Source organism: Catharus ustulatus, chromosome 9 (assembly GCF_009819885.2).
Source record: "Catharus ustulatus isolate bCatUst1 chromosome 9, bCatUst1.pri.v2, whole genome shotgun sequence".
In the NCBI taxonomy this organism is placed as follows: domain Eukaryota; kingdom Metazoa; phylum Chordata; class Aves; order Passeriformes; family Turdidae; genus Catharus; species Catharus ustulatus.
In genome coordinates, this window is record NC_046229.1 from 30,276,278 (window position 1) to 30,386,129 (window position 109,852).

Genomic DNA, 109,852 nt, shown 5'->3' on the forward strand with positions numbered 1-109,852 from the left:
TCCCTTTCCACCCTCCTCAGCCCTCAGCACTTTTCCACAACCCTGTGTCTGGTTTTGCCCCAACTCCCATGGACCTTGAGCCTTCACTCTTGTTTTGCAAAATGCAGTGATGTAAAGAAGCCAAGATGCCTTGCAACTCCAGACCATCAAAATGCTTCTCAGACCATTGGAGTGACCTTGTGGAAAGCCTTGGTGTTGGTACTGGGTATTTCCTCCAGGATCCCAGAAATGACAGCCCTTGTGCTTGCAGGAACAGAGAGGCCACAGTGTGTTTGTGGATCTGATGTGAGGAGCTCACGGGTGGGGTAAAAGCACACGTGGAAAATACCAACAGTGAGCTGGCTCAAAGTTCAGAGCTGGCCTTGGACCTTCATTTTCCTGGCTGGATGCAGACTTCTACCTCTCCTTTGTTTGTCTTAGGGACAAATGGCCCTGCTGCCATCACAAGAGGGCCAGCCTGCACTTTATACAGCTGCATCCCTGTTAGCTACCTAGGGCTCTGGGGTGATGTAACCACCTCAGTGCAAATGGGAGCTGAAGAATGTGATGTGACAAATTTTCCCGGACCACCAAATAAATTAAAAAGCAGGCTCCCAGCCCAGAAAGGTTACCCTCCCAAATAAACATGTCCCAGCCTCCCTGCCTCACACACACTTACCTCCTTCCACCCCAGGAAGCAGAGCTCCTCACAGGCTCCATTACAGACCCAGAATGAACAGGTTCTTCCAGCCACTCGGCATCTCCCACACAGTAATTGCTTTGGTATGGGCATCTGAGAACAAGACACAACTGTATATACAAGAAATATTCCCTCTGCATAAACTTCTCAGTAGACTAACTTTTGTCTTGCTGCCAGGAAATGTATTTGGAGCCTCTTGCTAACCTCACATTTCTTTGATTACAGGGGCATGGCCAGTTTGTTCCAATAGTTACAGGGGGAAAAAGGAATGAGAAACTAAAAAGCCCTCTTGAAGCACATCAGCTTTGCAACAGCACACAAGAGCACCCCATTCCAGCACCCTTCTTGTGACAGCTGTACTTCTAAAGGAAAATTTAAATTTAAGGGAAAGGAGTGGGGGAAACCCATGTCACAAACTCGCTTCTCCTGAACAGGGAATGTCACTGTAGGTGATTTTACAACCTGAGATCATTTATGCAGTACAGTGCAATGAGCTCCAGGCTGAAAGAGGAGCCACTCCACAACCAACTGGAACAAGTGATGGGGGGAATCAGCAAATGGTCAAAATTGCTTGAGTGAGTGGGGCAGGAATGGCAGGAATATCAGAAAGTAAAAATGTAGCCAGCCAAATTGAAGAGTGGCCAGGAAACGTGAGTTAACACCTCCCATGTGCCAAACACAGAACACTGCTAGGTCTGTGTGACAGTGAATAGCCAGGGCCAGGGCCTCGGCCTCACAAGCTGCTTAAAAACCTGTGTGGTGGGAGATTCACATTCTGTGCCCAGTTCAGGTCAGAATTATTTGCAAGCATGAGACAGGCACTTGGCTTCCCTCGGTCCCAGCTCTGCGTGCACAGCTCCTGGGTGAGGGCTGGCCTCCCTCCTGGGGCTCAGCAGCAGTTTGCTCAGGGCCTGGCTCTCTTAGGAGGTAAGGTGACCAAGACAGTGCAAAGCACTCTATTTTTGTCCTGCAGAAGTCATCCTCCTCAGAGTCACACTCATTGAGACAGCAGCAGTCGTAACCCACGCTCCTTTGATGGAAGTGGGGAGATTGCCAGAGGGAGGATTAGCTGATGGATGTCTTGAGCTGCAAGGGTGTCTCAGATGGATTTGTGCAGGATTTTCACCTCAGCTGTCCTGGCTGGAGCTCCTGTCCTACCATACCAAGACCCTCTCCTTGCAGTGCAAGGCTGTGGCCAAGGGCTGGCCCTGTGCTCTCATTTCAGCTCCTTTGGGAAGGAAACCTGTGTACAGTGTCCACAGCCCTAGCCTGTGACAAATGTACCTGTGCTACACATAAGGAAGGAGCAGCTTTGTCTGGAGGCAGGATTGATTCAGGATTGATTCCCAACTTGGCTGCTCAGTGATCTGATGCTCTGGGCCATCATTTTCCCTTCCACAATAGGGTTTCCTTTTGCTTCTCTCTGCACTGCACCTTTGAGACTTATGTATGAAATCACTGTAAGCTACTTTGTGCTTTTAGGCCTAGCCTTAAGTAAAGACATTTAGAAGGCACAGTTCCAAAAGATATTCCTAGACTGTGTGATAGGCAGGAGGTTTCTCAATATTCTCCAGGTAGAAGGAGTTGCACAATCCTGTTTTCCACATCTATGACACTGCTTCTTCCTCCACCTTGTCTTGATCTTGTGTGCACTCAGAGTAATGGGACAGAAAGGAAGGACAGACTGCAAAGGCCAGCTGGATCCACTTCTGCATTCTCAAGTTACGTGAGAATTCTCATTTTGAAAGAACAGTTTTCTAACCTTCACCATGGAACTAAGCCTTAAAGGATGTTAACTACAAACACAAGATAATAATTTTCTAAAATGTCATTATGTGAAAGCCCTTATTACTATAGAGTGTATGAGGGTTAGGGTCCTTTTCCACCACCATATTGGCAGTTCACACGTGGCATGAGGCCACTTTTTCTGTCTAATGCCAGGGGGCAGATGCTGTTCTGTTCACTTTATTTCTCTGTCTGCCAAGCAAGGTACAAAGCAGGAGAGGAGAAAGATATTCTCTCTGTGCTGTGTGCTGCCAGCTGCCTCAGAGCTTCTTTATTCCACAGGATTGCAAACCCATCCATGGGTGGGTATCCATTCTTTTGTCACAGGACCCAGTCTGGAGCAGACTGCTTGTAATGTTATTACTAAGAGGTTCCCTTGGGTTGTTTTTAGCAGAAATGAGAGTTGCTTGTTTTCCAGCAGGGGATCAGTTACAAAAACAACACCAAACAAAAAGGGTTTTTTGAGAGCAAGGGCTGTGCTTACCATGTTCATTTCAGAGAAAGTTATTTGGGAGGAGGGAGGAAGTAGTTAAATCCTTGTTTACTGTATTGGAAACTCAAATCCCTTTGGTTTACACAAATAAGAGAGAAAATGGCTCAGTGGCACGAGTACATGGCTGTGACTAAGGAGGGGTAGGTTTGTTCCCTGCCCTAACTCAGATCTCTGAGGCCCCTCTTCCCTCAAGATGAGATTCAACCCATCTTGCATTTGATCCCAGCTGAGGACCAAACCATCCACCAGCAGTGGAAGACAGGATATTCCTGATGTCAGATTTGCCAACAGCACTGGATGTACTGAAAAGTCTTGCAGAGGAGCTGACCGTGCTTCCCTGATTGTTAGGCAGCTGTAATTCCCCATTGGACTAAGCAGCTGAATTAGCACAGCAAAAATGTACTCTGTTTTTCGGGCTCCCCATACATGCAATGAAGCCACTTAGTCCTTCCCCTACCTGACAGTGGGATGGAAAATATCCTAATTATTACAACCTGCTCTAATGCTGAAATGCTAAAAGCCACAGAAGCCTGACTGTAAGGGGATCTGTCTACCTGAGAAGGCAGTGGTGCAAAGCAGTCCACTTCCAAAGGTTCCTAAACCCTTTCAGTGGGGTACATGCACCATGCTGATTTGGATCTCCTTGGTGCCCCATGCCATCTTTTGTGAGGTTGTATTTCTCTCCTTGCTGTAGAGACTGCAGACTGTTGGGGGAGGCAGGATGAAGCTGCCTGTGCTGAAAGAGCCCAGAAAAAGAAATAATTAGCTCCTGATCCCAGCTGTGTTAGGGCCAAGGCCAGGTTTACTCTGCTTGTGGAAATCAGAATTGCTTCATGTTACAAACTGAGGGTGTTACCAGACATCAGCTTGAGAACAGAGCAACAGGGGCTGAACCCTACCTGGGCAGTGAAATGATTTGGTGCAGGGTGAGAAAGCTCTCGTTGCTCAGGGTCCCTCTGGCCTGGCATGCAGACATTTAGGGCTGAAATCAGGCAGGGAACACGTCAGAAAGCAGAGGGACTCTACAGACACCATCCAACAGGAGCCTCTTTGCCCTTGGTGAGTGGTCAGGGCTGCCTCAAATCAAGGCAAATATGGTTCCTCTGGGAGCCCTAATGTTTTACTGGATCACTTAGTTTCCCTTGATGAGTGCTGCTTCAGAGACTCCAGTTGCCTGGATCCCAGTGGGGATTTTGTTGATGGGGGTTTATTGACTTCTTGTTACCTTGAAGTTCCTGCAGTGGCAGGAGTGAGAGGTGACTCCTGGAGTCTGTTTATTTTACAGGATGGATTTTTAAGAGTTTGCCAATGGTACCCCAATTTTAGGAGAAGTCACTTGTTTATTTAGCAGTGCACTCACATACTGATCCATAAATAAAACTAGAGTGTTATTTAATAAGACCCAGCAGAAGGTCAGCCCTGGTTCATTGGTAAACTGATCAATCCAGAGTGCAAAAAGCACCTCTAAGGAAACTCATGGTGTCTGTCTGAGGGAGGTACCAGCCAAAAAGCAGTGTGATTTGCACTCCACTGAGTTTTCAGGAATTTCTGTGCCCATACCTTTTGACAGGAAAATGCCAAAAAGTCCAATATGGAGTAATTTCCACAGCCTTTACTTCAGACCTCTGGAGAGACTTTCAGAGTTGTAAGATTTTTTACAGCCAGATCCGAGTTTGCATCTGTGGGAGAAAGAACAGACTTGAGTGCACTGAAGTCTCACAGCAGGGCCCATGAATTTCCATACACTGGAGCTGAAATTCATCCTACCTCTCTCAGACACCAAAGAATTAATCATCTGGACCTAAGACAGTCCCCTAGGCTTCTATAGTTGTGTGTATGGGATAACCTTGGGATAACCATCATAGGAGGGAAGCAGCTTTCTGGGAGGAGCTGACCTCTCCCCAATGACAATTTTGGGAAGCCTAAACCCAGGAGATTCTCTTGGATGTCCAAATCAGGTGAGAAGCACCTGGTGTGCCCTGTGAGCATGTGCAGCCACGAGGTGTGTCCCACATTACAAAATGCTCACATGACTGAGAGGCTTAAGACACAAGCAGCATTAATTCCAAGAGGCTGGGACAGATCTGAGTGGGTTTTACCAGCGAGACACATCAGATGTCACCCAGGGGATTTGCCATGGAGTCCTGGGATGGGGCCAGGTTGAGCAGATGACATCCAGTGCTGATCCAGGAACAGTTCCCTTGGCAGACAGGGAATTACTTTGAGTGGGATCCAGATCACACAGCAGGCCCTGTTCCACTACAGCAGATGCCTCGTGAGAGGCTGGCAGGCCACACGTATTGCCAGGAGCACAGGTTACCTTGGCCACTACAAAGTGCATGTATTCTACACAGAGGTGTGTGCACAGGTGTGCACACAGAGGGGAACAACCCAGAGAGGGTCACAATCAGGCATAATGTACCTACAAATCAGTTCAAGTCATTGTGAAGAGGCACAGTTGAATGGAAATATCTGTAAAAACCTTAGTCTCAGGAGCCTGAGGACACCACAACAGTTTGAAATGCCTGCAAGTTCAATATTTCTTTGAAGAGAGATACAGGGGAGAGACACTTTTTACCAATTTTGTGTTTTTATTTTTGCTGCAGGCATACACTGGGTTGCTGTTTCAACTCTTTGAAAGGAACAGAAGCTGTTAATATTCCTCAGCATAAGGTACAGCCTGAGCCCTCTCTTTGGAGGACATTCCAGGTTGGGTTAAGCAGGCTAACCACGACTGTGCTGTTTCAATATGTTCCAAGCACAGCCAGAATCAGTCTATGTCTGCCTGCAAAACATTCTCTGGTTCCTCTGGTGGCCTGGTTTGTAGAGCTCACTCACAGCTACCACTTAGGTAAAGCTGTTGTGCTGCCCAGATCACCCTTCTGTACCTCAGTTTACACAACAAACCCCATTCTTCATGGCCAAGGCGTGTATGGTGTCACACAAATATTGTTATTTCTGGTGATGAGAACGTGAGCTTTGTTTGGTACAGTGGGCTGGGGGTGCCTACTTGCCATCATTTGGAAAAGACAGGAATGAACCTGCATGTTTGAAATGCAGCATGTTGCTGTTGCTTTCAGACAAACAGAATTACCTCCTCTTAAAATCAAAGATAATCTGTTTTACTTCAGGGACATGTGGTGATGTCCACAGAAAACAAATTGTTTTTGGCAAGTGGAAGCAGGACTTTCTTTGGCAAGTTGGAAGTAGCAAAGGAAGAGGAGGATAGGATGCAGCACAACTGCTTTTAATCACACACAGGAGTGAAGTTCCTCTGGACAGTTCTGCTGTCTGCTATGCCATTGTGAATGCTCTGAGGAGCCTGGAAAAAAAACAAGTGAATGGCACAAAGGTACTCAGGGCTCTTGGTGGACTAAGTGGCAAAGCTTTTGCCAGCTGGCATTAGGCAGTGCTAAACTGTCCCTTGAATGAAGCATGGTGGTTCTATGACTGATTTTCAGCAGGTGTTTGGTTCTCCAAGTCCCAGCCACAGCTTCTCAGGACACACTGCACTCCTGTTTGACATCACAGTGAAGGTGAGCTGGTTGTACCAAGGATGCACTGTCACTGCACTGCAATGGAGAAAGGGGAAGCTCTGATTTCAGTCCAGTCCTGCTCTGAGCAGAGTGCTCTGGAGGTGGCTGCTGCCTCTTCCTGCCTGTCCAGGAGCCTCCAGTGGCTGCTCCCCAGACTGGGCATGCTGAGCTCCCTGAGTGGATGGGATAGGTCTGGACAAAAAGAGCTTGGGGAAATGCTTCTTGACAGGGCTGTTCCTCTTGAAATCAGTTTCCTCTGGAAATTGCTGACTTGTTTCACGATATTTAGGGACATGGAATGTGTTGGTTTTATTAGTGTATTGTCAGAAATGTCTCACACTGTCATCTCACATAAGATTTCAGTTCAAACTAGCTTATATAAACATCCAAACAAGAAAATCAAGCTAAAAATACCTGATAGCGTTTCAGTACTCCTGAAACAAAACTATTCCAGCACATCCACTCAGCTGCATGTTTCAAAACAATGGTGCTCTCTTCCAGTTAGGAACAAAAGCACATTTGCAATGCCTGAATTGCATTTGGAACATGAACAGCTTGAGCTGTGATGGTTGCTGGAGAAAAATCTTCTGTTTGAAATTTGTGATTATTTACTGTTATGATATACTATTGGTAAAATGCAGAGAGCCTTGAATTTCTAAGCCAAGAACAGCCCTCACCCAAATTAAGGAACATTTAAGGGTGGCCTGTACTAGATGACTGGGAGTTCTTGAATTAAAACATGCCTCAGAAAAGGAGGAAACCAAAATATTATTCAGTCTGCAGCCTTCTCATGCATTTAAGCTCCTGAAGGACTTGAGTTTCTTTACTCTTGAGATTCATTATGTCACCAGAAAAGCTTTACTATTTTCCTGTGGAAGCAACATAGCCATGAAACATTAATTTTGAGGAATGTGGAAACCATGAAATATGGGTTTTTCTACTAAATTAAGATTTTACTTTTCTCTCTTCTCACATAGTTAAGGGAACCCATTTTCATTATATATTTATGTATATGCATTCTGGAAATTCAATGGGAAACACACACAAAACACAGGAAGAACATTTTTACACTGAAAAATGTATTTCACTGGTAACCACACCAGTAATTTATATTCCATTTTTCACTTTGCATTCTAAATCCACCTTGGAACCATGTCTCTCATTACTGAACTGCACCACTCTGGTGTGCACATGACCAGCTGATATATTGTGCCCTGTGTAAGATGTGGCAGCAGTTTGGATTTGTATCAAATTCTTTATTCCCCCCATTTCCACAATGCCATTCCCTCACCATTGCAGTGACACCACCACTCAGAGCTGCCTGGCACAGACACCACTGCACAAGGATCTCCAAGTCCCCAAGGATTCTGCACCATGGCAGATGTCTCTGGCTGGGAGAAAAAATGGAGAAAGACAAATTAATTTGTAATCCATGTAAAGGAAAACATGTAAATATTCCCTTCTTTTTGCTATAGGACTGATGCTTCTATCTTGATAAAAATTTTACTCAATTTCCATCCAGTACCAGCTGATCAAAATGGAAGAATTAGTCAAAACATTCCAGAAGCATCTGTGTCGTGGGAACCATCAGTTCCTAGGCTGTAAGAAATGCCAGAATATTCACCAAATCACCAGTGTGGTTTTCCTTAATGCTCCAATTAGCCATGGAACATTAACAGAAGAGTTACTTGGATAAGAGCTGATGGCAGAAAGCCTTCTGCCATAAACTGGTAATTCTCAACATGTGCAAACATATTGCCAGAGAAGATGAGTTATGCAATTAAAATCAAAATTGGAGATTTGTTATCAAAGGACAGCAATGCGTACTAAAATCCAGCTGAGAGGCTCCCTTATCTTGTTATCTTCAGGCTTCTTTTTTAGTTAATCTAACCCAGCTGACAATATTTGACACAGCCAATTGTGCCTGCTGTCATGTGAGGGATGTTTTATAGAACTCTTTTCCACTAGCACAGAGAGATTTGTCATAGTGCAACTCTTTAAAAAGTCTGAAAAGCTTTGCCAGGATTGCATTTCAGGGGAGTAAAAAGTGATAAAAATTCTGACAGTCGGAATGTTTATAATGTTATCGTTCATTTCTAAAATTTTGAACAAGCCTTAGTAAACTTTTTTAGAAGTGCAAATTATATTAAAAGTTCAATTCAAAAGAAACATTAGATTTTGTCTGGATAATGAATTTTTATCAAAACTGTGGTTATGTAGCTTTCCCTCATAACAAATTTTGAAATTCCCCCTTCATGTCTTTAGAACGAAGCAGAATTCCAAATTCTGAATTTGTTTGAAAAATGAACTGTCCTCCCCCAGCACTTTCTGTATCTTTACAAAGAGGACAAGAAGCCTCATGTGTAATTTCTGTGAGCCTTAAGGAGATGGGCTGCATGTCAGTATTTTCAAATGCAGGCTCATACAGCTGCTCTTTGGATATAAATCTCAGCTTTTGGGTTACACTAACACTCTCTGCAGTTTAGCACAGTTGTTAATTAATACAATACTGTATTAGTTCTTCTTACAGTCTTACTATTAACGCTCTGTGAAATCCCATTAGCTCTGCATATGGTGCCAGACTTGTTCTGAATGTGGGAAAGAAAGAAATGTACAGTGGTATGAATAATAAAGAGAGGCTTTTAAGTGGTTTCCACTGTGAACATTCTGAAGAAAAAAAAATATTTTCCAGAATGTAATATGTGGGGCAAGCTTTTCACAAAATTTCAATGCAAACATGCAGATATTTGTCAGCCAAGCTTTCCCCCAGAGTGTGAAATCCCTTATGCACCACTATTGTTCTACAGCAGAGACATCAGGAAGATGAAGTATCTCCTAAAAATGGAAAATTAACCAGGTTGTTTTATTGTCCAAATTGATGGAAATGAAAAAAAAAAAAATCAAAAACTGCCTAGCAAATACCAAGAAAAAGATAAAACTTTTCTTATATTCTTGATTTAAATATTTTAAAGTACAGGTAGAGAGGACAGTCAAAATTTGAGTGAAGTTTTCCAGAAGTTACTTGAATTTCCTGCTTCAGTGACCTGTCAGATCCTTCTTGAACACCAAGAGGACTTAAGTGCCATAGTAAAAACCAGGCTTTGTTAACACACCCCAAAATTAACTACTACAGAAAATGCAGACCTAATTATTTTCTATTAGTGTTGTACAGTATTGACTCCTTAACGGAAGAGATCTGACAAGGAGGTTAGGAAAGACTTAACAATGGAAAGAAGGATGGAGCAGGTAGGATTTAGAAGTTCTTGAGAGAAGCTTTGTCCTTCTCTCCCAATCCTTTAGGAGATGCTGCCCTGGAGCAGGGCATGGCTAGGAGGATTCCAGGAGTTGCTTTTCCCCTCCCAGCCCCGTGGTTCATGCGCAGCCCAGTCTGTGCAGGCTCGCTGGGCAGTCAGGAGTGGCCAGAGCCTTTCTGCAGGGCCAGCATCCACACAGGGACACACTGCTCAGGGAAGCCCTCCTGCCTCTCCTCCTGCAGGATGCTGAGTCCACTCATCTCGATGAGGCTGTGCAGGATGTTCAGGTCTCGGATGACACTGCTGTCCAGGCAATCCAGGGTGCAGCCCTCCCTGGCCACATTGTCCTTCAGGATGATCACACCGTTATCCTTCAAGCCGCCCTGGCAGCGGATGAGAAACTCCAGGAGATCTTTGTCTGTCAGGTATCCTACAGGTGAAAAGATGGAAAATAGATCACTGTTACCCATTCAGACACGTGAGAACGGTGCCTTGATCTGAGTCTCCACAGCCTGGTTATTGCAGAAAGTTTGGAAATCTTGGGCAAATCAACAACATCAACAAATGCAGACTCCAATCAATATTTAGGATCCATACTGGTAGCAGCAACAGATGTGGACAGAAGCCACTGAGGAGAGTGGAGAAAATAGTGAGTGCTGAAGGGTTCTTTAATCTGGTGGTTTAAGTCATAATAAGAATCAGTGGCAGGAAGCTGGAGCCAAACAAATTCATATAGGGAATAAGTGACAACTGTTTAACAGTGTAAGCAATTACCCATTGGAAACTACCAACAGAAGTGGGGTTTACCACCTCTTGAAGTCCTCAAACCAAGTGTGGTTGAATCTTTCAAGATATGTTTTAATTGAACACAAACTACTGGCTTAGCACAAGGGTAAAGGAATGAATAGAACAGCTTGGGATATAGAGTAGGTCAAACTAGATAATCCCAGTCCCCTCTGTCTTTTACTGCTAAAAAATCTCTCATTTTGTGTAGCACTATGTCACTCCATCAAAGGAGTTCTGGATCAAAGATCCAGCAAAGAATGCAAGACCTTCCAGAATGCCAATTAAACTCCTCATGTTACTCCATACCCCATGGGATTTTTTGCAACTACATAGATATTTTTAAATAGTGCTTCTTTCAATATGTTATTGAGATTCTGTTTCTTATCCTTCCTTCTCAAAGATCAGGAGCTCTGTTGAAAACAGTGGGGTAGAGCTCAGAGAAGAGCAAAATGAGAACATCTACCATGAATAAACACGGACAGGTGATTCAGAAACTGAATTAAAAACTTGGAAAAAATAATCACCTGTATTTTCCAGTTAAACTATTTTGGTTTTTTGATGGAAGATTTAAACTTTTATAAATGGAAGTTGTAATTTCAAAACTACATTTTGACATAGCATGTGAAGTTTCTTTAACCACTCCTAACAACAACAACAACAAAAATTAAAAAGAAAAAAGCCTCAAAACCCAAAGCTGAATTACTTTCAAGTTGAAGGAAGATGGTAATTTCTAGATGAAATGTAAGCTTTCACTTTTTACTTTTTTAAATAAAATTACTGCCAGGGTTCCCATGCTTATGCATGCAGAAGACAAATCAAGATTTCATTGGCAAGATCCATTGAAGCTTTTGAACACCTAATTTGGAACTTATTTTTCTCTTTACATGGCTTGTAGTGTAGTTTCCCAAGAAAATGAGACCTTCAAGGTTTTGCTCTCTAGCTGACAGTCCTGCCCTCACTCCATCAAATGAATTTGTTGGCATATTTGAGCCAAATTCATGATAGAGGTAGAAGTTTGATTAATGATTAAGATCATTCCATATTTCCTTGACATTGATGGAGAAAGAATATTCAAATCTGTGTCTATGCTGAGAATATGACATGCTCCCTTAGTTAGGAGCCACATATCTGACCTTACACAGGTCTAAGCTCATTCCTCCTCATTTTGACTTGGATTTGCTCAAAAGGCGAGACAGGAGCTACATTTACTGCAATGATTTATTATTAAAGAAAAACAAAAATACAAAGGAAAATTATGCTGGTCTAAAGCAATTTCCTCCTCTTGAATAATTCCTTCTGCCCTCTGAAAATGCACCATGGACACTTCACAGATTAAGAGAAAATCTTTCCACTGCACAGAATTTTATTTTTCTTTGGTAAGGTACACAGCCCTCATTGTCTGATTGCTCTAAATGCTGCAGGGCATTCACTGGGTTGGCTGCAGGAGAAGAAGAAGGTGTTTCTTATAGGAGGGGCTGCTGTGGGACATAGCTAAGGGAACCTATCTGATAAACATGAGTGCACATACTAAGAGCTGATCTGATTTACAGGTATCAGTGATTCCACCATGGCTATTTCCCTGATTATTTTCTGAAATGCCTCCAAGCCTGGATAATCAGCAGATTCAGAAACCACTGTTCACAAGTGTGGTCAGCCCCCTGTATCTCTTTGCACCCCAGGCAACTAAGAAAGAGTATTTCTGCTCCAGAAAATCCATATGTAAGGCACTTTTCATGGAGGCTGCTCTCAGGAGCTGGTATGTTTCTCCAATACGTGACCTTGTAAAAACCAACTTGATTTGTACCCACTGTGCATGTGGCTTGGGGGAACTCTCAGAAGCCTCTTGTGATGTTTTAGGAAGCAGTCCCAAAGGTTTGAGAGCCTCCTTTGAGCACAGGCTGCCTGTTCTGTGAGATGTCAGGCTAGAAGGATCATGCAGAACTAACCTGAAACCCACTGAATCCAGATGACGTCGTATCTTCGTGGGGCCGGAGTGAATTCCTGGAGGCTTTTGCAGTAATACATCTCTACTCTGTCCTCCTTGCCCTGCAGGTAGTTTGGCACCTCAGCCAGGAAATTCTCCATCATATCCACCAGCTCCACACTCTTGAAAACTGGCAGCAGGACGTGCTTACTGATCCGACCTATCCCAGAGCCACAGTCCAGGGCGCGGCTGGTGCCAGCTTTCCCCACCCCCTGTGGGACACAAGAAAATTATTTGGAATCTGAAAAATACCACCTGAAAAAAATGACAGCAACTGTGTTACCCCCTGTGTGTCCAGCCAGCCTGGTGTCTTCTTGCTTTCACATTCCTGGGCTGCTGCTGGGACTTCTCACTGCATTTGCTGTTGTACAGGAAGTTTTTGCTTGGTGTTAGAAGAGGCAAGAGTCTTTCACAAGCTCTTAGCTTTCTCAGAAGATCCACCACTCTTTGTAAAGTCCTTGCAACTTCAAGTGTTCACACCTCACAGTTTAGATAAGCCCCACTCTGTGCCCTGTAAAGCCTAATAAAAAAGGAAGTGTACACCAAATACTGCATGCAAGCAGTAACTTCTGCAGCACAGAACTCTCACAGGCATTTCTGCAGATACACAGAATCCCTGGGATCAAAGTGCAGTTCTCAAAACAAAAATGTGTTTGAATAAAGATCTTGGAGTGGTGGGTAACTTCTGACAACTCAAGAAGTTTGGGCAGGATAATATACAGAATTTCTCTTTTAGGCATAGAGACAAGAAAGATGATTGACTCGGTTTTGCTTAACTGTTCCTTTTTTCTTCATAAATGTCATCTTTGGACAGAGATCAGACCTGAAAAAATGTGGCACAAAGGCTGTGACTATGAGAAAATAATGAAGGGCTGTAAAAGAAGCTTTATAATGGAAGCTGTATTTCACCCCTAAAGCTTCCATTCTAGCTATAAACCAGCTCTTAAGAGCCTGCTGCTGTTCTGTAAAACAGAAATTCTGAGTCTACACATGCACTGACTGTGGGATAGGAGCTCCCCTGGCCAAAGTTATCTGTTAAACAAATATATTAAAAGCAAATGTAAACACCTTTTCCCTGTCCTCTGGAACTGAGTGTTGAAGTGAAAGCTGTGGGCCAAAGTCCCTGCTGCAACTTCACTGCACTCAAAGGCAATGAGCCCAGGAAGAGTCTTGCTCTTCCTGCTTATTGGGAGACCACCCCTTTGTAATGAACCAAGCATAAATCATGGAACTCACACTTTTTTGGCCTGGCTTCAGTGGGTAATTCAGTAGATTATTAAGGTCAAAGGACAGCACTGTCAATGACATGACTATGAATAGCCCAGGCGAGCATCTGATTACACGGAGTAATTGTAGAAAGAGCACACAGCCCTCAAGGGCCTTCACCAGTCCCCAGGGCTGCTGCTCCCAGTTTGTATGCCCAGAAGGATTAATCTCCTGATGTGGGCACCAGTCCATGGACCTTCAACCCTACTGGGCTCTGGAGACTACCTGTTTGTAGTTAGCCAGAAAATGGGAGCCATTCCTCATCCACAGGCTGCACGTAGGAGCACGTGGCATTTACTGAGGACCAGACTAAGAGGTAACAAGGAGATCAGGAAAGGAGAAGGAACTGTGTCTAAGAGATGACAAGGAGTTCAGGAAAGGAGAAGGAACTGTGTCTAAGAGATAACCAGGAGTTCAGGAAAGGAGAAGGAACTGTGTCTTGGATCTTCACAAGGTGGATTTCCACACTGTTGGCTGGCAGATACATACAGGTCCACACTGATGGGATTAACTGCAAATCTTTAAGAGAGCTGCTGAGAAAACTGGGATGATTTACCAAAACCACCAACAGAATTGGGCAAAAAGCCAGGTAATTCCTCCAACATTTGTGTTTCACAGAATTTGCAGTGACAGTACCTCACCGAAAGCAGGGAATTCATCTCCCATGACACGTCACAGCCAGGACCTCTGGGGACACATCTCTGTGTGCCATGGAGAAGGAGGAAAGGGAGCAGTCATGGGAGATGAAGTTTGATCCCACACTTTGGTGAAAAGGAGTGAGAGCTTCGAGCAGTCAGTTGAGAAGCCCTGTGAAACACCACGGCTCCGTCCGTAATGAAAATGTTGACATAATTCCATGTTCAGCTAATATATTTTCAGTTTGGAAGTGCTCAGGGCTTTGACAGAGTATTAACATTTTCTTTGGAAGGCAAACATTTTCCCAAAAGTCTAATTGAGCTGAAAATCAGACTCCTTATTTAAAAAAATAGTATAAGTGAAAACTGTTTGCCAGAACAGGCTTCAAAATTTGAGACTGACTGCTCCTCTGACTACTTGCTTCCCATTACTCAGAATCACTGTCCTTTAGGACACATATACACCCCAAAATTGTTCTCCAAAGCTAAATAGGGCACTCATAAATTTCATTTGGAATAAAAGAGCTGCGGGATATGTTCCCGGTGCTACTTCAGGCTTTGAAAGAGCAGAAAGGCAGTGAAGGCGTGTAGGACAAAAAAAGGAATCAGAGTTCGAGAAACAGATAAAAATCCCAGTGGTTTTCCTTCTAAATAAATAAAAAAGAGCACGTTTTCAACAACATCTCTTGTATCACCCTGATCAAACTGGAGAAAAATCACTTTCAAGAAGTTTTCACTCAGCAACTAACCAATCATGCAGGTGAGTCGGGGGCAAGAAACGGAGAAAGCGTTGAGGGCAGAGAGGGAGCTATAAAGTCAATGTAATCTCCATCTGTAATATTTTACACACCCACAGCTCACAACCAACGCTGAATTAATGCTTCCTTTGTTTTCTTTATTTTCTTTTTGCACTCACTGCCTCCGGATTAGGCACTTGGAAACGCAGTGGCTGTGTGGGCACCGAGGCATTAGCACGCTGCCGTAAATATGCAGGGCTGTAGCTGTGCTGATAACCCCAGAGCTGAGACAGCCTGGAGCTTGTCTGCAGAGCTCTGCTGGCTCAAGCTATGTTGCTCTTGGTTTGAGTTCTGCCCACACACACATAAAACCTCTTAACTCCAGCACAGTGGCACTTTCAACTCCGTCCGGCTCGCCCGCGAAGGAGACGGGCAAAAGCACAAGTGAAGCCCTCAGTCCCTTTCTGTAATTCCTTCCATGAGCCCAGGCAGGATCAATTCTCCAATGGTAAAGAAATCTGTAGCTCAGTTTACAGATCATGCATGTACCTGAAGGCATGCAGCATCAGTCATGGAAGGGAAATGTCACTGCGTGGCATTTCCACGCCAGCCAAACTAACTCAAGAGAGGTAATTTGAGTGGAACTGGAGAAGTGGTTTTTTAGGGACCACCGGTTTTGCCAGAATGTAAAGTTTTAAATGGATGCAACTCTCTGTGAAATGGGTATTTCAAATCTAGAGAGTAGTTTTCAGCCCAAGAACCATGGGAAAGAATGTTGAAAATACCAAAGTACTTATCCTTTTTTTTTTTTCTCATAACTTTCAAGGAAAAAAGAAACCAAACTTGTCAACTTTTCATTTCTAAAGAGCTCTTAAAAGCAAAGGGAAAAATTTTTCAGAGGGTGAAAGAATAAAAAATGGTTTGGTTGATCTGAAAGAAATTTTCCTATTTTTTAATTTTGTTAAACTTCTCCTTTAAAAAGAGGAAGTATATTAGGGGGAAGCAGATTGTTTTTTTCCTACCTTGATCACCTCATGGGTTAAAAGAAATATTTGTAGATCCATAAACTTGGTAAGACAGCTCATTAGCTTTATTATAAAGCCACTGCTACAGAAAGCCACTAAATATCTGTATCTGGTTGAGCAGGGCTCAAATTTCAGTAATAAGAAAGGAAAATAAGCCATAAGTAACATAATCAATTGACTACATCTCAACAGAGGACAGGCTTTAACAAACTAAATCAGAATAAGCAAAAGGTGCAGAGTCTTTTCTGTTGCTTTTTTATTTTTTTCCTGTTTGATTTTGGCCATTCAGAGTATTCTTTCTATCCCTGGCTAATTCTAGGAGTGAGAACTTTGCTCTGGAGTATTTTGTATCTGTCATCACAGCTGATGCATTGGGTATGATTCCTCTTTGGCATGTGGAACTCTGTCACAGACTGTACTTCTTTCCTTTTTGGGGTCTTGGAGAGGAGAAAGTGAAACAGCATGACACAGACCTGCTGCAGGAAACTGCATCTATGTGATGTCTAGGAAGCGTGAAGTCTTCCCCTGAGCACACACTTGGGCACCATTTGAATTCCACAAATGTCCTCAAAACAAGACAATTAAATAAAATTTAAGGAATGTGCCTCAACTGCATTTCATTTTTCTTCTGAAAATGCCGTTTCCAGAAACGTCATTCAGAAATTACCACCAGGTTCAGTTCCTTAGTGAGCCGCCTTTGTGTTTTCTATTTTGTGGTTGTTGGCAGTGTGATACAGGGTGGCTTTTTTTGCTTCAGCATAAATACAAATGATTGTTGATACAGAAAAATGCAGCTATTGACTTGTGTTTTGCTGGCTCATGGCCCCAAAAGTCTCCCTCTATCAGGTACAGCAAACTTTGCCATCCCTTGCCCTTCCCTGCTCTTCATGATTACTATCTGTTGTCAAGCCACACTCATTTCCCATCCCAATCTATTTAAATTGTGCCCTTTTTTCCCCATATACAACATCTAATTAATCTGTTGAGCTTTCTTCCCACAGCAGATCATTAAGGCTAAAAAAAGGTCATTTGGCTATCCCAAATTTGTACATTTGAGCAGAAAATTAAAGATCTATGGTAGCATTATACAGAACTAGTCATTTTGTCAGCAGGAGAACTTAACAAACTTGTTTGTGGATTCCTTAACATCTAATACTGTTGTTGAGCTGATTTAGTGGGCTCCTTCCCTGGGAAGTGGGAAGGGCAGTCAGAAAACCATCAGGCCACGCTTCTAAAGATTTTTAGATTTCCAAAGACAGTTTTAGGACTCAACAGGATTTTCAGAAACTTAAGGGCCTTAAGTGATACTGCGCTTAAAATCTCACTTGGCATCTCCTTGCAATTCAGGCCAAAGCAGACCTTTCAAGATGTTTACAGACCTTTAGCAATCTGCCTGAAAAGGTGTTCAGTTACACTGGAGTGTTTAAGGAAAAATATTTTGCCTAATGTGTAGCTTATTCTATATACTTCCAATGTGTGGGAGATGGTGGGTTTTGTTGCAGCATTCTCAGAAATATCCATAAACAGGCAAACCAGAAACTGGGCATTTAAGTCTCAGCTAGTTTCCCAACTGGACTGCAAGAATTTGCACAGACAAGTCTGCCACTGAGGCCAACAAGGGTTTTATCATGAAAGGTCCCAGAATTAATCCCTCACTCAAGCCCAGCTACAAGAACTCCTTGCACAATCCTGGTTGCAGCTTGGGAGCATTAGAAAAGGATGGAATCCAGGTTCATCATGATGTAAGAGCAGGTAAAATGTGCATTCATGCTGATGAATGAGCTGGCAGAACACAGGACTAGACCCAGTGACAGTGGTGACCTGTGACTACAAATCAAACGCGACTCATGGTGCCATTTAAATAGGGTGTGGCTGAGCACCCCGAGCATCGCTTTTGACACATCACCACTGCTTCTTGCACAAGATGAGATGAAATGACTCACCCCAACAAACTTCCTGAGGAATTCCCGAGAGGATTCCACGTCTGTGTTGGAGAGCTCGATGTAGTCGCCCATCATTCCCTCTTCCGTGGCCGGCACCTCCCGGTAGAAGTGCTTGGCCCTGGCGTAGAACTGCATCTCCCCATTGATGACTTGACTTGTCAGGGCATAAAGTTTCACTGCAAGCAGATAAATCACCATTTGCTGTTAGTGACAGATATTTCTGGATTAGTTAATTGCTCTGGAGGCACGATGATGAGGACCTTTGAACTTAAGTTGAGCCTTCAAAACACCAAATCTGTTTCTAAAGCGACGGTGGAAGGAAAGGTGTTGGATTGAATCCTACAAGACCTTGAAGGGATCCAGCCCTCCTCATGCAAATTTGGTGCTTTCCAGGTTCAGAAGTCATTTCAATCATCACACAGTATTTTCATGCCAGTGAAAAATCACTTCAGTATTTACTACTATGCAGGATCAACATTTCTGCTATCACTGACCTAACTGTTGTGCAGATTTCCAGATACGCTTTCCAGCTATTGACAGCTGCAGGGAGAGTGCACCAGGAAGAGAGTGGATGAATGAGGCACTTGCTCTGGTTTATTTTTAGTGATACTGTATGGTCTGTGGCAGTGCAAGTAAGCTGAACCAAGGAGCAGATGGTAGTCTCAGGCCTAAATGAGTACACAGGGGGGGACACAATTTAGAAGAGACAGTCCTAAATTTTCATCTGTCACAGGTCCAGGAGCAAGGTAATCAGTGGGTGATGTACTGAAAGGTTCCTGTGTGCCAGAGGCTTGGATATTTCTTTTCATTGCTTGGCTACATTGCTGGTAACATACAGCAATCAGTATTTTGAAGCTGTTTTAATAAAACCTGAGAGTTTTGCTGGATAAAGGGCTATTTTGCCCTGTTCTTTAAAAACTGAGGTCTATCCTCCTCCTCCTCCTCCTGGGTTTTTCTGTACTCCATGTGCATCAGCATATCAAAAGTATAGATTCAAAGCTCAAACATTTGGATTGATATAAATTTTGCTTGGAAATCATCACCTCTGACTGTCTCATGTGTGCACACAACTGCCCAGGCATTCTCCTGTGTGTGTGACAGACCCTCCACCAAAAACACAACTCCAAGCCTGACAGTGAAAGCCAAGCAACAAGGAGGGACTGAGCCACACTGGGAACAAGCCTTTGAAAGCACCACCTTGCAGTGTGAGACCAGCTCTGCTGCAGCTTCCCAGTGCTCTCAGGGGACTGGAAATGATCCAGCAGCAAACACCTTCTGAGTTCATGATCAGAGAGGGACAGCTCCCTACCAGCTGCACAGAAGGACCAGGGAGCAGTTCTTTGTCCCTGCATCTTCAAACATCCACGGGAGGAGTGCCAGCTGCTGCTGGGAAGGGGCTGAATAGGCTTGTGCAGACCAGGGAACAGGAATTATGCCCTCCACACAGCGGAGAGAAGGCCAGAGGCCCTGAATATAAGCCTGGAATGTATTTAATTGAGGGCAAGCAAGCTCAGCGGGGAATGATAAGTGTGTGCCTGCCCATCCTCAGCAGGAGAGTGACATTTTGGAGGCAAATGAGGGGAGGACAAAGGAAGTAGGATAGGGAATAATTACCACCAAGGACCACTCAGAACAGAATAGTGCTATTGGGTTACATATAAGCAGCATGCCCAGCATATCCCTCATCCAACAAAAGCAGCATTACCAGCCCCTCTTGTCATCACCTGCTTAAGTCAACTGCTGAACGGATACTATTAAAGCTTTAATCCATTACACATTTATGTTATGCCTGAGAAATTTATACCACAAGAAGCACTAAGCCCAGCAAGGGTCAAACCTGGGAGTTTTACACACTCCACTGATTATATTCACATACTCAGAAGAAACCTTTTAGCTGAAGAAATTAATATGAAGGGGGCAGCAGCCAATCCCCAGCACAGCTTGGCCACGGTGGCTCCCAGAGCCTGGGAAAAACACTCCATCAGTGGCTGGGATTTTTCCAGTAAGGGATCTCTGTCCTTATCCAGATGTGGCACCATCTTGTCTTCTCTGTGTCTCCTTTTGCTTTGAGTCAGAGGTCAGCCTGTCTGCTGAACAGAACTGAATTCCTGTACGTTGGCTTTGTGAGATCTTCCATATCAGGACACAGTGGTGATTCCAGGGTTTGTTTCATGGGCCTGTCAAGGGACAGTGATTTATCCCATTTTGCTAGATTGAAATAAAAGGCATTTATGGGCTGTCTGCACACCAGGACAGCATGAACAACAAATATTCAGAGTCCTTCTACTCAAAACATGAGCCTGACCTGCGGCAACACATGGGGACGATATGGTGTTCAGGATATCAGATCTGGAGTGTGTGCTCTCACATTTCTCCCTCAGAACCAATATCAGGCTTGCAGAATTCCTGCCAGGACTTGCATGCACACACCAGCTGACTGCAGCTCCTCCTGGGCCATCTGGGGCCCCAGAGCCCTGCCCTACGTGCTGGCATCCGAAATCAGCTCTGGGTGAGCATCCACAGGGGCTTCTCTAGGCATTAAACTGTGCAAAGATGTTTTTATGCATATCTCCCACCCCAGGGCATGCAAGGACACAGGCCAATGCAAAGAGGGGCACTGTACCCAAAGTTTTCTCCTGTGGACTCACAGCCTCACTTGTGTGAGATCTATAGAGGTGATTTCCATCTCTAGCTCCCTCAGTGTTGCTTCTCCCTCTCAGGAATTTGCAGCACTGGCAACTCTCCCAATGCACAACCCAGCTCTCCAGACAGAGCCGATCAACCTCACCTCTGATCTGCCTCGCAGCTGTGCCTGGCATGCAGGCTCCAGCAGCAGCACCACAGGGAGGAGGAGGTTTGCCAGCTTGCAGGAATCTACCCCAAGAGAGAAGCAGGCGCCACATGTGCTTGGTGGCTGTCAGCGTTGCAGCCGTGCTCCCCCTCATCACAGGACCTGCCTAGCCAGAGGCATCTCCCTTTCCATGACCCGTGTGGGACTGCCTGATGCATCAGGAAATTAAATACTTGTGAGGCCTGCTATGGGTACACAGCCTGCCTTCAATGAGTTTTGTAAAGTAGGGCATGAGCAGGATAGAACGACGCAGGCTGCAACTTCCTCAGACATCACAGGGCAGCTGTCTAACATATGAGGTTTTCAGTGGTGAGGCAGGTAACTTGTAAGATTTAAAGTCAGAAATGTGTTTCCAGTAAGAAGAAACCTTTTCATGGCACACTTGTCCCTCAGCTGAATGTGCTGGCAAGTCCCCAAGCGGAGGTGGTTGAAGCAAACCCACTGCTGAAACAGGCTGAGGGCACGAACTGCCTCCCTAAAGGTCACTCCAGTCATGAGACATCAATAATTTTCAGTCACTGCAAGCACAGTCTGGATGCAGAGTGGTGATCTACAGCTGAATGCCAACCAATGTGGACTAGACACACACTATCCACCTGAGTCTTTTGCCCTGCAAAGTTCAAAACATTATCTCTCATATTTTATCATGGATCAGTTAAAAATGTTGTTTTCCAGTGCATCTGGTCTACATCTCTAAAGAAATGGACTGCTTAATACATAAGATCCAGCACAGTCCCAACCTCCAGTTCTTGACTTCAGGGTTTCCTCAACTAAATCTCCCTGGCAGAAGTAAATGTTGCAAGTAATTTTTTTGAAGTTTTTATTTGTGAACATTATTTTGTGGCTCCAATTGCTTTCTGCAAGATACTGAACTAATTCCAGTTTGGCTGAGTGCTCCCTTTTAAATGCAACATCTGCTTTGTGCATCAGCTGAAAAATAGTTATCTGTGTGCATGCAGAATCTACCTCTCTACTGTGGGCTGAGTACCATGTAAATTCTGTTTTATAGAGGATGAACATCATCCCACCCCCAAAGCAGATTTTACTTACAGCCACGTGCCTCACACACAGGAATATTTGTCTCCAGGGATGGATCTTCTCAGTTTTCCACTGCAGATCTCGGCCCACTGGCACCGAGTCCCACAGCCCGTGTAAACACGTGCATAATTTCCAGCATATGAGTAGCTCCAATAAAGTCCACTGGGCTTAAGGGCTCTCACACACATTTAAGTACATTGTTGGATCAGGGCCTGAAGTTACTCATGTCTTTTATTTATAAATGTTAGCCTGGCCTGTAAAAGTGACATGTTTCTCTTAACAGGCTGTGATACCAGATATGCTCAGCTCCTAAGTAAACTTGCCTAGAAGAGCTCCACCACTGAACCCAGCAATGGAGTGGGGGGAGCATGGAGCTGGCAGAGTTTGAAGGAAGTTTTGGACCTTGCTGACCCTGGGCAGCACTGCAGCATCCAATGTGAGGCTTGGTTTCAGTGTTATTACTCCTAAGTAGGGTTAAGCACACGCTTAACTTCCCTGCAGGGTCACAGTGTTGCTCCAGTCCTTTGACACTGTTTATACGAAGGTATCTGGCTCTAGTCTTGAAGCCTGAGAAGTTTGGCTCCCTTCTGCTCAGGTCCACTCTGAACTGAGTCGGAAACTGTCATTATGCAGAGATGTTCAGACCTGCCACATCTGTCCTCTCCATCCCAGAGAGCACTGGATCACAGGAGAGTCGAAGTTGAAAGAGACCTGAGGAAGTCTCTGGTCCAAACTGCTGCTCGAAGCAGGGATAGGCATGATGTCAGATGAGGTTCATCAGGCTTTAAACACCTACGTTTAGAAAGCTTCCAGTGGTGGAGAACTGTACAACTTCCCTGAGCAACCTGTTCCAATGCCTGACCATTCTCAGATAAAAAGATTATTTTCCTTATAGCCAGTCTGGACTACTTTTGAGCCCTTGTCCTCATGCTACACACAACTGTGCAGATCTTAGCTCCTTATTAATGACCTTTCTGTAGGTACTAGCAGGATGATATTTGGTCTCTCTTCTGGTTGAACATGCCCCATTCCCTTTGTCTGTGTTCACAGGGCACGTGCTCCAGTTCCCTCACCACTCTGAGGATTTTCCAGCTCATTCCATGTCACTTCCTGCACCAGCACTTCAAGGCTCTACACATAGGGTCTGATGATTGCTGCAGGAAAGGGGATCATCACTTCCTTCAGTCATAGCCATGCTTTTGTTGATTCATCCTGGGATTCTGGTGCCTGCCTTTGCTTCCAGGACATTCAGCTGCTGCCTACCAAAAGCCCACCAGGAGGGCACTCCCTGACCAGTCCATGGTATTCTGCCCAGGGTTTTTCCTATCCAGGTACACAACTTGGTGTTTGGGTTGGAATTTCAGTGGATTTGAATGGCACTAGGTTGCTGCAATCTCTTTCCCCCAGCCTGTTTAGGTACCTCTGAATGGCAGTCCTGACTTAGTCCTGGCAGTTGGCTGCAATCTCTGGATGTGAGCATAAAACAATCCTTCACCTCCCCCAGGTTACTGATAAAGATGGCAGGGGGGTTGAAACCAGATGAGCTTTAAGGACCCTTCCAGCCCAAACCATTCCATGGTTCTAAACAGGACAGGTCCCTGGACAGACCCTTGTAGGATTCCACTGAGTCCAAGATTTGACCACAACGCTGAGCCAATCATCCGAACATTTTTTACCTGCCTGACTCTCCCCTTATCCAGACCCTGACATCATAGCAGGATGTGAAGTTCCCTGGATGTGCATTCACAGCACATGGGCCACCCCACCTGTCCTCATGCCCACTTTTACTTCCTGACAGCACCCATGGAGTAAAAAGCACTGCATATTCATGTGAGCGCTGGGCTCACGGTCCATCTTCCAAGGAGTTAAAGTAATTAGAATAAGCTGGCAATAGACTTGTAAGATCATTAGTTAAGTTTTAATGAGTCAGGTCATGAAAAGCCTGGCAAAAGGGACCTTTGGTCTGATAGAAACATTTTACAAATCCTGTTGGCCAGGAATGGAAATTCAAATAAAATTCAGACAAGAAATAAGTATAGTTTTACGAGCAAAGCAATTAGGCCTGGAAACAGCTGAATGTGACTGATGGGTTCCCAGCTATTTGAAACACTTAAACCAAGGTATTTCTGTGTTCATAAATACATACTGTGGCCCAGGCAAGTTACAAGCACTCAGTTCTAAGTTAGATGCCCATCATGGTACGTTCTAACTTTAAAATGATGTAGTGGTACTTACACTAACAGTTAACACTGTAGGAAATCCTGCTCAGTTTCTAGTAAGTTGTGTTTCTTTTCAAAACAAATGAAAGAATAACATTTTCATCAACTTCATGAGATTCCATCAACCTGTAATTGATTTCCCTTCCTTTCCATCTTTCCTTCCTTTCCATTGTTCACAGCTATCTACCACTAGGGGTAGTGGTATTTATCTCCCATATTTCATTTTAAACAGCTGCAGATATTGCTGCCTTTATAAAGCCACATTAAAAATACTAAGATAATATGAGAGTGATTTTTCTCTGTACAGGATTAATGAATTCCACCCTCTTGAGCAGAGTTATCACTGGCATCTGTACAGTTCACACTAACAGGTAAGATATTCCTTTTGCCTAAATAGATAATTCAGTTAGAAAGGAACCCCCAAGAACTCACTTGAAGAGACTGCACAGGCTCATCCTTCCCACCTGAAAACTCCCAGTTCTGACACTGAGTGTAGGCTGAATAATTCTGCTTAAAACAGGACATGCTATCGTAATACAGACTCAAGTCAAATCCACTTTTTAGCTTTATTCTCACAGGGAAATTTTGTTTCTTATTGAGGGTCAAATTTTCTTAAGAAATGAACATTCATTTTCTACATCTTAAAAAAAAACCCAAAAAACAACCTCACCAAATCCTCTTGGCATTCTTTACTAGAGGCTGTCATCGAAATTTGTCTATAAACAAATTTTTGGAAGTATTTTCCTCCCAGACAGCAGACAGTAGGTTAGACAATCTGCTGCAGAGATCTGCATAACAAAGAATTTTTTTCTTGAAAAGATAATTAAATTACTACCTTTCAAGCATTTATCCAAAACAACACAAACACCAGAGCTAAGCACACCCAAAATGACAACAAAACAGGCAGCAGGCAAAAAAAAGAACCACCTGTCAGCTCTGCTAGTTTTGCATTTGTTCTTCCAAGCTCCAAACGGGTCAAAGCATGTTTTACTCAAATGATGGCAAAAATAGGAATGGTCAGCCAGAAACCAAACTTTTCATTCCCTCTTGCAAGTCTTTCCCTTGCCCTCCTCTAAGCATCTGTGGAGTATTTAGGTGAAACAAAAGGCTGCTGGATTAGAGGGAGTTGGGAGACACAGTTTAGGGAGCACTGCAGCCTCTTGAGCTGGGTTTCCCCAAAACTACTACTCCTCACTGTCAGTAACGTGTTTGCCCTCCACCATCTGACACAATCCATCTTCCCAGAACACACACAGACACTCCTGCCCACAGCTACTCACCCAGGGGAAGCTTTTCCAGCAGATAAAGGTAACACTTGAAGAAGTCATTTTGGATTGCCTTGTGCAAGACAAAGGACATGCTGTGCCGACAGAGCTCTTCGTCCGTCTTGTGCCAGCGCGACTTGAAGGCCAAATGTGCTGCTTTGTAGGCCATGATGAAGATTTCTGGGGGGGAGTGGGCAGCTGCTGTGGCTGGAGAACCTGTCCTTCCGAGGAGGAAGAGGCAGTGTCATTTAAATTGTGGCAATGTGCTGTCATTCTATATCAGGGTGTGTGGCAGGGGGCGGAGGCGGGCGAGAGGGGAGTGAGAAATGCTGGCTCTTGGCACTGCCTCACAGTTATCCCTGGAGTGGCGCCCTCTGAAACAAGCAGGTGCAGGAAAGTGAAAAAAAAAAAAATCTACCAGGAAACTGCTTAGCCACGGTAAAAGTGTATCCGCTTCAAAAAGGAGTGGCTTTAATTCAATTGTACTTTTAATCTGTTCAGCTTTCACTCCAAAAGAACTCAGATATTACCCAGAACCTCCTTCCTACATCTTGCAGGGTGATTTTGTTTCTGTGTCTCTCCCTCACTATTAGTTCTTCAGTGCAGAGCACTCAAGAGGAAGGCCAGAAGAGAAAACAGGGATGAGCCTCTACACAAACTAATAACATGAGTCCTAATAAATTGTGATTTTAGCAAGCAAACATTTCCCCTTTTCAAGCTGTTTGTTCCAGGTGTCTGCAGTTTAAGTACGCTGCACTGCAGAAACACAGTGAGGAAATTGGATATTCCCAATACAAATGGGAACATTTGTACATCCCTACATCCCCAACAGCACTGCAACCTCCTGACTAAAATCTGACCAAGTTTTTAAGAACAGCACAAAGGTGATCCAGCCTTCACCAAGGAAAATAAATTTCATTTGGAAAAATATATTTAATTTTCTTTTAAGCAGGATCAGTTCCCTAGTCCAGCTCACAACTGACATGTGGGAATTTGTCACATGCCACAGTCTGGGGGCTGGAACAGCCACCTGGGATGGCAGAGGCTGTATCCATAATGCAGATCTCTCTGCTTTATCCTGGCAGAGAGGTGTGCTCCAGAAGGTGCCACAACAGCCAAAAGTAATCCTGGTGTCACTCATCAAAGTGAGATTTCCTCTTACCAGACTCCATAAGCCCCACAAGAATTGTTGAGCATGGTGACACCCACACTTGTCTTTCCATGGTACAGTTCTCACTCAATACAAATGTGTCAGAAATAAATTCTGAAAAAAACAAAGTTAATTTTTTTAGGGTGAGTGTTGGTTATAACTCTTTTAGATAAATTAGTGGTGGGTTTGACTCACAGTAGTCCTGCCCTACACAAAAAAAGTCAAGATCTCTGGAAGGCTGCACAAACACTGCTTCTATTATTTTTCCTGCATGTGATCAAATCCCTGTTGCAGCTTTGCAATCTTTAAATTGCTGTGGACACACCCTTGGTCCTCAGATCCTAGTGCAGCTAAGTGAGGGAATCTCAAGAGCACTGAGCCTTTTAAAGCACTTCCTACTGCTGTAAAAGCTTAGATCAAACAGATTTGTGCCCAGAACTAAGTGATAAAGAGTGCATAAATAGCAGGGTTGGGTTTGTTCTTTTGGGTTTGTTTTTTGTCATAAAGTGGATGCTTAATTTTGCATTTGTCAACAGCAGCATATTAATATTTTCTGCTAAGAACAACTCACAAGTGGTTCACACTGTCTCTAAACTCATATTCTGAACAGGAGCAGTATCAGTGTAGCCAGAAGCTGTGAACAATTCAAGCACCATTACACATCCCACATTTGCATTAACAAGAAGTGTGGAGTTTGAGTATGACACCCACACTACCTGTGGTGTGACTGCTGGAATGTGAGCAAACCCACATGCCAACCTTAGTTTCCTTTCCCAAATGGCCATTTGACTCTTTCTGAAGCCAGCTACTCAGTCTTTTTTTGGTGGTAGGGAAGGACACTGGAGAATCCAGAGCTCTGGATGAAGTGGTGTAAACGAAATTAAACTAGCACTCTACACATCCATAATTCCTGACAGTCGTTGGCTTGAATAGCTCTTGGTCTAAAATAAGAATGTGCTTGTATTTATGTGAGTAAGCAAACAGTTCCTCTGTGTGACTTCCTTCCCGTGAGATCAGGCAGTTCTGCGACGAGAGGCTTAGCAGAAATTAAAATGAGGGATCAGCTCCAGAGGCTTCTTGTTAAAACACCTGCAGCTCATCTCTGCCTAAGAAGCCCATTTAAAATAAGCTATCAGATGGCTGATGATGAGTTGCTGCAAGACCCAAGGCGGATCAGCTCGTTGTAGCATCAGGATATTCAAAGAGGAGTCAGACTTGCTTTTATATTAGTAGGTAACTCCCTGTCCCTGCAGATTTGTGCTGTACATGCTACTTCTGAAACACATCAGCTGCACAGGAGAGAAAAATAAAAACATGTGCACAAGCTCCACGTATCACATAGATCACAAAGGGTCAATGCTGTTTTTAAATGACTGTGTTCTGCTCACAAAACACCTGGTATGCAATCTAATTTCCACATAGACAAGCCATCAGGTCTGCTATAAGATTTCTCTTTATCTTAGAAAGGCCTCTATAGTCATTCTTCTCCCTCACACTCATGCTTGGCATACACTGGCAGGAATAGACGAGGTTAAAACAAGTAATTTTTGTTTTATCTTTGACAACAGGTTTTTAAGACTTCCTGAGAACCCCAGGATGATGTGGACAGAAGAGGCACGGGCAGAGAGCACACGTGCAGTTCTGAGGGCAGTGAAGAACAGCTGCAAGGCTGGATGGGAGCTGGTAACCTTTACAACTGCCTGGATTGCTCTGGCTGCAGCTTTGGTGGCTCGCTCAGGGCAGCAGGGAATGGCCCTGGCTGGCTGTCAGGCTGGAAAGCAGCAACATGGCAGTGGATGCACAAATTGTCTGACTTGCTGAGAACTCTTTATCACAATCCTGAATGCCACTCGTGGGTCCAATTAGCAATTTTCAAAATTATTACTGTGGAAATAATTTAGTTTTGAGTTGACTGTGAAATTTACAAAAAAAAAGTACTCTGGGTTGATGAGAGACTGAAATTCTGCCCTTTTCTCACACACAAAAAAATTTCTGTGTTGGGCCAAACAAAATGTTTTAGTTTGTTTGCAGGGCTATTTCCCTTCTAATTTTTTATTTGTTTATTTGTAATCAGGTTCAGGTAGATTTGGTTTCAGTCTATCATTTACCAGTGCTAACAAGAATAATATCTCTAGCAGACTGGTCAATCTTGCAAAATCACTCTGTGGCAAAGAAATGCAGAGCAAAGCAAGTCCTTGGGCAAAGACCCAACCTTGGGAGAATAGGACTTCTGATGTCTGGGGAGAAGCCCTTGCTTTGAACCACATTTCCAAAGCAGAGTTCACTGTTTGTAGGTCAGGATGACTCATAGCCTTCAGGGCATGTCCTGCACAATTCCCATGCGCCTTCATGGGTGCAGTCACAGCAGCAATCTGTTCTCGTTTATACAATTGGAATTTAGCAATCTGGAATTCCATCTAAAGCAACAAAACACGGCATCTGAGCCCTATGGGTAAATATATTAAAATTAATGTAACTGAAATTGGCCAGAGCTCTATCCCTATGGAGGGAACACACACTTCTTTCCCTCTAATCCTTCTAGTCCTGGTGCCAACACTAAATTACATTATGAAGGGGGTGAGTGAAGCCACTCTTGGGTAGGAGAGGCAGCTTGAAGATTGTGTCCCAAGCACAGTGAGAGTCCCAGCAGGAGCCTGATTTGGAGATCCACAAACAGTATGCTAACACAAACAGCAATATCTGGGGAACGCTTTGGCCGTGAGGATTTTATTTGGCTCTGGTTAGGGACGCTCAGCAGTGCTGAGGATGAAGGGAAGGAAGGGCAAGGTTCCTGATGAAACTGCAGCAGGGGCTGCTCTGTAGTTCTTGATAAGAAGCATGACAGCTGTGCCCACAACATCTGGTTCTCGTTGAACCCTAGCGAGAGTTCCTTGCTGAGTCTCTTCCACCCCAGATGTGGTGGTTTAATTGATGGAGCCTGAGAAGGTTTTTAGGTCCAGTGTGGAATGCTGCCTTTCACTGTGATATGTGACTCCAGATACAGTAAGCGCTGGGCTGCTCAGACCCATCTTTTAAAAGCATTTCTTTTCAATATTGAGTTTTGAGTCTATTGCCCTCTGTTGGCTCAAGCACAGGGTAAAGCTCCTTTTTGAGGTGGAAGCTAACAAAAATCTCCTGGCTGAGTGGGGAGGTTTGTAAGGCTTGGAAAATGCAGGATCAAATCTGCTGTAGCCTTGTGCATGAGTGTACACAGTTCCTATGCCCCCACAGCTCTGTTTAAGGATGCAGGCACAGCTCTCAGCAAGGAGGAAGGGGCTCTGGAAACTGAAAGAAAGTTTGAAGGAGTGATCAGAGGGGATCGTGTTTTGGTGAGCAAGGATAAAGAGGATGTTGCACATTCATGAAACAGCACAAAAAGCAATGCAGAAAACCCTCAGGGAGAGCTGGGCAAGTGGGAGATAAGTTAGCCTTAATGTCTTTCAGCTCTGGCATGCAACTGCTAGAAATGCTTTGGTGAAAAGTCCCTCGAGGATTTATTTTCAATTCCAAAGCAAAAGAAAGATGGCAACCCAAACCATCAAAGCTCCTTCTGCACACAACACTGCCAGAAAAAACATGCCTTTCCACTTCCTCTCAGCTGGATCCTTCCTACCTAAGGCATGAGACTGACCCATCTGCTCAGACCACAGAGCTACTGCCCAGTTATCCTGCGTCTCACAGCCACTGGCAGCAGCTGTAGGGAACAGCCTCAATCCATTAGGTAGGAAGTGTGCTTTGGCTACCTCTTAGCACTTCCATGCTGCTCCTGCACAGAGCCAGACCAGGTATTTTCCTGAACTCTTGGAAGGCACAGGCACGGAGCCCCCCCAGTGTGGGAGAACCAGGGCACACGCTGGTGATTTGACATGAAAGTGGTGATGGCAGGAGAGGACAACCTTTGTGTGGAGTGTGAACATCCTGACAAAAGAGAAACTCCACCCTGAGAAAGAAGAGAGTGCAATTGGTAAGGATAGAGCTGTAGAAAGAAGTGCTGTGTGCACACCACAGACGAGAGAGACCATTTAACCTTTTCAATCTGCATCTCTTCTTTGCAGAGGCAGAGATGTAAAGATCCAGACTTTCAGATCTGCAGCTCTGTGGATCCCTCCCTGCTGTTGGCTCGGATGGCAAACATCAGACTGGGTTTCCCTGATCTGACACAGCAGCACATTTCACAGCAGTGGTGGGGAACACCATTTCAGTCAGAATTGTTAGAACTGAACTGGAAAATGAATTGTTCTGTGAGCCACAGAGCAACATGAGAGCTTCCTTTAGATGTGTGCCTTTCTGCTTCCATCTGAAATTAGCCCCACAGCTCCTCTCACTTGCCATCTGTTGGGAAAGTTCCACCCTGGACAAGAAACTGGCTGTGCTGGAGCTGCTCTGGGACAGCTTGGCCAGCAGCTCCTCTGTGCTGTCTGTCTGTCTGGAGAGTGTGCACAGAGGGACTGACCCCTCACTGCTGCCAAAGAACTGAACTCTGCTTAACTCTCCCTCATCACAGTCCTCACCACAGGTCCCTCCCTCACCTACCTGGCAGCCAGAGCACACAAACCTCTAGAAACTTAATTAACTTGCAGACCCCGTGCACATCTTTCAGTGGTGATTGCACTTGGCCAACGTTTCACGAGGTTATTAGGAGGGGGGAGAAGAAACCTGATGAATGCACGGATAGGTAAGGCAAGATAAAACTAATTTCCTCAGGAAGTCAAAGCAAAATGAGTTGAAAGGAAAAAAAGAAAAGCTGTGTAGAGAACAAATATGACAAGTGACCTTGAAAGACCTCTGGCACCTTTAGCTCCTGAGGAGGAACAGTCTGGCAGAAGCCTGTGAGTGTGTGTGCACAGCAGAGAGATGAGGAGCTGCAAGCAGCACTTTTGTGGATGGGTAAAAGTATCAGGAGTATAACATCAGGTGCATTTCAGTGTCTGTGACACTGCTGGCTTTATCAGCCTTCATCCTTAACCTGTCTCTGAGTTGTGTGGAGTTTCTCAATACCAGGAACTCACCAGTTAAATTCTGTGCGTGCCTTGAAACATTAAATTTACCATTTCTAAGTGATAAATATCAAGGGACAGGAAAACTAGATTAAACTCAACTCCTAGACAGCATAAACACACAGAAAAATGCATTGCAGGGACTGGAAACACACCTCTTTGTGTGAAACACTGCTCTCACACAGAGGAGTGCCTCAAAACTGATGTAGAAACCTGCATGATCAAGACTGGAAGTTGTTTGCTTTGCATTGCTACATTCTGGATAAACTCTCAGATCAGAACAATTCAAAAGCCAAATGTATGTGTGTTGTCCTTCAAGATGGGAAAGGTTTGAGATGGTTAAATGTTCCCTCCAGAGGCTGGGGATTAACAGTCTGGGCAAGTAGCAGAGGAGGGAAATTAAAAACAAAAAGTAAAATAAAAGAAGAAACTCTTAAGTGACCTGACAAGGGAAACTTAAATCTTATTTTTAAGAGGTTAGGTTGTACTAAAGCTTGAAAAATTAAATCCACAGCTGTCTCCAGAGGACTATATCTCACTGAGAAAGCTTCAAGTAAGTTTATCATGTATCCAACACCTAGACATTGGACCTCAGGGACCACTAGGATAATATTTCCTCTGGATTAGCAAGAAAGCTAGCAAGTGACATTTGTATGAGACTAACTTTTAGTTTAAGGGGTTTTCTTATAAAATGATAAATGAAGAATGAGCATGGGAAGGAAAGTTCTTGCAGTTTGTAAATCTAATACATTCCCACTATTTGTTTAAAAATGTACTGTTATCTCTTAAATTAGTTTTATTTAGTGACATCAGTAATTTGATGTTTTTATGTCTGTCATCCTCCCAGTGAGGATCAATGTGTTCTTTACGAGCAATATTTTTAATCTCATAATCCCCTTTATGAGAAATGCTTTTAATTTCAGAGACCACAAAGCGCTGGCAATGAGACAATATGTATGAAAAGAATTCTAGAGCGAAACTGTAGGAAACACAGGATGGATCTGGCACAATTACAGTACTTTCCTTCTTCTGGGATTCTTCACTACTAGCCAATAAAGGCCAGGATATGTTGGAATGCTATTAATTAACTCACCTCACCATGCCTTGCCACGACAACTGATATGCCCCTGGGTTCCAGGAGAATCTCATGAAATGTAAGAGATGCTCAGCTGGGTGAGCTAAGGACAACTTTATTATGCTACCTCTGAAATCTGAAATCCAGTAGCAAATTGAGTTTTGTACAAAATAAAACTCGGACATCTACACGAATGCCAGTGGTGGAGTTAATGTTTTTTAAAAATGTATTTCACTCTTTCTGTGTCTATATAAAATACTCTGGTGTGAGGAACAGGCCACGGGTGCCCACAGCAAAATGCCAGCAGTCTGTGGATGGGTTACAGTAATGTGGCATTACCTTGTTCTGCCCACAAAGAACATCAGGGACAGCTGTGTTTTCCAGCTCCAAAGAAAATCCTCAGTTACACACCTATGTGCTTCTCTGTGCCTGCACACATGCACATGTAGGAGGTGGAATGAAGAAAAAGTATACAGGGCAAAATTAAATGGGGAAAGTGAAATAAGGGGAATGGCTTAAACAGCTTACAGATGGTAACTAAATTAGTTGAAAGCTGAAGGATTGTTTTTTCAACACACAGCTCAACAGCACTGTAAAACCTCCATGACTGTAACCCAGAAGCTCCTGAGAACCAGTAATTTCCAGAGCTCAACTCCTGGGCTCTTGTATTTTCTTACTCATGGGCCAGCCAGACCAGTCCCTGGTTTTTTTCTTCCCCCAGTGCTTTCCAGGCTCCTGGAAAGCACAGCTGGGAGGGTGAAGGAATGTTCTTCACCCCATGTTCTCTTCCACCTCTCAGATCTCCTATTGCCACCCCACACCATCATCATCCTCCTCTGACAGCCTCTTCCAGGTGCCCCAAATGCTCTCCTGCTTTTCCCTCACCAAGCAGGGCAAAGGGGCAAGTGCACTAAATCAAACCCCAGTTCAGCCTCTGCTTGGTTCCTTTCCATGATGGAAATAAAACAAATTAGCATCAGGACAGACCTTGGGAAAGGATTTACTCTACACTCACCCACATTCTCTTTCTTAAACTTATATAAAGACTGGTAATAATGGGGAAGCATCAACTCATAAATCCTAAGGTAAGTCATTCCATGTGTTAAGTGCTATCCCACTACAATTTTATGCTTTATTTTAGGTCTGAATTCATCTAGCTTGAATGCCTCTTCTTGTACTTCCACTCTGCTACACTCCTGATGTGCTTTGGCTAAAATTAGGTGGAAACAAATACAAAAATATTGCTATCTGTAAAAGTAGAAGAGTTTTCCCTGATACGCAGACCAATGCTGGTGTTGTGCACGATAGTTTAAAAATCTAATAAAAAAAATTTGGCTGTAAAGTGTTGAGCAAAATCTTCACTTTTTTAAGGAAACAGACAGTGTCTGAGGTATTTAGAATTAATATTGAAAATTTGATATTTCCCTCTTGAATCCATTTGAAATGAGTTAAGTCAAATGTCACCAGAGCAACAACACTTCAGCTGAGGTACTCATTCCTTGCTCTCCTTTTGCCTTTTTTGGACAAAAACTGGGAAAAAAAAGCAATTATTTTTGTGCAAAGTAGAAACAATTTGATGATCACATGCAGAATCCTTTTCTTTTGAAGGAGAGGAATGCCTGATTTATGATGAAATATAGACCTGTTCAAGTGTAAAAGAGACCCCTCCTTGAAAACACTTTAGCTAGTGCTTAGCTTTATTACTGTGGCAAAATTAAGCATGTGCTTGAGTGGTTGCAGAGTCAGAACCATAAAATGTCACAGCCTTTATAGCTATGAGTCTGCTTTCTGCCTGCTGCATCTAATAAACATTAAGAGGTGAAATTCTGTCCCCACTGGGGTCAGTGGTAAACTCTCATTGATTTCAGCAGAACCAGGATTTCGCACAAGAAATGCCCTCCTTTGTCATTAGGGGTCACAAGATGACATGAACAGAGAGAGACCATCTGTTCCCTCTTGTATGGACACTTCTATATTTAATCTTTTTGGGCTGTTTGCCAGAAAATGAGGAGAAATGGAAAATGCAAATCCTAGTGCAAATACTGGCAGGTAGGTGTGGCACTTTGGGATGTGCTTTAGCAGTGGGTTTGGCCGTTTTAGGTTTATTCTTCAAATAATTCTTTATATATAATTTTATATATAATTATAATTATTATATTATAATTATTCTTTCCAACCTATGTGATTCTAAGATTCTATGACAATACACAACGTGCTGTTCTGTGCTCTTCCCAGCAAAATTCCCTCTTAAAGGCCTGGTCTAGAGTCAGGAAGTCCATGTAGGTGGTTATTTTACCACAACCCCAGCTCCAGAAGGAGCTACAAGGCCATGAAAGATCAATCCCATGAAAGGCAGCAATTCTGATTTCAGTAGGCTAAAGAAGAAAACAGCACACTCTGCTCTGCAGTGAACTCTCTGTGGAGAGATCTGCTTCTTTTCACATCTTTAGATGTGAAACAATGAAAACCTACAGGTAATTTTCTTCCCTGGTTTGAATGAGTTGCAAATTGATGCATTTACTTAGCTCAGTGTTGGATTAAATATATTATAAAACACAAATCAAGCTCCTCATGGAGAATCTTGTTCTCATTTTTGTGAAGTCTCATGTTCAGGAATAACAAAAGCACCCAGGATTTGCCAGCACAATCATGTGTCACACTGAAAATGCCCTTCTCCTGCACAGATGTCACTGCTGATCAAGAAAGCATTCAAGAATCACCTTGATCTGTGCTCCAAGATTAATTCCATCCAGAAGAGTTAAGCCAGACTTTCCCTTTGCGTATCAGATTTTGCTTTGCCTCGTCTCACTTCCTCCTCCCAGTATAAACTTTTAAGCCCAGGGTTTATTACCTCCATTCCTCAATCCCTTACTGTGTGACAGCACATCAGAACAACATCATCTCCATCCCCCACTGAGCTGCACAGTCTAATCACCTAACATGTCTCCCTGGAAAGTCATCCTTTCAGAGTGCTCCACTTCATTTCAGCTAATCAAGAGTCTTAAGGAGGTTTATGCACAGCTCCTTTTACAAGGTCTAGGCAGATATCCCATATTCATGATTTTTCCCTACAAAACTGCTGAATTTTTTTTTTCCTGAGAGCAAGATGCAATCTTCAATGGATAGATTACAAATTTCAGGGGTGCTTTGGTTTTTATTACATTTTAACAGTTCCATTTGCTACAGAAAAACAGTGCTGGTTATTTTGGTTGAATTTTTTTTTCACAGATGTAAAAGAAACCAGTCCCAACGCATTTTCAACATGCAGCCTTGTCATGTACCAAAGGCTCATTGAAGACAATGCAAACACCTTTTCTGACTTAAAAATCACTGCTGGTATCAGTACTTTTTGATCCTAAGAGAACAAACAAGAAGAAATAAAATCAAGATTACCATGAGGCAGTGTGATGGGTGTTGCTCCAATGTCACTCAGTGTATTCTGTCCATCTGGTTAATAACATCTGTCTGCAGCTTGACCAAAAAATATAAATTTGGAGGGTTTTGCATAAAAATGTTGTTAATTACTCCATCTGTGCTTATTCTACCATAAACATATATACATATACTCATAGATACATATACCATATGAGAGCAATGCACAGTTCTGTCCTTCCTCTTGTTTTTAACCCACCTGCTTCACTCCTCTTGCCCAGCTTCTTCCTCCCCCATTCTCTTTCTATTCAGATTTTCTCTGGAACTCCCATGTTTTCACACCCTCCTTTACATTCCCTCACTACAAAAAAAAAAAAAATCTCCTGTTCAACCTGAGTCCAGAACTATATTTTTTACCACTGTTCTATGAAAAAAAAACCCAAACTACCCCAAAATCATCCAAACAAAAGAAAAAAAGAAGAAACACAAAAATCTGCTTCTGCTTGCAACTTGATCACCCTTCTGCCCCAAACACCACCCTCTCTTTCCTCCTCCTTGTGTATACTTCTAGCATGCAGGTGAGGGGATCTCCAGAATCCCATGCCATAAACCTCATCACACTGTAAGTAAAGAGATGGAAGGAACTGTGCAAAACAAAATCAGAAGCTCATAGAGCGAAACCTCAGGCAGCATGTTCTGTACAATTTAATTTTAGAATAATCTGCCATGCAATCTATGGGTTTTGGTGTTTATGCCATGTGGTTTTCTAAACCCAGCATCAACTGGTTGTCACTGACCAAGAGAATTGTCTGATCTTGGCAGTGCTGGTGGCTCAATACCTACAAAGCTGAGATATTTCACTTGGACTCTTTCAGGCTCTGCTGACCCTTCAGTCCTGACAAACAGCCAATTTTAGCCCAAACATCATGGCACACTTAACTGGAATAAATGTTCCTTTGCTTCTATTTTTTCAGTTTTCTCATTCTTTTGTATCATTCTCATCTTGTAATCTTTGGCCTATTTTCCATAGGTGTCTAAAATTAGACTCCATTCACAGGCGAATCAGATCAGATAAATAAGATAAATTGATAGTGAAACAAATGGAGACTGTCAAGTACTTAGTGCTCAGTAAATACCAGACTATTTATATGGCTTGAGAGTTTAATGTTTGGCTTATGCTTATCTGGAGAGCTGCTGATATCACTGGAGAATTATCATTCTGATTAGGTAGCTGTATTTTTTTCTCTTTATGACAATATTGCCGAGATAAAAATAGAATCAGCCTCGTAACAAAGGTGTTATGTTCTAGCAATGTTTTGTAAATTCACTGCACTAAGGTAGCACTTCATATTTCACAGGGCACTTTCTTTTTCCATTTTCTGTTAGAACAAAGGCAGGCACTGTGTGGATTCCACAAAATATTTTATTCTGCTCGGTTACAGATGATGCAAGTATAAAAATTATTAGTCTTCTATGGGATCAGTAGACATTAAGTATTTATGTTTAATATTTTGCCACAATAAAAAACAAAAGCTTTGTTGTTTATTATTTATTCCTGCATTACCCCTATGACTCTGGGTAGACAGAACTTTCAGTTGTACGTACAGGGCAGTAAAAAGTACTCCAGAAAATCACATTAAAATCCTTTCTGAGACTTCTTGGATGTGATGCTGCTTGCTTGTTCTTTAGAGGGGCTTGGGGACAAGATTAAGGGACTGAGGATTCATGTGCTGGCTGAATTTGTGACTTTTCCAGTATGATTCAGGATTTGCAGCCACTTTGCCTGAGTCAGTGTCACCCTGTGCTCTCTGTGTGTCAGTGACCCTAAAGGAAGATTATAAAGATTATATTTCAAAACACCAAGCCTGCCTTAAGGCTGAGCTTAGCCAAGAGCTGGCCCTGAGGACCACTGATGAGCCCAGGTGGCCATAATGGGGCAGGACACCACAGGAGCCCTTCTTCCACCCTGCTCTAAATACTGCACACAGGGTCTGGAGCATGTCTTGATGAGGAGTTTAGTCTGGAGAAGAAAGGGGATCTCATCAATCCATGCAGATGTCTCAAAGGCAGGTGCCAGCCCGTGTTCAGTGGTGCCCAGTGACAGGGTGAGGTGCAGCAGCCATGGACTGAAACATGGAAGTTCCACCTCAACATGAGGAAGTTCTCTGCACTGATGTGATGGAGGAGGCTGTCCAGGAAGGTTGTGGATTCTCCCTCTCTGGAGGCATCCCAAACCCATCTGGATGCATCCCTGTGTCACCTGTGTGACCCTGCCTTGGCAGATGTCCAGAGGTAACTTCCAATCCCACTGTGCTGTGATTCTGTGAACATCAGGTGCCCTCACTCCTGCTGATCTCTATATGTTTTGCTTTTTTTCTTCTAAGTTCTCTGTATTCTTCACACATATATTTGTAGCTCTGTAGTCTATTGTATTAGTGACTCATTTTCCCAGTACTTTTCCATAGCCTTTCCTTAAGCAGAAAGACAAAACAAATTCCAGAGCTCCAAGCACCAGGGGTGCAAGGTCCTAGTGCTGTCTTGGTTCTTCCTGGGAACCAAGGCTGAGAACAACTCTTCGAGATACATTTTCTTGTGTATCAAAGAGATACATTCATTTTCACGGACAAAGTACCATTGGTGCCAAGGGAGGAGCTCCAGAGAAGGGGCTTGACCTGCAGGGGAATTGCATCACCACTCGTCCTCCTAATTGGTGCCTTTTATCAATTATGCTAATTTCCTAAAACCTATAAAATGTACTCACCCCTGGGGGAAGTGGGTTTTTGTGGACGTGTACCCATAACTGCCTCTGAAAGCCCTCAAATAAAGATCCCTTTTTATATTACCTCCTTACCAAAATTATCTCAAGTTTCATTTCCAGGTTGGCAAAAAGGCAACACTGCTGCTCGCAGCGCCTCTCACCAAAAGCAACCTGCTGATTAATTGAAAAACCATTTCCTAATTTTTCAGGAGGTGGCAGTGACGCATATCAAAATTCCAATAGAATAAGCATTAAATAAATACAGAAGACTAAGCAAAGGGCACCAACCCACCTGTGAGGTCAGGTCACTTTTCACTCTCAGCCAAGTCTCTACCAGCTTGAAACGTGAAATTTTTGTGTACATATTTAGGGTGGGAAAAAATACCCCCAAAATAGCTTTTTCCCTCATTTCTCTCAATTTCCCGAGGCCTCGCCAGCGCGCGGCCCGTGAGGGGCCTCCCCCGCGCCTGCAGGGGGCGCTAACGGGGAGGGAAAGGCGGGGGCGGGAGCGCGGCGCGCACGCGCGGGGGGAGCGGCGGCGCGTGCTCAGAGCGCGCGCTCGGAGCGCGGGGCGGGGCGGCGCGGGGCGGGGCTCGCGCTCTCCCTGGTAACGAGCACCGCGCGCGCGGGGCTGCGCCCTGCCCGGGCTGCCCCCCCCACCCCCTCAGAGCCCCCGCGCCGCCGCCATGCAGAGCGAGGACGCCCGGTACCTCAAGAGGTAACCGGGCAGGGCGGGCTCGCGGCGCGGCGGTTCGCGCCGGGCGGACGGGGTGGGGTCGGGTGGGGTCGCGGCGGTTTGAGGCGGATGGAGTATCTCAGGTTATGGGGTGGGAGACACAGGTGTTGCGGGGTGCTTGGAGAAGGGTGGGTGAGTGGGTGGTTGGGGGAATATAGGGATGCTGAGGGTGCAGTGGGTTGGGGGATGATAATTGAGGAGGTGACAATGGAGGGTGTTGTGAGAGGAGTGGTGATGAGATGCTGTTTAGCCTGGAGGAGAGGCGACTCTGAGGTGACCTAATCATTCTCTACAACTTCTTGAAAGGTGGTTGTGGTTCAGCTGGGTGTCCATCTCTCTCCAGGCAGCACTGACAGAACCAGAGGATGCAGTCTTAAGCTGTGCCAAGGGAGAGATAGGCTGGATATTAGGAAAAGTTTTTTACAGACAGAGTGATAAAGCATTGGAATGGTTTGCACACTGTCCCTGGATGCGTTTAATGGCACTCGGTGCCATGGTTTATTGAGGTGTTGGGCTGGGTTGGACTCGATGGGCTTGGAGGTCTCTTCTACCTGGTGACTGTGTGTGTGTTTGAAGGGGGGTGGAGGCACTGCGAGTGAGGAGTGGCTGGTTTGCAGGGTGACTGGAGGTTTGGTGTGGGGGTAAGGTGGGTGTGGGGTTGGGAATGGCAGATAGATTTGTTTAGGTGTGAGCCTGCCCCAAGTCTGTTGGAAAGAAGATTTGGATGAGGACTGGGAGGGTTGGGAGTTCTTAGGGGTGCTCTGGCCTGGGGGTGGCCGTGGTGGCATTGTATGGTGTGTTTGGGAGGATGCACTGAAGTGACAGCAGGTTGAGAGGAGAATAGGTGCTGGTAGGAGATGAGTGGAGAGGATCATTGTGTACTAGGTGCTGGGATGGGGCAGGTGGCTGCTTTGGGGATCAGGGATGGGATAACAGACTGTAAGGTGAGTTCAGGGAGCAGCTGGGAGACTGATTCAGAGGAGATGTTAAGAGTGTGGCATGGCAGATGGGGCAGGACAGGTGAGGTGAGTGGAGGAGGTGACTGTGCTGTATAAAGTGTGTGATCTGGGTTAGATGTTGCAGATGGGATGGATGTGTGGTGCCTTTTAGCTGTCTGTTTGGCAGTGAGACCAGTTGGTTTAAAGAATAGGGCCTGAGTGGGCAACTCTTGGATCTCTGTCAGCTGTTTCAGAGAAAAAGTGAATCAATCCCAAAAGATGCCAGGTCATCTAGGCCTCTGCTCAGATGTGATATATGGACACTGTGACCCTACCCTATCATGCTGGTGATTTTATCCATCATGTTTTGAATCCTAAGGAGTTCCTGCTCCTGTGTTTTACTTCCTTTCCACTTGTTATTTTTTTCAGAACTTCCTGTTTAGACTGTCTGGGTTTTGCTTTTTTTCTCCCTTTATGTGCCACGTATTAAGACCCATAGCTGGAAACAGTGCAGGGAGGAAAACCCTCTTGGTAGTCTCTGAACATCAGTTCTGTCATAGCAATGCCATGATGGATAAAAACCAAATTAAATTGACAGCTGTGACTTTAGACTAGTGCCTGTTTATTTCGCCTCACCTGTTCAGTTTTGCCATCTTATGTGGTTTTGTAGCAGTCTTTGTTTTGTAGTCATCCCTGCAACAGGTGTAGGTGTCTCTCTTTTTGGGGAGCACAAATCCAAAGCTACCTGCTGTGCTGTTTGATGTGACCAGGCTGATGTGCAGATCTGGTACTCCCCTGCTCCCCTTTGTCATTCTCCATGGGCACTCCCCTCCCGCCAAGTCTGACTTGCTGGGGTTTGTTCTTGGATTGTCAGCCTTACCCACGTGTGCCCTTTGTGCCACTTTTCATTAGGATAGTTTGCTTTTGCTTTTTCCCCTTAAAGGAATTAGATAATAAAGGATATTAACACTCCAGCTTTGGTTATGTGAGCTCAGCTTGCCCAGCTTTTGTCTGCAGAAAAGGCCTTCCTCTTTCAAACCTTGAACTGAGCTGGGTTCTTGTTGACAAAGCAAGCAGTGGAGTGAAAGGATGGGCTGATGTGCATGAGAGCTCCCCAGTGCACTGCTGCTTCTACTCATTATAATATTTGCAGTTTTAAATGCTTTATTAACTGTTTTACAGAGTCAAGTGTAGAAAATGGGTGAAGATGATGTTTGTAGATTTGGGGGAGAGAAGGGGATTTTTTTCTGTAAATATTTACCTCGTGATGCTGACAATCTGAATGAAGTATTTTCCAAATGAAAAACAACCTCAGTGACTGGGGAGTACATTTTGGTGTAGGTCCTCAAGCATTTCACAAGGTAGGATTTTCAGAGAGAGGACTTGGTTGTTTATTGATTTGTGACTTCATTAGCTCAGAAATAGCTCGGGCAGAGAGGGCATTTGTCAGTGTGGGAGGGCAGACAATCTCTGCAGCTCTGAGTTCTTCAGTTTACCCATCTGTCCCTCTGAAGGAAAAAATTAAATATGGGAAGTCCTAAAACTCTCTAAGCAGTCTTAAGCCAAGGCTCTCCTGGTGGCTAAGCTCATCAGTGGTTTACTGTTGCCAAAAGAAGGAGGTTTCACTCTTTCTTTTCCCTGGTAATAAATAGGAATAAATGTTCCTTCTATATAGAGCACTTTAATTCTGTTACAGAGTGAAAAACTTCCTCTCTCCAAAACATGGAGAGTTTCCTGTTGGGTTGGTGGAATTAACTGTGACAGGGATTGATGAGCCCTCGTATTGAACTCCAAGGTGACTGCCAGGAGCAGGGAAAACATGGGAAGATAAATCCTTTTGGTGATGATGAGCTGTTTGTTCAGCTTTATTCATGTAAAACTTTACCAAATTCCTGTTCTCTATCCATCCTTTTTATCTGTAAATATTACTAAGCTGTCACTAACCAGAACTTTGACTCTCAGGAGCTGAGTGTTTGAACGGATAGATCTTAATGTGGGAGAAATATATTTGGAGGTGGGGAGTGAGAGTGGATTCTTTTGAAATAGATTTGCCATAAACTTTCAGTCCTGCAACCTGGACCTTGTGAGAACAGACTGTAATGAAACTTCTACTTCAAGGTGCTGCTAAAGGGAAACAAATCCAAGTCTCTTCAAAAAATCCCAAGCCATAAAGGGAGTTTTGCTATACTCTCATGGAAAATGTTGCTCTCTAGCAGGGAGGTATTTTGGTTTGCTCTATGTTGCTTTATGTCCTTGCAAGGTTGGTAGTTGAGCTGGACTCTGTTTCCTACAGCAGACCTTCCTGTGGTTTGTGGGGTTTTTTAGGCAGCTGTATCTCAAGGTATCAAAGGTATTCTTTGCAGCTGTATTCTGGAAGAGGGAAGGTGGACACTGGAGTATCTGGGTAGATGGAGACACCTTTCAAACATTTTCTCCTGAGAGTGGTTACACCACAGGCTGCATCTGGATTTGCTGACATTTCCAGCTTTGAGGCTGAAGTTGTTTTCCCTGATTTAATTGACCCAATGCCATGGCTACCTGCTATCTCCTAGATGCTCATGACTACTGGTGAAGTCCCTTTATGGACATGATCTGTCTAAAAAACCTGAACACCCAACACAAAAACCACTTCACATCCCAAAAGGCAAACCCACATTTTGGAGGTGGTTGTAATTTGCAGTGTTTTGACAGCCTGGTTTATGGCACACCTGTACATATTGGCAGTTCCAATATGGAAAAGGGACAAGTGTCATCTTCACCAATAAATAAAAGTGTGTCACTGTATTCTCTGGATGTGGTTCTACCACTGCTTGAAAACAGAAATGAGGTGTTATCTTCATCCATTTGAGCCTTTCTTCAGCACCCTTGGATCTGCATGGACACAGAATTGTTGGCACAAAGGAGGAGACAGCAGGACAAGCCCTTTTGGCTCTGACATACCCCAGATTGCTTCCCTGGAGAATTCTTCTCCCAAGGATCTGTAGCTGTAGAAAAGCAGATAGGCATGGTTTATATTTTTTGATGGTTTTTGTAATCCCTCAAGCGTGGCAGCAGGCACAATGAGGTGAAGAACAGTAGCAGGGAGGTTTGTGTTTCAAGAGAGAATAGTTATATTGAAATACAAATTATTTGTAATTCAGTCTCTTAGAATTGTAACTACTAAGAGTTAGCCAAGAGAATGACAAAAAAAATCCATTTGTAGAGGACTATACTAAGTGAAGGCCATTAGACAAAGATTTGTCAATACTGCCAAGGTAATGGAGAATCAACTGGGAAATTCACCTGCTTGTGAAATGCATCTTTTTACTCATTGTGGTGATGTGGAACAGGACAACTTTGATTTCTTTCCTGATTTCTGGAAGGTTTGACCAGTGGCTTGAATATTTGTGTACTACAGGTAATGGCCAAGAATATGCCACTAGCACCAGGCTTTGGTACAACTGGGATGGAGCATGGGATGGAAGGAGGGAACTGCTTGGGTTTAGGGTCTGCATAAAACAGGAGGCAGGTAACTGGTTTCTGCTCTGGTGTGTTTTCTGAGCTTTTCATTTATTCCATTTTTTCCCCTTTCTGACAGGAAGGTAAAAGGAGGTAACATAGATGTGCATCCATCTGAGAAAGCCCTGATTGTCCATTATGAAGTGGAAGCAACAATTCTGGGAGAGCTGGGAGACCCCATGCTGGGGGAACGCAAGGAATGTCAGAAAATGTAAGGGCACAGCAAACTGTGATACTTTATCTCAGTCTTTGTAGTCATGGATTCAATATCTGAGAGTACCACCTACCTCTGAGAAATTGGAGTTTATAATCTATGTAACTTAGTGCTGGACTAGCAGAGGGTTTCAAAGCCAGGAAATAACATGTGCCTAGGAAGGTCAACATCTGAAACACAAATTGTAAATTGCTTTTCAACCATGTCCTTGAAGGTGTTTTGTAAAGAAGTGATGGCTCCTGTTTTACATGATGGGTAGTTGAGGCAGAGGAAAGTGAAGTGGTTGTTTCCTGTGCAGATGCTAGTTCATGTGGGAACAAAGACAGCCTCGTGCTCCTGCTGTTGGTTCTCCTGTTTTGATCTGCCCCTGCCCAACCAGTGAATTCACTACTTTATCTGCATTTTACTTTTGCCTGGTTAATTTCTTTCAAAACCATTAAAATATTTCCCACTGGAAAAGCCCAGAGAGCTATCATAACTTCAGTTTTCAAGCTGCAAGGTTGGCCCTATTCTAGGGGAGTTTTATCTCTGTACTGATTTCTGTTTGAAAATTTGAGCTGAAGTGGCTGCCTGTGTAAGTGCATGTTAGAAGAATAATTGGGGGAAAAAGAAAAGAGAATCCTTAAATTGTCTCAAATTTTTGAAGCTATCAGAAGCATTCTTCTGTTGTCAGATGAATCAGTATAACTTGCATCTGCAAGGTGGATGAATTCCTTTTTGTCCCACCCTGTTGTTAATGCCCACAGAGATTTTTTACTGCTCATTGCTTGTGGACCTGGCTGAAAAACTGTCAGAGCTGTGGGAGACTGCTGACACTGCAAAAGAGCCTTTGGGTGCAGACAACACCCACAACTGTCTCTCATTTGTAATTTTTTTTTTGTGTGCAGTACTCCTCTGTGGTCCTGTGCACTTTTGATGGGGTATATTGCAAATCAGTTACCGTGTTTTGTGTCTAAGATGGCTGTAAGGGATCTGTTCGTACAGCTGCCTTTAATGTTGCTGCTTGTCAGCTCATGAACAGTTCTGCTCCACCAGATCTGTTTGACAGTTGCTTGCCATTTGGAGTTCAGAGACACCACTTTGACGTGAAAGGCACAGGCACTGGCTGTATCAGGATCGTTTCTGCTTCAAGAAATTCATGACTGTGTAAACATAATCAAAGGACTGAAGAGAAAAAAATTTAAAAACTGAGAAGAGACTTGTCTGTGTTGCAGAATTCGGCTGAAGAGTCTTAATGCAAACACAGACATTGGATCCCTGGCTCGGAAGGTTGTTGAAGAATGCAAGCTCATTCACCCCTCCAAGCTTGCAGAAGTAGAGCAGCTGCTGTACTACCTGCAAAACCGCAGAGATTCCTCAGCAGGAAAAGGTAAAAAGTACAGGAACAAAGCTTGGGACTGGGGTGCCTCAGCCTTGAGCAAATACTGAGGTGTTTCTAGCTGAGAGCCCAATGGGCCTGATGTACCAGTTCCCTGGGGATGGTGACAGTAGGGGACATGTATGTTCTATCACTCTTGGAAGCAATTAGGGTCCCGAAGTGAGATTGGAGGAAATGACCTTTTTAACAACCAAATTTACTTTATTATTTTGGTTGCACTTTGTATTGATGCTTCTTCCTGGCTGCCTTGTGCTTTAGCAGGACTTGGGAGGTACAGATTCTGCTACTGGGTGCAGCCTCCTCATATTGAATCTGCGCTTACAGTGACATCAAAAGTCTCTAGACTTTGTAGACACTATAGACAGTGTGCCTAGGCTGAATTTGGGCTTTGTGTAAAGCTGGAGAGTTTCAGAGCCTGACAAGCTTTGGTCCAGTGTAGCAGACAGCCTGGGGAATTTTTCCCATCTTATCCTAAGTTCCTGGCCTCTTGGTGCTTCTGTTTATGTCTTAAGTTCGCCTTAAACTTTCTCCTCAGGGGACAGTTGAATATTTAACATGAGGTTCTGCATTACTTTGCAGTTATCAAGGTTTCTTGCAACCATGAAATCGTGAGTTTTGTTCTCAAACTGGATTCCTAGTGAGACAAATTTAAACCAAAGATTTGTTATATATGGGGTTTGATTGTAAGAGCTTTGCATGTTTCTCTTTCACTCTGCAGTTCTGTGTCTTTATGTCACAGGACACAGGCAGAATCAAAGCTGCTGAGGTCTCACTGTGGGATTGAGTGTTGTCACTCTGGGCTTGCTCTAAGGTTTATCACCCTCTGTCTCCCCAGCTGATTGGGCTATCACTGAACATTTAGACTGAATTGTCGAAGGTAGCTGAGGATTTGCTTTACTCCCTAGGGACTGCTCAGCTTCAGAAACCTGTGTTAGTCTGGCAGGTCAGATGGACACAAAAGGACTTTGACCTTGATTTAACTAGTGTTCATTATGAGAACACTGCCATGTGTTTGGTCTGTGTTGTGTGTAACTTAACTGCACCCATGTCTTTCTCTTTATAGAAAAGAAAGAGAAAACCAGCAAGCCAAAAGATCCACCCCCATTTGAAGGGACAGAGGTAAATATTGGTGTTAAAAGAGAGATGCAAACCTTGTTTATTACTTCAGTAAGCAGTTACAAAAGGGAGGAGGGGAGAGAAAATGCTGAATTTTTGTGGTTTTTTCTTCTTGATTTTTAAACAAAGAACTTGGTTTTGGAAATACTGCACAATGGGAAAAAATTGTCTCCATAAAGGGTAAAATATCTGACTTGCATACTTGCCCCTCCAAGTATAGCACACAGCAGGACAGCCAGTGAGGTCTGGAACATTGGACAGGACACAGAGTTGTGTCTGAGCATCCTTTGATTTTTAGGAATTATATCTCCTCAGATTTCCTGGTGTTCATTGGCAGTGATTCTGCATGTGGTGGGGTTCTTGAACTTGCATTTTATTTTTGCCTAAGATCTGTACTGAGAAGCTGAGTGCCCTTTCTCTGTGAAACCCTTGCTTCTGGCTGCTTTCAGATTGATGAAGTTGCCAACATCAATGACATGGATGAGTACATTGAGTTACTGTACGAGGACATTCCTGACAAGGTGCGTGGCTCTGCCCTCATCCTGCAGCTGGCCAGGAATCCTGATAATTTGGAAGAGCTGCTTATAAATGGTAATTTTAAAACCCAATGGTAATTTCTCTTCATGTGCTGTTCATTTGTATCCAGGGAAAAGTAGTTCACCTTTAATTTGGGATTTTCTTTAGTTTGCTAGGCTGTATTTATCTGTATATAATAAGGTGGCCATCAAAACCCAGTTGGGTCTCTACAAATGGATGCTGCTCAGACTGGTCTTAGGTGAGCCTAATACTGAAATCTTCCTGGTCTCTACAGGCTTCAGCTCTTTTTTCTGATCCTCGTTGTTTTGATGCTAAATTAACTTCAGCTGGCATTACTGCTGGAGATGGGAATGTATTGTATTCTGGAGATCAGGAAACTTACCTTGAAAAGGGGATTTGCAACCTGACAGAAGTTAATTTTGTGATTTTCTTTCCTTGCCCCTTTTGTCTCTTGCTGAGCCCTTACACCCTCATGTTCCTTGAGTAAATGATGACTTCAATACATGCCCATCTTGCCATGTCACCATGGAAGATGGAATGGGAATGGTGAGCCATGAAATAATGGCTAGTCCCTATGAGTTGTTGAAAATATTTTAGTGCTTGGTGTTCCCAGTTACTGCTTTTCTGATGAAGTAACATGGTGTACATTAAAAGAGACTAGCTAGGGGAAGGTGAATGGAAAAGTGAGATTAAATAAGACAAGGAGAAACCAAATTATTAAATAATGTGAAGTAGATTCTGGGGGAAAAATAAATATAAAGATGGATGAGAAATACTATCTATCAAGGTAGAATTTAAAGGGCATTTGAAAGTGAAAACGGTGTTTTAAGCAGGGGGCACAATGTAGCATCGAACACAGAGGAGGCAGAGGCCACAAGATCTGAAGGTTAGTGGTAGTTTTGAGCTGACTTGGGTGTTAGGTTGCAATTTGTTTCTATGTTGCTGCCTCTTCGGATTTGTGACAGGGTGACCACCCAGAGCACTCTCTGGTAGTGTCTCCAAACAGAATGTGAGCAGTGTTGCCTGTTCAAGTGAGATACCTGAAAGTGTTCCACCAGAAAACTGATAGATGTAGCATAAGGTGTATTCCAGTTCTGGGGCTCACAGGCTAAAAAGGAGGGACACAAAATGCTGATGCTTCTCTGAATCTTGTTTCACTGCAGAAACTGCCCTGGGTGCATTGGCTAGAGTGCTGAGGGAAGACTGGAAGCAAAGCATTGAACTGGCTACCAATATAATTTACATTTTCTTCTGCTTTTCGAGGTGAGTGCAGAGTCCCTGGATTTAGAAGCATAAAAATTGTAGCTCTGCTTAGTGGCTTGTCATTTCTCTGCGCTACAAAACTTTACTGAAACAGGAAAAGCAAACACAAACATGCTCGTGCCTCAATTTTATCACTTAGGACAAAAAGAACTCATGGTGAGGCAGTTTGTAAGAGAGCTGGGAAGAAACTAGTAAAGATTCTGACCTATAACTTTGTCAGAAATGAAAGTGGCTCAGCTGCCACCTCTAATTTCTGTCTGCACTCCTACAGGGAAGAAACAATGTTCAATACTGAAGTGAGTGCTTGCTCTCATTTAGCTATGCCAGTATTTCAGCATACCCTGCCTAGAAATAATTCAAGCAGAAATGGCATTTACCTTGATTTTAGGTCTCTGTTATATTTATGGTGGGGGACAGTGCTCTGAAGTACTTGCAGTATGGAAGGCAGGGCTGAGGGGAAAACCTTTTCCTTTGTGCATGAAAATTGGAGTGTGTTTTTATTTTGATCTGGAACAACAAACTGTTCTTTGTCTTTCTACAAGTTGAGAAAATATTCATGTTTGCAGGGATTGTTCTTGTTTTGAAATAATTTTCCAATAGGGAAGTGCTATAATGGGCACACTGTAAATACCTTTTTAATATTTCATGTGGTGCAGTATTGCTGTCATAGATGTCAAAATAGATATGGAGCTGTTGGCATTTATTCCTCACAAGTATTATTTCTTCAATGTAGTTTCACTCAATTTCATGGGATAATCACACATTACAAAATTGGAGCTCTGTGTATGAATATCATAGACCATGAACTGAAGAGACATGAGCTTTGGCAGGAAGAACTTGCTAAAAAGAAGAAAGCTGATATCCTTTTGATGTTCTGGCATAGCCTGATGGCTTCTTACTTGTCTTGATGAGTGTTGTTGGGTTACACAAGATGAGTGTACAGCACCTTCTGTAAAAGTAGTAGAATTTACTAGAAAGTGCAAAGTATAATTGCAGATATGAGAAAGACCAACAGTGAAGATTTTGGGATGTGGAAGAGGTTAAGCTGAAGCTACTAAAGCAACACCAGGAATAAAAATGTTGTATTTTATCAGCAGTATGGCATAGAACATCTGTGCTGCTTACTAGAGAGTAAAATAACATGGCCTAGGAGAGAAGAATCATGGCTGGATTGCAGGTGCAGCAGGCTGGGGCAGAGGGAGCATCCTGACACTGGGTATTCCATAGATCCCTTGATTCCACTCCTGATTTAGGAAGACTTTTGAGGACAGTTGCCATCTAGCCTGTATCACTTTCCTCTGAACTCCTTAACTTCTGTAATTCACTTGATGAAGATCCTGAAAATCAAACCCTGAAGAAGGACTATGAGAAAACTTACAAGAAATACAAAGGGCTGGTTGTCAAGCAGGAACAGCTGCTTAGAGGTACCAAATCCAAATAGCAAATTATTTTGTTGCTGGTAAACATGGCTGAGGGATCCTGTTTGATTATTGTTATAACCAGGATGTCTTAAACATCCTGAATGTGTGGATGAAAATGAAAGAGTGTTGTCAAAGAATAAGGAGAAGACAAGTACTTAATCAAGTTGATTGACACTATTAATAATTATAAAAGCCATTTGTCAAAAGAAGAGCAAAAGTGATCCACTCTTCTTTGCTCATGATTTTGGTTTGGGAGGAGTTGGGTATTTGGTTTTTTAAAATTTGTCTAACTTAGCTTGTATCTGACTCTTTGAATAGATTTCATTCTATCTCAGTTTTTGTACTAAAATATATTTCCTGTTTGATTGAAATTATCTGAGTGGCAAACCTCTCCTTAGAGGGGCTTTTTAATGGTTCCTGTTGGAACTGAAACTTAAAAAAATACAAACCACACAACAGAAAAAGCTTCTAGTGATCATAATTCTATTTTTTTCTGAGCCACAATTAGAATTAATCTTCTTAATGCTTTTTAAAGAGACAAAAAAAGCCTTCACAGGCAATTTCCTTCACAATACATTGAAAAGGGAGCATAATGCTTCTGAAAGTCTTGCCTTCAGCACTTAAATAGAGCCTTGTTTAGTTGTGTTGGTTATGATCCCTTGGTGTGATTTGTATTGACCTCTGTTAGTTGCAATTTACCTGCTCCTGAACCTGGCTGAGGACACACGCATCGAGCTGAAGATGAGGAACAAGAACATCGTGCACATGCTGGTGAAAGCGCTGGACCGCGAGAACTTCGAGCTGCTTATCCTCGTCGTAACCTTCCTGAAGAAACTCAGCATTTTCATGGAGAACAAAAATGATATGGTGAGCCTTGTAGCACCCTGCTGCAATGCTGGAAAGGTTGAGTTCTGAATGCTCTGTGGTTGGAGGGAAGAGGGAGACATCTCTGTTTTCACAGAGTGTCTCTAGCACTGATTATCCTCTTGTGTTACAAGTAAAACCAGTGAAAGAAAAGCACAACATCCAATTGTAGCCTACTGCAAACAGCTTTGAGGAAGTGTCATCCCAAACAGAGAATATGATGCAAAATATGATCTGCAAAATTCCAAAACTTTGAATTCAGCACCTCAGAGTCTTGTGATACCCCCACTTCTGGTGATGCCCATGACTGGCTCCAGACTATACTCTTGTGATAACATACTGTTGTTTCTGCCATGTACTGACTTGGGAAGAAAGGTATTTATCCTTCTGGAGTCTGCTAGGCTAGTTTACTTATTTCCTGTGTCAGTTTGGTTTTGAAAGGCACTTCACATCTGTTCCTTCCTGCTGCCAGTAGTTCCTAAGAATTGGAGGCAGTTATTCTTCATAAACTTTTTTTTTTTGGTGATGTCTTGCACTTCTGAAATTGTAGCATATTTTTTTTTGTGACTTCAAGCTCTAGCCAAGTATCTCCTTTACTGACACTTTAATCGAAGCTTGACTTCACCTTTGCGCCTCTATTCCAATTTATTAGATGAAAATGATACATTTTCCTTATCCAAGAGGTAATGGGAGATCAATGGTACACAGAGATTGTGAGAAGAGAAAATCTGTGTAAAAGCAGTAGTGAATTAACTGGGCCTTTGCATGCATGTGCACTGATCACTGCAGGCAAGAAGTATCTCCCTTATTGCTTTGTGGGACTTGGTTAGGAAAATAAGAATTAGCTCTCCAGCCCACTGATTTGCTGGCACACTTTCCCCATTTCATCTGATTTAGTGGAAAGACAAATGAAACAAAGTTGTTGAGTTGATTTTATTTCAGAGTGTTCTGACAGTTTTGAAGATGTTGGTGTGCTTCAGTTCAGCTGTCTGAGCATTCCTTACTGATAATAAAGATGATGCTTTTGTCTCCATGGTATTATTAAAGAAAGCTACCAGTGAAGGAGAAGGTGTTCTGATATTTGTATTGGGCAGTAATACAAAACTGTCAAAGGCAAAATGAACCAAGATTAGTTGTGCAGCACCTGATTCTAAGTAAAACTGAATAATCCATACTTATTTATAGCACATTCTTTCCTTGGCTATTCCAGGGCCATATTAAATTCAGGCAGTGAGGTAGGAGTTGTTGCTATCTGATTGTTTCTGATCAAAGCTGTCCAGGCAGTTGTCTAATTATTGCACTGTGCTGTGTGGGGAGAGCTGTAGTTTCTTTTCTTAGTATTCATTCAGTGTCTATTTATAACCAGACTAGTAATGTACATGGAGAAGTCTGAAGAATGCCAAGTAATTTTATGTGCCTCCTTCTGGCCAGAGAAGGATCTGGGAAACAAAAAATGAATGCATTTAAAAGATTATGTCAAGTAAAAGCACAGAAATGTTGCTTAAAGTATGATAAAAACTTTCTGAAGTCTTGCCAGTTCAGATGTGTTTTCTGGCTGGTAAAGTGAACATGATCTCAGGAACTAATACCACTTCTCAGTTTCTGGATTCCACTCTTTAATTTGAAAGTGATACTTGTTTCAAGATGACTTTCATGCTTTTATTAAATTTACATGCAGGATGGCATGCCTCTTCTGGGAGCACATGTACACTTCTGGCTAGGGGTTAATTTGAAATTCATGATGAAAGGGCTCAAATTCTTTTTGAATGCAAATTTTCTGTCTTTCTCGGTTGGGTTGATCTTTGACTCTACTGGCAGTTGCTGCAGGATTGCATGTGTTAAAGTTTAAATGAGTTTGCTCACCCCAATCTAGTTTTGCAGGTGATGTCTTCTCCACATTCCTGCAGTATTCCAACTGTGAGGAATGTTTCCAAGACATCTGAACTGGTTGGTTCAAAACCTGTTTTAATTAATGTTTCCCAGTAACCCAATCTAGAAGACTTCAACCACAAAGGCATAAGCAAAACTACTTCAGATGAAAATGCTTTAACAGTCACTATTATGGCTACAAATTGAATATTGAAGCCAAAGTAAGTTTGGATGGATTATATTTGGGGTTTTTTTCCCTTGAAATACAGGTTGAAATGGATATTGTTGAAAAACTTGTGAAAATGGTACCGTGTGAACACGAAGACCTGCTGAATGTCACTCTTCGACTCTTACTGAATCTCTCCTTTGACACAGGCCTGAGAAGTAAAATGGTCCATGTTGGTTTGCTTCCCAAGCTCACTGCACTCCTGGGTATGTTATGTCTCCTTTTGGTCTAACACAGACATTTCAGCATTTCACTGAAGCTGTTTGCATCATGCTATGATGTGCCTGAAAGTTGCTGTGTCACTTTTGTCTTTGCCACTTCCTCACCACTCCCCCCTTCTCAGCATTCACATCATCACAGGTTTAAATTAAGCTTAGCAGGTTTCCAGTAGATTTATCTCTAAGGTCTCTTAAACTGTAGAATGAATCTTCCAGTCTTTAAAAATTACTAAAGTAGCTACCTGAAAACCATGTGAGCTGACACATGAATGATGTTTGTAATTCTGAAAAAATAGCCAGCAACTTCACAGAGCCTAGCTGATGGAGGTACAAACTATATATATATATATATATATATATTTACTTATTTTTAATGAAATTTGGTATAGCTGATGGCTCTTTTAACTTGTCTAGACAGATCAGAAATCTCCCAGTTTTGTTAGTTTTCAGTCTAGGCAGTACTGATTTCTAGACTTTCAGCTTGGCAGTCTTGTGTTTAAGATCATGTAAGTACATAATTTACAAGCGAAACTTTTTGTTGTCATTAGGGAAAAGCCATGGAAACAATAAGGAGTCTGGAAAAAGAAGGGGATAGTTCTGTTTGATTATTGTTGTATGCTGGAGTTCTCAGGAGGGACTTTTAGTGCTTTTTGTGTGTTCTTTGGCTGATACTACCTGGAGGCTGCTCTGGTAGATGCACTAAAGGTTTAGCAGCTTTTGGCTCTAAGGACTGCTGAGTGGGAATGGAGGATCTTTGGTGTGAATCACTGATGCAAGGTATTGCTAAAGTCTGGTTTTGGGATGTGCTAAAGCCAGTGCAGGAGGTGTCTCCAGATACTGGCTGGAGCAAGGGCAATGCAGTGGTGAATCTCAGCTTTCTCCTCTGCCTTAGGGCTGTTTGTCTCCTCAATTCTCCTTCAGCCTTATTGCTGTTCAGTGAACACCATGAAAACTTAGAGTGCTTTGGTTTGGAAGCTTTTATCCTGTTGCTGATTATTATACAACAGCTACCTGGTACAGCCTGAAATGCCTCACATCCTTTTATGCCTTCTGCCCCACAACCATGTTTGTGCTGGTCTGAGCTAGGATGTTAAAAATTGGCGTTTGAAATCCCTCTTCTTTATCTTTTTGTCCTCAAGACAATCTTACTTGGTAGTAAAGTGAACTGAGAAATGGAAGCTGATGAGGACATCTTTCCTCTTGTTTGAGAGAGGATTTGGGTAGTTTGGTTCAGCTTGGGTTGTAAGCTTTTTGGAGCAGGAGCTTGTCCCTTTTGTTCATGCAGCAGATAATGTGGTGGTCTGAGGGGGGCGTCTGGGGATTTGTCACCGCAGGCAATGGCATGACACAAAGAAGTCCCTGCTCCCAGAAATTCCCCATTTGATATTAGTCAGACTGGTCTCTCCAGTTAAGTATCTGCTTTCTAGTGTCTGTTTGTAATGTGGAGAGGAGAATTGCTTTTCAAATGCCTTTCTCTTCGAGTTGTAACTAGGCCTGTGTGAAGGCTGTTTAACTTAGAAGAACTGCTTGCTAAAATTGGAGTCTGTTCCTCAAGTGGCTGTTAAGGTAGTCTACTGCAAGTCCTGCTGGTACTTCCAGAATATTCAGTGTGTTTCTTTTCTCATCTTGGAAGCATTCAACCATTCTTTCTCCTTTCTAAATTTTAATTTTTCTTAGAGGCATGTGCTGTTTGTCCTTGCTTCTCCCTGTAGAATTGGTTGATACTTATTTTTGATGTGTTAACTAGCACATCTAGGTAGAAATGTTGTCTATTACTTGTTTCTTTAAGCCAGCACTGTGATTTGTGAGACTTTTCTTGGTGTGGTGATTCAAACAATTCTCAAATACATCACTTGGTGTATGCTGTCTGAAAGAAGTCTGCAGGAATAATAAAACAGCCATGTGCCAGATGCCCCATTTATACAGGTTATCTGGGTATTAAACACACATTATTCAAGTCAGTACCCTTCAGTTTACATTTGCAGGCCATCTCCAAGTGCTAACACAGCACAACAGCTGTTGACAGGTCCCTGTACTGCTCTTAATGCCAAAAGGTCAGGTGTGCTGACTCAAACTCCTGAAATTTAGCATTTGTGCATGCTGGGTCTCTGAGTCTTTAGCATTGGGTTTGAGATGGGTATAAATTAAGTGTAGTAGGTGTTTAAGGGGAGAGTTGAGATTGCAAAGAATTAAAAGGTTTGTTAGGCAGTGGTTTAGGGCTGAGCATGGAGGTGAATGCAGTCTGCAGTTCTGGAGGATGCACTGCTTTTCCAAGGGACACTTAATTGCTTGGGAGCAGGAAGGCTCTAAATGGAGGTGGAGGGTGAAGCAGTGGGGATAAACTGGCTCCAGCTGAGCTCTCAGGAATGGAAGAAATATGCCATGGATATAATGGAGAAGCACCATCTTTCTTTCCATCACACTCCAGAGTGTTGAGGCTGCTGTTGAAAGCATGGACATGAGAAATTCTGCTTGAGTCTTGGTTTCCATTTTAATTAGCTTTTTCTTTATAGTAGTGCCAGTGCCTGCTTCCCCATGTAGCTGTGCCAGTCAGCACCACTGGCTCATTTTTGTGACTTCACAAGTCTCAAGTATTGTATATGACAAGGCTCCTCTTGCTCCCTGCAGGCACCCAAATTAATCAACCACAGCTGATCTTTGTTATGCTGTGACTCTCAAAGAGCTGTGTGCAGCTGAGGGAAGTTTGGCTTCAGACTTGAGATTTGAAGCTGGAGCAAAGCTGTGGAGGCCTGTAAGATACAGTCTGCTGTGTTCAGCTTTCTCTATACTTTGGTGAAAACAGATTTTGTTGCTTTGTGTGACTTCCATCCTTTAAGAAGACCTTTTAAATGTTGAAACACTAGGGCCCTGCAGATAATGTTTTTTGTAGTGTGGCTTTTTTTAGTATTTAGAAATCATGTTTAGAGCAATCTTTCCTTTGTGCCAATATATTTGAAGTGTGACTTCAGTTGCCTAAGGTGAGAATTCGTGTGAATTCACTGAGTGGTTTAAACTAGATGTTTGCCTGAAATGTGAAAAACACAGGTTCAGTGTCTTCCAGTCATCCCCTGGGAAAGAGAGACCAAAGCAGCCTGCTACACACTACTTTGTGAAGCTTGGCTTCACTCTTAGAGTGCTCTCATTGTGCTTTGCATGGCAGAATTGAAGGGAAGTGGAGCAGAGGAGTGACTTGCTCCAATTATGGCAGAGTTTGGAAAGGGGGAAACATAGAGCTGAGCTTAAAAACAGGATACAAATGTGTTTTCTTGATCCCTGGAAATGCTCTTCCTCTGTTGGACATAAGGGAAATGTTACCCCTTTTTCATAATTCTTCCCCTGGATGTGTGATTGGCTTCTAAAGTAAATGCCCTGGCAGCAAACAGAAGAAAACATTGTCTACAAGGAAAAATAAAAAGCCCTCATTTTTTGTTTGGACCAAATCCACTTTGTTTTTCAGTTAAGTGGCCAAACTGAATACAAAATTTTTAGTACAGCTCTCTTAAATATAGGCACAGCTTGTGATTCATAGTCTTCTAATAAGGGTGCTATTTTATGCTGTGTCTGAGTTATTTCTTAGCCTTTGTGAAGTGAGACAAATAGTTCCCCGTTTGCCATGAGAACAGCAGGCAGTTTGTACAGCAGAGCTGCTGTGGGGGATAGGGCAGCCTGGAAAGCTCTTGGTGGAGCCCTGTTCAGAAGCAGCTCCTGGCAGCACCCCTGTGTGGTGGGCAGTGCTGGCATTTCTGCTTCCTCCCCTCAGTGAGGGATCTCTCTCCAAGGATGCAAATAGCAGGGAATGTTGCAAAGGCTGTTAACAGTGGGAACTGTGGTGCTGCTCAAAGAACAAAAGGAGTAGGTCTGACTGTGTTGGGAACAAACATTTTTTTGGTGATGTATGTGTTCATCTCCCAGAGCTGCTGGACAGTTCTTAGATGTACTCAATACATACTGTCTAGAAATGCCATTTTCTTTTCATTCACTCCCCAGTAGAAGCCATGCTGAAAGAATGAAACCCCATTATGCTTGGAAGTCAGACTTAAGTATCCCTTTGGTTGCTTGCAATTACTGTCTCCTTTTAAAACTTGAAGATTGAACACATACTGGTGAGCTGAAAAGTGAGTGGGTCACAAAACACAGATCAGGCTCCAATGGAAGATGGAGTGCAGAAGGGTTGTGCATACAGCTCTCAAAGTGCCACACAGTGCCAAGGTAGTCAATCTCAAAAAGATTGTAGGTGTTGAGGAACATCCTGGCTTATGTTTTCCAGCACAGATTACAGGGGCTGAAAGCAATTTGGCTTTGTGGATTTGTGTTCAGCCAAGCAGATGAGTGTTATACAGCACTTTGAAATACAGTGTGGGCAGCCTCAGGTAGCAACAGTATGGTTTTGCCAGTCACAGACAGTGCCCAGCCTCTGTGCCTTATTAATGTGAGCATCCTGGCATGATGTTCTGAATTTCTTGATGTTCTAAGACTTAATATACACACAATGAGAAGCAGTGGCCACCTAATTTTAGATAAAAATTCAAGGGCTATGCAAACTCCTTAGTAAGTCAGACTTGTCTGACTTGTTCATTTAAGCTGGAGGAGCCAGAGCAGGGAGCAGCACTGACAATCACATTTAGTCCCCAGTGAGGAGCCTGTCTTTACTGAGTTCATTGATAGAATCTTTTCTGGGAACCGCTGAAATTCCTCTGATATTTTTCCATTCTTTACAAGCTGGGTTTAACGAGCAATCAAAGAATTGCCAAACAGTTGTATGTTGGGCTTCTTAACAATCAAGGTTTGATATGGTGTGCAGCCAAGCTGGATTATATGGGGACTGCTGTTTAAAAAGCCAAGCAGTACTTTGCTCTCTAATTAACGGAGTGCCTTGGGTTTTTAATGCTCTATTCCTTTTATGAAAGTTTCTTTTAAGAAGGCTTAAAGTAGATGTGCTCTCTTTATGAGTTCACTTGGCCTTTTTGTAATGAACTTATTATGGAGCTTCACACATCTGTTGAAAAATGGAGCTTCTTATAGGCTACTGCAGTGTTTTTTCTGACTTTAATAGGCCTCGTTTATCCTATAAAGAAACATACATTTTCTTACCTGATCAAGTGAGCAAACAATAAGGGTCAGATGTGGCAAAGACCCTAACAAAAAGCACATGTCCAGCCATCAGGGTGAGGTAAAGTCATATCGGGATTGCTTGAAGTTATTAATGGCAGTAAAATTTATGCTTCCTCCTGTTTTCCCAATTAAATTGAGAAACCTTTTTTTCCTAAGGTGGCTCTGAAGCAGCTGGTTCCAATACTACTTGTGTGAATATTGCCTGGGGTGTCTCCATTCCTTTATAGTAAAGGCTGGCTGAAGCACATTAAGTAACAGTTCAACTACAGGGACCAGTCTGTTGGAAAACAGCAATTATTAAGGGATTTATTTTAATGGTAGTTTTTTTATCATTTGTGGTGAGTATGGCCAAGGCTTACAAAAAAAAAAAGAATACCTCAACAACAAACAAAAAGAACCCTGACACAAGAAACCCCAAAACCATCTCTTAACATTAATTTTCAAAATCCATATTAGAAGTGCAGATGTCTAAGCATGTCTGAGTGACTTGAGGAGAGGTGGGTGCACAGTGTGTCTTAGAACTCAGCACTTCAATTTAGATACCTTCAATGTGGATTAAACAGCAAACTTTAAAGAAGAAATTACTTCTCATTTTGAGGCATATAGAACTGATGTAGACACTCATCAGTATCAGGTGAGTGAAAGCTCCTTGCTGTGGTGTGCTGGTCACAAGTGCATGTGTGAATTTACCTGTGTTACTGGCTCTTTTAGTAAAGAGGATAACTTTAGTGGAACATAAGAAACTAATTTCATGTGTATTAACTGAAAATAGAAATGCTCCTGGCAGCAGCAAGGACAAGGACAGGAGTGGAGAGATGGCAGCAATGTAAAGATGAGTGAGCTGAGTTGTTGGAAATTCACTGAACTCACGAAATTGGAAAGGATTCCCAAGCCAGGATTTCTAGTGTGGAGCCTACAAGATGTGACTGATTAATTCAATACTTTTAATGGTTTCTTAGTTTATTGAAAGAGCAAATTAATACTTAGCAGTAAAAAGTAAATCTAATCTTCTGCTGAACTGTTGACATCTGAAGGCTTTACAGAGCTTAACTTGGATGCCTGAAACATGACAGAACACAAACAACTCGTTCTGGTTTCTTAGAAAAATCTCCATAAAGAAGGGTGGGGCACTTCTGCTAATCTTCCTGGTTTGTGGTAACATCATCATAAAGAGGGCCAGGGTGGAAGAGGGGAGCACCTTTTCCAGAGCTGTTGTGAAGGATGCAGGGAGGGGTGGCCTCAAAGGACCATGTGGAACAGTTTTGCTGCTGGAGTTGTCCTAGAGCTCCTGAGGATTTTAGAAGCTCAGGTGTAAGGGAGAAGGTTGCACTCTGCTTTCCTTCAAGACATGTGGAAGCATCTTAACTCACAAGTTTGTTCCTTACTTAAGAGTTTCTCAAATGATTGTTGCAGTCCAGGAGACCAACTGTAGATTGCCGATGTCTGCAGTTGCTGAGGTGAGAAATGCTCTGTTAGCTGATAATCTCTTCAAACCCTTTTGAATGGCTGCTTGAATAATACGGAGCTCAATTCTTGTTGTCTGGAAGACTCAAAAGCTTAACCAATATGATTTGAACCTCAGCTTTGTACTTGAGCATCTTCAAAACAGGTGTAAAACCAGTTTCCATTTCAGAGAGGTGAATCATCCCTTTCTCAAGGCAGGAGGCTGCATCCTGCATTGGCTTTGTTCTTCCTTCAAGCAGGAGCCTGTTGGAATCCAGCTGCACCATCCATTCAGAGCTGAGATGCTCTGCTGTGGGGCAGGAGCACAAAAAACCTCCAACTATTTCCTTCCTCACTGAATTCCAGACTAGATTAGAAGGGTGTGTTCAGATCCAGAAAGTCTCAGTATTTTCTAGTAATTGTAATTGGAGCAGCTGATGTACTTTAATAAAATAATAGAGCAAATATGACAAAATTATGCATGTCCTGTACATTTCCATTTGATCTACATAGCATGATGGAGACTTCTAGAAGACCTTTGCTTAGAATTTTTTCCACTTACTTTGGAAGTGTGTGTTTCCTTAATTTGAATCAGACTAAGAACCTGTTCTGATTTCTAGTTTCTGGCAATAGCAACAGTCGTTATTTATAGATTTTTTTTTTCTATCTCTTGCTCTCTTTTTTGGTCATAGCCTAACCCAAAACAATACTTTTGTGGAGAAAAAAGAAGCAGCTTTACCTTCTTCTTTCAGGGATAATCCTATTGCCTCTTGATTCCTCTCTAATCTGAATTTTTAGTTGATTTCTTTCTGCTTTGTGAGATATATGGGATATTGCAACTCATCAGCTTCCCATTTCTGTGTGAAGTCACATTGGTTATAGCCCATCCTAAGGACAAAAAATGGGCTGTGTTTTGCTTCAAAAAAGGACACACCTAATTATAGCAATGTGTTGATTACCCAGTGGCTGTGCTGTGTTGTCTTTCTGAGGGGCAGTGCTACACTGAGGTGTTACTGAATGTTTTTACATCTGTTGCTTGGTTCCAGATATGCAGCTTCATTTTTTTCTTGTGCTGCAACATTGAATAACTCAAATTAGTCAGTTTTCAGTCCTTTAGGATTCATCATTAAAGTTCTTTCTTTATTTCCTAGGGAAAAAAGTTGTAACCAGGTTTCACATGTGGCATGTACTTGGTTCTTTGGGTGAAGGGGAAAAAAAAAACCCAGAATTCTAAACTCCAGACCCAGCCATGGTGACATTGAGATTTTAAATTAGGCTTATGGTATGAAGCCAGTTCCAAATAACATAAAGGTGGCACAGGAGGGGTTATTAGTATGTAATTACTATCATAATGTTTTATTTACAATGTCTAGTCTCCTTGAGTCTGAGCAGATTTGAAAATTCTTTCAGTTTCTCTTGATAAAATAAACTGATATATCCAATATGATTTATATTTACATATGTAAATCAAACCAATATGTGTCTAAAGCACACATGGGCTAACTCAGTCCAACTGTTTCAGAGCTGGTTGTGAGCAATGATATGGGATGGAAGTAAGTGGAGATACCTTTCTATCAATTTTTTCCTAAAATCACCACTAATTATGATACTTTTGAATAAACTCTTGATTAATCTGTTTTCTGACAGCAGGGTAAGAACACATAGATCTCATACTCAGTTTGTGGCATTCCAGACAATCTAGAATTTCTTACTTGCCTAATTCTGCAGCAGATCACATTAGGGTGTTAGAGTTTGAAACTGAAATAAAGATTCACTCTGACATTTCAACAGGTGTTTATCTTCATTTGTGTTCTGGTTTTGATTTATTATTGTTAATGTTTTGCACATAGGTGGGATAGAACATATTTCATACCTAAAGTGGAGACATTGATGATTCTATTAGAAGTGATGGCTGCTTGATTTACTGACAGTGTTATATTTGAATAATTTAGTCCATAATTTATCTTCTCCTTTTTACTTTAGCATTTGAAAGCTGAATGCTGCTGCAACTGAGACTGGCAATTCAGTTTCACAGCTTTAGGGTTTCTCATTTTGTCATGGAGTAATGGAGGATTTTTTTTTGTATTTTAAGCTCACAAACTCAAACCAAAATGTAGGACTTGATCTTGTGATCAAGAAATCATATTTTTTTCTTTAGCTTCTCCTCCTATTACTATTTAGATCTTTAACCATAGTAAGAACTAAATATGGAATTTAGGCATTGGTGCCCAGAACTGGCACATGGCTTCTTATTAATGTTCAAAGGCTAAAAATCTGAAGCCATTTTGAACTCGGAACCCATCATGTATTTATTTCCCTCTCTAATTTGCAGAAAACTAGTTGTGAAAACAGCCCCAGGGACCTGATATTTTTCCATCCCATCTGCTCCAGCTGAACTACAGCTGCAAAAAAAAAAAAAAAAACTTAAGTATTGTTTCTATAAACTGTTGAGTGTATTTTATAACACAATAATTCCCACAAAATCAGTAACTGCAGTTAATGACTGGTTTGTTAAGGCATTAACTGCACTCAGCTGGGAATGACCAATTTCTCAGGAATGGCTGTATAAGAACTAAGGCTAATTCAGTTACACTTTCAAATAATTATTTGGTTAATTAATGGTAGATTCTTGTGGAAATCCTATCAAAGTGCTTGTGACCCCCACATTTAATATCCAATGAGTTCATTATGATTCATGTTTTATTGCCATAAATACCAGAAGAATCATAATGACTAGGCCATTATTTTCCAGGGCTGCCCTTACTGCTTTAGGCCATTTGGCTATTCCACCTTCAGTCATAAAAAGTTTGATGCTCAAAACTTACCAGCATTTGTAGGCCACAATTTTCTGGCACCCCACCAAAACTTTGGTGATTTTTATGAACACATTTGGCTTTTTTTCTTTTTTCTTTTTTTTTTTCTTCCCCCTTTTCTAGTTAGGGCAATAATTGATCCTTACTATACCAAATCATAAGGAAATCTTCCTTGCAATGTCTGCTTTTTCATGTGTGGCCTTCAACAGTGGTCAAAAATAGCAGAGAAGTTATCACTTGGGTGCTTTGGAAAGCTGTTTTCCAGCCAGGTCATGGACAGGGTTTGAAATTTTTACAGCCAAATCTTTATGCAAACCTTGACTCAGGGTTAATTAATTAGCATTCAGATGAGTAGTAAATAATTAGAAAAAGGAAGCTTGGTACTGACATATTCAAGTAATAATCAGCAGCTGCCAGTTTATATTTTTGGAAGTGAGGTACCAATGTGAAAAGATGAGAACTGGCTTGGTAGGTTTTTCAGTCTGTCACTTCTTCCCCTTTTGTGTAACCTTTGGCCTGCAGGTGATGCTTTGAGCTGAAAATGTCTCAGCTTTTGTGTCTGTCCTCTTCCTAATCTTCAACCAACTACTTCTACCTGGTTTCCAGGCAGCTTTCCACCTGTGTTCCCCAAGTGAGCACGAGATGAAGTTATGCTAAATCATGTGTTTAGGAACCACCTCCTCTTGATTTTCCTGCAATGTTTGACTCTCTGGATCAGGAATTGCTGCTGTTCTGTGTGAGAACTGACAAAATAACAAAGTTCTGCTTTTCCTTCACCAAATTGCATCCTTAGGGAAAGTAGAACTTGCAGACATCAGCCTGAAATCTCTTCCTTTCTGGGAATTTAAAATGAAATTAAACTTAAAATGCATACACCATTAAAACATGGGTTAGTTGCAGACTGTTTGCTTTCAGCTTTAGTTCTGTAGTTTACTTTTATCATCAAGTTAGTAGAATTCACTTGTTTTACTCACAATTGAAAAGTACCTCCTTTCTGAGGCTGTGCAATATTTGTCTGTCACTTAAATGCTTTAAACCCTTCTCTGTTCCCCCTGTTGACAATAGGATGGGATGGGATTATTCAGGGAAAATTGGTCAGATAACTGCACAGCAAGGAGAAATTTAAATTCTTAATAAATTTAAGTTCTTCTCTTTGAAACCATACCTGTCTTTGTCTTTTGTGTATCATGAAATCTACTTTTTGGAGTGCACTTTTGGAGATGATTTAAGTGCCAGTCATTATAAAGCAACTCTTTAGGAGTTTGTTCAGATAAAGCAAGTTTATTTGGATTCCCAATATTCTTCACACTTTGAGTATCTGGGTATTTTTGATTATTTTTGATAGTTTTGAAACTGAGGAAACAGGTATCAGAAAGGTTATTGTGACCAGCTGGACCTTTGAAAAAAAGGGATTAGAAGACTATGCAGAGTTTCTTCTAAGAAAGAAAACAGAAGGCCTTTACTTCTATATCAGCCTATTGTGGTTGAAAATAAGCCACTAGTATTGCCAAATATCAGGAAGCTACTGAGTTTACCAAGTGTAAGACTTTACCTTAGTTAATGCTTTGTTAGCACAAATGCAACTCTCAAAAATGGGGAGGAAGAAAAAGCCCATAAAGGACAGAGGTTAAACAATAAAATTCAGCATCATTCTTGTTAAAAGTCTGCTCTAACTTCATTCCAGTTTTTCTTGTTGGTGTTTTGGGGAGTTTTTCTCTCTTTTGTACTGGCTTACCTTTTACTTCACACAGTTTCCTGCATTATCCAACTAGATGTAATTGTAAGTTGAGCCTTGTGTTTAAGTCCTAACTGCAGGCATGAAGTGTGAAGAGCAGTGTAAACAGATTTTTTTTTCCTTAGACCCGTGAAATTTGGAGGAATAATTTCTTCTGTAAACTTCTAAATTTGTATAGAAGAAACCTTTACCTGTGTGTGTGGAAGTTTTTTTCATTAAATTGTTTTCCCAGTGTTTGTGCAGGTGAACAGGTAGGTTAAAGGTGACCAGTCATAGGAGAAGCACTAAAGATAACACACACTTCATTTTGTTTGCTGGTACCTTCTGTGCTTTTATTTTCATAATGGTCAGAGTAACTTTCACATTTGGGCATTATCCTTCCTCCAGCTGCTAAATGTATGGAAGATTGAGATACCAGTTATGTTTTTTCAAGCAGGTGAGACTCTAGCAAGATTTGAAAGGTCAGCTACGATTCTAGGTTTATCATGGCTAAAAATACTTCACTCACTCTTGTGGCAGCTGCCAGAGGGGTTTAATGGGTGTCTTTGGATAACTCAGTTTTGTAAAAGGCTCATTCTCAGGATAAATGCATCATATCCTTGCTGCTCAAAGGAAATTCCAGCTCCCAGTGATGTATGCAGAAGGAAAATTTCACTGCTTTGTTGCTGTTCGAGGTGTTTGTGCTTTGCCAAATTATGCCACAGATATTTTCTGACTTAGCTTAAATAGAAGTGGGAGGTAGGATATTGCTGATGAGTTGTGTAAGAACTGTGAATTAATTTGGAGCTGATGACCTTACTACATCCTGGTTTAACTAATGTGCGCATTCAGATGCAGGGTTTATCCCATATATAGCCAGTATCCTGCTTGTGCAGGGCTAGAGGAGAGTTTGGGAATGCTCAGTCTGGCCTTCAGCAGTGAGTCAGAAGCAAATACATTTGTGTTGTTCTTAAACATTTGTGTTTGTGTAAAATGATTTTATAGAACCTTTCAGCTAAGTACTTCACACCCCACTCACATTAACTGCTCCAATTTTCTTTGAGTGTCTTTCTCTTTGGTGAATATCACTGTGAAAATGCACTAATGTAGTTTTGACATGTATGCAGCTCCAAAGGTACTGATATATTATAATAATATTTACTTAGGAGAGTAAAACAACCAGTGTGTGATTGACTTGTAAGGCAGTGGATTCCTTCTGCAGCACCTCCTGATGGTAGTTCTTATTTTATTGTTACATTCTTATTATTTCACTTCAAGTCAAGCTTTTATTTCAATAGGAATATCCACAGCTAAATCTTTATTTTCTAACTGGAAACCAATTAAGCCTTTCTATGGATGGCAAGTCATTATTAAGCATTCCTTTTACAAAATATATTCCTTGCAAAGTGGGATTAAGGAAGTGTTTTGAGATGCTGGGAAGAGGAACCATTGCACTAATATGTTGTTCATTTGCCTAGGCCAGACCAAGAGTCGTTCATTAATGTGTCATTTCTGATTTAAATTTTCCCTCTATTAGCTGGGATTGTTCTGCTTTTCATTTTGCTCTTTCAAATATTTAACAGCTAAAAATTCTCCTAATAATATTTTTTTTTCTCCTTCTAGGAAACGAAAATAACAAAAAAGTAGCAATTTGCATTCTGTATCACATCAGCATGGACGATTGCTTTAAATCGATGTTTGCATACACAGACTGTATCCCTCAGGTATGTGATGAGCTGATAAAATCCATCTTCCCTGGTCCCCTCAGTCCCAGACTGACACCCGCAGGTGACAAGGGGAACAGCCACGGTGCTCTTGCCACTGAAACACTTCCTGCTCAGGCAGGGACTGTTCTGGGTTTTCACAGTCCCCAGCAAAAGCAGATCTGTGGCACTGCTGCTGAAATTCCAGGTGACCTGCTGGATTCCTAACAACATCGGGAGAGATTAAAGCTTGTGCACAGCAGCTCCTTAGGGAATGTGATGGAAAGTATTTCCTTTGCAGTTTTAGAAGGCTTTTTTGCCTGATCCCATTGGGTATCAAAATGTCAGTGTGTCCAGTATTGCAGGATATGAACTGGAAAGCAGCCAAGGAGGGTTAGGTTCTGACATGTCAGTTCCTTTTCCAGCTGCAAGGGAGACTTGATGGCTGTGGAAGGCTCTTCACTGGTCTTTCAGGCTGCATTTTGTTACTTAACTCATTGACTCAAGCAGACACAGTATCATGGGATTTGGGATTTTGTGGGTATGGTTGATGTTTTGTGTGCATGTTTTGTTGTTTCTTCTTGGTTTGGGTTTTTTTGTTTTTCTCAAGTACCAAGTCCTCTCTTACTGTCCTTTTTCTCAGTCCTGGTGAGGCTGGAGTTGAGAGAGCCTGTGTTGCCTAAGTGTAAAAGCTGTCTGGTAGCTTTTTCAGAATTGCACCAGGGTATCTTCTTTCCAGAATAGAAAGCTGTCATGGAAAGTTATCATAATGTTTCTGGTCATTATCTTACGGCAAAATCAGGGAAGTTTTTCCATGTGCAATATGATTTTGGGTAATAGGGGAGAAGTGGTGGGAATAACTAATATTTGTTACAAAATGGGCTTGTAAACATCCTGCTGTCTTTTCTACCACAAGAAGCAATTACTTTTTAAGGCATTTGTGGGATGTAAGGGACCTGCTTTGCTCTAGCAGTTACCAGCCAAGCTCAAATTCCTGCACAATGTCTCAGACTTGCTTGTGCTGTGCTTTCAGGGAATCTTGGTATGACTCCTGGACCCCCAGTGCTTACAGAGCTGTGTCCAAAGACTTGTGGAGCAGCAAACAATTCTGCTTCTTCACTGGGCTTTGGTGAAGTAAACAACAAAGTTGGGAAATATAACTATGGCTATTGATGCTTCACAGATCACATCTGTTCAAAAAGAAACTGAACAACCAGAGCTTAAATTTTCCTAATGAATATTCAAAATTAGGATAGTTGTCAAGGAAGACAGGTAGCAGAAAGCATTAGGAAGTGGATAAGGCATCAGGAAGAGAAAATTAGTGTTTTAAAAGCACTCACTGCTATCTAATTCTACCCAGGAAACCCCAAATTCTTTTCAGTAGTGATATACACCCTTGCCTGGGTTTGTCTCTTTGAGGAAAGGTGTTCATCTGGACTGGCAAATAATAATTAATGTTCAGCAGTTGTAGAAAGTGCTTGGAAACAGCAACCCCGTGGTGATTGTGGCCGTGTGAAGCGCGTGCTGTCCCGGGTAAACATCCTTGTGGATTGCAGGAGTTAGTGGGTGCTACTCTAGTAACAGTTAAAAGTGAGTATTAACAGTTCATTCTTGTTTAGACCTCAGCAATGCGTGTTTTGTTTAAATAGGTGCAAATGCCATCCAGATGCTTATAAAAGCCTTTATTGGTAATAACCTGGCCAATCAAAGGGCATGGTTAGGCAGTGATGTCATGGTGATATTTAATATTTTACCGCAGAGCGGTGTGCAAGGTTCTCCAGAGCTGCCCACATGTTTTCCACCACGCTTGTCCTGTTTGGCCCCTCTTTGATCTCTAAGCTTCTTTTCAGCTTAATGCTGGTAAACGTCCTCTCTTGACAGCCCCCTTTGCTCCTGTCCGCCATTATCTGCTGAAGTTCAGAAACCAGAGCATCACTTCAAACAGCGGAGTTGGGGAGTAGCCGCTCAGGAGAGATTCCTGAGGCATGCAGTTCTGGCATAATCATTCAAAGATGTTGGAGCTGGGCTCGGGGAGGGGGTTGGACAGAGGTGTATGTGAACACAGAGCTGTGGGGGTTGGCCTCTGGTCACTGGTAAATAAGTGAAGGCAGGTGCCAGAGAGTCTAGACACAGTGATTTCAGTGCTGGTCTGTGGTATCTGATACTCAATATGGGACTTGTCTGATTGAACACTACTGCCTCTTCATTGCACATGCTGCAGTCTTTTTACTGCCTTCCTGTTAAATCAGTAAAAGATGACAATGGACATAGTAAAAGCAGAACAAATTTAATTTTAATATTTCCTATTTGGCAGCAATTACTCTTCCTTTTGAAGTGGCACAAGAAGCAATCAAATTAAATGAAGACATAATGGGAAACATGGAACTCATATGAAACTATTATTTTAAAATTTGAACGGCTTTAATTGAAACTGGATATATTTTTCCTTTTTATAGAGAAGTAGTTCAGTAATTAACAGTGTAATCCCATCTTGTTAAACATTTAATTTCCACGGATTTTGTATTGTGTAAGTAATGAGAATGTTTCCCTTCAAATTATTTGAAAGGTTTTAAAAATCTGTTTTTAAAGGTTTTGTAACAGAAGAGTTGCAGGGGGTGATTTTTGAATGCTCGTGTTCTACTTGTTAAATGGCAATTTTCTTCTCTGTTAATTCCCTCTTATGTGACTGTCAGGCTTAAGGATTTAATAAACCAGGGATTTTATAAGTTCTTAAAACAACCTAGGGAAATCTGATTCTGCCTTTTTAAGAAAGGGAGGAAGAAATCAGTGATAGCTTTTAAACATGAGTACATGAAAGTCTCAGGAAAGACATAAATAGCTGTGTTGTAATGTAGTTTTTATTTTGAGGGGTTTTTGGGTCCCTTTGGAATGACAACCTGATATCTGGTAATAGGTAAATATACTGAATGGCTTAAATAAAATCCTTTGGAGGGAATTTCTGCAATCCTGTTGTTTCTTTTTATTTTCTCCTCTTGTAATAGATTCTTCACCTACTTTCTCTAGCTTTTAATGCATTACAAACTTGTCTTTCCACCAGGGGGCAAGCACACAAATATTTAATGATTAGTTAATCATTAAATTTAATGGTTATTTGTTGCTTTCTTGTCCTCCTGCCCCTTTCTGAGCTAGTTTTTGTACCTTATGTCCTGCTTATCTTTAGGCTTAGTTGTTTCCTCTTCCAGTAATCTCAGTCTTGTCATCACACTGCTTTGCATTATAATCTAAACCTGTCTTATGAACTGAGTGGGTTTTATAAGCAAACACGGTGATGTCCCCCAGCCCTGAAGTTGTGCAGGGCTTGTCTGCCAGGATTGGAACCAGAGGGAAAAGAAATGGGTTTATTTTAGTCATATTCATGTATTCCAAATGCCATTTCAAAACCTGTTCCTGCTGAACCAAATGAGCCAGGATAGCCAGCCTGTGATGTAATGGACAGTACAGGGCCAGGTGAGTAAAATGATTGAAATGATGGCAATCCATAGGTTAGGAGCCTTGGGAATCACCTGGGAATTCACTGACATTTGCTGTTTGAACAGGATTCTAGGTGATTGTCTACTTACATGAATGTTACCAGAAGAATGGGATTAGTGCTGAGGAGTCTGTGGGATGTGTTCAGCTCTAGCTGAAGCTGCAAAGATAAAGAACAGTGCTGTAGAGACAGCTAAACTATCAATGGAGTAACTCACAGCAAAATGATAGTAGAATTATTTTGTAATTAAGTATCTCTTTAGTCATAATTCTATTAAGCTAATAGGTATTAATCTGACTTTCTGTGGAATTAAGTTGTGGGTTTGGTTTTTTTTTCCTGTATTAAATTCACTTAAGCTTTCAGAACAAATTTATCCATTCACAAGTACTCAAAAGCAGTAAAACAATAATTTCAGTGGTAGCAATAAAATGTAACTAAGCCAAGTTAATTTAAGGTGATGAGTGATTGCCATTTTTGGCACTTTCTAAGGATTGCTATCCCTAAATAATGGAACTGTACATGTCATTCCTCTGACATTTGTGACTTGCAGTGTTCCTGTAGAAATGCTAAATACTAGTTTTTAAAAAAGGTCCTGATAGTTGATATCATAACACTGCTTTTCTGATGCTTTGGAAAGATGAATGACCCAAGTGTGCTTGTGTTTGTTGGCAGTTAATGAAGATGCTTTTTGAATGTCCTGATGAGCGAGTTGACCTGGAACTTATTTCTTTCTGTATTAACCTTGCTGCCAACAAAAGAAATGTGCAGCTTATCTGTGAAGGTAACTGGTCTGAAGTTTTGGGGGGAGTTTGGAGATGAAAACTCTTTGTAGATTTTCTTCTATTATACTTACATATGTAAATTCTGTATATTTGAGTTATTTGTAAATGCATGTATGTGCTTTAAAAAAAATAAAATTCATGTGTTTGGGTAATGATTGCAAGCACATGGTAACATCCTCCTCACATTTGCTCTTGGTGGCAGGAATGACACTTGAGGGAGATAACCACACCTCTGGTACATGCACACAGTTCTGAAAAACAGGCTGATGACATTGCTTTGGGAAATTATGGCTGTGTGGAGACACCAGGATTTTATTTTGCCATCGTTGGCTGATTGGTGTTTCACCTGCCAGTATCAATTGAATAGCAGTGATGTCTTTCAGTTGCATCTTTCCATTAATTTTTTTTATAATAATTGAGCTTCTTTTGAGTTCTAAAATTTTGATTCATGGTCTAAATAATTTGCATTTCTTGCAGTAGCTCTGGATTGCTTTTAAAGTTTCATGATTTTCATACTAGCAGTTTTAAATGAAACAGTATTACTCAGTAATTGAGTAATATAAACTCAGTAATGCTCCAGCTTTCACTTGTACTCAACATTTTCCCTAGAAACTGCTGCAGTCAATTACTGGCCTTCAAAGGGGACATTTGAAATCAAGAGATTCTGTGGCCTGAAATTGCACTTTAAAATTCTGTGCATAGCTCTGTAGAAGGGAGAGCAGCGCGATCCAATTTTATATTAAAGGTGAAACTCAAGCTTGCAACACCTTTTAGGTAGGCAGGGTGGTCTTTTGGAAGTAGTATGGTAACACTGGGATTTGCTCTATGCAGTCAAACACTGCAGATCTGTTCCCATGCATTGATCTTTGGTAAATAAACTTTTAAAACCATAATAATACATTTATTCCATGGAATGGGGAGAGAAGTCTCTGTGCCTGGACTAACTGCTGTGCACTTTTTCATTCTTAACTTTAAAAGCTTCAAGTATTTTTTTTTTGGGTGCATGTTGATTTTTGATCAACCAGTATTTTCCTCATTTTATTTTTATTTGGAGGATTTTCTAAGTGTTTGTTTCTTTCAGGAAATGGTTTGAAAATGCTGATGAAGCGGGCTTTGAAGTTTAAGGACCCTTTGTTAATGAAGATGATCAGAAATATTTCACAACATGATGGGCCAACTAAAAGCCAGTTTATTGTAAGTATTAGGTCCTACCTAATGTGATCTGTTTTTATCCTTGTGGAAAAGAATGGCTTGTTTTGCAGGGTGTCCAATTTAAGTTTCCTTGTCTGTCCTAGGTGATTTATGTGTTGTTTTATAGAACTATCTCAGCTGGTAGATCAGAGTTGGGATCCCCCTCTATGGGGAAAACAGATCTTAGGCCTTATCCAGTAAGTTTCAAAACAAACACACAAACCCAAGCAAACAAACAAAAAAGCCCCAAATGCTGGGGTGAACATCATAACAATTAAGTTATCCTAAATTTCTGCTTTTGGACCTAGAGAGAAAAATCTAGTGCTTTTTTTTGCCTCACTGTGCCATGTGTCTTGTATTTGTGGGTATTTTAAATGCTTAATATTTAAATATTGATCCTGTAAAGCTACCCTTTCAAAAGAAACATTCTAATCATGGAGATTTTAAACATACTCTTAAAATGTGGATCAAATATCAAATTGTATTAAAGCAATATGAAATTAGTAAGTAGAAGCCATTACTCCCCTGTTTGTCCTCAGAAAATCTTGTAGCTGTTTATTAAAATCTTTAGGTAAAGATCTCCATTATTGCCACTAATGCAGGATGATATTCCATCTTATTTTCCTTTTTTTTCTAAGAGCATTTTAAACTCTGTGTTATAGTAACTACTTTTGGAATGTTTGGAACAAATGATCCACATCCCTTGAAAGTGAAAGGATGGAGAGGAAGAGTGCTGAAATCTTTTCTTGGATCATTCATCAACTGGATTTGAAACTGCCTCATTAGTTCTTATTTCAGGAGCAAAGTCTCTTTTGAGACAAAGTTTTCAGAGCTAGCTTTAGTTTGGCTGAGATGTGAGTTCTTCAGAAACCCAGATTATTCATTTGTAATGGTTGTTGCTGTATTTTTCTTCAGGAATATGTTGGTGACTTAGCAGCTCAAGTATCAAATGATGAAGAAGAAGAATTTGTGATTGAATGCCTGGGAACACTTGCAAATTTGACCTTGCCAGAGCTGGACTGGGAGCTTGTGCTGAAGGAATACAAACTGGTTCCATATCTCAAGGACAAGCTAAAACCAGGTCTGTACAAAGTTGGGTTGGGCTTCCAAAGCAGAGTCTCTTAAGAATATTTGGAGTGCTCAGAGTAGAATCTATTTATTTTTATAATTTGTGGTTGTTTGGGAAAACATAACACTGAAGAATAGAATCATGTCTGCAGATAAATACACAACTGCCAGTAGATGAGAGAGGTAATTCTTCCTTCTTCCTGCCTTCTGCCTCAGCAGGTTCTGCTGAGGATGACCTGGTTTTGGAAGTGGTGATCATGATTGGGACTGTTTCCATGGATGACTCCTGTGCTGCTCTGCTGGCTAAATCTGGAATCATCCCTGCTCTCATCGAGCTTCTGAATGGTAAACTGGCCATGTTTGACTTGACTGTGCACAGCAGGAGCTGTCACTGACATTACTGGGGGCTGGTGTTTGTATGAGGAAGGAGCTGCAGGTACTCTGTTAGTGATAGATTCTGGGTGGTGGTCTGATAGTCACAACTCTTTAACCATCAAATGCTTTTATTTGTGAGATTTGAAATCGTGGATTTTTTTTTCTCCTTGCAGCTCAGCAGGAAGATGATGAGTTTGTCTGCCAGATCATCTATGTATTTTATCAGATGGTGTTCCACCAAGCCACCAGAGATGTCATCATCAAGGAAACACGTATCTTTTGGGAGATTAAACATCTAGAATTGCAGCACTTAATTTGCCATTGCTGATGTTTGACTACTATTTCTCTTGCAGAAACCTCAGGATCTCGGAGGTTTCTTTGTAAATGTTTATTTAGCTGAAGAAAAAACCCAAGCAGCCTAAGCATGTAAAGGGACTGTAAGATTAATAGTAAAGATTAAAAGTTAGTTTGCTTTGAAGCAGGGAGGGGAGTAGGAGGGGGATTGCTGGACCAGCTGACTCATTAGTGTTATCCAATCTGATTTACTGTCTGAATTTGTTTTGCAAATCATAATGAAATTCACAGTTTATAGAAGAACATATGTAGAGCATAGGGAAACTTTTTGCATTGCATGGTCTGAGACTTTGTGGTCCTTAACTGAATGTTACATTTTATTGAAGCATTAGAATGTGTTGAGCGAGCCCAGGGAGGGATAGCAAGTTAACATTGCTAACAATACAAAGAATACTTCATGTTCTTTTTGCCTTTAATCTCTGTGGAATATCTGGGAAGCTGTTTGGGTGGTTGTTCTTTGTGTCCTGTTTGGACTCCTAGGTTGCTAGCTTTAAAAAAATAAAAATAAGAAGTTACATCTCTTGCTAATTCTGGAATGATAAAGCACCAACATTTGAAAAATGCTTTCTTGCTACATGAGATGAAAAATTCCTGCCTCTGCTTCTTAGTGAAATTTGCATTTTGAAGAACCCATGATTGTGAAGGGGGACAAATGTTTTTCTCCTTAACAGCAGCTTTGCAGAAGCCCCAGCATACCTTATAGACCTGATGCATGACAAAAACGCTGAGATCCGCAAGGTTTGTGACAACACTCTGGATATCATAGCGGTAGGTCTGACTTCCTTCATCCTTCCAGAGCCTCTGTACTCAAGGGAATTCTGAAATAACTAAATGTATTGCCAATTGAAAGTATTTTTCTCGTGCAACTTTCTAATCATATGGATAAATGATGAATTCTCAGGGCATTATTTCAATCGTTAGGCTGTGCATCAAACTTCCAGAAAGTGTGTGTGTACTTTGAAAATTCACACAAGTCAACTTTACACTTTTTAAAAGTGCTTTTAGACTTTAATAAATTAACCACATTACATAAGTGTGCCAAGCTTTCATTATTTCTTAGTTCTCCAAACAAATGGCTCTTGTTACACAGCAGCTTTATTCAGCTTCTCTGCTTTGCCTGATGCCAATATTTGTTTCAAAAAGAAAATGTGGCAGCAATCCTGATGCTGGCTGCTCCCTGCTGGGGGAACAGTCACTCTAATATTCTCTTCACCTTTTGGATAGGTTTCCTTTAGCTTTAGTTTGTCCAACTATCCATGGATCACAGTAAACTTTTGGGACAGTTGTATTGCACTGCTAAACTGGAAAAAAGAAAGAATATTAAACTGTCAAGTGCTGTTGAGGATTGTAGTGACTGTGCATCCTTTTGGGTATAGAGCAGCTGTCATGTAATTTTATAACCAAAGACAATTTAACTGAGTCAAGAGCAGCAGTACCTTTGTCTACCCTACTGCTTTTTCAGTCATCTGCAATTGTTTCTTTTTCAGCTGAATTCAGTGTATTGCAACTTGTTCTCTGAAAAGTTTAAGGTAGCATAAGGCCTAACTTACACTGCAAAACTCTGTGTATAGTCTAGTTTGTCTTCTTCTGTTATACTCAATAATGTCTTCTAATTTAATAGTCCCCTTAAACATGTAAAATAAGGTAACATTTTCTGAACTGGAGTTCTTTTTATCTGGCTCTGTCTTTTCTTCAGGGAGGTATGGAATGAAAATTTGCTCCAGTGGCAGAGTTGCTGTTGATATTCGTTTAAACTCAGATAAATTTGCACTTAGTACTTATGATGGGCATTATAAATATGTTCATATTAATATGTTCAGCTTAACACAATCAGCTGTTTAGAGGGACATCTCCAATGAAAACAGTGGAAGATTTTTTTTTTTGTCTTGTGGGTGAGGCTGTACAATTTGAGTGTGTCCAATACTGTTTTACCTTGGGGCCAGTGCAGTTTCCAGGTGACTCACATCTTGATTTGTTCATATGGGGAAGCTTTAGAGTGAGGTGTGTTGTAATATCTAGTTAGTGAAAAATTGCTAGTAATATTATTAAGCAAAATTTATAGAATCTAGAATAATAAACATACAAAAATACAGCTTCATATTCAATATTACCACTTGAGTAAAATGTACTTGGCTTTTGTTCCCTTCCTAAGAACATGAAATCTTTATGCTCACCATGAATCAGTGAGGAGTGCTAGGATAACGGATGGGAAAGGCTTCTCAACTTGCAAAAAGCACTTTGAGGACAGGACTTTGAGGGCCTTGAGGAAGAATAAAGGGAAGAAATGATGTGGCACTGTGATTATTGGGGATGGAGGAGGAGATACCAAACACATACTGAGAGCAGCTTGCATAGTGGTAAATTATATTTTTCTTTGCTTGTGGAGCAGTGCCACACTGAGAATGGTGTTAGCTGGTGAGTTAGGAGAGCTGCTTTTCCAGGAGGGTCTTTCTGGCTTTATTATCTGTCTGTTGGGGTTACAAGTTGCATAAACACCATGGCCCTGAGGGGAGCAGGAAGCATAATGTGCTCTCTTTTCTAGAAGACAAAGAAAACCACTAATTAATTTATTGGTTTCTCAATCATGTTGGAATCTGGTTGCACTTCTGTCTCCCTGTACAAAAAATCACAAGCAAAAAAAGGCAACATATTTTAAATAGTGGTGGTTAGGAAATGCAAGAGAGTAAGTGATCAGAAGTTCAGATCTTGATAGGTGTTTAAGGAATGTTAAAGCAGGCTGTAAACACAGAGGTGTTTGGTTGTGGGGCAGTTTTACACCAGCAGTGCCTGCTGAGGTGTCTGAACAGTCTCCAAGAGTGGTGGAACTTCTTATCTGTGCTAAATCCACAGCAAGCAAACCTTCACTCTTCTTGTTGCTGACAGGAGTAGGTCCTCTGATGGAAATCAGAAAATAAATGTTGGGGAGTAGATTTGAAAATAATTTCTACTCAGGGAGACAAATGCTTCTTTCACTCATCAATGAGCTGTATATACTGTGATTGAAATAGCACTGGAGAAAATCACATGGCTTATAAGCCTTAGGGGAGAAATGCTTTCTGTAGTAAAGTAATTGTCACAGAAATTATGGAAATGTTACACTAGTGATGATTTGTTTAATATAGCTTGGCTGGACTCTGCCACTGATGAACTGAAACAGATGTGGTGCTTTAGCACAGTATATACTGGGCAGTCTCAGCTTTGCACTGGGAGAAGCAAGATATCCCTTTTGTCAAAAAAAGTCTGAGCTGATGATTTAGGAATGCTTCAGTCCCAGGCATGGGCTGAGCTTTGGCAGCCAGTTCTGTGTGCTGGTACCCCTAAAGTGGGGCAGCTCTCAGGGCTTAGCTGAAAGCCTGGAATCAGCAGCTGGTATAGGAATCTCAAGCAAATTAATTTCCCTTTTCCCCTCTTTCAGAAGTCTGGACAACTGCAACTCCAAGCTTGTGGAAAGAGATGTCAGCTTGCTTGAGCTGGTTTTATTCTGTTCACCTTAGGCAATGTTATCAAGAGTTGAGTGGGATACTGATCTCTCAGGTTTCTTATTCTTTATCAGCTCCTAGCTCAGTTTTATTGCAGTCAAACTATTTTCTTTTATTCAAAGGATATTTAATTAACCATCATCGGATCCTAGGACTCTGTGCTCTGATCCTCCCCCTTTCCCCAGTTTTCCTCTTAAGTGCCTTTGCAGCTTCAGATCCAGACCTGTTGTATCATCTTATTTCTCTTGAGATCAAGAGTGGATCACAATACTTCCTGCAGGAGTTAAACATCTTTTACATAGTTACAGCATTGTCCATGAGATTTAGGAAGGGCCTCATGCCTAAGGTGTTTTTCCAGCTCTTGCTCTTTGCCCTGGGTATTTGTAATGAATAGCAAATAATGTTTACCTTTTATGGATTCATTGTTAATGAACAGCTTTGCATGGTTCTGTGTTAGCTAAACCCCCTGATAGAAATCCTCCATGTTGGGAATGCTGGAATTTCACCTAAGAAGCAGGAATGTGCTGTGAACCCTCTGTGCTCTGGGATTTGGGGCCAGCTGTATGAGATGTTGGCCAGCTCTCTTAAAGTCAAGGAAGAGCAGACCGCAGGGATTTGGTGTGGGCTTTATTTGAATAGGCAGCATGCTCTGAAAATAGATAACCTTTGACTCCAGCTTGGTGTCCTCTTTCCATGAAGAGTGCTGTAGTGACTCCAGGAAAAAAGGTTCCCCCTTCACTTGACAGGACCCCCTTTCTGTGGTGTGTCATGTTGCCCTGTTACCCTGCAGCAAACATGAAAACAGAGGGGTGGCAGAAGGGCAGCGAGGGGCTGGGGCTGCAGTTGAGCTGCTGATCCTCTGTTCAGTGTTCAATTTGCTAGCAGTCTGCTTTGGTTCTGGTTGTTTCTTGTGGCTCTGCCTGCAGCAGAGTAACCACAGGCAGATTTAGATAGGGCAAGAGTGTCCTGATTGTTTTTGTCTTCACATAAAACCTGCCTTGGACAGATTCCCTTTCAGCACTGGTGCCTGCTCTCTGGATTTGTAGGACTAGGAAGGTGAGCCAAACCACTGATCTGTTACTTACATAACAGGCTGCCAGTGAGATATCTTACATTCCTCCAAAAGGGAAGGGAAAAATATTTCTCTAGTCTGCTATTGCCAATATAAGAACTTAGAGGGTGCCTTACATTTTATGAAGCCACCTAAATTCAGAGGGCATCAATGGTTACTCTTTTGTCCTTGCCTTGCCATTAGTTTCAGCTCTCAGATTTCTGTGAGCTTCCTGTCACAAGACATTTATAGTAATGAAGCTGATTGTGAAGCAGTGACTCCAGGTTGCACAGGTGTAAGTGGTGGAAGGATTTTTTTTTTCCTGACCTGTGAAGGAATTGCCCTGCAGTGGCACTTACCCAAAGGTAGGTGTGGTAGACACCTGCAGAAGGTGATCCCTAACATCTGTTTCTCTCGTTGGTTTATAGAGGCATAGAGTTAAAATCACATGCCTAACTTTGGGATAGCTAGACAAGATAAATCTTTCCTTTCTTAGTAAACAGTTAATTTAATCTTTCATGTAAACAGTAGGTTTTTAATGAAGAATGCAACAAATCACTAAGTAGAGCCCTGAACATAATGAGCATTCTTACTTATTGTATAGCAGTTTCAGTTCAGTATGAGGAATCACATCAAATGAACCCTATTACAGACCCAATTAAAGGGCAACCACATTAAAGTGAAAAGGAAAATCTGTTTTTCATCAGCTGTGAGAGAACACAAAGCAGATCTGTGTAGCTCTGTGTTATCCTATAGTGTGTTAATCAGATACAAGGTGTGACGGAAGCCAGTGACAAAGGGGACCCTGATAGGGAACAGACACGCTCTGATAATGGGCCAGTTAACGCTTCATAATATTTCAATGGTTCAGTAGTAAACAAAGCTGGAAGTAGAACTTCAAAAAGGATGGCACATTCCTCCCAGAGTCGAGCCATACATCTTCTATGACACTTCTGGATTTATGGAAACCGAATGTTCAAAACAGTGATGTCAGGGAGCTCCAAAGAGAATAAAATCAGCTTTCAGAATTCCTCCTTTTAAGTTTCTGACCATGACTGCAGTGTTTGAGGGGGGTGGTGTTGGAAAATAGGCACATTCTGTTCACCTTCTCATTCTCCCTTGCTTTTCCAGTAGCCTAACATTTAAAAGGACTGGAGGACTCAAAGCTATAGCTGTATCTCCATAATTTTTGGTCTTCTGGTTTCATGTTTGCAGAATTTGCCTTGTAAAGAAAGAGTGCTTCATGTGTTTAAAAACCAAAACCCAACCAAAACCCAAAAAATCTCACCACAAAATAATAATAAAAAAGGTTTTAATAGTTAAAAATATAATTACTGGAAGGCTTGCAGTGTTTTAGGGAATTGTTTTGCTCTAAGTGACTTTAATTTGTTTCTTTGTGCCTTTTGGCTGTAGTCCTGCATTTACAGCTTTTCTTCCATTCTGATGTTATTCCATTAATCATGTACCCAGTGGCGGTTCTGCACAGTTCCATGGAAAATCTACACACATATTCCTGATCTAGCACTACTTAAATGAACTTTTTTTTGTGCTGAGGTTATGTAAATCATTCTAGATTATTGCAAATCTTCTTCTTCTGTGACTGCTGCCAGAATGAAACTGCTGACAAAACTGATCATTGATCTAGTTCTGGTGCAGTCACTTCTTTGTAACATTTGTACCTTGCTTTTTTCACTGGGAATGAACAACAAGAACAAAGTTGCTTAAGTACTTGAATGGATAAATTGTGTTTTTAAGTCATGTGCTGTTCAATTGCTAATGTCATTTTCCAAAATTTAGATGAATGAGGAAAAATGCCTGGGAGTCTTAAACCTCTTAGAATAGGATGGGAAATGTAGAATATACAGGAATATTCTGCCCTGCTGTCATCATCTGAAGGAAAAATCTGAATCTGAGAAATGTTAACTGATTTTTGCAGGGGGATCTAAGAAGATGATGTCTGTTTCTGACAGACATTCAGCACATTCAGACAGTGGTGTCAGTGGAACTATGATACATTTAGGGTTGTAACTTTGGGAATATTCAAGTGTTTTCAAAGTGCATTGATGGTGAATGTGAATGAGTGATTCATCTGATGGCCTTTTGGCTTTTGAGAACTTTGAAAAGCAAACAGGATAATGTAAAAGGGATTCACCTTTCACAGAGGTTAATCTCATTTGCTGTTTGTTACATTTGTTTATTTTCTTCCCCTTCTCTGCAATCATGACTTCTGGGAATAGTGTTCTTGAGACTGCAGTATGATTTCTGGCAGTTACAAGATGTTTCTCTAAAGCTTGTAAGTAATTCACAACTGCTGGAGGCTGACAGAATAGCCAGCCCAGGGTTTAGCTCTGGCAGATGCAGCAAAGGAACTGTTTCCAAGGTGCTAGTCAGATGTCATCACTGAAAATCAAGAAATTGTCTTTTTTTTAATATTAATAAATCTCTGTGATGAGCTTGCTTGCTTTTTCCAAGTTTTTACTGTTACTTCTAGTGTTTCTTTTTAATCAAGGGGGGAACAAAATCAAGGAATAACCTGAGGTGTTCTTTTCCAAACAGTGTAAGTGTGTGTTTGTTGGGTTTTGGTCTTTTTTCTCTCTCCCTAGGACTGCAGTAATACTGGCAGACAGAAAGTGGAGTTTTGCTTCCCTAGGCCCTGAGAATATCTATAGATCCCCAGGTGATGCCTGTTCTGGGTGTGGAGGTTGTGCAGGACACCAGGTTTTGGACAGGAGAGTGCAAGGATGATGAGGAGTGGAATACCAAGGTCTAGTAATTAGTGTTGGTCAGAGGTGGAAGGGGAGAAATTTGGAATAATGAAATCTTGGATGTTCTAGATACTTGTTGGCAATGTCAGAGAAGCCTTTGCCAGAGTGGCAGGGCCAGGTGGATTTTGTGTTATCCAGCAGCCAAATTCTGGAAAAGGCACAGGGTGGAGAGTGTTACCTGTGGAATACACATGATAGCAATGAAGACAAGACTGATAGGATATTAAATCAGTTTAAAACCTCCAGTTCAGACTATAGGACTTTCAGAAGTTTACTCTGAGCTACTGAGCCAGCTGATTCTGCCTTCTCTGCCATTTTATGGCCTCTGGTTGTAGACAGATCTACTTTGGCATGTTGAGCAGGAGTAGAAATTTCTACTTCCACAACCACGGCATTGTCACTAATTGTGTGTTGTCTTCCTATTCAGGGCTAAGTAAAACAGATTTTCAAAGCCTTAAACCACTCCAGTTTACATCTCTGAGGAAAATCTGTCTAGGTCATGTTAACCACCACGAGAGTTAAGACATTATTGTTTTTTTCTCCTTTGTAGTTAGGCTAGAAAACAGTGGAGTGAGATGTGTTTCATAAGTATATTTCTTCCCACAAGAAGAAACATTCTGGTTAAGGATGTTATTCTTACTCACAATAGTTTGGTTTTAAAAAGCACAAATGGTGGTGCATTAATTGTGACTATTCCCAAATTGATACCATCTGCAGATTTCATGTGTTGATGAGCTTCCTAGAGATAGCTGGGCCTGAGGAGCTGAGTGTTATCCATGTTCCTTTACATGGATTTCACATCACTGGAGTGCAATTAGGCTGTAATCCAGATTGAAATGTCATGTCTGCATGTTTTTCCATAGTGACTGCAACCTAGATCCTGTTTTACTCAGCTTTCTGGAGAAGTTCCCCTCAGAGTTTACTTGCCTACCATTCTTGTGTTTGTTCAACATTATACATAAAATTTGACAGGAAGTTTGAAATTAAACTCTCAGTGGAGCTCATGAAAGAAAAGAAATTTATTTGTTTTAATAGACTTTGTTTTTAGTAACTGGTAACTAAGAAAGGCTCATCTAATGAAGATGTGCAGGGTATTTGGCCAGTGTTAATAATTACTAAAAATCCCCTGAAGATTGGCAGTAATTGGGCATTTTTAATTAAACCAAATGAGGGGACTGCTGATGGAACTGTTCTGTTCAAAGCAGGAGTTTTTTCTGAATGGTGTAAAGTTCCAAACCATGAAGGGAAGATTGTAGTGCTGCATCACAAACCAGAATAATGCTCAATACTTGCAAAATCCCTTCTTTGCTCAAAGAACACACAACTGAGCAGACTTAAATCACTGAACTTGCATCTTTTGCTGGTGTTGGATTCCCCTGCCATTTCCATCTTGGTCTATAGCTCACCCTAAACCACTGTGTGGTGATTTTTTTACCAGGAATACGACGAGGAATGGGCTAAAAAAATCCAGACGGAGAAGTTCCGATGGCACAACTCACAGTGGCTGGAGATGGTGGAGAGCCGGCAGATGGACGACAGCGAGCAGTACCTGTATGGGGATGATCCCATTGAGCCCTACATCCACGAGGGGGACATTCTGGAGAGACCTGACCTCTTCTATAATGCAGGTAAGGCAGCACCTGGCAGTATCTAGCACTGGGAGTGCCACTGGGATGTGCAGAGGGAGCTTGAGCTGGGCCTGACTCACTCCAGCAGGACAGTTCCTGTTTTGTGGCACTGGGAGCAGCACTGATGCCAGCCAGGGATGGGCTTGTCCTCGTTGGAGTGGCTGCTAGAACAGAGGCTAGACAAGATTGAGAGAGTAAAAGTGGGTGTTTATTAAAGGCCTTCAATAGGCACACCTTGGCCAGTCAAAAGCCTGCAAGAGGGGCTGTACCCAAGATGGATGACGGTCAAGAGTTTTTAATACAATTATAAATTTGTCCATTTACATGGACCAAATGGGTTATGGATTACAATGGGTTAATCCTCCCATTACAGCTTCAGCTTTGCTACCCCTCAATTCCCTTTTTCTGATACTTTTCAGGGCCTGAGGCTGTAGGGTGTCCTTGAGTTTCAGGCCTAGAGGGATTGTTTTGTCTGAATAAAATGTGAAGACAGTGGCTAACACTCTGTATGGAGTTTGGAGTTATGCACTGAAGCAGTACAGGATTTGAAAAATTTAAAAGCTACAACCCTAAGGGTGTTAGTGATGCATTAAGTACTGCATGTCCATGATTTTAGGAAATTACAGGTCTGCAGGAATATAGGTAGACCTGTCTCAAAGAGCTGATGGACCATAATAATGGAGTCAAGTAAAGGTGGCCCAGCCTTGTTCTTCCCAGCTATTTCTTTTGTCCATAGTTGGTTTGCTCTGTAAACAAAAAACTTCTCTCTTCCTTGTTAAATTCACAGCTGTGGGATTTATGCTGAATTTTGTTCTGCCTATTGTGTTAGTTGTGTAATGGGATTTTTATTGCAGATATTGATGAAAGACTTCAGTTGAGTCACAGCAAACTTGTAGATTCCTTAGCAAAGGCCATCATTCCATGACTTTAAACTAATCTATCTGTATGATTTTTGCTGTTGTATATCTAGGATTTAGGGAAGCATGTGAATCTCTTCTGTAAATGCTGATTTATCTAATCCAGTGTTGCCAGCTGCTCAGGAGGAAGGTTCAAAAAAACTTTGCAGGAGACAATAATGAAATAACTTGCTCAGTGGATAAATGTCTTTATAACTTATTGTAACTAGGAGTTGGCTTACCCTCTCAAACTTGTGGGTTTAGATCCTTTTCAAGCTCCTGGATAACTGAGTGCATGAATTTTTGCTTTTTTTTAGAATTGCTGGGTTTGAGTCTGTGTTTTTCATTTTCCACATAAGTGTCCAGTCCTCTGCCATGAAGCATGAGTCACAAAACTCTGTGACTCTGGATCAATTTGCAGGAAGAGTAATTTGAAAAACAAAACCACTAAACCTCATCATCTTCACTCCTAGTTGCTGCAAGCAAATAATAATTGTGCAAGATTTCAGCAGCATCTCAAATACTGTTCTCAAAGGATAGCAAAACATAAGGCTTCTTCTTTTTCTGCCACAGGAACTTGCCTCTTTAGTATCATATTTTTTCCCTTTTGGATTTTTTGTGTTGGAATTGATACTTGACTGGGAAGGGAGGGTAGAATTCTGGTGATATGTTCTGCAGGTGTTTGAAATGTGCTTTTGTTTTAAAGGTAGCCCTTTTTAAAGGGTGATTACATTCACTTCTCAGATTCATTGCAACAAGTGTCAGTAATTGTGTGCTTCTGCAATTTCCTGGACTTTAACTTTTGAAATGTGGCATCTCAAAAGGGACATAATATTCCTTTGAAAAGGCTACAGGTTAAGGTACCAACTGCAGCAGGGATTTGGGTTTCTGAAGGATAGAGCATTACTTAGTGAAAAAAAACCCCAAACCCCCCAAAAGTACAAATCTTTGTGCAGTCAGAAACGAAATACTTGTATTTTGTTTGATAATTTTAGAAGTGATCTGCACTGATGGCTGACACTCACTACAAGTCCCACCTTGACCATGATCATTCTTGATCTGGCTGATGGCAAGATGGGTTCCTTATTTCATGACAGACCAGTCTCTGTCTTGCACAGTAATTTAAATCTCCATGAAAAACGTGGTAGAATCTCTGAAGTTACCTTCCTGAGCCCAGTGTCTCTCTTGCTCTGGAAGTACATAACCTAATTTATGTTGAAATGTACATAACAACAGATGTCCTTTAACTGTGTAATCACATTTTCTGCAGCTGATGCTATCCATGTGCTTTCATTTTCCTATAAATTCATGTGAGCCATAACTCTGAGTGTTATGGTTTGACTGTTAACACTCTTGATTGAAGACACTTTAAGTAGTGGTAGCAGTAGCCTCAGAGTTAAAATGTACTTCTTGCTTTATTAATACAAAGACAGATGTTATTTTTGAGTTTCTCTGCTCTCAAAGAAGAGAAGTTTTAACCTAGCCTGGCTATTTAAAATGCACAGTCACTTAAGTGGATTGCTTTTGATCTGAAGTGGTGCAAATATAAAAGTGATAATGGTTCTCCTCATTTCAGTTCAGTGGAGCATACAGACTAAGAGGTGAGATAGAAAAATTTGGGATAAGTCTTATTAATAAAGGCCATTTCAACTTTCTTTTCACTTCTTTGGACATTTTCTATCAGTGTGGTGTCACAGGGCACCCGTGTCCTGCTGAACATGCTGAGAGACAGGAGTATTGATCCCTGCCAGATCACTTGCTTGTCAAGTCATACTCCTTCACATACTGTACACACATGTCTGCAATTAGAACATGGCCATGTACAGCAATCTGATGCTGCTAAAATGTGGTCTGATCATGGCTGGCATTTTTCATTTGCAATCTGCTGCCTTGCATTCAGTCACTTTCCCATGAGGTATTATCTTCTAAATGAATCTCTGTAGCACCTCATCAAATGGCTGTTAGAAATCTAGATGTGTCAATTCTATTCCTTTTATCACTTGTCACTATATTATCTTCAAAAAACATCAGGTAAATTCATAAAGCAGGGGGAGATTTGTTTGAATGCCAGAGTCATCATCTCTAAGCCCTTGTGTCTGTAAGTAACTTTCCACTGCTTCCTGCACATGCAGTTTTAGTAGTTTTGAAACCACAGAGGTTAAGCTAAGTGGCCTGTGACTCCCTGGATCTTATCTCTCTTTCTTTAAAGTGGAATGGCATTTGTAACTTCCTAGTCATTAAGAATCTCTTTCTTCCCTCTGTTAAACTCTTAATGTATCAGGCTGGATGTACCTGTTTCTGCCCTGCTTTTATGGGGATGCTTTCTGCACTTCAGGTCTGGAATTGTTTTCATACAGTAATGGAGACAAACTGATGTAGGGTCTGTTTGAATGAAAGAGTGTGTTTTATCTGATTAGAGCCTAATACTAATTACCAAGTAAGAACTGTGCCCTTAATATCAAAAAGAAATGTGTTTTGTGAATGGGAACAGCAAAGAGTTAAGCTGGGCTCTCATTCAGCTGGGGTCAGTTCAGTGACTTTACTTCAAAGACACTCTCTGGATTTACACTGATGTAACAGAAGGAAGATGTTAGCTCCTGATTTTCTTTTCCTCATAAAGCAAGCAGAGACTGTGAAGCCTTTAAGGAATACTTCTGGCTTTACAAATGTCTGCATCTTCACATGCCAGTGTTGTAATGTAAAGGAAGCACAAAAGATCTGTAACCTCTGTTCATGGGAGGATCTTATGTGGAAAGCCTGCCCTTGCTGGAAAGAGCTCTGAGTTATTAAAAGATGGCAAGATAAAAGAAATAGGTTTGAAGGCACTTTCTTTTTTTTCTCAACAGGTTTGAAGAGATACAGTGGTGCAGTGTAGAGTCTGAACAATTAAGACCTTTGCTGCTTTTTTATTTTTATGTTGCTGGCCCAGATTAATGATTTCCCTTTTTCATTACTTGTTCTCTGGGCTTACTTTGATGGGTAAGACAAGATTTGTCTTGAAATAACTTTTATAGGCTTAAGGAAGAAGGGCCAAGAGAGTATTTCTTAGGTACAGCATTTTTCAGGGCAGTGGGCTGAAGCTCCTTGGAATCCCAGGAAGGATTTTTTTGTACTTGAAGTTGCTGGCTTTCAGTATTATTGTAGATTTTTGTTCCTCACAGAAATATTTTAAGTTAAATTCCTAATGAATTACTAAAAGAAACCAGGACAGGTGTTTTTGCCCATTTGCCCTCAACCCTGCTCCTTTACAAGTCACTGTATTTTGTTTTTCTAGATGGGCTGATAGCCCCCGATGGAGCGGTGAGTCCGGATATCTTCGGGGATTACCAGCTTCAGAATGGAGACCTGGTTGGGCAGCACCCCTTCTCTGGCAAGTAAGTGCTCCTGGTAAAGAATTCTTATCATCCAGCAATGGCTCTTCAGTTTCTCTGTAGGAGTTCATTTGTAGTGCTTGGTAATTTTTGCCACTGTAGCACTAGGAATGATTTAGAGTCCACAAGCAGGGCTAGCCTGGTGTCTGAATCACATGTCTGTTTTAACATCCTAACAAGTTGTAAATACATCTGCAGCTTTCCAAAAGCTGTGAAATAGAACAACAACACAGAGCACACCACCTTTATGACAACTACTCAAATACTCTTCAGACATTGGGAAACATCTAAAGAGAGGCTGGAGATGCTGATTACCCAGGTGATGTTTGTTTCCAGTATTCTTAAATTTAAAAGAAGTCTTTCAGCTGCTGTGGGTTTTGGAATTTTTTGGTGTTTTTCCATTAACCTAAGTGTTCCCAAGATACTCTCAGCTAGATTCCTGAGGGTACTTTGAAAATGGGCTATAGGAGCAAAAGGCATCACCTTTTGCTGATGTTTTGGGAGATCTTTCTCTGAATTTCCCCTCTGGTGAAAACTCCTCATTCTCAATGTTGGCAAGCTGTTCCAGTTTGAATTTCTGAGTGAACTTCTCCCATGGGTTCAAAATAGAAAAGACTCATTTCAAAGAATGGAATCTTCAGAAATCCTGATGCCATAGAGTTTAGGAAGTGCCTTTTATAAAGCATGAATTCTGTGGAGTCATGAGCAGGAAATGGTTCAAACACTTGATAGTCAAAGTACAGCATTCACTTCAACAAGATCCAGCTATTTGGATGTGCCCAGCCCTGGGGCTGAAGCTTTTTCTTTCCAAAGGAAGAATGTTCTTTTCCCCACTAACAACTTACTTTGGCTTCTTTTAATTAATCAAAGGTGTTGGACAGTTACTTTTGTTGGTGTATTCTACCTGTGATGCACCAGAAAGCTGAACATTGAGTAGAGGTTGGAGTAGCAGTAGCATTTTTAAGGACAGATTAAAATGACATGCTCAGGGGGAAAAAAAGCAGGATTTGAGATGGATCTTCTAGAAAAAAGTAAATATTTATACTCAGTAAGCATCAAGTTCAGAGAGGTGTGAGTTTGTGTTTGGGAAGGGGATGCTGGTGCCTGTGCTGATCACTTCCAAATGTGCAATCTTTGTTGTGGAGCTTGCAGGTGGGAGAGAAACTGAGGTAAGTGTGAGCTCTGTGCTGCTCTTGGGGTCTCAGTGGGTGACTCACCATTTTAACTTCAGAATAGACACACAGGCCACGAGGTGATGGATTCCTCTGTTCACCAGAACATTGGAGGGAGCTCCCAACAGTCTTCGAGCCCACCTGGAGGTGTGGGGAAAGGTGTGTAGGGTAGAGCCTGCAGACTCCTTTGTTTCCAGTAAACTTAGAGAAAGCCCCAGTCAAGATACCCTTATTTACCAGAGAGCTTTCAGTTGGGAAACAAAACCATCTTCAGTGTCCTTGTTAAAAGTGAAGGCACATCAGTCAGCCTCAAATTGTAGTCCCTCATCAGGGAGCTCCAGCAGTAACCTCCTTTTTAATCTGATTGTATTCCAACTAAAATACATCTGGTGTATACCTAGTTAAATCAAGTATTTGTAGAATTTTCTTGCATGTTTCAAGGCATTCTGAGGGCTCACCTCAAGAATGAAAATAAAAAACTGCAGGTTGGCCCAATGCTGATGGACTCTGGAAATACTGGGATTTCTCACTAGAATTCTGTTCTCTAGAAGACAGAAATTTCAATATGATTGCTCCATGGACTTATCTGCAGTCCAGACACACAGTCTAATTGGAACCAGTGTGGAGTGCTGCAAATGTTCTGTCTTATTTGTAGCAGAGCAGGAGTGAATTGTTTGATAGAATAGATACTGGCAGCTGAGTGGCGAATCCGACTTTTCACATGTGGGTCATTACGGGCTGGAACTGCTTGGCGCCAGCAGCCAGGATTTCCTGATGCTCAGACCTCATGTAAAATGCATTAGTGCTCCAAGGCATGAGCCATGCAATTGCCAGTCCCATGAGTCTGGAGCTCCCTTCTCCCAATTTGAACTGGTGTTGGAAGGTAAAACCATACATGCTACAGAGCCTAATTAAAAATAATAGCAGCAAGTCAAGGCGCTTTTTATGTGTTATATAGTGTACATTTCAGCCATTCCAAAACATAATTCTAGGGTATTTTTATGCTTACAGTTTAAAGCTAACAAGAACCTTATGGCAAGGATTTATTTTTAACCAGTTCCAGCTTTTAATAAATCAAGATTTTTGTTATAAAAATGGTTCATTTTTCTATTATTAATATTTGAATATGTTTTCAGAAACGTTTTTAGCAAGAAAGCTGTGACTTGTGGTTTTCATAGACAATTAGCAAGTAAGTTAATAATAACATGTTTTGGAAGTTCAGAGGGAGATTGCTAATTATGAGTAGCTTCTAGGTTTTGGTCTTTTCATTCATTATACTATTTTTATTTATTATACATTTATTTGTTGTGCCTGTGTCTTCTGGTCTTTGCCTTTTATATTAGGCTTTTCAGTTCTGTAATAGAAGCAGTTTTTGCTAAGCAATGGGGTGGGTTCTGAAGTCTTTGTCATTTAAGAGAGAGTCTCTTTGCCATTTAAGACCACCCTGTGAATTTTGATGTAGGTAACAACCGTGAGCTGACTTCTTGCTCCTCAACCTTGAATAATTTAATCCTTTCTTCTCCTTTCTGCATTCCTGTGAGAAAGAATGAGGATATGTTACCTCTTTAATTTCTCTGAGGCTATTTCCTGTCCTTTCAATGTGCTCAGAGTGGATCAGGACTTCCCCTTGCCTCCAGGAGGGCTGAAAAGGCAGCCAAAAAGTCCCACATTTTAGTGGCTGCACATCACTGAGAAACTGAGTTCTTGTTCAACTGATGTTGGTGCCCTCAGTGCATTAGCAGGGCTTAAGTGTGTTCTGATCACCATCCTGACTTTTGGAGCCAAAGAAATGTGTCTGTGAGGAGAGGCTGTCAAGGAGCACAGTGAAACTCAAAGTGTCTTGAAGATTTTCCCTGTAAGTGATGTTCGGTAACTCAGCCCACAGCACCTGCCATGTGTTGTGTTGTTATTCCAGTTACATTGTGAACTTCTTGGCTGGGGGGTGCTGTTCCAGCAGAGATCCAGGGCACCCTGTGCCACTGTAATTCCACTCTGTTTCATTTGGGAGAATTCAGGGCAATTGGAGCAGCACCTGTATCCAAAGGTGCAGTTGCTGAAGTGGTTGACTCTCCTGTAATCCAGCAGGGGATACCACAAGCATCTCTTGTGGAGTCCCTGTCCCAGGAGACACTGGACCTGCACACCTAGAGCTGCTGCACAGTCTTGGGAGGGTAGGGGAGTGCTTTTTTGAAGTCAAGCAGAACAGGAGTTAAAAATAGTTGAATTATGGATAGGCATCTGCATTCACTGGGTTACCACATTGTGGCTGTTCTCCCCTGTCATTTTCAAGAGGGAAACATGAAGTGACAGCATTGGCACTGAAAACATCTGTTGCTCTGAGGAATTAGCTGGAGTGTCTTAGAGGCTTGTTTCAAAGCACTGCCTTCCCTTCATGGGGTGTCTTGGACTTTTCCTCTGAAACCTGGAGCAGTGTTACTGTTAGGAGTGGAGAATGCCACCTCACATGATCATGCATTGTGAAGTAAAGAAAAACTCTGAAAACTCTATAGAAGTTCAGTTTGTAGATTTGCTTGCACACTTGCTGTTCTGGACATGTCCATCTCCTGATAATTGTTATTTCTGTTACTTGTCATCATGAAGCAGAAGCAGCACAAAAAGTGAAAACCTGGGCAGCTGCCATTTTTCTGATAGTGCCACCCTGAGAAATGCTGTGTTTCTGGGGATCTAACTTGTGTGTTTTGCAGCTTCCATTTACAGCTCTTATCCCTGAACTATATTCTTAGTGGAGTTGTATTGTTACCTACGAGGCCTATAAATGGAATTATTTCAGAATGTAACATCCACAGGAGCGATGATTAAGTCCATAAACAGCATCTCTTGTTTTCCTCAAAGGTTTGGAGCAGAATGCAGACAGACTGCAAGGTATGTTTTCCATTCAACAGAAAAGATGTGGCTGAGGAGGTTGTTTTGACAGCTTCTATCCAGGTTTTTTTCATTGGCTAGGAAAAGACTTTTGTGATTAGATTACCAGCTTTGAATCATCTTACTGTCTCTCAGAAGCAGATGGGCATTAGGCATAGATTTGAAATTTTCATCTGTTATTAAAATCTGAATTCAAGGTTTCTGGTTCTGATAAGGCTTAATATTGAGTGAAAGTTTTATGATTGTGGCAAACAAAAATCCTTCACCTTTGGCTGATGTGATGACAGCTTAGTGTCTGAGCTGCAGGGGATAAAGACCAGCTGAAAGACATCTTCCAGAATCTATGGTCATTTATCAAATTTTAATCACCTTCTGGAGACTAATTACTTTCTTAAGACACAAACATAATAGTGATGGCTAAATACCTTTTAATAGAGATAGCTACAGTAATTTTCTTGCCTTCTGGGGAAGAGGCCACTTTTTAACCTTTCCCAGCTACAGCTAGGTAATAGTACAAACTCTGAGTGCAAAAATCAATTTTTGCTTAATATCTTCAACAGAGTTCTCAAATCTTCTCAGTCTGTAGGTTTGAAAAGATTAATAGTTAGAAATGCTAGAGCTGGCCAGAACTTTTTTTTTTCCCTGAGGAAGTTTTCTCCAGTGCAGGATCCTTTAACCTATAAAATGCAGCAGAGCTGCCATTGCACAATCCTCATTTTCTCTGAGACAAGACCTTTCTGTGTGTGCTGTTCCCAGCATGTGCACTCCCAGCTCTTCCCAACAGAGATCTGACTGAGGCTTCTTCCCAGGAAGCAGTGAGGTTTGGCATGTCAAGCACAACCAGTTTTATGGGGTGACTGCATGTGTCTGTCCTTGGTGGAACATCTTTCCTCTTGCCTGGATTTCCAGCCTAAAGCTGTAGCTGCATGTCTTGTTTTTGCCCTGGCAGGTCATTGGATGTTTTGTGAGCTCGGTGTCTGGAGCCTGTGCTGGCCCCAGGGAAGCTGTGGCTGCTGTTGGCAAATTGCAGAGTGCACAGCTGGGCTCTTGTGTCTGGGCTTGATGGAAACAGTACCTGGCCACAGGTCCTGGTGCTCCAACACTCTCAGTGTGACTTGGCTTTTCTGTAGCTGAGCTAACCACTGTGATGTCTGCATGTGCTAAAAGCCCAAACTGAATGGCAGGAATGCTCATATCTGTGGCCTTTTTGCTCTTGGAAACCCTGATGAAAATCAGGTGGGAGTTTTCACAGTGGAACAACCTGGAGCTGTAGTCTTTCATTGCTGTTGATTGCTGCACTGTGATGTGAATTCCCAGTCAGGAGTCCCAGCTGAACAGCTCCCATCTGGGTCAGGTACAGCAACTACAGCAGATGCTGGCAAATGTGCACCTTGTGAATGATTATCAAAATGCTTTTAAATGGTTGTACCTGTAACTTATGTCCTAATTTGACATTTAGAGCTATATCCCATATAGATCCTCATCTTCAATTAGATTTGCTAAAGGAAGGACTGAAGGAATTGGTGAATTGGTGATCTTGGTGACCCTGCCAGGGAGTGTCTCATCCATCTTCTACTTTCAGTAAAGTTCAGCACAGTTTATTTTGAAATTGGAACATTCCCTTCCCAGCCTTTCAGGAGGTAAGAACCATCTTGCAGGCTGTCTCTGAGGGTGAAATCCCACTCTTAGCAGACAGCAGCAGGGATCAGTGGCAGAACAGACTGTTTCCTGCTCCTTTAGACAAAAAATGTTCTCATGCAGGGTGTGTGCTGAGAGTACCCACATCTCTTTCCTCCTCATTTGAACAGAGGCAGTAATACTTCCCTGTCTTAGAGGTGAACATATAGTGAGTATAAAATCTTTTAATTAATGAAAAGAAAACCTAGAAGAATATAAATTACTATTGCAAGATGATTCTACTTTGACCCATTTTACTGTAGTGATATTTCTTACAGCACTGTGCAGTGCTTCTTTTTCATAATTAAACCTTATTTTAAAAACAAAGCCCAGCTTAGTTGCCTTTGCAATATGTTCAGCAGAGTTGTACTCAGCTTCTGCCATTTGGACACTATTTAATTTGCATTTCCCAGGAGAATTGAATTAGGTTTTATTAGTAAATTGGGCCTATAACCTTGCAGGCAGGTTTTATTAGTTTATCACACATCAGTATTAGCAAATTGTAAATCCCACTGAAACGAATTTGAAAAGACCTTAAAGCCCAGAACCAATGAAGTTTCTGGACTCAAATAAGGGAGTTTATTTTGGTTGGTTTATGTATTTTTTTGTTAGTGGCAGCAGAGTCACCTTTTTTATCTCATTCTGTTGTCCTAACTGTGCCTACATGTTTAGTTTTATAAAAATTAAAGGCACTGACTGTTCCTGGGGAACTGGCAGAGAATTTTGTTCCTCATTGCCTATCCAGGTGCCACATACCCCTGGAACTGAGATTTTGCATGTAAGAGAAATGTGAGAGGGAAGTGGGAACTGCTACCTTCGGAGGATTTTGGAACAAGCTTATTGAAAGCCTTCACTTGACTGCTTCAGGTTCTGCCTGGATCATGGCCTAAAATGACCCAAAGTTCACTGAGTAGTTATTCTCCTTCAGTACTGAAATGTGGCAGTGGTGCTTCCAGAACTGGAAGGTTTCATTGCTAGGAGCTTTTGAATGTGATCTTGAATTTCTTTGTTTCTTACAGTAATTTGTTTCTGCATCAGTACTAAACTAGATGGCTCTCCATCCTTTCCTGGTTTTTTTTTCATATTCCTACTCCTATCACTTCATTATTTTTTTCATACTGTCTTCTCAAAGCTTTGTTTCTAGAAATGCTGCAACCTGATCATATAATCCAGTTTAGGTGTCACTAATAAGTGTCTGACCAATTTCTGCTGTTGTGCTGTAGCCAGTTACTGGAGCATTTTTGAAGACAGGGGTCTGATTATTCCAAAGGATGAAGATTTTGCCCTGTGGCCCATATTCATCAATGGGATTTTCCCAGAGTTTGGAGAACTTTTGCACCACTGAAGGATTAGGGCTGTAATTGAGCAATATCCATAAAAGGACAATATTATTCATATCCAATATTTGATAGACAATAACTTTTGAATGTGCTTGGGTTTTTATTTGTCCCTGTATTCTTAGGATCAGGAGTCCTTGTTCTGATCAAGGGCTGTCCACAGTCCTTGAGAGCTGATAGCCAAGGTGGGCAGGGAAGCACAGGTGGAGGAGGAGAAAGGAAATTACTCCTCCAGTCAGGTGCTGGAGCAGGAGAAGGGAAGTTACTCCCTCAGAGTCAGATACCAGAGCTGGAGCAGGAGAAGGGAAGTTACAGTAATTTCACGATTACAAGCCGCACCTGATTATAAGCTGCATGTTACAATACAGAGTGTGATAAAAGGTATCTGTTCTATCACCATCTGTTGAGGGTGGGGGCAGTGATCCTTATCTCCAAGAGAGATATTCTGCTGATGGGCCATCCATTGAAACCAGGCAGGGCATTGTTTTTTATCTTTTCACAACCCATCCTTCCTCCAGGGAGTCATTTTCTGCTAATGGCCCATTGAGTCCCACTGTGGGACTGATAAAATTACTGCATCCCATTGGGAGTTGCTCCAGCCAGGGGGAAGAGCCCAACATTTCTTACCAAGATAAAAACAGAGGGTTTGGGACACTAAGGGAGCCCTTTCTCCACTGGACTCCAGAGGAAAACCGGATTTCTCCACATCACCACTGGACCTCCGGAGGGAAATTGCACCTTGTACAGGAGCACTGCTCCAACTGAGCCACATCTGTCACTGCAGGAGGATGCAGCCACCATTTAATGGGACTGCTACCAACACCCTGCCTGACGGGGTGTCAGGTTGTACTCTGACTCTGTCAGGGTTTGGAGTTTGTTTCTTTGTAGTGCTGTATTTCTATTTTAATTTCCCTAGAAAAGAACTGTTATTCCTAATTCCCATATTTTTGCCTGAAAGCCCCTTGATTTCAAAATTATAATAATTTGGAGGGAGGGGCTTTACATTCTCCATTTCAAAGAGAAGCTCCTGCCTTTCTCAGCAGACACCTGTCCTCCAAACTAAAACAGCAACTTTTCATTCTTTGTCCATATATAAGCCGCGCCTGATTATAAGTCGCACTTTGGGTTCGGACCAAAATTTTAGTCAAAATGGTGCGGCTTATAATTGTGAAATTACTGTACTCCTCCAGTCAGGTGCCAGAGCAGGAGAAGGGAAGTCACTCCTCCAGTCAGGTGCCAGAGCTGGAGCAGGGCAGGGCTCTCCTCACTGCTCCCACAGTGACCAGACCACACCACCTCACCAAGGTGTGTGGTCTGGAGCCGGGAAGGATCAGGTTGCCCTCGTTTCATTTACTGTAAGAGAGAGGTTTAATTGCTCCCAACAACTGCAGCAGTATGGGAGAGATGAAATAGCTTGCTGGGGAATATTTTAACACAGTTAAAATAGCAGTTTTTTCAGCAAGTTGCAGATGCCATTTGGGAAGAGAATGAGTATTGAGATTTTAATGCACTTCAGCTCTTTTGGAATACAGGATACTTGGGCCTCTTTCAATTGCAGCCACTTCTTATACCTTTTTTTCAGTTGCTTTTTATTTTATTATATTCCACCTGCAGTTGGCCTCATTTAACCATCATGGTTTAGGTGGCTATTAAGAATTTTAAAAGAATACCCAAATGCTGGAGCAGTGAGCTCAAGTACTTTGGAATGTCTTACCAAAAAATCCCCCAAACCTGGGTCTGTCTCTTCTGAAATGTACCATTAATTAATTCCCACATTCTGTCTGCTGCTCAGTCCCTCCAGATGTGCTACTAGGAATAGACTGGCTCCCTGGTTACAAGCCATCTGGGCTCTGTAAACTGATTTGCACTTATATTAAACAATAAGTGAACAGAATGCGGAAGAGTTATTAAAGCAAATGTACATTGCTTATAAATCTCAAAGTAAAATATTAAAATGTAGTAAAGGGGAATGGAATGTGCAAATGAAGACCTGCTTGTTTTTAATGAGTTTAGCTGTGACCTTCTCGATTTCAACCAAAAGAAAAGAATTTTATTTTTCTCTTTAAAAATAAAAAAAAAGAAAAAGAAACTATAAAACTGCTTACAGAAGTATCTGAGACAAAAACAAGGAAATATAATGTTCTAAACTTGACTGGTCCAAACCACTCAAGCTGCTGTGACAGCTCATAAAACTGAGAGTAGTTTTTAACTGGACTCTGTTTTACATTGCCAGAGTGAATTTTCCTTGCAGGAAGTAGCCAGAAGGTTTATTTAGTTTCCAGACTGCTGCTTTGATCTTTCCATTCTGTCACTTCTCAGGTTACATAGCCCTTTTTCACTGCAGTAAATCTGCAACAGTTAATGAGAATAAAATTTCCTCCTTCTCACTGATCACATGCTGTTAAATGCCAAACCACAGCCAGCAGCATATTTGCAGAATTCGGCTGCACTGTACAAAAACAGCACAATCAGTTTAATCTTGTTGGTTTTGTAATTCATTTTATTGAGCTTTCCTTTTTCAAGTGACCTATTTTATCAAGACAAGTGGTTGCAAGGCCAGATCTGGAAGAAAGATTTAAAACTGTAATAAAGTGAGGGGTGTTTTGTGTGCTGGGTTTAAGCATGCTCACAGGATTCAAAATTAAACTTAAAATGAGGAGTTTTAAAAAGGCCCATATATCAGTGGGATATTTCTTGTGGTTATTATCTGAACTGAACATGTGCTCTGAACCAGTCTCTAGCATAAAAATTACTACATCAAATTAATTTCTTTGCCAAATACTTAAAATTGTTCTGATTCTAAAATTTTATTCTGATTCTGTGTTTATCAGCCTTAGCCATCCAACTCCAAAGACTGACCCACCCTTTTCCCTCTGGAAAGCTAAGATGATGGTTTTTTAACTCTGAGATTTTAAAAAATAATAAATTGGCTTATGGAGTTTATTTGCCTTCTGGGTTTTGAGCTTTTTAAATTTTATTTTGTCCAATACTCCCTGATCAACCTTTTTGGTCTGGAAGCATTTGATTTTTAATTTAAATTGAGTTTTTTATATATTAGTGCTACTCCAAGATACAGATCTCCAAGAACACATTCCTTATCTGTATTTGTATCTCCTTGTTTCCTGATGTATCCAGTGTTATTCCTAAGAAAAAAAGGTTGGTAAGAGACATTGAGATTTATTTTCATCTTAATTCTCAGTAAAGTCATTGCTGATTTGGGGTAGATCTTGACAAGATTTCACTAGGGCCCTGTGCTGATATATAAAAGTGTTTGAAATCAGTTTTGAAATAATCTGTGGTGGTAAAAAATATTTCAAGTTTCTTCATCAGTAATAACTGCAACTCCATTTGCTGTGTGTGCTGGAGCGAGTACTGCAAATCCCCCAGCAATGTTAACTTTCAGAAAAGGCTTTGAAAGCTTTTATTGGCTGCAGCTGCAAGTCAGAGCAGAACAGATTTCTTGATTCTCCCTCCCTCCTTCCCTCCAGCATCTGGATTCTCATCCACACTGGGCTACCCTGCAGACAGCACCATGTCACCAGTGCCCTGTGGCCTTGGCTTCTCCAGGCTCTGGTGCTCAGCAGGGAACTTCTGTCCCCATTTTCCTTGAAGGACAGAACTGAGTGGCTGTGCTTGGGCTTGAGGAGTTTGTATAAACATTTAAAGGGAAAATTCTCCACCAACAAGCTGCATTTTTGCTTCAGCTGCTCGTCTCTGAGTATATTTTCAGTGAGCTGCTCTAGCACAGGAAGCAAGGAACACTTCTGTGTGGAAATGGGAGGGCTTGTGGGAGTTGGAGCAGATCCTGCTCTGTCAGTGACACCAGTCATCTCTGTGAAGCTTCAGCATCTTACTTTGCTCAGGCAGTTGCCTGAAGCTTTCTGTACCCAGCCTGACTGAGCTTGCTGGAGACAATTAAAGAGAGGTGTGAAAGCTTCCCAAGGCAGGCCTATCCCTAGTTCACGTTAAGGCAATGCACTCCTCAGTTTAGGGAGCTGACACATACACTTTGGACTGCAAGGAGAGAGGGGGGGAAAAGACATCTTGCTTTTTATTGCCTGTTCCTCTGGGCTTTTTAAATTTGTATTAGTTCTTAATTAATTCTTAAGAAATGGATGTGTCTAATCAGTGGGTTTGGACAGTTGTTGAGCCAACAGCACAGGAGATGTTTCTGTCAGGCTTAGAATGGAAAGCCAGAGCTCTTGATTTCTGTTCCAGCTCTGTCTGCACTTGACCTTTTAAGAAATCCTGTAGAGAATGGCTGAGAAGCTCCCTGTCTGTGTGGCAGAGCTGTGAGCCTGGCTGCAGGGCTGCTGCAGGAGCTCTCCCAATGCCCTTCAAAGGAACAGTGTGGCTGCATGAAACAACTGCAGCCTTGGAGCTGCTGTTTTGCCCCCTGCCTCTGGGGATTGGTTGCTTTTCTAGCAGAGCAGAAATAAACTTTTCTTTTCCTAAAGGGTTTTACAGAATAAGCAAAAGTCTTTTCTGTCTATGTCAGTCTAATTTGAGTCTTCTCATTACTGTAGTTTGTCATTTGGCTGTCTTTAATGTCTGGGGTGTTTTCTCTTCCAATACTCCAATGGGAAACTGAGGTCATGGAGAAAAGGAGCAACTTGTCCAGGATCACACAGCAGGTAACTGACAGGGCAAGAAACTGAGGCCAAGTCCCAGGCTGTGTTTGCAGAGCAGGGATGGCAGGAGCTGCAGCTTTCAAACAAGACTTTGCACTGAATTTGGCTAAGCAAGGTCATTTGTTTTTGGTTCAGTGCTTTCTTACTGTTCAGTTGGGAATTTTTTTTTTTTTTTTTTTTTTATGCCTGCCCCCAGTGAATTTTGGCATGGTTATTGCTTGGTGCATAGCTGGAGCCTGACACAGAGACGCAGTGCTCATTTCTCCACCATTGTCAGCTTTCCATTTGTTTGTAATTAAATGGGAGAAACAGCAGTATTGTGCTGAGATACAACTGGGCAACAAGTCCAGAAGCAATTGGAAACTTTAAGTCATTAAGTACACTGAAGAAAGCTGGATCACATGGAAGGACAGACATGATCATATCCATAAAAGCTGTATTATGATGCACGAGGGAACTGAAGTATTATTGCACAGGTTCATTTGGATATTTTCTGTCTTGTGAGCAGATGCAATATTACTATTTAAGGGACATTAACATTTAATGCTTGTGTAGAGATAGACTTGGGTGATTGATGCAGTGGGCACAGTCACAGACACTGCCACAAAACTCCCCTCCCACTTTTGAGCCTGAGGAACAGAAAACATGAAAAAAAAAAAGCTTCACAGATAGGGGAGAAAAACTTGGGGTCATGAGAGGCAGAATTTAGGAGACTTGTGGTTAATAGTTTAACGTCATTACCAGTACTGGGAGAATCTACTGTTACAAGACATTGCATAAAGAAACATTGTTTTTTCCTAAGGCTTCTCCATAACCCATGGTTTGTGCTCTTGCTCTCTGAAGGACAGAAATTTATGGTCAGTGAAGGCAAACCAGAGGTAACTGGTTTGTAGGAGGAAATGGGATCATCATCTAAATCTCTGGACTTAAAGCAAGGGCAAAAGCAGCAGGCCTGTGCCCTTTACCCTGCCATGGCTGGTGTTGGGAGAATGGGATCCAGCTGCCAGGGGATATCAGCAGAAAGGCCACTGAGCCTTGGTTCCAGTGTGATGGCTCCTTGGTACCTGCAGAGGATAGCAAAATGTGTCATACCTGCAGACAGCTTTGGAAGCTGGAGGCCTGTATGTGTTCTGTGGAACTGAAAACCATTTCCCACCTGCTGTGCTTGGATGCACACTGTGCCCTAATCCCTGCTAGTGCAGTGGGTCAGGGCTGGATGTCCCCAGCTCCCCCTGCCTTTCCGTGCCTGTCTCTGTACAGAGGAAACCTGGGGAGGGAGGAAGGGAGGGAGCTGCAGCATTCACCAACCAGGCTGCTAATTGGGCTGGCAGGGCTGAGCACCCCCTGTGTGGTTATACTGCCCTGCACTGCAGTCCTTGTCTCAGAGCAGCACTCATCAACACTTTAGGAACAAACAAAAACACTGAGATGAGGGGAAAAATACAGCCTTTGCTGCTGGCAAACTTGTGTGTCTTGTTGGCAAGTGTTCTAATCAGTGAACTGCATCTCATTTGTACAGGTTATAATGCTGTGCTTGTCTTGAGATTAGAGCCTGGTGTGCCACTCCTGTGGCTCTGGCACCTCCTGAGGGGAAAGTACAGCCTTCAGTATTCATCTGAACATGATCTGTTTTATCTGTTACACACAGGAGCATGATCCAGCATTGTGGAATACAGGGGTTCATGGCATGAGAGTTTATAAGGGAATACAGGATGGGAACTGTACTGTCACACATGAGTAGATTCATGGAAGAGAAAATTTAGGATTTCCACGTGATGTGCAGCTGAAATTCTGAATGCCTGCCTGGGCTGAGGTGGGGATGGCTCAGGAGTGAAGACTGATTTTTAGAAACAATAATAGCCAGTGTTTAGAGGGAGAAGGTACAGAGGAAGCAGTGGGACTGCTGTGAACTGTACTGATAGCAGGCTTCTGAAAGATGCTCAGGACCCCTCTGGTTCTAAGCCCTTTCTCTGATCCTCAGGAGGAGTTTTGGAAAGCTGCAGGTGTGGTCAGAGGTGCCACATGTGTCAACAGAGGCTGCCTGTTTACACCTGCATGTAAACCCTCCTGCATGTGGAGAACTTGGGTGTGAGTCCTTCTTTAGGATTGGTAGGGTTGCTGATGAGTTGAGAGTTGCAGGTAGTGTTTGGTTGGTCTTAGCAAGGTCAGAGGATATACATAATTAAAAATCTATAGATTTTATTTTTAATAAGCTTATAAATCTTGTATCCCCACTATGTAGCTGAGAGCCTCTGAGATATGAGGGCTTGTTGATGCAGAGTAAGGAGAGAGGATTGACAGGGTTTTAGAAAAAGTTTAGAATGAAAAGAATTAGACATGAAATACTGGCTCTGGTGGAAGCACTGTGTGTGTTTAGGTTGCAGTTCATTTCCAGAGGACAGTGATTCCAGGGTGCTTTAATTTTGGGCAGAAACAAATGAAACTTTGGCCCTAAAGTGTGAGCTCCTAAACTGGTACTTCACCCTCCAAGGCTTTCCAGGGTCACTGTCACCTACACAGGCAGTGACAGTCTTACAGCACACTCTGGTCCAATGTGCCAAACTGCCTCATACCTGTTTCCAGGCAGTGCTTACTGCTGGGCTCTCTGCAAGATCCATAGATCCTACTGGGAAGCTTTCAGTTGGATTTCAAGTGTTTACTTTTGACCAAGAATCTCCCCAGTGATGCTGCTTTTACCTTTCTAGGCCCTGCTTATGCTGGAGAAATTAGCACTTGGGAATTAGGCTGTGGTTGGAGAGCCCCTGGCAGCAGGAGCACTGGTCCCAGTGTGAGCACTGGTGTGAACAGGGTGGGGTGTGCAGTGTCAGGGGAGCTCTGGGGTCACTCTGCACGCAGATGTTAATTACTCAGGTATTAATTACCCAGCCCTGCCCAGGCTCACCAGTCTCTCCTGATACCCTGGGGAGCAGCACAGACCCCTGCAGGGGAGCCCCAGCAGAGGATTCCCCATGGAATGCTCCTTGTGGGAACCTGCTGAGCCTTGCACACATCCCAGGAAGCCTGTCTAGTTCAGGATTCTGTGGATGCAGCAGGATGCTGGCTGCCATTTCATGTTGAGTGAGAGGACACAACTGGTCTTCACAGCCTGAATTTTGTCAGGGCACCTAAGATCCTACATGAGCATATGAATTTGGATGCTCTGAATCAGAGCAAGCATCAATAAGCAGGGCTGTTAAGAAATCTCTCCTCACTCATGCACATCAGGAACATTTTCCTCTTCGGCATGTGTTGCTCAGTTCCCTAGCAGTACAAGCAAATTGGAAAGTTCAGCTGTCATTTGGGGAAGGTCATAGATCACACTAGCAGCCTGAGTAATCCAAGAGGTTTTAAGTATCACAGCATTTAGTTTAAAGTGAAATTTGCTCTGACAGGGGCTGGCAGACCAATAGGAAAAAGAAATATTTGTGCTTGGAGAAGTGCATGTGTAGAGACCTCGAGTATAACTGATGGCTGGAAGTGATTTCAGTCTAAAAAAAACAAATCATTAAGAGAGTGCATAGGGGTAAAATACACAGTTCATATTTTAAAGGGTCTCAAAATGAACCAGCAACTGAGGTTAGCAGTACATGGTAATTAGCTGGGCTGTTCACTGTTTAACTCCATCAGCCCCAGGCGTGGGGCTGAGCTTTGCACAAGAGCACAGTTGTGCTGTGCCAGGGCGGCGAGCGCCGCTCTGAGCGCAGGCGTGGCTGTGACACAGAGCTGCTGCAGTGACTGAGCCGTGGCTCAGCACCTGAGGCTGCTCTGGGATCCACAGCCACTCCACAGCTGCAGGGCTGCATGCACTTCTGCCTGCCCAGTTACACAGCAGTGGGAGGAAAAATACTAACTCAGGTGTGAGTATTGTTGCCCCAAGAGATAATTAAGTGTCCCAAATTTAGGCTTGGTGCTTGCTGTGCTGAGCACTGAGTTTCCTGGTAGATGCTGTAGCGTAAAGCCAACAACACATTTTTCATAGGAGCAAGCCTTGAGGTTGATTGCTGGTATAAATCTGAGCACACATGGCACAGATCATGATCTCAGGCCAGTCGTTATCCACCAAGTGTTTACAGCCGCAGAACTGCCCTCTCTGCTGGCTCTCCCCTTCTGCTGCTCTTGGCAGAAGGGGCAAGGATTCATCAGGACTTGTTTTGAAATCCGTCCTCACCTCGCTGGGTTCTGCCCTTGGCCTGGCAGCCTCTCTAGGCACGTGTTGGCTCACTGCTTGTCCTACCCCTGTGTCACCTCCTGGGCTCAGGACCCTTCCCTTGAGCTCCCACAGGCCCCGTGCTGCAGGCTGCCAGTGCAAACAATCCAACAGCAAAGCTGGTGTGCTTCAAGAGCACCAACGTGCAAAAATGAAGCCAGTTTTTTTCAAGCATGGTCAAGACTTCATTTGCTTCAAGGAAATATTTAGATAGGAGAGAGCAGTGATTTGATCAAGGTGTTTTAATGTGATTTTCTGTTTTGTTTTGGGTTTTTTTTCCTTGACTGTCCAAAGCAGTTATCAGCTGATCCATCTCTTCCAGTTTTCTTCAGGACACTAACATATGTCTGAACCATTTGGAAATAACTGATACTCCTCAAAGTTTAAACTCCAGGGATTTTTACCTAATTACTTACACATTTATAAAAAAAATTAAAAACTGATTTGTTGAGAATGTGATTGAAACCATATTTTCTCTGCTCTTGTTATCAGTTTAAATACATTTAGAAGTTCTTTGAGTAAGGATTACTGAGCTGGAAGTGGCTGGAAGAGCTGAGCCTGCAGGGATAGAGGCCCATTGCCACCGTGTGGCTCAGGGCGTTATTACACCTCACTGCCAAGGGCTGGTTTAGCTTGGGGTGTGTACACGAAGGAGTTCAGGACAGGTTTCAGGTTCCTGGTGTTGTTGTGTCCCTCTCTGCCACAGGAAACCTGAGGATGGCACTGCTGTGAGCCCGGGCATGGTTGCTGCGAGCTTGACTTGCAGTCAGCAGCCCTGGGCACCCACTGCCTCCTCACTCACCTGAATATCATTCCAGAAGGAGTTTTGCAGAAATTCTACCACACCTGCGCTAAAAACAACTTACCCACAACTAACCTTGTTACAGTCACAGAAAACATCATGGGAAGATAAACCCAGAAAATTTTTCTGTTAAAATAGCTCTTCATTATAAATCAACTGTAGATGTTTTAAGGATATTTGGAGGAAAGTAATGAATTTAAAGGTAGCCTTAAAGGTCCTGCTTCTCTGCAGTGTGTCTGGTGTCACTGGGAATGTGTAGAAGCACAACAGAACCGGACCCTGTGCTTCCAATTCCCACTGTGCCTTCTTTTGGTACATTGTTAGCTTGTGGCACTGACAGTACTGAAGGAACCCTTAAGGAATTGGCATTGGTTGATAGAAGTTTGTTAACTGGTTTGTTTGCTGAACTGCCAAACTGGTCAGCTTCATGCTTGTCCTTGTGGGCTTGCTCTCAGGAGCTTTGGGCCTGATAGGGAGACACTGCAGCCAAAGGCAGCCTGGGTGAGGTCTGTCTGTCTGTCTGTCTGTCTGTCCCTTTGCACACTGCAAACCACTGACAGAGGAGAGGCAGGGACTGGCTAAGGTGAGTGCTCAGTGTGGGGTTTCTGGAGATGAGAGATAAACATAAAGTAACAGGATTTCTCTTAATCCCTTCTTTCAGGAGTCTTTCAAAGCTTCAGGCCTGATAATGAGAAAGCTGTTGTTTGCCAGGTACAAAGGAGGCATCTGGGGAAGGTGCCTCAGAGGTCACCAGCTCATTTCCTAATGGGCTTGGAAAAGGGTAAGAGGACTTTGGAGTGGATACAGGAAGGAATGGGTGGCCAGAGGAATGCATTCACAGAGCTTTGCACCACTGCAGAACACACCAGGACCACTCTGCTGTGCTGAAGGGCTGAGCAGCCTGCAAGGTGGGGCTACTGGCTCTGTGCAGGAGTTGGGAGATGGGTGTTGCCTGCTCAGATACACACAGGCACATGTGGAAATACAAAGCATTTTCAGGACACAGCATTTCTCAATATACATCCAAGGAAAACAGTGCTTATTTTACTCTGCAGTTTGTCCCTTCCATCTCAGAGGACAAATCTCAGCCTCACCTTCCCCTGACTATCAGGATAGCCCTGAGTGAACTCATTTTCTGAGAAACCAGGCACTAGGGATCCTTTTCTAGGACCTCACGGAGATACAATTCAAGGAAAGTGCCTTTGTGAGGACAGTGATGGACATGGTCCCCCCCCATGCAGCTGAGCCCTTTCAGCCCAACCAATTGAGCAGTGCCAGCTCCTTGCAGAGCCAGGGCCTGGGGCCCACCCATTGTACATCTTCTGCAGGGGTCGTTCTTTCCCAGCCTTGACTGTTGCATAACCCATGTTCCATATGGATAATTGGCAGTAATGAGCTTCAGCTTTTCCCCACTCCAAAAGCACTTTGGTTCTTTGTGTTTTGACAGTCTTCAGAGGGGAAGTTCGGCTCCTTTCAATGCTTCTTTAGTCAGACAATAAATCAGGATCCTTTTCCATTTGTCCCCCTACTGAAGTGGAAGCTAAGAAGTGACACAGCTATGAATAGGCAGTAATCCAGTGTCTTGGGCAATGCTCGTTTTTCCTCTACCTCCTGCAGGAGCTATTGTTGAGTATGAAATATGTGCCACTTTTCCCTATGCAGTTCTTGTGTTTCGGTATCTAACTCATTGCTGTGGGGCTTTTTAGGTGTAAAAGATGCTGTTTTACATAAAAAATAATTATTCTGACTCATTAGTCCACAGCTTTTCAGTACATGATTAATTCCTTCTGCCATTTGGCTGCTGGTCTTGTATCCCACCAGAAGCACCATCTTTTCCCAGATACTCACTTTTGGCTGGTGTTCTCCATACACCTCAAAAATGGACTGAAGGCAGGGAGTGACACTCTTCAGATGTGCTGTGTAGGGCAGGGTTACAACAGGTTTTGCCAGAAGCCTGAAGGACATGATAACTTCAGTGTACAGATGGAGACACTGAGTCATGGAAGTAAAGTGCTTGGATAGCAAATCTGTGAAAGGAGGGAAGAGAAGACTTTGGATCTCCTGGGATTCCTCTTGGCCCTGAAAGCCTTTCCCTGACTGGACCTGCACTGGTGTCTCTGCAGCATTTCTTTTCCCATCAGGGGTGTCCAGAAGGGGAGCACAGCTGCCAATGTTTCCTTACAAAACCATCTCTGTGGCAGTGATGCCTTAGGATTTTAGCCTGTATATTTTTCGTATATTTGCAATCCTGCAGTTCTTTAGTGTATAAATCTAAACTCCATACCCAGTGTCAGCTGCTGTTCTCCCATTTTGGTCAGACACAACAATTCCACTCTGGAATCAAGGACACCTCACTGTCTGAGGTCCTCAGAGATGGAAACAAAAGTGAGTTTTGGTAGAGAGCAAACTTGGGGTAAAATGACTTCATCACCTGAAGCTGTAATTGGAAGATGAATCCCCAATATGCAAATGGACCAAACTTACAAAAGTGTAAAAACTTGTGACCCATCATCCATTTTGGGTGTAGTCTCTGGGGTAGGATTTGTCTGCCCAAATGTACCTGAAGGCCCTTCAATAAATATAAATAAACTGGTTTTTACTCCCGTAATTTTGTCTGACCTCTGTTTTTAGGTGAGCCCAAAAAGGCATCAGCAGGAGAAGCTGAAGCCACCAGCACTGGTGTCCCTTCCATCCCATACAAGCCCCTGCAGTTTGTCTCTCCTTGTGTTTTGCAGCATTGGAGTGGATGGGTTTGGTCAGAGCACGGGGGTTCCCGGGCGCCCGGCGACCGCCTACGGCTACCGGCCCGACGAGCCCTTCTACTACAGCTACGGAGCACGGTGAGCCTGCAGCAGCACCCTGCAGCAGCACCCTGCCTGCAGCACCCTGCCCTGCTCCTGCATGACTGCACCACCATGGCTCCAGCTCTCTGTATCCTTTGGCATGTGTAGCTCCACAGAAATTCAGCCTTTCTGGGTCCGGTGTGTTAGTGACGGTGTTTACTCTTTGGTTGCTCTTTGTTGTTATTATTTTTTGTACAGTAACTGTGACTTGAAAGCAGGAATTGGGAACTACTGGACTGGAAAGTGTCACATTATGTATATTAAGCTACTAATTTAATTTCTATTAAATACAAAAACCTGTGTGGTCAGCAGTGGTGAATGTGTTTCTAACCAATGTTTAGTGTGTTTTACAAGGCACTTAAGAAGAGTGCTCCATGTGCAGTGTGTTTAACATGGACTGCTTCCCTCTCACATTTCAGTCACAGAACACCACTAAGCCCCAGCATCTCCTGGCACTGCCCTGACACATAGTTTGGACCAAAGTCCAGTCCTGGGTCTGAACACTTTAATAATGGAAAGATGGCACAGATTCACTCCCCTGCAGCTTCAGACATTTACAGTCTATTTTAAATGCTTGAAAACACTTAAAATTAGAAACTACACAACAGAATACCTTTAGCTTAGTGTTTAAACAGAGTTCTGTGGGCTGAGAGAAAGCAGCCACATCCATCCTGAGGGCCAGCAAGAGCAAGAAACACTGTACCTTGGTTCAGAATCCAGAGGCAGAGCCTTTAGCCCAGCTTTCCTGTCTGGAAACACAAATCCATGCTGTCCTGCTCCTTTCTGGGGTTTAAGCTGGATCTAAGCAGGGATGAGTGAGCAGCAGAGTCAGGGCAGGAGCCCTTCATGCTGGACTTGCAGTGTGGTGAGTGGTTTATGTCATGTTTTGGAACAACCTGCAAACAGAATTCAGGCTGAAGCTGTTCTTCAGCTGTGCGTGGCCACTGTCACAGACAGAAGAAAGGAATGATAATGCCCTCTCTGCCACAGCTACCAAGGCAGCAGTTCAAAATTTCACTTTTTAAAAGAAAAATTACCTCTACCTCATCCTTTTTCTTTTGTTAATGCCTATTGATTAGCAGATTTATTCTTCTTCTTCTTCCTCCCTCCTTTATGGCTTAAACAGAAAGTTGACTTGCATCAGGGGCTGATCCTACAAACCCAGGAATTCCATAAGACTGGGGTCTGTGCTGGGAAGGTGATCTTCAAAGGCATGGGATTGTTTGGGGAATCTGACAAACTCTTAGTCTTATACTTCAGAAATAGCTTTGAAATAAAAATTGTTTTGAAACCCTGTGTTATCTTTACAAAGTGTGCAAGTACTTTTATGAGCACCATTACTCCCTGTGTTTCAAGCTGCATGACTGGAAACGAGTCTAAAATTAGCCATGGTATTTCACAGCAGTTTTCAGCCCTCTCCCTGTGCTGGCTTCTTGTTCAGGGCTTCACTCACTGGAGGTAGGTGCAAGAACAGCGTTGCCAAGATTGAGTAGTGTTTTAAAAATTATTTTCTCTACCATTTTTAACTAATTCTTTCACAGTTTATTAGAACAGGTAAGATCTCACTAAGAAATATGGCAGAAAACTTGAACTACACTAACAGGTTTCCAGTGTTGTCCTTTGTTCTGAGCCCACACTGGATTTGCCCAGAGGTTGTGCCACCTTTATTCAAAAGCTTTCAGATATTGTAACAGTTATAGCTGTGAGAGAAATTCCCCAAACTGCACACTCAGGCTTTTCTTCTGAGACTGGCACTCGCTCGTCAGGCTTTTCCAGAAATTAGTGTGAAGTTATTTAAAGCAGTTGCCCTTCTCATGGAATGTGTTTTGGGGGGAAAAAACCAAATGAAGTGGGTCCTTGGAGTATTTGCAAACTATCAATGAAACTGAAGGAGCCTTTAATTGGAAGCTCCAGGTTAACGAGGAGCTGCACTGGAGCTCCAGTGAAGGGTGGGTGTCTGTAATTGTAATACAGTTGTGACCATGCTGAGAATAAATGGCAGTGGAAAAATCTCTGGCTGCATTTTTAGTATTCAATGTTAGGAGTTTATGGGAAAAGAATAAAAGATCAAGTATTTGTAGCTTTGCCTGGCAGCAGCTAAGAGAAGAACATCATTTATCTGCAAACAGAGCTTGGTAAAAATTACTCAGCACTTGGTAGCCTGAGGACAGAGCCTGCTCGCCAAGATGAAAACCAGCTGTGCCACTGCACTTCCAAGGCAGGAGAGAGGCTGATTTTCCCTTTCATTACAGTTCTTGAGCCAGGAGGGGGGAAAAAGATAGGAGCACATAGACTTTTCAATCTATATGCCATTTCCTGTGGGTGTCAGAGGAAGATGGGAGAGTCTGACCTGTTTAATTATTTGTATTTTATGGATTCAGTCCCTGGGTACTGTATCCTGCACAAAACAGGGCGAGGAGGGATCTGCCTTGTTCCAGAAACTTCTGCAACTTTTGTCCTCTTTTTCCTGGTTTTTTTTTTTTTCCTGGCTTTGTAGAGCTCCTCTTTTCCTTCCCTACAGCAGCAATCCTGAACCATCCTAGGAGTATCCTCTTTCCCAGCCTGCTGCTAATTAATTAATGAGTTTGGTTAGGCAAGTGTTTTAGATATAATGAGGCTGTAAAGTTAATAGCACAATGAAATAAGCAATGGCTGAGGAGCTCCTACGTCTGGTAGCTATTAGAGAGGCTTTGTGCAGATGGACAGGCTCATTTCGAGGAGCAATCTGCTCCATGCAGCTGCCTAAGATCTTGTGTTAAATTATGATTTGTACTACACTAGTACTTAGGAGCTTTCCAGGGCAACAGGGTGGGGGAAAGCAAAAGTAAACAAATATCCTCCTCCCTGAGAGCTCCTGGAGGGCCTCATTCAAGGTCTTTGAAATGTTCAGGGGGTTGTGGAGCTGTCTGCTAACAGTTTCACATGTGCATCTCATTCTGAAATCAGACTGCCGTGATTCTGTTTAATTTTATCCACTCTGGATTAAACGAAACAGGAACAAGATGTATCTTCCTCTGAAAAAAGCAGGACAAGCTCTGTTTAGATACAGGAGATTCCAGGCCCCTCTGGCAGGTTCTTCAGTGGAATTCCTGCAGTGCAGCACTGTAAGCTCAGCTGTCCACTCAGCATGGCCAGAGGCTGGGAATGGCAACAACCTCCTCCCCTTCTGCGAGCATCCTCAGAAACCATGAAATAACACAGATTGCTTCCTGGTGCAGTTCCTGTCACCCTTGAAGCTCTTGTGATCTGCTCATTTTTTCCTTCAGGTTAAGATTTTGGGGTTTTCTGGAAGAGCTGTGAGGTGCCAAGGGAGGTGTTGGAGCTGCACAGACAGAGAGACAGAGAGGACTGCCCTGCCCTTCATGGATTTCAGTCACAAGGTGGTATCTGTAGCCATTTGATCTGGACACCCACTTGAATAAAAACAGGGACTTTTCCAGAGCTGTGAAAAATATGTTGGTGTCCCTGCCCCCTTAAAAAAAAATGAAACCCACTTCTATTTTTGAAGAAAATGAGAAATACCATTGGAAGCAAAAAGCTACTGTGCTGTAGTTGTTAGTTCACATGGCCATGCAGGAGTGGGACACCACTGGAGAGGCAGCTGGGAGCACCCCTGCAGCCTTTGTTCCCTGTGCCCTTCCCAAAGGGCCCTGGGAGAGCTGAGCTGAGGAACATCCCTGCACCATGAGAGCCTGCACCAATGAGCTGGGCAGGCTGGAGCTGGGGCTGCCCCAGGCCTGGGGCTGTGACCCTGCCCAGGGCTGAACTGAGCTGAGCTTTAAGGTCCGTTCCCACCCAAACCATTCTGGGATTCTGGCAGTGGTCACCACCTGTCCCTTTAGACCTTACATGCTCTACTCCACTGAAGTGATTTTTGCTCCATCCCCCTCTACAGTCACCAGCTGTCTGTCTGTCTGTCCTCTATGCCAATCTTTTCTT

At 42.3% G+C, this 109,852-nt stretch overlaps 2 protein-coding genes across 3 annotated transcripts; one reads left to right on the forward strand and one right to left on the reverse strand.

Moving 5' to 3' along the window:
* Positions 1 to 7,621: 7,621 nt before the first annotated feature.
* On the reverse strand, positions 7,622 to 25,680 carry NTMT2 (N-terminal Xaa-Pro-Lys N-methyltransferase 2). The gene is made up of 4 exons (XM_033067679.1): positions 25,512 to 25,680; positions 18,124 to 18,299; positions 12,480 to 12,729; positions 7,622 to 10,177 (listed from the first exon to the last, which is right to left on the reverse strand). Exons 1-4 carry the CDS (start codon positions 25,663 to 25,665, stop codon positions 9,903 to 9,905), a joined length of 855 nt encoding a protein of 284 aa, XP_032923570.1. The 5' UTR covers positions 25,666 to 25,680; the 3' UTR covers positions 7,622 to 9,902.
* Positions 25,681 to 39,464: 13,784 nt separating this feature from the next.
* Positions 39,465 to 107,209, forward strand: KIFAP3 (kinesin associated protein 3). 2 transcript variants are annotated; one of them, XM_033067431.1, is made up of 20 exons: positions 39,465 to 39,566; positions 44,100 to 44,231; positions 45,449 to 45,603; positions 46,676 to 46,731; positions 47,178 to 47,319; positions 48,429 to 48,528; positions 49,262 to 49,386; positions 49,854 to 49,952; positions 50,638 to 50,816; positions 52,952 to 53,114; positions 65,832 to 65,932; positions 70,074 to 70,182; positions 71,265 to 71,377; positions 72,290 to 72,455; positions 72,659 to 72,787; positions 72,991 to 73,089; positions 73,854 to 73,939; positions 81,905 to 82,094; positions 86,265 to 86,364; positions 105,806 to 107,209. In XM_033067431.1, exons 1-20 carry the CDS (start codon positions 39,535 to 39,537, stop codon positions 105,912 to 105,914), a joined length of 2,385 nt encoding a protein of 794 aa, XP_032923322.1. In that variant the 5' UTR covers positions 39,465 to 39,534; the 3' UTR covers positions 105,915 to 107,209. The 2 variants fall into 2 exon arrangements, with proteins under 2 accessions (XP_032923322.1, XP_032923323.1); XM_033067432.1 differs by having other exon boundaries at positions 39,466 to 39,566; positions 72,662 to 72,787.
* Positions 107,210 to 109,852: the final 2,643 nt, after the last annotated feature.

What these genes read in the sequence shown, in the direction of transcription:
- NTMT2 (XM_033067679.1), bottom strand. Translation starts at nt 25,665, where the DNA reads ATGGCCTACAAAGCAGCACATTTGGCCTTCAAGTCGCGCTGGCACAAG. An exon ending in GCTGGAAAAGCTTCCCCTGG is followed by an intron (nt 18,300 to 25,511) that starts GTGAGTAGCTGT and finishes ATCTGCTTGCAG; the next exon opens with TGAAACTTTATGCCCTGACA. An exon ending in TCCTCAGGAAGTTTGTTGGG is followed by an intron (nt 12,730 to 18,123) that starts GTGAGTCATTTC and finishes TGTGTCCCACAG; the next exon opens with GGGGTGGGGAAAGCTGGCAC.
- KIFAP3 (XM_033067431.1), top strand. Translation starts at nt 39,535, where the DNA reads ATGCAGAGCGAGGACGCCCGGTACCTCAAGAG. An exon ending in TGGAGAACAAAAATGATATG is followed by an intron (nt 50,817 to 52,951) that starts GTGAGCCTTGTA and finishes CTTGAAATACAG; the next exon opens with GTTGAAATGGATATTGTTGA. An exon ending in ACACAGACTGTATCCCTCAG is followed by an intron (nt 65,933 to 70,073) that starts GTATGTGATGAG and finishes GTTTGTTGGCAG; the next exon opens with TTAATGAAGATGCTTTTTGA.